The 144179-nt window shown below is 33.6% G+C and overlaps 2 protein-coding genes and 1 non-coding gene across 6 annotated transcripts; 2 read left to right on the forward strand and 1 right to left on the reverse strand.

Moving 5' to 3' along the window:
* Positions 1-5864: 5864 nt before the first annotated feature.
* LOC133337473 (V-type proton ATPase 116 kDa subunit a 1-like) lies at positions 5865-8538 on the reverse strand (the record flags this gene model as incomplete). The annotated part of the gene is made up of 2 exons (XM_061545694.1): positions 6273-8538; positions 5865-6207 (listed from the first exon to the last, which is right to left on the reverse strand). Coding segments are annotated over exons 1-2 (2609 nt in total), but the record flags the coding sequence as incomplete, so codon positions are not given.
* An 11764-nt stretch (positions 8539-20302) lies between these two features.
* LOC133337472 (uncharacterized) lies at positions 20303-91717 on the forward strand. Of its 4 annotated transcripts, none has more exons than XM_061545689.1 (12): positions 20306-20501; positions 40315-40455; positions 43950-44085; positions 45367-45509; positions 45580-46923; positions 58257-58894; positions 84390-84668; positions 86707-87453; positions 89297-89456; positions 91140-91280; positions 91351-91427; positions 91497-91717. In XM_061545689.1, exons 2-12 carry the CDS (start codon positions 40321-40323, stop codon positions 91708-91710), a joined length of 4014 nt encoding a protein of 1337 aa, XP_061401673.1. In that variant the 5' UTR covers positions 20306-20501; positions 40315-40320; the 3' UTR covers positions 91711-91717. The 4 variants fall into 4 exon arrangements, with proteins under 4 accessions (XP_061401677.1, XP_061401673.1, XP_061401676.1 ...); XM_061545690.1 differs by having other exon boundaries at positions 20307-20501; positions 45580-46812; XM_061545692.1 differs by lacking the exon at positions 84390-84668.
* Positions 91718-122174: 30457 nt separating this feature from the next.
* Trnam-cau (transfer RNA methionine (anticodon CAU)) lies at positions 122175-122246 on the forward strand. The gene has a single exon. It is a non-coding gene; the product is annotated as a tRNA-Met (tRNA).
* Positions 122247-144179: the final 21933 nt, after the last annotated feature.

Genomic DNA, 144179 nt, shown 5'->3' on the forward strand with positions numbered 1-144179 from the left:
TTCGATTTGCATGAAATTTGGTACAGCCTTATCATTTAGGCCTAGAATGATGTCTTTCAAGTTTCGTGAAAATCGGTCCAGATTTAGATTTAGCTCCCATATATAGTTTCGTCCGATTTCATATAAATGGTGCTCCAAATGCCCTATATATATTTTGATTTGCATGAACTTTGGCATAACGTACTAAATTAAGCCTGGAGTGATGTCTGCCAAGTTTCGAGAAAATCGGTCCAGATTTTGATATAGCTCCCATATATAGTTTCGTCCGATTTCATGTAAATGGTGCACCGTCGTCCCTATTTATCTTTCGATTTGCACGAAATTTGACATAACGTACTTAATTGAGCCTAGAATGATGTCTGCCATATATAGTTTCGACCGATTTCAGGTAAATGGTGTCCCAGTGTCCCTATATATCTTTCGATTTGCACGAAATTTTGCATAACTTACTGAATTGAATCTAGAATGATGTCTGCCAAGTTTCAGGGAGTCTTAATAGACGAGTGAAGCTCAGTGAGTATTTAGCTGAAGTAGCCGCTTCGGGATTATATAAGGACGAGCCGAACATCATATTTGTATATAATATTTATTTAAAGCCGAAGTGATGGGGAGTCGTTATAGACGATTTGAAGTTCAGGAGGATCTGAAAGAATCATTATTAATTCTTTAGAATACCGTGAAATTGACGGAAGCCGGACTGTCCGGCAATATCACACTGCCGCCTTTTTTGGCCCTATTTTTTCGCCCAATGCCTTGTTTAATGCAATGAATATTACATTAATTTGTAGCCATTTTGGTGGAACAACATATGTCGATGCATTACAGGTTACTGTTATTTGTGGGCTATACGTTAGCATTGATCCTCAAATTATCACGGTATTTCGCGATATAAAGATGAATATTTATCTCAACAAAATTTATTTTGTTTTTCGTTTATTACACAAAGTATAGACCTACAGGGTGTATTTGGAGGTGTTAGAAATGGAATAACAAATTTAACATACCAATCTAACACCAATTACCTTATAAACGCTCTCTCTCATTTCTGAGGTTCGCCTCCAAACTTTAAATTTTTATTTTGCGATTCGAAAAACATATTTAATCGAATGGTACTATGTGAGTTGTTCACACCTTCTAACATTAAAGTTAAATATTACCTTCCAATTCGAAAACTAACTACTGTTCCTGACTAAAAACACCAATAAAACAAATAATTCAACTCTTCTATTTGATTTGATTTCTTTTTTCTATTTTCATCGTTTTAAATTACAAAATATTTTCTCTTAATTTTTTTTGTTTCGGGGTCTTAAAGAGATAGTTTTTGGTTTCTATATTCTCATTTCTAAATCATTTCCAATGTTTTGCTTTGTTTTATTAGAGAAAATTGCAAAAAAAAAAACACAAACACACACAAATAAACTCACAAAAAAGCGCGTAATGACTGTATCCGTGGCAAATTTTATATTTTTATCTGAGTCTATATCCGTTGTACATTTGTTTCTGTTCTGTTGGTGTGTGTTTGTTTATTCGCATTTCAAATGCGAAAAGTTGGTATAGAAAAAATAAAACAAAAGAAGAAGAAAAAAACAGCGAATTATTTTTGAAATTGACCTTGAAAATGTTGTTCTTTTAAAGCGAATGATTTATAAGGCTTAAGTTGAAAAGAAACGAGAGAAAATAAAAAGTGGAAACAAATTTAATTTATGTTAATAAATGAGGAAAATTTAATATACGATGAAAGGGTGTTTTAATTGTATGAAATTATTAATTTCAAATTTACATAATTCAAAATATTGTTGGGTGGTATTATTGTTGTGCTGTAAATTTGGTATACATATGCATGTATGTTTATTATTTGAATTATACATACATATTTATGTATTTTATATGAGAAAATGAACATATGTACATATGTATATGGGGGTATGGTTAATGAATAACTTATTCTCGAAGAACATTCGATGAAATGTTTAGATGGTAATTTTATGAAAGGGATACTTGTGTACATAAAGAAAATAAAAGGAAAAATAAAATTAAGTATCCAAGGAATAATAAAAGAATGAGAATATTGCCGCACCATATAAAATTTGATACACAAAAATAAGTTAAACTTGAAATGTATACGATAACCCATTATAAATTACGAGGGCAGTTCGGAAACTTCTTAGCCTAGCACAAAAAGCGCGGTATAAACAGAAAAAAGTTAAGTGTTTTAATAAAATGAAATTAAAATGGATTAAGCGTCGTTTCAAGCTGTTGATGAGACATGGATCCACCACTATATTCCAGAGACAAAGAACAATCCAACCAATGGACTGAAGCTGGAGGAAGTGCCCCAAAGACGGCAAAAACTCTTCAATCGGCTGGTAAGGTTATGGCAACGGTTTTTCTTGGGACTTCAAAGGTATTTTATTGATTGAATATCTGTAAAAGTACTATTGCAACCGTTTGGATCAACGAAATTTACAAATTTGAGAAAAAACGTCCTGGCTTACAACACAAAAAATAATTTTTCATCACGACAACACACAAGAGTGTTTTAACAATGCCTAAAATCGACGAATTGAAGTACGAGTTGCTTGACAACCAAACTTATTCTCCTGATTTAGCTCCCAGTGACTTTTGCTTGTTCCCAAATCTTGCTGACAAGCGTTTTACCTCAAATTAAGATGCAATTACAGTTGTAAACCACTATTTTGAAGACCTTGAGGAAAACTATTTTAATCAAGGGATATAATTGTAGAAATACTTCATTGTCACCGCTACATATGGAGCAATAAATAGCCGTAGAGCAATATTGATAATTGTTGGTAGTATCATTTGTTACATCAAATTGATTGAAACATGAAATCGGACACAAATATCTATGGACGTCAAAGACTAGTGCAATATCACTTTTTAAGTGGAAATCTTTTTATGCGTGCAACTTTCGCAAATATGTTACTTTGATAAGACATTACTTTGATAAAGACATAATTGGGAAGTTTTACGTTAGCGAAAATATGTTGTATGCGATGTTTGCTGGTCATAATTTTCTTTTGATTCTATTCTGCCTTTCGGATTTTACTTTTTAGGTAATATAGGTATAGCACATATGAATACGGGAACCGAAAGAGGGAAAACAGCTACTATGATTAATAAACGTAATTCTATGTGGTACAAAAAGTCACCACATTTTAAAAAGCTCTGACATTATATACACAGTTGTTTTTGTACTTGAAATTGAAAAACAGTTAAAATTACCGCCTTAGGCTATCCAGTGTTAAACAAATTTTCCATCCGAATTGGCTGTGATTTGACATTTTGAGTTCTCATTGGATAACACATAACCGTAACAAAAATTATTAATATTGACCCAAGTTTCAGGGTAGCCCCCATATAACGTTACCCCAAATTTTCGGTAGTATAGGAATTAGGGACGCGTTTTTCCGCTGAATTGGCTATAATTTGGTATTCTGGGTTTTTATTGAATAACACATATCAGTACCAAAAATATTAATATTGACGCAGGTTTCAGCGTAGCCCCCATATAACAGTACTTTCCAATACTCAATATATTGGAAATAATTTCTAATATTGACCCACGTTAAAGGGCAGCCCCCATAGTATGGTACTGCCAATATTGGGATCTTCGACACTTTTCTCAATCCAATTGGCTGTTATTTGGTATTTTGTATTCTCCTTGGCTGTTAAATCTCACTACCAAACAGTAAGGAAAGTTCAAAAGTCGGACGGGGCCGACTATATGATACCCTTCAGCACTTTGGGTACATACAAGAGATGCTCATATGTACAATATCCTGTAGATAGAATAGACATAGCATCTTTGGGGGACCATTGAAATGGAATCGGACGAAATTAACTGTGTGTGATGTACATAGAACTAAATTAAGACAACTCATACACATACCATTCTGAAATGTATGAAAAATTGAATGTCAATATTTTGTTGAAATCGAGAAAAATATATATTTGAACTATATATAAATGGACGTATTCGAGCAACCGAGGCATCCGCCATTTGGTATGCTGCAGCGCAAAGCGCTATCAAAAATGCATCTCCACACAAAGTCCAATACTGTTATTCTAGGTTTCATTTGGTACGTTGTGCACTAATATGTCCTAATCGGACAAACTTTAGTTATTTGGTACAACGTTAGATGAAATCCGATGAAAATATAAACTTGTAACGACTTCGTAAATTGCATGTAAATAGGTTACATTATTTGTATGTGATAGCTAAATTTATATCTGAACAGATTTCAACAATAAAAGCAGGATCTGTGGTGCACCATTTACATAAATGGGACTAAAGTATATATCGTTAGCTAAAATGCAAACAGGCGTAACTAACAAAAGCATAATTGTGTAGGAGAAGCAAAAAACTGTTTTGAATGAAAACTATAAACATGTCATGTGAAATGAAAAAGTATGCCCGGCAGGGTGATATTGCATATGACGAATAATAGACTATATTTTTTTTAACAAATTTAGTTATTTAGTTTAATGCAGTCTTAACAATTAAGTAAAAACGTGAATTTTTTGTTAGTTACGCCTTTTTGCATTTTAGCTGACGATATGTGAACTATATTAAAATCTGAACCTATTTTTACAAAACGTCACGGATATCAACCTGTAGTAACTTCAAAATGCTATGCAAATTTTTTCCAATCGGACAAACATTGGCAGTATGGTGCTCCATATATATCAAGTCGGACGAAACTATATATGGGAGCTATATCTAAATCAGGACGCTGTGCAAAATTTTGTCTCAATCGGACAAATATTGGCGGTATGGTGCTCCATTTACAAAAAATCGGACGCAACTATATATGAGACCTATATCTAAATCTGAACCGATTTTCTCCAATTTCAATAGGGTTTGTTCTTGGAACAAATAAGTGACCTGTGCCAAATTTTATCCAAGAATACATGGGTTGACAGAAAGACGGACATGCTTAAATGGACTCAAAAAGTGATTCTATGCATATTCTCAAAAGGAACCATGTGTTTATGTCGTTTCCATATGCCTGTTGCAAATATATGCGCAAAGACATAATACCTTGAACTACAGTGTGGTGAAGGTTGTAAAATATTGATTTCCGTTTTATAATAGCCCCATATAACGTTTGTTCCACTATTAGATATTTTGAGGATTTCAATTATCTCAACATGAGTTTTCTCTTAGGAACCATATTTTGACATAGACCCAATATAAATGTCTTGCCCATTTATATATTTTGAAGGCTCTTTAAACCGAGGTGGCAAAAATTGGGTGGCGCAAAAAATTAAAAATGTTTTACATTGCTCCCATATAAAGATTCCGCCCAAGGCTCGTTGTGCTGAAGGTCTTAGTAGAAGTTTCCAACCTGAGTATCTGTAATTTGGTATTTCGTTTTCTCAGAGAACAAAAATATAAACTTGTTGATAATTTTGTCATGACATATCCCCCATGTCATGACATATCCCATTATTTTGAATGCGCGGTGGTCGAACTTTGAAAGTTTGTACTTGTTTGAAATTGTGTCTATTCTGAGTGGGTAACTGCAGAAAAGAGCTGATAGTCCTAAACTTTGAACTTGATTAAAATTCGCAATTAATATTACGATATCCAGATTTGGAATCAATCAGTAGCACAATTTAATTGTTATCATGCGCACCAGAAAAACAGACGGATTTGGCTAAAGGGAGGGTCGATTTGGCGACACTATCCAATTTTTATAAGCGAACAAGATAAAAATATAATAACTTTAATAATTTAGGACAATTATTATTAATTTATTTTACTAATATACAAACGCAATGAACAGTCTCTTTTTATTAAAATTACAACAATTATTGTTATTATAATTTCCCCAATTTACCCAGTCATCGTACTTCTTTGAAATTGAAATGGCGTAAATATTTCCCCTGATCCAGCATAGAATTTCGATTGAAATTCAACCCAATGTAAACGTAATGTATGTAAAAAGGCCGACAAGCCTTCCATTACAACCAGAATGGCCACAGTTAATATGGCCCAAAAAACAAAGACCACAGCTAAAAATAAACTATTGATATAACCACGATTTCCGGTAAGGCCTATTTGTAAGACCATATTCCATAGGACACTTGATAGCTGATCATGGGCCAATGATAAAGCCCAAAGACGTAAATAAGAGGCGGTGTGTGATACAGCACCCAACACGCTTTCTATGCAGTGAATACCTGGAGAGAGGAAGAGAAAAAGAATTAAAAAAAATAATAAAATCAATGAAGATGTATCAATTTACCAGAATGTATCCACAATTCACTGACTTCTTGTTGTTCGTTTTCCATACTTTTGCGTGGCCGTGGCGATGATAATGTGAACCCCGAATCATCCACATTGTATATGAGAGACTTGCGAATGCTTGATATATTATTTCGAACTCGCGTTCTACGTATAGCTTCGTTTTTAATTTTCCGAATTTTACGACGCTGCAACATAAACCAAATCGGTTTACCCGCCAACAGGACTGGTATACAGATCAGTGCTATGCCTAGTAATAACATTTGTATGACATCCTGATTTTCGAACATCCAAATTTCACAACCTTCTGGCGGCGTTTCCGGCCCCTTCATCAGCAGCATATTAATGAATATGATAAGTATTGATGGAGCACATGCGGAATTATATGGTTTATCGAAATGACCACCAAAATTCGACCATTTAAAGAATATCAAAAATACTAAATAGGCGAAAATGCAGAGCAAAAATAAAAATTGTGGTACAAACACCAAGAAAAGATCCACAAACTCGCGTCTGTAGATGTAATTAAATGCCGATAGTATCAGTCCAAAAATCATTTGAAATACACCCAGAATTACGGCTAATTTCATTTTGAATGAGTTTGAAGTTGTTATGGCATTCTCTCCTGATGCTTTCCATATTGGATCAAAACCCATGATGTAAGGAGTTCCTTTATAGTAATTCTTACGTGCAGGATCCAATTGCAATTCATGTGAACCCATTACTGTTGACTCATTGTAGTTTATAATCCACGAAGACCCAAAAAAATTAAACGACTTCGAAAAGCAATCATTATAAATTAGACCTGTGTAAACGGAAAAAGCACCCATCAGCGTTATAATGTAGCGGCCAGCAAATAGAATATTCCAAATTTCATTGGACGACTTTGCGAAACGTTGTTTTTCTTCGAGAGATTTTTCATACAACAGCATCCAGAGACCAAAGATGAGCATTATCAAACCATGACCAATGTCTCCAAACATGACAGCAAAGAGGAAGGGAAATGTTATAATAGTGTAGGGTGCGGGATTTAGTTCCTGATATTGAGCTATACCATATGCATCGATGAGATTTTGAAACCCCTTTGTAAAACGATTTAATGCAAAATAGGTAGGTTTATCTTGTGGAGCCATTGATCTCTTGTGGACCACATTCAGAAGAGGCATAAACATGGAACTTGTGTCATCCTTCGATGAACGTCGCACCCCTCTGTCTAAAGCACTTCTTACCGACTCAATATACTTCGTTGGTATCCAACATTCCGCTTGTAAATATTTTCCCAAATGCAAATGGCGAACACGGCCCATCCGATTCAGAATGTGGTACACCATTAGAATTTTCTTTAACTTAACCTTCCATATGTAAATGTCAGCGGCTGTTATCAGCAATATGCGAAACTCTTCACTTTGTGATTCTTCTAGGATCTTATCCAAATCATCCAAATCCTCCGATATTTGTAATATTTCTTGCTGCCTGTCCTTACTCGCTTCAGGACATGAATAAAGTTGAATTGCAAACCCCTGACAAATCTTTGCCACTTGAGCTTTTAAGCCACGACCCACAAAAAATAGCATGAAAACAAATTTCCTAACACTTTTTGCTGATAAGCGGGCAGCATCATTTTGTGGGAATTCCATATCGGAATATTTAATAAAAAAGTTTCCCAATGTTATTCTCCATAGCATTATTTCAAAGGCAGGAAACCTCTCGATGGGAATGGTACCGGCAAAGAATGACAAGTGTAGATGTTCCTTAGCCATAGGTCTCAGTTCATCATGGATCAACTGCATAATAACACTATCGGTCCAGGCCATAACAGCCTCATTGCTCTGACCGCCATTTAAAAAGCGATTGCCAATCTTCAGTACTTCTAATCGCTCTTGCAACACATTCCTATGTTTCCTTAAATTTTCAATATTCTTTCCAATAGCTGTCAATTCTTCAAAGGGTTGCTCTACTGTTGCCTCGAGGTCTTTTAGATCTGTTGCCTTTGGTATTTCATCTTTATCCACATCCGGATAGAATACCATGTTTATATTTAGATCGTGAATTTCCTTTTCCAAATAATTTAGCATTCGTTGCAGTTCATGACATCTACGGATTTGCGTTATATATTGATTATTCGTCACACCACCGCTGGGTTCATTGCCGATATTACGAAATTGCACTTGACCCAAATAACCCAATTCAATCAGGCAATTAAATGCCGATTCACTGTGCAAAACAATTTGACATAATGTCATTGATTCACTGCGAAAGAAGGACATATTGTTGGAGATTGTTAGTTGATGTTTTGAAAAAAATGGTTTAAATGTGTATTTGATGTTTTGTTTTAAAAACAATTTTCTTTGTATTGTAGACATAGGGCGGAACGTGGATGTGTTGGTTCTTTTTGGGTATTTGTGAAGCCTGCACTTATTTATTCATTTTATACAACTTATATTTTTTCTATTCAACGTTGAATACGACTTAGATAAAAATTAGTATTGACTTTTATAACAAAATTGCCTGTAATTTAGTATTTTAATTATAATTACTTGCGAAATATTCGTATCAAAGACTATCAATATTGACTTAAGTTTCGGGGTAGGCTCCACACCATCAGGCTATACTAAAAATGTATGTCAATCGGCCTAAATTTGACTCTTTGATGCACCATTTGCTGAAAATAGATCGAAAATATATATGGGAGCTATATATAAATCTTAACGGATTTAAAAAAAAAAAAAAAATGGCACATGTTGTTTACTAAAAATCGGACGAAAACACATATAGCAGCTATATCTAAATCTACAAAAACAAAACTTAGCACACATTATTCCCGAATAAATATAGTACGCTGCGGGGGGGACTTTTTTGCACTATTTACATTAAATCGGACGAAAATATATGTGGGAGCTATATCTAAATCTGAACCGATTTTCATGACACTTAACACACATCATTCTACACTTAATTCAGTACACTATGCGAAATTTCGTGCAAATCGAAAAATATATTGGGACTTTTGTGCACCATTTACATTAAATCGGACGAAAATATATGTGGGAGTTATAGTATTTGAGAGCTTTTTGGCCTGTTTTTCAATTGAATTGGTTGTAATTTAATATTTTATGTTTTCACTGGGTACCAAATCTTCATAGTTATCAATGGAAATTAATAAAATCAGCCGGCCGAACTTAATAACTTTTTACCTTTTCTTCAACAAAATTAACATATTGTGGGAGAAATAATAAAATCTTTTGAACAGACAGTTTCAGAGGCAACATTTGAAAAATAAAGAAATTTTTCGCAACATGTAAATATAACCAGTGAGCGGAGCAGTATAGTCGGACGGGGCCGACCATACGATACCCTACACAACTTCCATGAAAATCTAACTTTCGGTGGTTCTATATTTTGAGATTGGGCAATATTTCTCGATATTTGCACACTTTTGACTGGCTAGAGGTCAGCAAATGTTACTAATAATCAGTACAGCCCCTCTAATTATTTGTCCAGATTTCCTTCACCGTGGGTTGTGTTGTGATGTTCGGCTTTCGACACGAAAAGTACAAATAATTAAGTCCACTTCATCCGAAAAATTATTATCTGATCATCACCTAACATTTTAGGCGTTGTCCTTGACCATGACTGGAACCTCATGGAACATTTCAAAGCGGTCAGAGCTATATTTCCGCCCTCCAGTGTAGTAATAGGTTACTAAATAATATATGAATACGTAAGCACCTGTAAATACTTAAGTGTAACTCCCGCATCCGAGTACCTACGACTATATAAATGGTATCAATTTGACGGTCAACCACTTCTCTTGGATATACTATCAACTTCTCGGGTATATGTCCTTCAGTGGTAAATATATACGCTATAGAATACACATTTTGTCATTTTTCACACAAAAGTTAGTGTCTATATTACCCGCTAAATATTGACCGATCATTATCAAAACAGGCATGCTTATTCTTTGGCCCGATCCCCTTCTCCATGCAAAAATTCGCGGTGTTTGGGCCATAATTGCGGCCTCTGGAGAGACCACAAAAACTGACAAAAAATTAGTATTTGGTCCATTTCATCCCCTAAATATTAACCGATCTTTACCAAAAACAATAGGGGTCTTCATTGGCCAGAACCCATCCTACATGCAAAATTTAGTGAAGATTGGCCCATAACTGTGGCCTGTATCGTGTTTACAAATTATAATGGACAGACGGACGGACACACATGTCTAGATCGACTCAGCTAGTCGAGATATGATGATCGGTATACTTAAAGGTGGGTCTAGGACCAATATTTCGCGGCGTTACAAACTCTTGGGGCTGCACAAAGCTATAATACCCTGACAACATATATAATAATATATAATAAAATCTCATATAACATTAATTTGTCCCTTTAAAACGGTATATACATTAGAACTTCTTACCGGGTTAACCTACTTTATGAGGATTTATTTGATATATATGCAAAGGAATTGACAATTGAAACCCACTGGGTTAACGAAATCCGGTTAAATGTAAACGTACTATAAGTGGTAATAAATGATGAATTATATCAACCATTATTATGGACCGTTGACCTATTTTCCAAATGCACCCACACGCAAGATATTTCGACTCAGATTGCGGTGTGTGTATGCACAGCTACAGATACATTTCCAATTAGTTATGATGCCTTCCAATTGAAACAATGGCAGCAATCAAAAAACAAGACAAAATAAATTCATGGAAAAATGTGAAAATAATATTGTATTTTATGTATACACTTATGTACTGTGGATTCTGGATTGCTGCAATGAATTTAATGGAAACATGTAATTATTACAAATTTTCTTTTGTAATTGACAATTTTTATGCTAAGTTGAAATGAAATGTTATATGAAAAATTAGGCAAATATTCTCTATCGGGACAATCAGATTAAATACAATTTTATATTAAGGTCCTAGAAAAAACCCATCTTTCTTATCTGCAGAGACTGTAAACTTTATTGGTATTACATTTATAAGAAGTTTACTGTAGTGGAAACGAAAAAATAAATTAAATAAACTGATTTAAAAAAGAAAACAATGAAATTGTACGGCCAACAATGAGCGGCAATTGAAAAAAATATTTTATTGAAAAATTGTAGCAAAATATATTGCATTTATTTTCGCAGTAGTTTGATCAAACATAATTCTTAGTTGTCTTTTTTAGTGATTTTTAAGTATCTTAAAAAACAATAATTTATTTTATTAATTTTCGCCAAACATGAAAACTCATAAATTAAAAATGTACGTTTGCGAAAAAGTTTATTGAAAAGTTTTTAGAAGCCGTCCGTAGCGTTAAGAACAAAAATAACCTAAATAGAAGTTATTCCATAGACTGAAATAAATAAATAAATAAATAAAAAATAAAATAAATAATGGAATGCTTTTCTTTAGCTCTGAGAACTAGAATGACCAAAACAGAACAGTTCGAGAAAATAGTACCAAATTTGTATCGTGGATTCTTACTAGTGTGAAATAATTGGATTATTACGAACCTGGAAGAACAAAAAACATACTAAATGGGTTTATAACGTTTTTTTCTAATTTAATTAACAACTAATTATTGCTGTTTATAAAAGAGGTTTTCATTTTAAGAAAGCATTTTTTTGCGTCTGAAGTTACCTCCTTAAAATGTTATTATTGTATAAATATATCCTACTATAAAATCTCTACATTTGATAAAAACAAAAGAAAAGTAAAGATAAAAAACAAAAGTAAAGATATTGTCTTTTGTTATTGAGCCATTATTTTGTTGTTTATAGTTTAATGCCAGAAAATTGTTTATTTGTATACATATACATATGTATATAGACACATATGTACACATTAATAATATACACAAGTGCTATGGACATGCTGACCGATATAAACAAGAGAATGGAACCATTAATGACGTCAATTGATCAGTACACGAGGGAAGTGGAACAGTATTATTTGATACATTGTTTTTGTTGTTTTCTTCTTCTAGAAACTTTGAAAAGAATACAAAATAAATTACTTTATTTACTCCTCGTCAAGGTAAAGTGTAAACAGATGACCCTTTTATCGAAAAAAGTTTTTATTTTTCTCAGTGTTGCCCTTAAGAATTCAGGGTCAATAGAAAAGGGGGGGAACAGATTGTCTTGATCAATTGAGACAAACGAGGAGTTGAGAGAAACAACATGTGTAAATATGAGAAAGTTTCAACATGGGTCTTACTTATGGGACACAAAGAACCTAGACCTATTTCTGCATGGACGCATGGTTTATTAATATCTTAAAATAAGATAGGGGTAATCTTTTTTAGGCATGAGCTCAAATTTATTTAATTTTTTTGTTCTATTTTTAAGAGGCCTAAAGTGGGGGATCGAGAAATGTTAATATTTATCTCTGCACCTTTTATATATTTGATAAAAATATTAGAATCAAAGGTTATATGAGGAAAGTCGCACTTTAAGAAATTTATTTCCTAAATTGTGGATATTTTTGTTGACGTTACCAAAAGAAGCCGTCTATACAAATCTACAATGTTTAGACCAAAAAGTAGTTCCATTCGCTTTATATGTGACATTTTTTCTTAAAACTTTGAACCGGTGTGAGAAATTGGACATGCCGATCTACTTGTCCACATTAAAATTTTAGATTAAATTAAATCTTGCATTGTTTTTGGAAAGCTAATGAGAAATAAAAAATATGGATATTTACACTGTGGTACAGGGTATTATGTCTTCGTGCATATGTTTGTAACAGGCAAAAGGAATCGAGATATACCCATGGTTCCTTTTAATAATATGTCTAGAATCACTTTCTGAGTCGATTTATGCATTCCGTTCCTCTGTCCATATTAAATTGTAAACAAGGTACAGGTCGCATTTATGATTCGAATTGGATGAAATTTGGCACAGCTCATTTCTTTGGCCCAAGGACGAATCCTATAGAAATTGAATCCTATTTTTAGCAAATTGTGCACGAAAGAATTCAAGGGTGCATTAAATAATAAACTGAGGATAAACTGGAGGTTATATATTGAACAGCGCTCTGTGTTATATCTTGAACAGCCCTTATGCCCTTATGATGTACTTTGACATAGGTTACCGAAAACTTGTGTGTGGATTGATGTACCAAAGAAGAACCCATTGTACCAAATTTCACCGAATTCAGTTGAAAAGCACGCTCAAGAACCCCATTTGTTAGCCAATAATAACCCATTGTACCAAATTTATCCGATATTTGAGAACCCTACAATTGGGGTATGCTTATATGCCTATGCGTGGGCCAATATAGCTCATCTTCGAACTTGACCTGCCTGCAAAAAAACAATTCTATGCAAAATTTTGGCGATTTAGCCCACTTCGTTTAGAGGCTAGACAACAGACGGACATGCTTAAATCATCATAGAATTTTACGCTGATCAAAAATGTTTATTTTATAGGATTGGAAAATATACAAATGTACCTGATTATTAATCGTTCGGTTCACATATAGACACAGATCATATATTTAATGTAGTCCACTTTCATGTCAATGGTCCTTCGAAAATGCGAGGTCTGTTAGGATACATCTCTTGAATATAGCCAAAGTGGTAAAGGGTATCATATATAGTCCGACTTTACTACTTTCCTTACTGTAATTGTACTTATTTACTGAAGTTACGGAAAAAAGTACAAGAAATGGCAACATTTGTCAGGGCAGAACAATTTTAAAATGTTTAACAATTTTAAAATTTAATATAAACCTTAGGAACATATAATGTATATAGGCAATGTTTTCAAAATTTCTTACTGGTTTAATTTAGTTTAAACTTGTTTGTTATGGTAATGATATTATTTTTATTTCTTTTCAGGTAAGACATTTTGAAATGGGAAAGTTGGCATTGTAAGTCCTACAAAATTGCATTTGCATTGTGAAGAATTTTGGAAAAGTGCAAAATTGTTGATATATTACCAAAAACGATGAGGTTGGGATTTATATTTATAAATTTAATTCGATTTTATTCCTACATATGAACTGCAAAAATAAATAAGGGGGCTCATCGTTCGGAAGATCGTTTATTTAACAAAGTGAAATTAATCTGCTATCACCTTATTGTTTTCAACCTAAATGTAGATCACTGTGTATGTGTAATGTTGTATATATATGCTAAAAATTTGTATATTTTTCTTATTACCTAAAACAAATCTTTTACACCTACGAAATATACATTATTTTATTATTGACTAGCGGGCCCGGCAAACTTTGTCTTGCATAGCATAATTGATGATGTATAATTCACAAGTATAATTCAAGATAGCCCAATATTAAGCTACGCTCCACGATTTAAGATAGTGCTCTGAAATTTGCACTATACATTGCTACTACTCCAACGATATTTGGTATTGAAAATGTTCAATATTAGTTCACTATTTAGGGTATCCCCATATAACGGAACTTCGCAATATGAGAAATTGTAACGATTTTTTCAACAGAATTGGTTGTAATTGAGCAGAAAGTGTCCGTACCAAATATTATCAATATTGGCACATGTTTCAGGGTATAATGGTTGCCCTAAACATTCGGTATTTTGAAGATCTTGGGCACGGTTTTCAACAACATTGCTTTTAATTTAATGTAAGGGATAGTTCCTGAGAAGAAAATCTCTCTACTTTAAATTATTAATATTGGCCCAAGTATATTTCTTATTTGGCTGTAATTTTATATTTTGGATGAACATCGAGTAGAAAATTTTCCTAACAAAATTTGGCCAAGCTTCGGAAAAGGCTCCATATAATGGCACTCCACATTATACGATCCTTTGGGGATTAGGACACGTTTTTCAACCTAATCAGCTGTAATTGGTTGTTTTATTTGGTATCCTACTTAAATTGTCAATATCAGTTCACTCTTCTGTATTTTGAGGGGTTTGTCACGTGTTAGAACAAAATTGGCTGTAATTTTATATTTTAGATGATCAGTGAGTACAAAATCTACTTAAACAAATTGTCAATATGGATCCAAGTTTCCGGGTAGCACCCATATGATGGTATCCCCCATATTTTCTCATGTGGTGTTAAATCTTCACACCAAAAATTAATTAATCCCCATGCCCATTGTATGTCTAAATATAATAAAATATGTCAATTCGGGATATTGGGGGTGAAAAATTATCTATTTAGGACCAAGTTTTGATATAGCATATAAATACAGGTCCCGCCCCATTTTCGGTTCTATAAAGACATTGACCGAATTTTCACATAGAGTTGGCTATAATTAGATAACGGATTCCTGTGAATAAAAAACAGCATCCCAGAAATACGCCATAATTATTGCCCGTTCAATTTTCGGTATGTTGAAGTTCTGACTCCCGTTTTCCAACCTGAGTGTTATCGGTAATTGGCATGTTCAATACGAATAGGTAACATCGGACGGAGGTTTTGGTAAAACCTTCAAATTAGATAATATGTCTTGGATATTTTTTCTAATATTGCAGATTTTTTGTTAGCTGTCCTCTTTCCAGCTGAGCTCAATGATAGATTTTTGCACATTTTTGGTATCGGATATATCCCAGGGGTTCTGTTTATAAGTTCAAAGATATTGAAAAACTATTAGGCTTATAACCACTTGATTTGATATTTTACGTGGCATATCAACATTTCAGGTACTTTAAGGAACAGCATGTTCCTATTAGCATGGATCTTATATCCTGAATGGACACGAACTCGATTCAGAATGTCTTCTGATTTTCCATCCTTGCATTAGTCCTAAAATGTACGTGCATTCTATGGAAAACGTGTACATACAATGATCGCGTGTACTTGTCAATTATTTGTTGTATTCTCCCAAAAAATGTTTCAATACAATACAAAAAAATAAATATTTTGAAAAATTTCAATAATTGACAAATGTAGGCTTAAATGAATGATACGCTACCAATTTTCGCCAAAAATACCTCAAAATAACAACTACGACGTGGTGCTATCAAAATAGCTCGATACTAAATTCGTGGAAATGCAGATGGGCTGCATAATATCTTTTGCAAAATTTTCGCGGTTTTCGATTTTTTCTCAACTTTTAAACCTTCCCTGAACCTCCACGAACATTTCAAGACTAAGATCAGATGAATCCGTTCAGCCGTTCCCGAGTTTTAGCGGGACTAACGAACAGCAATTCATTTATATATATATATGTATATATATAGATTGGGTGTAATACATTTCAAATAAGGAAATATAAAAAATTACGCAAAAACACAAAGCATTCTGAAATATTTCGAAAAAATTCCATATACTATTGATCGTCGTTTTTTCGGCTTGTCATGCATGTTCATTTTACGACAATTGTAGGCGACATTTGTTTTTACACGAAATAAGAAAATTCTTTTAATAACATTTAACAATGCCGTGGGCGTCAAAGCAAAACAAAAAGAAGAAAAATAGGCAACACAAAAACATATTATATTGGAACAAATACATACATATGATTGTAATACAAACTCATAATTTGTATTTGTGTAAAGAAAATTGCAACAAAGAAATTTCTTTAATATTTCCCATTGTGTGTGGTGCGTGTGCTTCTCGAATGACTATTCTTCTTTGACGTTTTCCATTTGCAATTCCCAGCCATGGTTTTGACAAGTTTAAATGTGAAGGAATTTGTGCAATCGGTGTATTTATTGGGAGAGCAAACTCTCATTTGTAATTAGAACATCGGGAGAGTATTTACATGCACAGTGAATTTGTTATAAGATTTCAGTTCCAAAGTTTTGGAGAAATTAACTGCAAGCATAGTAAAGTATTTCATGTTAGACAAGTTAGGCTGGGTCGAGAATGTCATGCCCCCCTACAACTAAAAGTGGACTTTAATTTGCTGCGAACCTAACCAATTTTTTTGGATGACTCCGAAAATGAATTATTATAAGCCTTAAACGAACTATTACTTCGTAAACAAAATTAAAATTTATTTAATTAGGCCGCCAAAAACCTAATTTCGGGCAAGTAAGACTGGTTTTCTAAATTAGTGAACTGGATTATTTGAATAGAACAGATAACAGTCCAGTTCAGTAAAACTAATGTTTATCTGGTTAAAACATTTAGAAACTCCGTTCTTACTTCATCGATTTTTTATTTTAACGTATTTGGCATAGTTGTAAACGTTTTTAGTAAATAATATGGACGAATCCCGCATAATGAAGAAGTAATACTGAATGTAGTTAAATGCATACATACATCGTTTTAGTAACATGACACGGGTAAAAATGAAAAAAATGTAAGTTAAGATATCGCTTTTCGTCATCAGAATATTGCGAGGATGAAAAATAGCATCTTGTGATATTTGGAGTTCGATTTAATAAATTATGGACAAAAAGGGCACCCACGCGATCGAGCTAGAAAGATATGTTCTACAAAAAATTCGTATTTTTTTGTACATTTTACTGAAGAAATGTAATCTCAATAAATACATTCAATGCGGTCTTTGTGAAAATTTTCATATAACTCTCTAAGAACCTATATTTATATTACTTTCCAACCTTGTCCAATTAAATAAATAGGTAGGAAATCTCCTGTCAATATATTTAATTTTTTTATCGAAACTCTATGGTCTCTGATGATTAAAACAAATATTTTCAAAGCTTACCTTCTTTATACACTCCACCAATTTGCCATTTGGAGACAGACCCCACAAAAAATATCATCTTGCATTGCAAAATTTCTTTAATGATAAAAAAAAATTGTATCTAGGGAGGGTTGTGAAAATCGACTACTAGAGTTTTTCTTTTTTGCAAATAGAGAACAGGACTTCAATGAGAGAGGCATTATGAATTTACTTTTAAAATGGCAACAAATCATTAAATAAAGTCCTATAGTTCATAAGAAAATAAAGTAATAAAAAATCTGAACCGATTTCAACAAAACTTCCCAGACATAAAACTGCAGTTAATTCAGTACACAGTGCAAAATTTTGTCCCAATCGAACAAATAATTGGAGTTTGGTTCACAATTTAGACAATATCGGACAAAAATGTATATGGGGGCTATATCTAAATCTAAACCAATGTTCTTGTGTCAAATTTCATCCAAATCGTAACTGCGATCTGTACTTTGTTCACAAGAATACATTGTCAGATGGACGGGTAGACGGACATCCATGTGTCTCCTTTCGTCTCCTTTTGCCTGGTACAAATATATGTACAAAGATATAATACCCTGTACCAGGTATAAAAAAATCGATTATTTTTGTAACCTCCAAATAATTAAATAAACCAGTGAGCAGAGCAGTATAGTCGGACGGGGCCGACCATACGATACCCTACACAAATACCACGGAACTCTAACTTTCTGCCGGTGTTTATTACGAGCCTGGGCAATATTTCGTGATATTTGCACCCTCTTGCCCCATTAGAGGTCAACAGCACCTTTTCCTTATACTGACATATTTTCCGAATATTACTAATATTCAGTCCTTCTAATTACTTGTCCATATTCCCTTCACCGTGTGTTGTGTGGTGATGTTCGGCTTTCAATTGTGGCCTATAGATCGACTCGAAAAACACAAAAATTAAGTTTTCGGACCATTTCATCCCAAAATAATTATGTAATCATCGCCGAAAATTATAGGCGTTGTCCTTGACCATAACTAGAATCTCATGGAAAATTTCAAAGCAATCAGCGCTATAATTCCGCCCTCTAGTGTAGTAATGGGATACTAAATAACATCTCAGTACGTAAGCACCCGTAAATATTTATGTGTAACTCCCACATCCGAATACATACGACCATATAATTGGTATCAATTGAAAGGTCAACCACTCCTCTTGAACATACTGTCAACTCGGGTCTCGGGTCTAGGACCTTCAGGGCCAAATATATACGCCATAGAATACAAATTTTGTAATTTTTCACACAAAAGTCAGGGTCCATTTGACCCGCTAAATATAGACCGATCTTTACCAAAACAGCCATGCTTATTCTTTGGCCCGACCCCCATCTCCATGCGATGTTCGGGAGACAATTACGGCATCTGGAGCGACCAGAAACACCGACAAAAATAAAGTTTTTGTTCCATTTCATCCCCTAAATATTAACCGATCTTTTCCAAAAACAATAGGGGTCTTAATTGGCCAGAACCCATCCTACATGCAAAATTTCGTGAAGATTGGTCCATAACTGTGGCCTGTATCGTGTTTACAAATTATAATGGACAGACGGACGGACGGACACACATGTCTAGATCGACTCAGCTAGTCGAGATATGACGATCGGTATACTTAAAGTTGGGTCTAGGACCAATATTTCACGGCGTTACAAACTCTTGTGGCTGCACAAAGCTATAATACCCTGACAACATAGTTGTGTAGGGTATAATTAATGTAATTTTTTTGCATTTGTTAATGATTCAAATTATCCATCCCTGGTATTCCCACTCACAATTGTTGCGATCGTGTCTCTCTGACGCGCTCTCGTTCTCTCTCACACATTCGCCTGCTATATTTTCTCAGAGTCAAGTGAATATTTATTTTTTCGCTTGCCTTCGGAATCTGCGGCGCAGTGGAAAATCCACAAAAACATCTCTGGCTTGCTCGACGTGCACGACCATTCCCGACATCTGTGTTACGTGCAGAAGACGATGCTGTTTGTTTTTGGTGTAATTTGAAAATTGTTCCGTTTTGCCTTTCGATCTTCTTTCACATCTTGACGGTTTTTGTTCACACGCGCCACCAGTCTTCCGATAAAAGATTTTTTTCAGCAAATATTATTTCTCGATTCTAGTCAGTCGGTTTCTTCATATTGAACAAAAATCATACGAATCCGTGGCATAACAATAATTTACGACTTATTCCCTCTCCCTATTAAAAAAATTGAAAAGTATATTTGATTGTATAAAAAAAATTCAATTATGTGATTTCTAAAATTAAATTTAAGCAACTTTAAGTTAAGTTACAAAACAAACGAAAAAAGGGAAACATAAAAAAATAAAAATTTCCGTTTTCATCAAAAGTGCTCAGATTCAGATTTTTTCTAAAGCGAAATAAGTTGTGTTTTGTTGAAAGTGTGTCCAGAAAAACAGAATCCAGTTAAAAAAACCAGAAAAGATATAATATTCCCCCAAAAAAACGAAGAAGAAGAAACAGAAAAACTATTTAAGTAAACTAAACTTTGCCAACCAGTTGCATTTGATGTCTGCCATTTGTTGTTGCTTTTTCGCTACTATTTTCCAGTTGCGACAAAGTTTTTAATAAAAAAAAATTGTTGTTGGTAAGTTTTATTTTTTTCGGTAACATTTACAATGTAAGCAAACACGAAGTGGAAGAAGAGTAAATATGAAGACGAAGAAGCAGAAGTGAAGGAAAAAGTTTCGTGTTTCCTATGAAATATTTTCGTGACGAGGCGCTTACAAAAATAAAAACAAACACTGACAAAAAAAATGAATAAAAAGAAGAAGACCAAGAAAAAATAGAATTTTTCGTTCAGATTATGACCTAAATATCTATCATGTATTTGATAGTTTTTGTGCTGTTGATGTTGTTGTTGGCGGTGTTCATGTTTGCTCTGCTCTGCTCGCCGGGAGGAAATAGAAGGAAAAACTATTTTAAAATTTTCCAACTCATGAGATGTGTAGTAGTGAGTGTGCCATCAACGTGTGTTGTGAAGATGTTCCTACAAATGACGACAACGATGTTGATGACGACAATCGTGATGTAGTTGTTGTTATTGTTGATGATGATGATGATTATGTTGTTGCTGTTGTCATTGTTCACAATCCCAAGTATTTCATAAATCTATTCACGTTGCTATTCTCAACAACTTTATTAAATCATCTATCCCCCTTACCCAAAAACAAATAATGAAATAAAATAAAATTCGAAACATAAGGTGCCGCAGAGTGATTCTGTAGTATGTGGACTGCCTGCATTCTGTTAGCAAAACACGAATGCAATATCCAAAATGGACGAATATAATAATCATGGATGAAGTGTGAAATGATGTATGTGACTTTGTTGTTGTTTTTATTTCTACCGCATGACAAATATTTATATTCACTACGTTGTTGCTGCTGCGGCTGCGGCTGATGAGCCTATATCTATTTTTGTGAAATGTAAAATTTGTTCGCCTGTATATAAAAAAATATGATTTAATTTATTTTCGTAGAAAACAAGTAATGCCCTATAAGATTTATAGTATGATGATGATAAATTTAAGCGAAACAAAAATGTTTTTTTATTTGAACAATTCAAGCAAGAAATTAAATTCTCTGCTCCAGTTATAATTGAAATAAAATCAAATTGTATAACGAATTTGCAAATGAATTTAGGAAGTAAGCTACTTTAAAAAAATTCTGTGATTTTTTTCCCAGCTCGCAATTTTCGATAATCATGAAATTTAATTCAATTTTCGATTATACATCTTTATGAATTTCTCATTGAGAAAAAACCAATTGTTTAGTAAAATATCCAAACAAAATATGAAATTTTTGTTGCAGTTGTGCAAAAAGAATTTGTAGTTTAAAAATTTTAAATTGAAATTGATACATACGATATTTTTAATATTTGAGCCACTCAGTGCGCACATCGATTATCTCCATAAAACCAAATGTTTTGAAACACAATGTTGTAATGTATACATTTCTACGGTAACATAAATTCAAATAACATTTGGAATATCAAATGTGATTTTTTTTTTTAAATTGGTTCAGATTTAATCCGATTTTATGTTAACGGTGCACCATAGATCCTGTTCCATCTTCTGCCCCATAGATCCGATATTAAGTTTAGCATATTGAGCCCATGTTTGTTCGATTTACAAAAATTATTGCAGAGCGTATTTTATTGAAATCGGTTCAGGTTTCGATATAGCTTCCATATACATATATAGATAAAACCCTTACATGTTTTTGTTTGAGCTCATGAAATTAGTGCACCAAATAATAAAGTTTACTCCTTACTTACTTATCAGGTTTAAGACAGAACATTTGTTCCATAAGCCGAGCTTAACAATGATTTTCTTGTGCGCAGCTCTTCCAATTTTAAAGACCATGTTCTGAGGTATTGTCTTCCATTTGATAATTCCATTGGATTTTGTGGCCTTCCAATTCTGCGTGAACCATTAGTTGGCTCGCTTTTAGGTTCTTTTTGAGCTGGGGCTTCATCATCCATTCACACAACATCACTTAGCATAGTCGCTGCAGCTTGATACATCTGACTATGTCGATGTCCGAGAAGAGATGATACAACTCATGGTTAATTCGACGCTGAAATTCACCCTCGATGCAGATCGGTCAGTAGATCTTTCGGAGAATTTTTTTTCAAACACTCCCATTTTTCAGATTCAAACACCAGGACGGGTAGTATCAGCGTCTTATAGAGTGTTAGTTTGGTCTGGCGAGAAGTGGCCTTTTTTTAGAATTGCTTACTTAGACCATAGTAGCATCAGTTGGACAACACTATTCTCCTCCGAATTTCAAAACTGATGTTATTAGTATATAAAATCTTTGACTACTTCGAAACCGCAGTTCTAAAATTCCACATTTGGTCCGAGTCCACTGGACATTTTACGCGTTGATACCATCAGCTTGGTCTTGTCGCCACTTACTACCACTCCCACTTCGGCAGACGCCTTCTCAATTTTTTTAAAAGTTTTATTATTCTTCAGCTATTTTGATGTCTCTTGGCTAGGCGGTATACAACAATTCTCCTTCCAAATCCTCAGCACGCTGTCTGTATCTGTCAGCAGGTTTCCTTCTTCTTCCCTACAGGAGGATGTCCGCGCCAGACCAAACCCGCACCAAAACCGTCGGTTTGGTGTTTTACTCGTTAGTAAAAATTCCAGACTTCATTCTGACTCCTGTATACCTCGATGTGCTTATGCTCAAGTTTTGCTTGTTTTTTTTATATATAGGGAGTAGGCAATTCTTTGCCATTGCGCTTATATATATTATTATAGGGGCAAGGAGTTTTTTTCGATTAGTATGTGGGCATGTTGATCGGAGTACGCTTCTGCTACCTGTCGTGTTTGCAGCTTTTCGACGACGAATTTCCGTGTTATTTTGGTTCGCATGTTTGATGTTACATTAAGTCGAGTGCGGACCTTGGCTGCTACAAGATAATGGTCCGAATCGATATTTGCCCTTCGGATCGTTCGAACGCCTTAAACACTGCATGAATACCTTCCGTCTATCACAACATGATCAATTTGATTTCTCTTAGCTTGATCGGGAGAAATCCAGGTGGTATTGTGTATATCGAGATGCTTGAATCTGGTACTGCTAACTACCATGTTTTTTGCTGCCGCGAAGTCAATCAGCCTCATGTCGTGGTAAGATTTCTCAGCTTTCTCCTAACGATATAATGTTGAGGACAGCGCACTATGCTGCAGCATACCAAATGGTGTATGACACGGTTGCTCAATTATATCCAGATATACATATAACTCCCATACATAATATTGCTCTATTTCATAGAAACGGTACACCAATGAATCCAAATCTGCCCGATTGACAAGCAATTTTCCATAGAATTTAATTTCGCCCTCCAGTGATGGAGGGTATCATAAATACGGCCCCGTCTGAATTTTGATCTTTCCTCACGGGTTTTTAGACTATTTTTTTAAATAAAGATTTAATCATTTAGGAGTAAATGTCTTGTAATTTTTGGAAAAAAAAATATGACGCACAAGCATCGATATGAGAGACTTATCATGGTGCAAAATCCATTGATGCTAAATGACATACATTTCATACGTTAGAAACCCACCCAAAACCAAAATAGCTATTTTTCTTTTCATGTCGCAAGTTTCATGACTTAAACATGTACGGACTTAAACTACATGGAATTTCTGTTCATTCAATGAAGTTTATATGGATGTAAAAATAAATCGCGGACGTAAATATCATCCACGAACAATTTTCATCGGATGTTGACGTGCTATTGTGACTAGAACTAGCATCGTAATTGGCATATTATCGTCCTTGGGCAATTCATTTGTACACAAGACATAATATAATGCAGCACAGCGTGTTGTCCAAAATTAGATCTCAATCATACAAATGGTGGTTATTTGGTACATGAAATCTCGAATAAAAATATATTAAAAATATACAGACCGCAGCTCATCTGTATAAAAAAAGACAGGCCGACCGATCTTTCTTTTGAGTGTTTGTAGGACACTCTGTACAAAAAATTTTAGAGACAGGGTGCTCCCGACCGTTCTTGGTTGAGTGGTTGTAAGTCACTAATTTTATTTTAAAATATTTATCCTTAGGTTCTACTTAAACAACTCTTGCTTAGCCTAATCTCAATGATAATACATATCAATAAACTATTTGTTCTAATAATAGAATTTGATCTGTGGAGAGTTTTCCCATAGTGTGCGTCATAAAATCTCAACACCAACAACAACAGCCTTATCAACGTTGCGTGTGGGATTTTAGACTCTTATCTTAAAACACTCCAACGATCTGCTCCAAATCTGCTGCAATACAAAATTCTGTTCAAAGTATTTGAACATGCTGACGACTGGCAAGAAGAGTTGACAAATAAAATTTCTGTTCAAAGCATTTTGACAAATTAAATTTTAATATCAAATGATTTCAAAATGCACACACACACTCAGATGTAATTAACACATTAACATTGAAACGATGATAGTTTTCGTCTATATAAATATTTTTGGCAACCTTATACTTGGATTATATCAAACTATTTGGCATTGAATATAATAATTTTATGCAATCTAGCTATATCAAAGTATACATATGCACGTATATTTTATAAATACTACGAAATCTATGTAAATGAAATTTGAATACATAGGCACAAGGCAGGCGGGTATTCATTCATCATTCCTCAGTTTGAAACACTTGCCACATGCTGAGAACATTGGGTCGTATACTTAATGGGTGAATAAAAAAAATTGCAAACATCATACGTTAGTGTTAGTGAAGCAGCATATCAACAACAACAACACTAATCGAAAATCTGTGTGTAGGCACAATTCTATTTTCGTTTCATTAAATAAAATTCAAATATTCATGGTCACAAATAAAAGAACATTGAACTGCGTACAATTGTTGTATTTTTCCCCCATTTCATCGAGAACCAGACATTTGTTTTCTTCAATCTTTCTTTCTTTGTTTGTTGACCACATTTATTTTGTTTGTTTAATTTGCCGAAAATAAAGTCAGACACGAAATTCGCCAAAACACCAGAAAGCAAAAACACCAAAACACAAACAAACTTCCGGCATAAATATCTATTATACGTTCAGTGTGACTATATACTGAAATTCTGTAGAAGTTTCTTGTCATAGTTCGTCTGTTTACCGTCTCTCCTCAACAATTGTCAGTTGTAACCTACAATTTCAATGTTTTCTCATGAATTTGTTATCTGTCAAGGTTGATTAAATTGAACATTTTCCTAGGAAGGAAACGGCCAAACTTAAATTGTTGTGAATTGTAATGTGAAGGAAATGAAGTGTATTAGGGTTGGATTGAAACATGTTTTTTTTTTGATTGAAATTATTATTATTATAAATTACTTAAGAGGGAGAGAGAGAACTTCAAACAATAGTATAATAATTAAAGTGGAATCATTAAACTGTAGCATGACAAAATATTGGCAAAAATCAGTTAGTCTGTAGTGCTAAAAAATAAAGAAAAATAAACTATGTTAGTCTATCTACTTAGTCTGATAGCGGAAAATAATTTATTAGATAAACTGACAAAATCTCTGCCGATTAAAACCACATAACTCCAATCTTACCTTCGGACTTTGCAATAAACACACGAAACAGTGATTTTTTGCTGGATTTTATAACCTTTCTTCAATTACTTGAGAATTCTGACGCGGTATATGACGCGGAATCGACACATTGGGGTCTTCGGCAACACATGCAGCAGTGATATTTTCAGCGGAACTAGTAAAACGATGATGCACAGGCCCTTCAATATTTGTAATTTTCAACATGTTCACAGAAATCGGTACAGATTTAGATATAACTTCCAAAGATGTTACGTTTATTCAAGCGACAGGTTATTGTACATATATGACAAAAATTATTAGAGAAGGACAAATGATGTACTTGGTATATGTCGGTAATATATAACTGTACTTTAAAAAATGATCATAAGAGCATCCCTTCTTGATATTTAAAGTGGCGAAGAGTGTCATATAGTCGGCCCCGTCAGAGTTTTGAGCTTTCCTTACTGGTTATAGTAGGTTTTGATCATTTATATACGTTGTGATCTAGTTGAGTTCGAGTCCCTGTACATGGTGTATAAATTCACCAATATAAAGATAATGGTAAGTGGCGAGAACATTTGCTATTAAAACAAGTCTCCTTTCTAATCCTTTCTATGGGAATTATTGATTCGAATGTGTAATCAAAACAAGTATAAACGTCGTTAAGTTCGGACAAAGTCGGATCAAAGTCTTTATATAATTGTTAGAAATATTGATAAACGCATGTCATTGTAAATTATCTGTTTATGTGTGAAAGAACTGGTTCGAAAATTGAACTAGGAATAAAAAATATTCTGGAAAGAAGCTTTTTTATTCACCAGGTGTACAGTTCCACTGATACCTAAAGTACCGAATATTTGGGGATACCGTTATATGGAGGCCATTTGCAATACCCAACATCCTAGGAGTAATCGCAATGTTTGTGCAAAACTTCAAAGCTCTATTGGGAGCTCTATCGTGATATACGGATAAACAGACAGACCGACGGACATGGCTAAATCATTATAGAATTTCATTCTGGTAAAGAATATTTCGAGGTTTTTGCAAGTGGAATGAGAAATTCAGTAAAAATCCACCTTATAGCGGAGGGAACGAATGAAAAAAACATAACAATATTACGTAAATGGTGTTTCTTTGTTTTAAGTTTCCTGAAAAAAAATAATATAAAAAAACCCTATAATCAGAGTTGAATAGTCGGACAGGGACGACCGCTAAGCTAAATCCCGATGATCGCAAAATTTTACAATATTGACATTTTTTTATGTAGTAATAGCCGATTTACACCAATGCAATTGATATCAGACAAATGATTAATCATCTCGCTTTCGTACGCTGTTAATCTTTTGGGATAATGCTTGTTGGTCGGTCGATTCGTGATTTTCGAGTAATAATTGTAGCTACTTAAACGACCGGCTAAATTAAGAAAAAAATTGTTTGACAATGACAAACACCGACCGACCATAAAAGCAACATTTCTTGACAACGCTTCTAAGTAGCGATTCTGCTAACACCGTTTTGAAAGCTAGGTCTATGACCAATATATCGTGGCCTTAGAAACTCTTGGGGGCTAATCCTCACAACATAGTTTTGTAGTTAGTAAAAAAGTCACGGAGACCAAAGAAATCAGCTAAACCTTTAAAATACCTTTCAACCTCAACCTTTATTTGATTCTATATTTAACATATTTTTCAAAAAGAAATATATAGATTTGTTATAAAACCAAAAAAAAACTTCTTTTTATTATCGAAACATTAAATGATTTCGGCCATTAAATATATTATTTGTATGTCGACAACTTTATTTAAAGTTATGTAATCTATAAAATTGTAAATCCCTGAACATACAAACATATTTCCATTACAACTTATTTTATTTTGATTTCAGAAAAATCTACCTTGATTTTTTAAACCTATCGAGACTTGCATTGTCTACACGTCAAATTATTTTATTTATACAATTCACGTTTTCAATTCTTCATTTTAGTTTGTAACAATTTGCGAATGTTAACTGTTGTCGTGTACTGACTGACATGCGGGGGATAATACAATTTGTTTTATTATAAAATATGTGTTTTGTTTTTATTTTATGCGCTACACCCTTTAGAGTCATAATTTATGATGTATAACATTAAAAATCGAAAACTGGAGCTGGGTAACTCTGCTGAGGCCGACAGTGTTTAAAACTAATTTTTTTCTATACCAAGTTGACATTTTACTAGAGTCTCTGTAAGACTGAAGGATTAGCTGTGATATGGCTTTTGGTTTCAAACTAAGCAGAAAGTCTTCATGCGAATACGTTTGATTTTTGGTATTTTGAAGATTTTATACATATTTTCCAGTTCAATTAGTTCCATATTTTTCGATTACTTAGGTATTTGTGTTCCTATTTTTTCACTGGCCCATAAATACTAATTTGTAGAATCACCGATTTAACTGAATTTTTAATATCGACCATGGTTCTGGGTAGCCCTCATATAACGGTACTCCCCAATACTCTGTAATTTTGGGTTCTCATTAAATAACAATTATTTATAATGTGTACTAAATGGTACTAAATTTATTGTACATGTGTTCGAAAAGTAATGAATGGATCTAAATGTGAAACCTGTAGGTATTTGCTAAAATATATAATTGGAATTTTGAACACATTTGAATTCGTAAAAGGGAAATATGAAAAGGATTTTGCAAATTAGTGCTTACAGGTATGAAGAGTACTAAATGATAATGTAAAAAGGGGTAACAATTACATGTAGGAATAGAGGTGAATGCTAGTTTTAACTATTTTGATTGACATCCTTATGATGGAAGGTATAAAAAATTCGGCCGGGCAGAACTTGAAATCGTTTTTACTTGTTTATCTTTATTTTTTTTGCTCCCAACTTTCTAAGGTCAACACTGGCTACAATATGTCAATTTGTATTTTTAACCATTTGACATTTTACATGAAATATAATCATTGGATGAGATCCCTCGCAGAATAATATTTTAATAAAGAAAACATTTTGAAAAATCTAGTTTATATTAGCATTTCCGTAATCACGCCAATGACAATCAGATTAGATTTTTTTTTTAAATTTTGGTTCTCAATAGGTTGATAGTCTTCTGGAAGAACATTTGTATATATAATGGGTCCACATTTTGGATTTTATTTTTTTTTAGGAAGTATAGAAACTCCTTGCAAATAATGCCAGCAGAAGTTCTAAACATGTAAAGTTTGGTTACAAATTAGATCACCCGGTTATACATAGCATATTTTTCTTGTGATAAGGTACAAAATGTTCGACCGGTTCGACTTTTTTTTTCCTTTTCTTTTATGGTTTTTGTTTTGTTAGCTTAAGCATATTGAAATCCAATATTCCAAAACATCAACAGTTTTTGACAGTTTTAATATTTTTGTAAATATTTTCTGCTTCTCCTCTCCGCATTTTGTGTGTATACAATATTTTTCCAATTTTTCTCATTGGCTTTACTTGGTCTATGTATTCATGATTCGTCGATGGCAAATGTTTTCATACTATGTATTATGACGTTTGCAATGCTCACTGAAATACAAAATTCAAAAAAAGAGAAAAATAAACTTGAAAAGTAATTACATGTGCATATTTTGTTTCTTTTTTTAAACATTTCACTGAAATTTGTTTACAAGATTTATCAATTGAATTATTTATTCAGACAATACAAAAATCGATCAATTGATGGCAAATACACAAAATGTTAGAGCTTTGGATGGAATGATATTGTATAAAGCTGCTAAAATGTGTCGAACTATTGGCAATACAATGCATAAAAATTTGATATATGAGTGATTCCAAACTTTTATGGAATTCTGTTTGCTTGCGGTTGGGTTTTGATTTTTCGATCATATGTTGTAGACCACCTTGTTAAAATCTACTCTGTCCGAATATTTTTTGTAAAATCCAATTCGAATTTTTCACTCTGTAATTATTCATTGAAAATCGTTGGTTTGCACTCTACAGAAACAGACTTTCTATTTGTTAAACCACTACATTTTAGTATTAAAATTCTAGAAATGTGCAAAAGTATTAATGGACTTAATTAAAAAAAAAATATGTATATAAACTTCGCCAGATTGTCATTATTTCAGTGTGTTACAAAATTCATCTTAAATGACCCCTGACCACTGAACTTTGTTTCGTTTTGTTTTTGAGGCAAACCATTTTGTATTCATTAACAAATACGAAAAACATTCATTTCAGCTGAATGCACCCGTTTTAATTTATCCAATGTGAAAATGAGAAAAGCACGAATTAGCAGAGAACAAAAAATACAAAATAAAAAAGTAACCAAGAACATCAAAATATAAAATTCATATTTGTTCATATTTTCCACGAATTTTGTTCATCTCTATGGAATAACAAAATGCGAAAAGAAGATTAAAAAATTGTTGTCCGCTTCATTTACTATGATCTGCATATTGTTTGTTAAATAAAGTTCACTGCTGAGTTGAGTATCAAATTTAATTTAACAATTTTTGACATTTGCATAGTTGTTGTATGAATTTAATATATCACATTTTAAAGAATATTTAATTAGTTTTTTATTTCAAGGTAGTTTCGAAATTTTTGTTTTTGACATGTTGATGTTGTTTGTTTAATTAATTTAGCATTTTAATTTGTGTTTAAATACACGTACTCGTGTGTATTAGTTTCTTTTTGAGAATTCTGAAATCTATTAATCGAATAGTGTGTTTTTGTGTGGAATATTTAATATTTATAAATATGTATAGGATTGTTTTACATACACCAACTCAGACGATTGGATTGTAACTAAGCTTTTAGGTTGGAAACTCAATTGGGATAAATTTTCTACGTATTCTCGACAATAGAATAGACAGGTAGCCCCCTCGGTCGGCAGGGGCGGGTGTGAGAGGCGTGGTATATAATACCCTTTACCACTTTGGCTATATTCAAGAGATGCATCTTAATAGACCTCGCACCATTGACAAGAAATTGGACTAAATTAGATAAGTGATCTGTGTCTATATCTGCGCCGACTTAACCCTACAATCAATAACCTTGTACATTTGTATCTTTTTATACCCTCCACTTCACTTTTTTCGTTCATAACTCAACGAAAAAATAATTTCCGACCTTATAAAGTATAAACATATATTCTTGATCAGCGTAATCTTCTATGACGATTTAAGTATTTCCACATATCTGTTGTGACCAATCTAGCTATATCGGTCCACGTTTAGGCGTAGCCCCCATATACGGGTACCCACAATTTTCTACATTTTTGGGTTCTTGAGTGCGATTTACAACCGAATTCGCTGAAATTTAGTACAATGGATTTTATTGGGTACAGAATATATCCACTAAAAAAATAAATATCGGTTCACTTTTTGATGAATTATTCACATAAAATCGGAAGAAAATATATATGGGAGCTTCTGAACCAATTTCTTCCAAATTTACCAGTCGTTATTGCAGATCCATTTTGATAAGTGGTGCACCATTTCTTGGTGCAGCATTTCTTGGTGCACCATTTACTTAAAATTAAGTGAAAATATATGGAAGCTGTATCTGAATCTGAACCGATTTCAATTAAACTTTACACACGTTAGGCTAATCTAACTTCAGTACGATGTGCAAAATTTCATGACAATCGGCATAAATTTTACTATTTGGTGTACCATTTGCTAAAAATTGGACCAAAAAAATATATGGGAGCTATTAGGTTGTCCCATAAGTTTCTTCCCTTTTCATACCGATTTGCACATCCCATCTTGATCAAATACCTATGTACCGTTGTCTTGGGAATGTAAGTGTCATCCACTATCGCGGCCGCTGCGATCGCTTCATCTTTCAAAAATTGCCGGCTCTAAATTTCTTAAGCCAATTGTGGATGGTACTAATGGTCGTAGTAAACGGTGCAAATGCGGTGTCCTTTGCACTATTGCCTTTTTTTAAAACAATGAAACATAACATGCCGTAAATGCTTCTTTTGGTTCTCCACATTGAACGGGGCAAAAAATATTAAAAGAGGTTTTTTTCACCAACGAAACGTATTTTGAAATAGCTCTGGGACGACTGAAACCGATAAACGGCTAAGAGATAAGCCTGCATGTTTATATAACCATAGCCAGTCAGACTCCCTCATAGCGTGGCGCGGAAGAAATTTAGGGGACAATGTAATATATCTAAATCTGAACCGATTTCAATAAAACTTGGCACACGTTAGGCTATACTAACTTTAGTACGTTGTGCAAAATTTCGTGCCAATCGGTCTAAATTTGACTTTTTAGTGCACAATTTGCTAAAAATCGGAGGAAAATATATATGGGAGCTATATCAGAATCTAAACCGATTTCAATAAAAATTGACACACGTTAGGCTATCCTAACTTCAGCTCGATTGCTAAAGTTGCAATTTGGACTGAACAAAATCACGCTCCTCGATAAATATGTAAAAATCCTATCTATAGTGTGAAAAAGGCAATTTTTAACTCTATCTGTTATCCTTCTCTCCAAAAACATTGCCTCAATTTTTAACATTTAACCCAATTCTTATAAATATAATTAATGTTTTTCATAAATATTGTAAAATCTCTTTTTAATTTTTACTATCCACCAATTTGCACTAATTTCCTCGACATTTGTGTTCATCAAAAATAATTGTTTTTCTTTTTGTTGTTGTTGTTTTTTGAAATCAATTTAAATATTCATTTGTGGTATTTGTGCAATGAACCACTTCGCAACGGATACATCACCGTATGAATATTGATGATGCGGATTTAAGCTGTAATTATTTGCCCATTCATTCATTAGTTTTCGAACTGAAATAATGCGACAATAAAAATGCAAATAAGTCCGAAAGGATATGCAAATATTGTATGTGTCGCAATACATAAATACGATACCAAAGTGACCTTATTATCACGCCTTCGTGTGTTATTGTTTTAAATAGCAATACGGAAACAACAGCAAGAGCAAACAAAAACGAGCTATGGATATATAAATGCATATAAATACGGTGTGATAATGCATAAAAGTAACAATAATTGTTTTAAATTTTTGTAATGCAAAAAAAAAAGACAACACATATTAATGTGGACTAAGTTCGACAATTGCAAAATCGGAGGAGAACCAATACAACAGAAACATGTGGCATGTGATTCTAAAATGTGTCTAGTTTTTGTCGGCATTTTTTCATTTGAATCAAATATGTCGATTGTTGAAAACATTTCATAGACCCCCTTTTATTGTACTTTATTTTTTCCCCAACTCGTACTCTATCGAAAATAAATCAAAGGATAATTTCGTTTTTGCAAACTTTAATATTTTCTCATTTACTATTGGCTTAACTGTTTGCTTTCTTTTCTGTTTTTTTTTGCTGTGGTCGTAATTCTGTTGCGTAAAAGAAAAGTCAAAGCCTATTTCTTTTGAATGTGTGCTAAGCCCGAAATACGATTAAAGGTTATGCATCAAAGCACAAATCGAATTGAATGCAAACGAAAATTTATGGCCCAGGTGGCAGTTTCAGTGATTGACAAGAATTTTTGGCAAATATCTACCTTACCATACATGAATTGTTGGATAATCAGGGAACGAAGGAGCACACTGGTTAATAGGATATGCGAAATGGATATATCTATATATGAATCGAACATAATTATTCCATACATATGTTATTCGGCAAAAGTTCAGGCTTGGGGACTTTGGTGTTCCACTTATATGAAATCGGACACAATAATATGAAAATGTGGTTTGATTTAAACTTGACACCCTTGGCAGCATGACCGACGGACATACATTAATTCAGGAAGTGATTCTATGAATATTATCTTTTTTTGAACATTACCTAACTAAGAATGATGTACGATTTGAATATGGGAGACGGGATTCCCTTTACTGAGGGAGGACGATTCCTAACAGAACACGCTGGTAATTAATAAGAGCCAGTTCCAAACAAATAAGTCGCTGCAAATGTTACAGAGGAGACTGGGAAAACGTAGTCGGGCGTAAAAGTCGACTTTCAAACTTTTCGATTATTGCCTTTGACTAAAAAGTCGACTTTTCGATTTATTAAACCTGTTCAAAAGTGACTTTCGAATTTTAAGATCTTTTTCATTAGCCGATTTTTATACCATTTCATTTTTATACCCTTCACCGCCTGTGGTACATGGTATTACGTGTTTGTGCATATGTTTCTAATAAGCAAAAGGAATCGAGGTAAAACATGGTTTCTTTTGAGAATATGCATAGAATCACTTTCTGAGTCGATTTATGCATGTCCGTTCGTCCATGTATTTTTGTGAGCAAAGTACAGGTCGGATTTATAATCCGATTTGGATGAAATTTGACACAGGTCACTAATTTGGCCCAAGGACGAAACCTATGGAAATTGGAGAAACTCGGTTCAGATTTAGATATACCTCCCATATATAGTTTGGTCCGATTTTATGTAAATGGTGCACCAATATTTGTCCGATTGAGAAAACATTTTGCACAGAGTACTGAATTAGATCCAGATTGATGTATGCGAAGTTTTGTTGAAATTGGTTCAGATTTAGATATAGCACCCATATATAGTTTCGTCCGATTTTATGGAAATGGAGTACCATACTATCAATATTTGTCCGATTGAGACAAAATTTTGCTCAGCGTACTGAATTTGGTCCAAATTGATGTATGCGAAATGTTGTTGGAATCGGTTCAGATTTAGATATAGCTTCCACATATATGTTTGTCCGCTTTTATGCAACTGGTGGAAATGGAGGAACCTATGTCTGTTCGCTTCACATGAAATATTGCATAGGGTATATGAATTGTTGTCAACAGATAAAATAAAGTTCTGGAATGTGTATGTTTTGTGCAATTTGGACTTACTGATAATAAGCCAGGTATGTGTGAAGAAAATAGAAAGTCGATCTTGAAAAGTGACATTTTCAAAATATAAAAGTCGACTTCGTTTTTAGACTTTTCATTGCACAAAATCGATTAATCGATTAGTCAAAAGTAGATTTACCTATCCCTAGAGGATAATAATTGTAACCTTTAAAAGTCAATGATATCCGCTATAGAGCCAGTCTTCAGTGGTTGGTATAGTTTGCAATAGAAATCAGGACAACGTTCTCTAGTATACACTGGAGGAGAATAATTACACTCTTTAGAAAATCACGAACTTTCTATGATTTGTTTATGCTGATATCCGATATAGAGCCTGCCGTCAGGGGTCAACGTTCCGCCTCCTTATCAGTATACACATTTTCAGTGCATAAAATATTGTGTATGACCACTAGTAGACCAACATGTATGATGGTTAATCTTCTACTTCCGATGTCTACGTACTTGCTAAAGGTAGCTCATCTAGTTGGGTTTCTCATATAATTTCCCATTCAAAGTTGTAGGACACTAGTGTCCTGAACTGTCATTTCGTGGTTTGTAGTTTAGAATTTACGACGATTTGTGACTTTGGTCTGGTTGGCAAAGTCAATATTGATAGTCTTATTTATCCCACTTATATATAGCCTGGTTGGAAAATTTCTTTATGACCTTAAATACACGGAAAAGGGTTTGAGGCCTTTATATAGGGTATATATTGTATGAATTACTTGGAATTTTGTTTTTCCATATTCCAAATTCACTGTTCCGTTCATATAAATCTATTGCGATTACAAATGAATATATGTGTGTAACCTGTAATATACGAATGAGTTGTATTGTAAAGAAAGGTATAAGCATACGTTTATACGTATGCATGAATGTGTGACAAAAATCACCCAAATGAGTCCGTAAGCACGTTTTTGTATACATTATGAGAGAGTGTTTAAGAAGATTGAGTAAGACCGAGATTTGCTGTTTTGACATTTAAACGAGTCGCTCGTTGTTGTATGTCTGTATGAGTGTGTGTTTCATAAATGTAAAGGTGCGTGATTTCGTCAACATTGGATATTTAAGGATTTACTGTATGAGAAAGATTAAGACGATTTTCATTAATTTTCAGGCAATACTTAATATTCTTTTCATCATCATCATGCTTCATCAGATATTTTAGGTTTGTTCACAAACATCCATACAAAATTTTCATAATTTCTATGCTACGAAATATATGTACGTGCGTATATTAAAGTTTACAATATGACGTTCGAAAATGAAAATTTCTTTCTGAGTTAAGCTTCTATATTTTTCTTCTAAAGAAAAGGAAAGAAGATTGGTGAATGGAATTGCTTCGTTTCCTCTAGGAAGCCTATTAATGTTTGAAAATGCGTAACAAATCTTCTAAATAATAAAAACACTTTTAGTTTTTTTTGTTATATATTACATTGAAAAATTCCTTAAATTTTAAATACAGGTCTTGTGGCCTTATTGGGTTTTACTTAAGGTTTTGTCATAACTACATATCTACGAAAATATTTCCTGTTTTGCTACATTACTATTTATTTCCATCCTAATGTCTGCTACGGGATAGCCTATATCTGACTACACTGCTACAATTATGTATGCAGAAGGAGAATATTTGAAAATATTAGAAAATCATAATTGAAAATGTTCGTTGATTGACAACATTTGAAAGTTTTGAGATGTGATTGCTGAATAGCTAATGTAAAATCATGATAAAACGAAAGCAGATTTTGATTATAATTTCCAATTCAGCAAAAAAGCACATCCTGCAAGTGAACAATTTTTAGATAATTGCAAAAATATAAAGTATTTTACTACACATATTGCAGAACTTTTCTTTTTATTAAATTGCTACTATTACTTAAAGTGTCCAATTTCAGATTTCAAGATTTTTATAAACAAATCTCTACCAAATATGTCCACTCTCTTTTCATTGCGATATTCATAAAATAAAATTAATGATATCCATCACATTAAATCTGTCATATAATACAATGACAATTAATTAAAAGATTTACATAATTATGAATAGAACGCACACACAAAAAATAATACTAATAAACGCACAAATTAATTCGAAGACAAAATTCATAGGAATAATCCAATGGGAGTTAGAGAAAATAATGATAATGAAATTAATTTGGTTTTAAATAACAGTCTCCCCAATTAATTATCATTTATTGTTTGCATTATTCAAAAGTTAGTGCCATTGTTTATGGATGTAAGATTAGATGTCATTTCGAAATTATTAATAAATTTTATTCTCTTTACACTTCATTTTAAGCAATAAAAGTAAATAGATTTTAATGATAATGAGCGAAATATAAGTTGGACATCAAATCAATAGGAATATGGTATGAAAAAATACTACTTGTTTGTTACATCCTCAGTTATAAGGCTAATCAGGGTAGATATATATATATATATATATATGTGTCGCATCAAAAAAATAGCGTTGAGAACCTCGGTTGATTTTTGACAAAATAAATTTCTAAAAATTTATAATCGATTAAGAAATTTAACCAGGTCTGTCAGTTGAAATCACGACGTATGGGATGACCATGGTATATATTTGTTCACATTTTGTAATACATTCAGATCGTTGGCTCTAATTTGATGTTTTGAGAAAACCAAAATAAATATGGTTTTCCAACTGTAGCACTGTTGGCTAGAGATCGAACTTTTGAATGTATGAAATAAATAAATATTATTTTATTCCGGACCCTGATTAAAATTATACAAACAAATTTTTAAATTAAAATTGTGTTACGTTTTCTAGACCAATGACCATAACAAATGTGAAATCAGATTGTGGAAATAAAACCAGTAAGGAAAGTAGTAAAGTCGGACGGGGCCGACTATATGATACATTTCACCATTTTGGGTATATTCAACATATGCATTCTACAGACGTCGCATTTTTTACGGACCATTAAAACGAAATTGGTTTAACTAAAATATTTGATCTTTACCATCCCATTCTGCAACCTATGCTAAATTTTTCATTTGAACAGATATAGAGTCGTTTGTTTACAATGGGACAAAATTATGTAAATCGATTTAAGGGGACCCCCCATTCTAGGGGTCAAAATTTTTGTTGATATAATTCCAATCTACACTGATTAAAGAATGTCTCTACAAAATTTCAAGTGAAAATCTCAAGAACTGTTGAAGATATATCCGATTTATTGTGTCAGCATCAAGAGACGGCTGAAGGGCTTCCCAAACTTTAAACGCGTTTTTCTCTAAACATTTTTTTTGCGAATGGCGGGCCGATAACTCAAAAACTAATAATCCAATCGGTTCCAAATTTTGCAACGTTTCTCTGGGAGTGTATATTCGTATGAACTAGGATAAAGCCAATCGGTGAAGATCTTCCTTATTTTTTAACTTGGTTTTTGGTAAAAAATCCGCGATTTTTCAAAGGGCCACCATTTTCTTAATTTTAGAGCGAAGTCAATAATCCTAGTTCATACGAGAGTCAGACATGTACTCTTTCTAACACCGTTGGAATTTTCGGATTCCGATGTTCCAGTGAGGAGTTATCATGCCCGCCATCAAAAATAAGGACTTTTCTTTAATTACAAAAAACAACAACAAAACAATAACAAAATTTTTTTGTAAATTATTTTTCTTCTCTTTTAAATCTTCAATTATATATGTGCAAAGTTACAAACCTTAACAAGCATTGGTATTGATTTACCAGCCCATTGAAAATCTTAAAAAATTCAAATCGAGAATGGGGGGGGGGGGGTTCCCTTAAAGCAAATCTTAATCGGACATCCGTTGATTATTTGGAACCTAATTAACATGACGTCGGTCGAAAATATATATGGGATATGCCTGCATTTCTACAAAACGCAATTACGTCATTCTATGCTCAATTTTGTACGTTGTGAAAAATGTCGTGTCAAACTGACAAACATGAGCAGTTTGGTTCACCAAATTAAAATCCCCAAAATACCAAATATTGGGTGGTACCGTTATATGGCGGCTACACCAAAACGAGGATCAATATATCCCATTTGCAATACCAAGCATTCTAGGAATATTAGCAATGTCAGTGCTCTGTTTTAAATATTGCGATCTCTATCGTGATTTCAACAGACTGGCAGATAGACACGCATAAAAAAGATATATATATATATATATATCGGTCCACTTCTTGCAGAAACATTTCCATTAAGGTGTTAAAATATCGAGGTATCGTAAGGTAAATAGAATTAGGAAACTGAAACATTTGCTTATTGTGATGTTACCGCTGATATTTCAAAACAACATGAAATGTATTTTTTTTATTTCAGAGAATGTTAAGGGACGGACATGCATGACTTACATTAATTCCGTTTTTTAAGCTTAAACCGATTTGATACTGCATAAAAAAACTTAATAATCCTTCCGGTACGATAAAAGAAAATCAACCGGGATTTGTTGTTTTTCACCATGCGTATCATCTTTTCATATTTCCTGTTACCTCCATCCAGACGAACATTTCCTTTCTAATTTGTAGTAAAAAGTGTTATTTAAATTTGATATTTAAATATCGTAAACCTTCTCCACCATACACCAAACCATAAAGACAATAAGTTTATTAAGTGAATACCAATTGAAGTGCTCTCATTATGTGAAAAATTCAAGCGAATAGAATTAGGAAAAAGTAAAGACACAAGTCATTCACTATTGAAAACTCATTGCTCGACATTGGAGCATTTCATTTTATACCATCAGTTGGATTGTGGCTTTGTGGAGTACTTAATAATAAGAATATTAAGGCGGAGGGTGTGGTATTCTCCCACTTAAGTGAAAACCCAATCCGCAGACCGCTTGGGTTCGCCACACACATTTTTCTTCTCACAAAATGTGTTGGAAAACGATTGCCACCCAAATCGCCTCCCCCTTTGGGGCTACAACAGCCGTTAGAAGGCAGTGGGGAATTGTGGTGATGGTGATGAACAATATAAAATTGACTTTGAATTTACATTTCCATAAAAGATGATTAGTTCGAATGGTAATGATGACATTAAGACGATTTGTGGCTGGGACAAAGTTAAAAAGTAGACAATGCCAGATTGAAAAGGAAGAACTTATAAACCTAAATAATACACAATAATATGAAGTAAATATTGCAGAGGGGGCACATTCTTCCTGCTTCTCGTTTCGGACTAAACACCACAAAGCTGGGGAGCAAACAAATAAAAATTGCGAACAGCAGCATTGTTGGAATTACTTTAAGGCTTATCGATTTAGATTAAAATCTCAATATCCCGCCAAGCGAAAACAAAAAAATATACTCGTACACAAAATAATTTCATTGTCCCCCAGTTTATTTCTCCGAAGCGGAAGATGGAAGAAAAAGGAAGAATATTTGTGCAAGATTTTCTTGTACCATTATGCCCTCTAAATCAATAATGACCATTGTGCTGAGTTGATGGATGTTCATTCTAATTTTTTTCTCTTTTTAATTGCAGTAAAAAATGGAACAATTTGAACAATTGTTGACGTGTTGCGTTTGCCTGGACCGGTATCGCATACCGAAGTTGCTGCCATGCCAACACTCCTTTTGCATGGAACCCTGTATGGAGGGTTTAGTGGATTATGTACGGCGACAGGTGAGTCCATAAATATATATATTTTTGTATGTATTTAAGTTAATAGTAGTAATTTGATATGTGAATGTGTTAATGTGTTGCTTTCCTGGAAATTTTTTATTACCTCAGGAAAGAGAAGGTGAAAATTACAGCCTTTGGTTCTGGAAATTTTCAAATTCCGAAAGTTGGGTGGTGCTGTAATATAATACCAACCATTTAAAGCTCTATTGTTAATATCTGTTAATTTGAATAGACAGATTGACATGACAAAATCGACATAGATGTGCTAGTTAGAAATTATCGCTGTAGTCGCATCTCCATTCGAAATGTTGAATCTTCTACCGACATGGTATGGTAGGATAATGGAACGTCCGTGGCATTTCCGCCTTACATTGTAGTCCGCATTCTGCCGAGTTTCAAGCATTATTTGATCAACATCTTAATGGTGAAGCCTAAATGCCAAACACCCCTCCGGGGTAGGCTCAGAAATTAATGCTAGAAGTAGAGATCTAGCTAATTACCCTGCAGACTGTCCAAATTTTCGTTGGCTCTTCACGATCTTTCATTGATAAGGTCTACGTGCGGATAAGAACGTCTCGATCGAGGAGATAACTTCATCAGTTGTTAGCCTGGAAACAGTCTTTAGGAATGCAACTGATAATTCTGTTCCTAAGCATAAAACCAAATGCGTGACCATAGGACATCTGCCGCTGCGAATATTAGGATTTATCAGAGAACGAAGAAGGATTTACAGGACTCTTAGAACATCGAGTGATCCCTCCAGATTCCCCACTTTGAGGTCTGATTTGAATAATATAATGGGATCGAATTATTAAGAACTCTATCAATGTTTTTGAGCAGGAACGCTTCCAAGGTCTCTAAGAGGGAATTAAAGTTGACAAGTAAAAGTGGCATCTGGCATGGCTACTGGAGAATCTGTTGGCAACTTTTTGGACTCGAATGGATGACCGATTTATGATGATAGTTTAAAAGCCGAATCTTTAGCAAATCAAATGGAAGGAACATTGAGCACAGTGTATGGGCCATCGGATCCTGTTTTCCGGAATTCAGTCCATCAATATGTTGATGATAGAACCCCTTTGGTATCTTTCCATGATTATTTCACGACTAATGGCTTAGTGGTTAATGATGAGCCATCTTGGCCTGATGCTGGTGTCATCCAGCCAGATAACATTAGTACTGCCCTAGCATCTAGACTGCTAAAAATCTAGCGCCATTAATCATATTCCTGGTATTGCTCTTAAGAAAGCGGGCTTCATTGTTTTTGCTCTTAGATGTTCGAGTGATACCTCCCGTTTCCTCATTTTGAGGGCTGATTTGAATAATATTAATCGAATTATTGAGGATTTATCAAAATTTTTGAGCAGAAACGCTTCCAAGGGTTCCTAGAGGGAATTAAAGTTGACATGCTTACTGGATTATGTTGGTAACTTGTTGGACTCGAAAGGAGATGGTACTTAAAGTGCAATGACAAATCAAATGAAAGCAATGTTGAGCCCAATTTATGGGCCATCTGGTCCTGTTTTCCGGAATACAGTCTATTAAGATGTTGATGACCTGAACCCCTTTGGTATATTTCCGTGATTATTTCACGGCTGATCATCTTGGGACTGACATTGGTACTGCATCCCGACCTGCAAAAAATCTAGCGGCATTGACTATAATCCTGGAATTCCTATTAAGAAGGCGGTCATCATTGTTTTTTGATTCCTTTCCATTTCCATGAAGTTTTTGAAATGGTTGGAACGAAGACGAGGAACCATCGACTTTAGTATTGATTTCACTACAGCGTTCGAAACATGGTATTCCCTACATTATAAAACGTTATGGCTTGAATAAATATACTTATGGTCTAATAGACAGCATTCTAAATGAGAAAAAATTCCAAATAAAGGTAGGAGATTCACTTTCTCGCGAAAGGCATGTAGGAATTGGGTCTCCTCAGGGTTCGCTGCTGGGCACCATCCTGTGCAATTTATTTATCAGCAACATGTCTGAAACTCCTGAAGGTGATCAGCAGATTATGTATGCCGACGATATTTAAAAATTTCACAAGAGGTCAAAATGACCGATTCTAGGCAATATAGGTATATCACATGTGAATACGGGGAATGAAACAGGGGGGAAAGCAGCTACTATGCTACTAGGCAAGCAGCTACTAGGAACATTAATAAACGTAGTTCTATGCGGTACAAAAAGTCACCAAATTTTAAAAAGCTGTATCATAATATACACAATTGTTTTTGTTCTTGAAATTTAAAAACTGTCAAAATTACCGCCTTCGGCAATCTAGTGTTAAAGCCACTCGTATCCCCAATAAATAGATGGAGGTTGAGAAATAACCCATTAGATCGGAACAGTGTTTGAAAACATTAACCTTATTGATTTCACTATATCACACTTTCATATTCAACTATATATATTTAAACTACATATACATTTTTCAAAAAGTTCTCTTCATAATTCCCACGCAGACATATAAATTTGAAAATAATATACATACGTATATACTCCCATTTTATTTTAAACGTTGACGAAATTTTAAAAAATAAAATACACACAATTTTGCGTCATTGCAGTTGTTGCTGTTTATCAGAGGGTATATCAACATCAAATAATAATAATAATGAATGAATATAGGATGTAAAATGATTTTTGAACAGACGCCCACAGATAGATTTAAACGAAAACACATTTCCTTATTATTGCTGGAAATGAGCAAACGATGCGAAATGTGCCAAGAAGTTATATAGAAAAAAAAAACAATAATTATATTTTGGCAACAAATAAAAAATTGAACGCTGTATTTAAGAAATGCCTATATACAAATTTATATTAAACAAATTCTTTGAATACAAAAGAATTTATTTTGAAAACATAGAAATTATTTAGAGATTCCGTACAAGTTCGTACTGTGGTTATGTAGAAAATTTAGTTGAATTTGTGATTACAATCGTAAGATTTTGCAATTTTCCGTTAAAATATGTATTAGGAACCTATTTATACCTTTCACCACACTGTAGTACAGTGTATTATTTTATCTGAATTTTTTGCCACATTTAAATAGAAAGGGAATTTGCATACCGTTTTGGAATTTCTAGATATAGACCACATATAAATGGCTTTTACAGATGCAGACAATAACTATTTTTCTTTTCTATTATTATAATTCAATTAGTATTTGAATCAAACAAAATAAATTTCCTACTTTCATCAATGAATAAAATTTTAAATTAATAACTCTAACGTGGATTTTAATCCGAATGGAAAATGGGTATAATGAGTTAAATCCACAAATGTATATGAATATTTCTTTATACTATTTCTCGATATCATTGAGTCATTAAAATGAATCAAAAATTCTATACAACCTTCATAGAATGCCACAGAAAATAATAATCTAATATTATTAAATCATTTTTGTTTTTAAATTGAATAAAATTTACGCTTTCAAAACACATTCATTTCAATTCTCTTTATTTTTCTTATTCAAGGTAAAATGTCCTGAATGTCGTGCAGAACATCGCATACCATACAATGGAGTCCAGGCATTTCCAACCAATGTTACTCTGCAGCGCTTCCTTGAGTTGCACATCGAGATAACTGGTGAATTACCAGATCCCACATCTGGTAAGTATATAACGAACGACAAGTATATGAAAAGTGATAAGCTAAAACAAACATTATCAATATCCTTTGGATGTTCATTTTTTCCCCTTGTTCTTGCAATGCCATGGTCCTTTGTTGCTTTGCTTCGGTGTTTGGTTGAAGCAATGGAATAGTAACCAAGCGAAGTGTTTGAAAATTTAATACAATGAAAACAATGTTGGGTGTTTGTGAGAGTATGGGTTGGTGTGTGTGCGTTCCTTCTCGAGAAGGATATGAGCGTGTTGTTTCTATATTTTGTTACTCTGCAAATAATGTCAAATAAGAAGAATTTAATCAAGAATGTGTTTGGAGAAAAGAAAATCTCATGTTTCTTTAAGCTTTGCTAATTAAATTTTGATCCTTGGGTAAATTTGCATTAGTAGTTGAAATATTTTTGGATTATTGCATTAGTTCTTGTTCAACAAATATGGGCATTAGAATTTTCTTGCCAATTATTATTGTCACATCTGTACCTGACGGAGAATAAATGTACGAAATTAAATTTATTTATTTTCCTACCAAAAGTGACATAGATTAAAATGTGAAAGAACATTTAAGATACCATTTGTAACAGTTCGCCTTGTTCTAATGGCTTTTACAGGTGTTTACAAATTACCATATATCATTTTCTCAATTTAAGCATTTGGCAAATGTATGTTGGTTAGATATGATAGATTAAATGAGAGGTTACCTGCGATTGCTTTATTTTGGGTAGTTATGTGAAATTCTGCTGATCGAAATTCCAGTAAGGATTATGTTTGTAGCTAAATGCCTCTGAAGGTAAATTTTTCATATTAACATACTGTTTGCAACCCTAGGTAATATACGTGGAGGGTTTTTTAATTAGCATAGAAATCGATTTAGCGTGGTCCATCTAACGGCTGAAATCACGGCAGAGTCTGCAATATTTATTTAGTGTTTATGTTCTATGGCCTATGACGTTTGGGTTTTAAAATTGTCAACGGATCCACCCACCTTTGGGTACTGTTCTCAATAAGTTATTCTCTCAAATTGGCTATTTTAAAGGGTCTTAACCAATTTCTGTAGTAATTACCGTTTTCCCCTCCAATAAATTCCTATACAGGGGCTGGGAGTCTGAAGCAGAAATCTTACTACAAATCTTAGATCATATCTTATCAAAGCGAATAAAAGGTCCCAAAGTATAAGTAGCAGTTCTTTAATATAAATCCAATAACAATTTTAAGCACTTTACCTATTAAACATAAGAGAATCCAATTAAGACGAATATTTTTTTGCTTACAGGTCAAATTATGGAAAGATGTGGTGTGTGTTCAGAGAAGTCGTATTTAAATCCCTGCGCTCATTGTGAAAAGAAAATCTGCGATGATTGTAAAAGTGCCCATATGGACATTTTGAGACGTGAAATAACACGTTTCAATTCACAGGTATGTCCTACCGAACTGAAATTATATAGCTTTCTATTTATCTCTAAAAATCTCTTCTATCTCTTCACAGATTCGTCGCAGTTTACATCGTCTGCAGGATTCGTTGTCGCTGATCGAAAAGAACATGATCAGCTTGCAGACTAACTGTGTCAGTACAACCGAAGAAATTGAAGACATTTACCGACGTGTCACCAAGGCCATAAAAGACCGTACTGATCAGTTGAAGGGTGAAATCGATCGCTATCTTACCATCGAGTTGAAAAATCTGAATACCCTCAAGGAGAATCTCGACAATGAAATTAACAATATTACCAGCAATTGTGACATTGTCGACAAGTACATGAACGACAGTGTTGAATGGGATGACTGTGAGCTAATGGACACCAAGGAGATATTCTTGAAAACTGTGGAATTCTTGCGTCACTTCGAATATGAAAATTCGGATTATAGTCGCCGTGTAAGATTCCTTGTATCGATGGATCCCAATCAATTGGTCATGAATTTGGCCACATTTGGTGATTTGAACATTGCCCCGCATTCGAATATGGGTAGTTCGACGAGCAGTTCGCATTTGGCCCCACCAACGGCACTACAACCTGGTTTAATGCGCTCAAAGAGTGATCACCGTTTGGCAACACAATTCCGCCAACAAGAGGAACGCATCGGTTACAACGATGAACCTGTCCTGGGTGGTCGTAGATTTGGTGAACGTCCCGTTCGCATCAATAACGATCGCTATGGTGACAGTGGTTCCAGTCGCTACGGACGTGGTGGTGCTGGCGGTGATTACGATTATGGTGGTGAAAACGACTACGAAAATGATCAGTCATCGAGCCGTACCGGAAAATCACGTTTCCGTTCACGGTTTGTGCGTTCGCATCAAAACGAGGATTCCGACAACGAACAACAGCAACAACAACGCCTAGAAGAGAAGAAACTGAAGGACAAGGTTCGTGACGGTGAAGATGTCTCTCGCGGTCAGTTGAGTGGCATTATACGCTTGAGTGATTGTGCCCGCGTTATTCAAAGATTGGCCGATATCGGCAAGGAGAAAAAGGAAAAGAAGGTGGACAATACCGCCCAGGCGAACATTCAAGCTGCAATTCAGGCCCAAAAGGCAGCTATGCAGAGGCCCAAACAAGCCGCAGTCGCTCCGCCGGCGAGGCAAGTGAGCGAAGACGATGAAATCAGTCGCATTAAGCAGCAAAACAAAAATGCGCCCAGTTCATCGACAGCAGCGGCAGCTGCTGCAGCAGCAGCTACAACACCGGCCCCGGCGCCAGAGAGACCAGCAGCCGATCGAGTGAGTGCATTAAAACGTAACAGTGTTGTCACAGCTACGGGTAACAGTGATGAAAGTGATAATTCACACAATTCATCGTCGCCGGTGAATAGGACTCCACCAAGGTCAGAGGTGAGTGTGAATGAAACAATTGAAGAAGATAGTAGTCGTAGTAGTACCAATAATAACAACAATAACGACGATGATGAAGAGGAGGAGGAAGAAGAAGAAGAAGAGGAGGAGGAGGAAGACGAAGATGATGATGATGAGGACGATGAAGAAGCGACAGTTGCATCTGTTAGAAATCAGGAACAAGTACAAACTAATGTAGCTAGTGAAATGGTTAATACTAATGAAAATAATGATACTGAGGACGAGGAGGAGGAAGAAGAAACAGAAGAAGAAGAGTCATCTGAAGAAGAAGAGGAGGAAGATAAAGAAGAAGAAACGAGTAAATCCGTAGAAGAAGATATTGTTGAAAACTTGGAAGAAAATGATGTAGGAAATTCTAGGGAAATTGTAACTTCCAAGGAAACAGAACCACAAGGCGGTAATAGTGTAGTGATCATCGAAACTCCAGCTTCCGATGATGAGTATACTTATACAGAAGAGGAAGAAGAAGTAACCGAAGAAGAAGAAACTGAGGAAGAAATTACCGAAGAAGAGGAAACAGATGACTGAGTTAGTTATAATAAATTATAGGAAATTTTCATATTTTGATTTGAATTTAAAATAGGAGAAATGACATACATAGATACAATTAAGTGGTAAATGCCTATTATTAATATAATATTATTAATAAAAATTGGGTTATGTTCAAATTGAAATTTGGAGGGCATTTTTTTAACCCTTTCAGTGTCAATAAAAATTTTTGTCGGAATAAAAATCTAAAATTTTGTATTTAAAATCATATAAAGGGATATAGTTTAGAAAAAATAGCAACTGTCATTTTAAACCTCGGCCTGTTTCGTCTGTCTTTCAGCAAAAATAAAAACATCAATAGTAACGGTACATAGGATAACCGAAAAATCGCAAAGAAAGAGAGTACTTTTAAATGCCGAATATATTCAACAAAAACACTGAAAGGGTTAAATAAAAAAATAAATAAAATAAAGAGGATTCACCATTGGTAAAGACTTCACCATTGGTAAAGACTTCACCATTGGTAAAGACTTCAATTTTCTGACGAAAGTATCTGTGAGAAACTTCTTAGTGCTTGCTTTCGGTTTTTTTTTTCATTACAACATAAAGTTCCTAATCAATAGCCATATCATAGTTGCAACATTTTGTGATATTACAACGATTACGTATTATCTTCGTTTGTCTTCCCCGAACAATAATAACAACACCAACAACAAAAACCAATCTACTACTTCTCCTTTCCTCTCCGAACTTCTTCATCGTTAAATGATCCCATTGAGCATTTGAGAAATAAACAAACGCAAATAAATAAATAAATAAATTGATATGATGAAAAGTCCAAATAATAATATTAAAAAAATGGTACCACTTAATTTCCTCTGGGATACATATGCGCACAAAATGTTGTACTTTTTTATCTTCTACTCTTATATATTTTTTGCTAACCTTTTTTTATTTTATTTGTATTGTGTCCTCTTCTTTGTTTCAATTCACCTCTAAAATCCTTTTACCTTGTTGATGTATGGAGTTAAGCCTATCTCTCTTTTTTTTCTTTTCGTTTAGTAGTGAACATCACTTTTTTGACTCTACCTTAATTTTCTATTTAATTCAATTTTGATTCAAACATAACATTTAATAAAAAACCAACAAAATTAAATCCAGAACAACCAAAACAAATATTAATATATTAAACATAACCCTTTTTTCTACTAGATTTAAAATATTTTATTGTTTTGATTAATGACTTAACTGAAAACCAAAAAAAAAAAAACAAAATCCTTAAAAAAGGAAATACCTAAACAAGAAAAAAAATAATAAATACATACATATTTATGTTTTAGCTTAAGTCCACCTTACATTTTTGCAGCCAACAAAATTGGGATTATTTGCATATGTCCTCCCGGCAGATTTGTGTTGTTGCTCTTTTACGTTTTTTCTGCTTTCGCCCAGCAAATGATTTGTAAACATTGCGAAAAGTTTCACAACCCAACGCAAGGAAGTCTTTGATTGATTTTCGGAGGAAAGAATGGGTGGATGAGTGAATAAATCCACCCATCCCTTCCTTGGAATTGGTGATTGCTATCCGTGATGACTGCTATGCAAATAATGCCAAGTTCTTTGTTGGTTGCAAAATATTTATTTATTTTTCTGCCAATAATACCCGTTTGTGTTTCTTTTTACGATAATAAATAATTGTTTGTTAGCACTGGTCTTTCCTCTCCCCACTCAAACAATAATGTGCCCCGCCCCCCAAAATTAATCTGTGTGTTTTGTTATTTTATTTATCCTGTCAAAAGGACATCAGAAATTTTTATATTTTATTTTAAAACGAATTACAAATTGTTAAACAAATACCAACATTTCATAAGAATGAAATGGTTATTAATAAGTTAAGTTTATTGCTAATACATAACAACAACAAAAACAGCTAAAATTATACAGGTCGACAAAACTTAAGCGATCTAGGGTGAATTAGATAATATTATATAACGTTAAGAATGCCATATTCGGGACAATTTTTAGCACTAAATCGTAAATAAATTGCAAATAAGTTCTACCAGAGACTGAAGTAGAGAAAAAAGACATGCATTTTTGTGTAAAGGGTTTAAAACAGTTATGGTCGATTTTTAGCTCCTGAGCGATGTTACGACTGCTAATATGCCGGTCAACTTCGATTATTTCTCCAATTTTATCGACATCAATTTTCAATGTTGGGTTTTAAGTTCTTAATAGTTGAATGTTTCCCTGCGTATATACGATCTTTCTTGTAGTCCCATAAAAAGGCTAATGGTGCAAATCACATGATCTTGGTGTTCAATGTCCCATATAGTTTCCATGTTATTAATAGCAGGCAAACAAAATCGGTTAACATATGACCATAACACTCCGAATAAGCAGTCTTTCCATGGACGCTTAGGTTGGTTTTAGACCACATGTTTCTTTGGAACAAATCCGTTTCATACAATTTGGAGACGATTTATACAAGTCCGTCCGTTTCTCGATGGGAGTAGTCGATTTCATCCAAACTTTGCACATAGTTATGTTTCATACGAAATCAGTTTAAGTTCGAAGATGGGTATTATCGGAACAATCCTTCTGGTACCTCCTACACAAAATGGTAAACATTTTGATGAAAATTAATTTTGTAATATCATACGGACGGACTATTTGATTTGAACCAAACTTTGTACAACCTATTATCTTTACGAAGCCTAGATCAAGTCTGAATATGAGACCCATTAGTCCAATCCTTCTGGTAACCCTCCCAAAACATGGACACAAATTTAGGCGAAGGCAATGTCCGATTTGAACCAAAATTTACACAAGTTATTGTCTATACCCCGCCTAGATCAAGTCCGAGGACGTGACCCATTCGTCCAACCCTTCTGGTACCTGCCCCACAATTGGCAAACATCTTATAAATTTGTAAATTTAATTTGAAGCGAATTTGATCAACATTAAATCCCCAAAAAATGGTTTTACAACATAGTTTGACAGCTATCGAATTCCAGTCACATTCTTTTGAAACCACGAAATGGATAAACCTTTACTTTTTTTTCGCCCAGACATAAAGCTTTGCTCTCTTTGGAGCACTTCCGTTCGAATATATTTGGAGCCGTTTAAGCAATCCATCCCGATATCATCCATTGATTGAGGGCTATTATATACATATCTGGTCTAACTCCGCTCCGTTACATCTTCTGGCGACGAAAATCGGTGATCGTTTTCTTTATGTGCGAATGTAAGTGATTCGGTGTCACATTAGGTCAGTAGTTTGCCCATGTAGAACAGATCCTTTTAGCGAACCAGTTTTTCGAAGTGGTTTTATAAAAGTATATTGAAAGCCAGTGATGGTGTTTAAAAATCTTTACCCCCAAATTCACATTAGATTTTTTCGGCGATTGTGCAATTCTGATGGTTCCTACGATAATTTTTCACGGCCAGAAGTTCGATAGAAATGCCTATATGCCCTCGTATACTAGGCAATTTCAAGGCATGGAGAGGTATAATTGTGGGTTTGTGCCTCATCTCGTCAAATTCTGATCGGGTAACAGATTAGCCAGTCGAAATTTGTACCTTCGTATAATTTTATTTTTGTCGACCTGAATACTTAAAGACAACCAAAATGAATACTAAATAAAATAAGAAATATTTAAATCTATAAAACCCAAAATAATATATACAATAATAAATACATATATACCAAAAACTGTTAACATCTCATACCTTATCGTTATGTATGTATTTACAACTGTATGTTTACATCCCTTACCAATAGAACACTTTTTGTCAAAGTTTTGTTATGCAAAATCTAAGACAAATAAACCATAACAGAAGATAAATGAAAAAAAACAATATAAAAATAAATGAGAGCAAACAACAGAATAAAAACTTGATGTTTGATTTATTTCCTATGTCAAATATGGTGTAAAATTTATACCAACAAAAAATTTACAAAAAAAGCACGCTTAAAAAACTAAAACAAATTTTGCTAATGATGATTACCAGAATTGGATAAGCAAACACAACGATTTGGTAGTGATGTTAATTTGATTATGTTTTATTTCTATTTTATTTTTTGTATTACATTTTATAAGCGACATATCTCTCTCATTTACATTTATAACAAACTCTAAATATTTTATTTTGAATTTCTGATGTCCCCTTCAGGATAACTGAGAATAGATAACAAATCGCAATCATAAGCTTTGTTCCTGTTGTATTATTTTTTATTTTATTTTGCATTTATAATTTAAATTGGATATTTATTTTCCCACCCAACACAAATCCTCATAGTTCATAAATATCAATAAATTTGACACCACCTTTGTTCCATTATATATAAAATCAGATATTACGGTTCGCTTCTTTGTAGCAACAACCCAGCTTATGTTGTTATCATTCATAGAGCGCACAGCCATTAAGCATAATCATTATTTTAACATTGCTACCACATCCATTGTGTGAATGTCTTGAATGAATTTATAATCAGCCAGATTGTAGTATCGTATTATACAATGTACAATATAATTTAGATGTGTAAGTAGCGTATTGATATTTATATACATATGTACTTCTGTTATTAATTTACTGCCTTAGGGTGGAGATATGAAGAATAATGTTAAAAAATGTTATACATACTTATAGCTTTAAGATCATAAGACACCCCAAGGTTAAATTGATATCCCCACTGTACACATAAGTGTTTGAAAAAATGACACACCAGCAGTGTAACACAAACACTAAAATATTTTAGTGTTAGTGTTCCGGAACAGAAACATTAGAAAAATATGTTAGTCTTACTGTACCGGAGCACAACGATAATCGAAATGTTTCACAATTTGATACACTAAATAACATTGCGTATCGCAGTCGGAACACTAAAATGGTAGTGTACCTCTGTTGGAGTTCTTTATGACAGAACATTTATTCCATAAGCCAAGTTTAAAAATGATTTTAAGGCGCGTCGATCTTGTGCGCAGTTCTTCCAATTTGAAAGACCAAGTTCCGAAATGTTGTCTTCCACTTGACCTTTCCATCGAATTCGAGGCCTTCCTCTTCTGCGTGAACCATCAATTGCCTTTTATGCTGGGGCATCCTCATCCATTCTCACAACATGATCTAGCCAACCTATTCGCTGCAGCTCGACATGTCAGATTATACCGATGTCCAAGAATAGTCGGTACAACTCATGGTTCATTCGACGGTGATATTCACTCCAAGAGCTGCCTCATCTGCACTATTCTTCTTTTTCAAAGCTGATATTATTAGTTTTGTTTATGGCGGTACCGAGGTATATAAAATCGTCCACTACCTGTAGTTGCTGTAGTTTTAGAGTTACACATCTTTTCATGTTTTACGCGTTGGTACCATCAGCTTGGTCTTCTAGACATTTACAGGAACACTCCTTCTCAATTCGTTCCAATGTGGCTGTTAACGCTCGACCCATTATGTCGATGTCGTCGGCGTAGGCGAGTAAAATATTCTGTTTGGTGTACAGAGTGTAATTTCTGTTTACATTTGCATCTGGTGTGACCTTTTCCAGCTGGATGTAAAAAAAGGTCACACGATAAACTGTCACCTTTTCTAAGTTCTCGTTCGTCATTGAAGGACTCCGAGAGGTTCTTTCCAACTTTAACTGACCTTGTGTCAATTAAAGTTATCCTGCATAGTCGCATTAATTTTACAGGAATGCCGAACGCAGATGACTTGGATTGGGCTGTCGAATGCATTTTCTGTTGGTCTTTTTCAGGATTTGGCGCAGTGTGTGAATAGTTCGCTGGTAATCCATCGGCACCTGCTGGGGTATCTTCCTCACTGTTACTATTTACTGTTAAAAATGCTCCCTCTAGATAGTCCCTTCCACATTGCGTGAGATAGAATTATCGGATGGATGCCTTCGCCTATCACAACATAATCAATTTGATTTCTCGTAGTTTGATCGGCAGAAATCCAGGTAGCCTTGTGTATATCGAGATGCTTGAATCTCCTAGCCGGATTTTAAAATCATGCCCAGACCATCGGTCATATCCTGTTTCTATGCACTCGTAAAATATGTCATTGTCAATTGATATCCCCACTGTACACATAAGTGTTTGAAAAAATGACACACCAGCAGTGTAACACAAACACTAAAATATTTTAGTGTTAGTGTTCCGGAACAGAAACATTAGAAAAATATGTTAGTCTTACTGTACCGGAGCACAACGATAATCGAAATGTTTCACAATTTGATACACTAAATAACATTGCGTATCGCAGTCGGAACACTAAAATGGTAGTGTACCTCTGTTGGAGTTCTTTATGACAGAACATTTATTCCATAAGCCAAGTTTAAAAATGATTTTAAGGCGCGTCGATCTTGTGCGCAGTTCTTCCAATTTGAAAGACCAAGTTCCGAAATGTTGTCTTCCACTTGACCTTTCCATCGAATTCGAGGCCTTCCTCTTCTGCGTGAACCATCAATTGCCTTTTATGCTGGGGCATCCTCATCCATTCTCACAACATGATCTAGCCAACCTATTCGCTGCAGCTCGACATGTCAGATTATACCGATGTCCAAGAATAGTCGGTACAACTCATGGTTCATTCGACGGTGATATTCACTCCAAGAGCTGCCTCATCTGCACTATTCTTCTTTTTCAAAGCTGATATTATTAGTTTTGTTTATGGCGGTACCGAGGTATATAAAATCGTCCACTACCTGTAGTTGCTGTAGTTTTAGAGTTACACATCTTTTCATGTTTTACGCGTTGGTACCATCAGCTTGGTCTTCTAGACATTTACAGGAACACTCCTTCTCAATTCGTTCCAATGTGGCTGTTAACCCTCGACCCATTATGTCGATGTCGTCGGCGTAGGCGAGTAAAATATTCTGTTTGGTGTACAGAGTGTAATTTCTGTTTACATTTGCATCTGGTGTGACCTTTTCCAGCTGGATGTAAAAAAAGGTCACACGATAAACTGTCACCTTTTCTAAGTTCTCGTTCGTCATTGAAGGACTCCGAGAGGTTCTTTCCAACTTTAACTGACCTTGTGTCAATTAAAGTTATCCTGCATAGTCGCATTAATTTTACAGGAATGCCGAACGCAGATGACTTGGATTGGGCTGTCGAATGCATTTTCTGTTGGTCTTTTTCAGGATTTGGCGCAGTGTGTGAATAGTTCGCTGGTAATCCATCGGCACCTGCTGGGGTATCTTCCTCACTGTTACTATTTACTGTTAAAAATGCTCCCTCTAGATAGTCCCTTCCACATTGCGTGAGATAGAATTATCGGATGGATGCCTTCGCCTATCACAACATAATCAATTTGATTTCTCGTAGTTTGATCGGCAGAAATCCAGGTAGCCTTGTGTATATCGAGATGCTTGAATCTCCTAGCCGGATTTTAAAATCATGCCCAGACCATCGGTCATATCCTGTTTCTATGCACTCGTAAAATATGTCATTGGTCTGCTCATCTTTGTCTTCCGTCGGAAGAACTTCGCGTTTATACGAGTACAGCAATTCACTCATATACTATAGTGAATCTGAAGACGAGGTATTTTATTCTCCAATTAACTATAAATCCGCAGTCAAATACATGTCTTGTTTCATGACAGCTATTATACAGTGCGTAGCTATGTCATTTACTTACGCTTGTACCTTTCCATCGCATTTCCTGTAATATCGGCTTTGTACTGTTCTCCCTGTTCTGTACAACGTGCTCACATTCCAAATACATATTCGCAGATCGTGGTTCTTCATACGTTTATGGCAAATCCGCCAGTTTATCATAAAAAAAATTATACTGAATTTATAGGGTTTTACTAACAGGACACGGGTGACATTGAGAAAAGACCAAAAGTGTACTTTTTCGTCTTTGGGGACCTCACTTAAAATCATATGAGCAATATTTTTGTTGATAATACTGTGCGACACGAAAATTATTCAGGGATTCTAATGTACCAATTCTGTTTAGTTGGAGTCCCTGGAGTCACATCGGTTGAGGATTGGCTGAGTTACAGTCAGTGTTGCTAAAACTTTGTTTATAAAAAATGCTAGATTTTGTTTAAAAAAGTGCTAAAAAATTTTAAAAAGTGCCAAATAAAAGTGCTAACATTTGTATAAACGAAATTAGTAGAATTTACTGTAATTTTCATACTTTTGATTCCGTAGAAGACGAAATTTAAGGGCGTTGGGCACGTATCTCCATCAAATTGACTATGATTTTAAAAATCTTTATTTTAATGGTGTATCAAATTTTCCCACTAATAACTATTAATGCCGGTTTTCCCCCAAAACCCCACAAAATTGTCAAGATGAAGGTTTGCACATAGAGGTTCTCGCCGAAGTGGCTGTTATTTAAAGATATGTTTGCCGAAAATTTTCGATGTAGGTCCTATTTTGATATAACGCCATTATATAGTGGGACGCGACCCATTTTCGGGACTCCGAAGTGGCTAAATCTGACATTCCGGATTTCCAGTGATTAGGTTCGTGATTTTTGTATGGCTCCCATACAAAGGCCCTCTTAATTGGACTTTTCATTTACCAAATAAATAACCTACCAGTATGCGATTACGAATCCTGTGGGCTTTACATGATTCCCGCCTAACGGTTTAACCATGAAGCACCATTGGGTGTCGTAATTGAGCATCGACCAGCGCCCCATTGGGAAAGCTCAGAGTACCCAATGAAGCCAATCCGCCGATACCAATTCGAAGATCCGCTGCAAAGCTTCATTTCCTGCTTGGTGAGGAGTCGACGCCTTTTTATGGGTCAAGCACCCGGTTGATGATGCAACTCCACTTCGAGCCGAAGCTCTTCCAACGAAAAATGATATAGCAACCAAATGTAAGAAGTTCTGATTGGCCGAACTTTAAGGTTTTTTACTTGTTAACAGATGTCCTGACATTTTTTAACATTTGAAAATCAAACTCATACAGTGAAACATAGGTACATTTTAATGCGTCAATACCCCAAATTTTGACTAATTCCAAAAAAAAAAATAAAAATGCTAAATAACGTGCTAGGTGCTAGATAACTTTTTCTGGTGCTAAACGAGTTTTAAAAGTGCTAAATCTAGCACTAAAAGTGCTAAATTGGCAACACTGGTTACAGTGATTGAAATGTGAAAAAATAAAATTTATTTTTCTTCGGACTGTACTATGAAATTATGATATCAGTTTTATTATATTACGGGGAAGAAAATTAAATAAGCTTTCGAAAATGAGAAAAATCGATTAAAAAATGTACATACACATTTTTGTAGTTATTCCATGCATATTCTCTAAAGGAACTATGGGTCTATCTCGTTTCCTGCTACAAACTGTTATGTTTGCGTATTTTTTCACATTTCAACCACTGTAACTCAGCCAATCCTCAACCGATTTACCAAATATGTATCTTGTTTGAAAGTAAATAAGATATTCGCGTTTCAAATTAAAAATCTATGAAACCACGTTTTACTCTACATTTACCGTTATAAAACTAATTTTCGAAGTGACCTAGAAAAACCAAAAGTATTTTCGTGGTCCAGTGACTCCAACTAAACAGAATTGGTACATTAGAACCCCTAAATAAATTTTTTGTTGTTTTGTAGCACCGTGTATTTGGCACCTGGTGCAATAAATTAAGGACAAAAATAACACAGATAGATATCAACGAAATGATCTACAAAAAACATCCTCATTCGATTTTACTGATGAAATGTAATATCAAAAAATACATACAATAGCTAAAAATCAAGATATGTAGCTATCTCTCTATGTATAATAGGGTCGTCAGTAAAAAAATATCCTGTGGTTATTTTTTTTTTCTTCTGGGATTATCATATACTCATCAAGGTCCTTCTTCCCCAATATGAATTTCTCCATCCTCAAACCTACTACAACATCAATCGATATCTTAAAATTAATATTAAATGTTAAGTGGTTAATTATATTTTATACCAATTATCAGCGTTCCACCCTTATCAAGAAATACACATTGTTCTCTATATACGCAATTATATGTTATTATGTACATATGTATATATTAATTTGTAATTGATTGTTATTATGGAAAATGACAAATGGATATCCTCATCTAAATGAATTCATATGTCAATGCCAAAGGTTATGATTCCGACACTTATCAGTATATAATATTTATATTAATTATAACGAGTCAGTATTAATATGAAATGTTTGGTTGATAACTTAGCTATTATTAGGTATAGAAAATTGTACTTGAGAATTAAACATTAATATGCTTTATATCTATTGCGAATAAAACATTTTTGAGTTTTTACAATATTAGAAAACTTTTAAATTTCTTATTTTTTTAGTGTATTTAATCTTTGCATAAGTACAGTAATTTAATTGAAATCACAAATAGTTTAAATGTTAATTTTTATGAATGTAACTATTTTTATATTTAACTTATAATTTCTTTGCAACAATCCGGCTGTTATATATTTTCATTAAGATCACCCGCAATGTCCCCTTAGCTTATTGCCAACGGTAAATATCCCTCTGTTCCATTCCCAATCGATATGTAATCCAATTTTGTTTCCTGTATTCCGTTTTTTTCTTCAATACATTAACACTTTCGTTGATTACTTCTTTTCGATTTTTTTTTCATTTTTCATAACAATGATTTCGTTCAACGATTGCTCGTTCGTTACGTTTATTCTCTCTATTGCCTATTCGCCCGTTTCTCTCATCATAATTCACCATAAACGCCATAAACTTCCATCCAAAATAAATAAAACTATAACAAAAACAAACAAAAAACTGTTAGGCTGTCAGCGATTCCGAAGAAGAATCTGATGGATCTCCTACTCCTCCTATTCAACAGTCAAAACCAGCAGCACCAGTACCAGCCCAGGTGGCAGCCGTAAAGAAGACTACACGCTCTGGCAGTAGTGATTCGACTGCCTCTACCGAAAGTTCGGCAAGTTCTGCTGCAGCCGGTAGAGCTCCATCGGCTGCACGTTTCTCGGTATCCCGTGAAAGTCCAGCACGTTCTACTCGGCCAGCAGCGGCATCGTCTGCTAGCACCACATCAGCTGCCACCACCGAGAAGAAACCCTTCGTAAGCCGTTTCTTACCACAACACAGCACTGCAGCTGCGGACAAGAGTAAAGCAGAATCCGAATCGAGCAGCGAAGAAGAAACCTCCACCGAAGAATCCGAAGATGAAGAAGACGTCAAGACCAAAACCACTGCTAATAGCAACAAACCCATCTCCAGTGCCACAACATCGGGCATTTCAGCTGGCAGTTCTGCAACCTCCTCGTATCGCGATCGTCTCGACTCGAGACGTAGTTCTCGTGACGATACAACCTCCAAGAATTCATCAGCCTATGCAACCCCATCTAGCAGTAGCACTGCTGCTAGCAGTGGTTACGGTGGCTCTACCTCAGCATCGGCACGTCAACGTGCATCCCATGACATGGACACTGATCGTTATGGCAGCGGAGCATCCGGAAGCAGGTAAATATTCAATGTTCTAATTTTGAAAACAAGAATCTGAAATTTCTTCTTAATCCTTGAAATATGAAATTAATGCCTTGTTTATGCATTTGAATTTTTGATTTCTTTTACGTGTGTAATTCCTTAGAAACGTATATCTATCATTCATACATATCTATAAATGTTTCCGCTTAAAAACTAAAAGCCCACTATATACACACCTACATACACTGTTTAATAATTCATATATCTATGATTTGGAATGACAAATATGTGTATTTTTCATTTTTGAAAATGAAGCTAAAATTAATGCCTTCCCCCTCAGTCCAAAATAAATAATTCGTGTGGATGTGTGTGAGTGTTAATAGATTAATTAATATTTTTCATTTGTAAATATATATGTACATAAGTGTGTAAATATGTGTAAATATTCAAATCGAACTGTATTTCGTTTGTCTTGCAATTGTCATGTTCACATCAGACCACTTTTCTAATTCGGTACCAATAAAACATGTGTGAAATTTTAATTTAGCGAAATTTATGTGCAATCTCGTTAATCAATATTAATTAATTTGCATATTTGTACCGCATTATCGGTATGTTGGAAATTTTGCAATCATAATATTTAACATTTAGTAATTTTAATTTTCTGTAGCTTTTTATTTTCGACCACTTTTCTTCGTCTCCCCGAGTTAATAATTCAGAAATTTCAAAAGACAAGTATTTTTTTCACAAATGGTTTCAAGGTTTTTCCGATTGAGACATTTTTTTACACAGCGTACTGAAATAAGTACAGGTTGACGTACGTAAGGTTTTTGGTGGAATCGGTTCAGATTTAAATATAGCTCGCATATGTTTTCGTCCGGTTTTATGAAAATTGTGTACTGTTCCATATACACGAAAATTGACAGCGGATATTGAATTTTGTGTAGAATGTTAGGTGTTATGATTGAAATCTGTTCAGATTTAGAGATAGATCCCATATAGACTTTAGTCCTATTTTATGTTAATTATGTATCATAGATTCTGTCCCATCTACTCTATATTTTGTTTAGAATATTGAATTGATTCCAGATGTAGATATAACCCCTATATATTTCCATGCAATTTGTGCACCAAATTTCTCCGAACGATATAAAATTTTGGACAGCACACTGTTTGCGCACTTTTGTCCGATTTCATGCAAATGGTACACGAAAGATCCCCATTGACATGCAATTTTTCATAGATTTCACATTGGTATGTGTATGGGTCGTTTTTAATTAGTTAAAATTTCTATGTAGAGCACACATTAAATGTCACCCGATTCCATTTTAATGGTCCCAAAGATGCTACGTATGTTCTATCTACAGTATTATTATAATCTCTTGTATGTGCCCCGTCAGTCCGACTTTTGACGTTTCCTTACTGGTTTAATTATTGCGGTCTTGCTGGAAATGAACTATATATTCTATATCTGAATTAAATTCTATGTCAATCTATGCATGTCTAGCTGGCGTCGGTTGAAATCTTAAGTATTGGGAGCTCTATATATGTAAGATATTTCGTGATATTTCTCATACAATGGTATTTCCCAATGTTCGGTATTTTAAAGCTTATGGACAATATTGGTCCACTTTTAACAGTAGACCATATAAGAAGTACCTCCAATATTCAGTATTTTACTATTTTTAACAATGTAGATCTATGTTTTGACATTACGCCGATGTAAGAGTTCTCCTCTCGTGCCAGTATTTTTAAGGTTTAAGCCACATTTTCCCTTTGCAGTGGATGTAATTCGGTATTCCGGGATAATAGAGGTAAAACAAGTGATTTCGGAAATTTGTCTATATAGGTCAGAGTTTTGATGTAGCTCCACAAAGAAGGTACCGCCCATTTACCCATGACAACAATTTTACATATCGGATTCCTGTTGAAGGAAAAAACTACATTCCACAAATTAATCAATATAGGTTAATTGTTTAAAATAGTCTTCATTCGTTTACTTTTCAGCATGTTGAAGTTCTTATCCCAGTTCTCTTTGATTTGGAACATTTTTTTTTTTTTGAGGATGAACAACCTACTACCACTTTATACAATAACATATATTCTATACAAAGGAACAGGACGATTTAAGAAATTATAAATGCACATCACATGGTGAAGAGTATAACAAGTCTGAGATCTGAGATCAAAGTTAAGATCGTTTTTATTTTTCACTCAAAAATCTTGATTCATTTGACCCGCTATGTGCTGAACGAAATTCAACGTGTAATATTCCGTCATGTTCGTATCAATCAAATATAATGTTTTGGTTCATTAGCAATAAATATAGGTATCGTCCAAATATGGTTCAAGGATGGTTCGAAATAAAAACTTGTAAATGTTTCCAAATTTAAAATGTTTTGAAGATAACAAACAAATTTGCCACAAAATTAAAATTTCAAGTTGTAACTATAGTTCCGTTCCAGATCCTAAAAGAATCTACTTATTTTACAAGTTTTGCAACTTTTTACTCGAAAACCGTTGCAAAAAATGGTGTTCTTTCTGTAAACTTTTTACTCGAGAAATTTGGCCGAGTAAACAGGAATGCCTACTTCTGATTGGCTGTTGATTTTGAAGTATTGCCATCTAATTTTTACATATATACTAGATTTGCGTTCCTGAACTTTTCAAATTATTATCTGAGAGCGATTTTTGAAATATTTTCCTTTTACTAGCTTTACTATTAAAAAAGTAATGGAACAGACCAGCAACGTACACAGGATTTCATTTCGTGGGGGGGCCCGGAAGTACAAAATGAAAAAATTCGCTGTTGCAAACATAAATTTACTGTGAAAAAAATTCAGACCATATATATTCGTTGGAAAATTAAGAAAAAGTTTTTTTTTGTACAAATAGGTTTTACGATACATTTTTATAGACAATATCTGAATATACATACATTCATATTCCACTGTTGTAATAAATGCCAAATATTTTTTATACGAATATTACGTGTTCTTTTTTACAATTTTCTTTCTTTTCGTGTTATTTATTTTTTTATCAAAATATTTGATCCTTTTTTTAATAATATAATACTAATATAAATATTCATATGCGTATCATATACAAATGTTTGTATATTTTGTTCTCACCACCCAATGTACATTCCCCCATTCAAGTAGCGTTTGACATCTTCCCCAACTCCCCAAGTCTGTTTAATCACTTTATTCATTAGTCTGTAAATTTAACACTGGCGTTAACATGACTTTTTTATGTCCTCTTTTTATAGCCTTTCATTCCTGCGCAATGTAGGATTTAGCATTTTGGCACTTGTGTTGTTTGTTCGTGTTATTGTGCGCATTATCTTCAAATTTGTAACATTTTCATAAAAGAACAAAGAAATATATATTAAACAGAAATTGGAAATCAAGTGTTCGTAAAACGATTATCCTGAATCAACAAAGCAATTGCAGCAAAAATATTAAATTATAAAAAAATAAATATTAAATTGAAACAAAATTTCAATAAGAAAAAACAGGAAAGTAATCTGTCAATTACCCTTATAATTATACGATTTCAAATATAAATTGGATAGATAATGAAAAATTGGAACAATTGAAATGATAAGAAATCGAAAGAAACTAGTCATTAATAATGCCGACATATGGACACCAAACCAGTCTTACATCATACGTGTAAATGTGTTTTTGTAAAATGTTTTTCCCTTTCATAAAATAATTTGCTTCAATTGGTCGATACTTACACAAATCTCAATGTCGATATCTATAAAATATCGCAACGTCACAATCATCAACCACCACCACCGCCAACTAAAGCCAATACAACTGCCAACATCCAGTCCAACGAAATGCATTTGTAAACAAAACATCAAACGTGTTTCAAAATGTTAATGAATTTCTTTCTTTCTTTTTGTGTTTTTGTTTTTTTTTTTATATTCCCAACATTTTTTTATTCATAGTCTGCCCTATAGCTATAGTATTCCATACATAAATCGACCATACCGGCCTCGATATCGAAGGCGACTTGTGGATGTATTGCGTGATGCCTAGTCTCATTTACACGTAGTAGATAGTCGGATTGTTATGATTGTTGTGTTTCACAGTTATTTTTGTTGTTGTGTTATTTCAAAAACAACCATAAATTGTAATACAACAACATTTTGTTAATATAAGTTTCGAGCATCTCACAAACCATAATTGTTGCATTAAATTAAAAACGTCAATATGTGCTTCGATGTATAATATAATATACAAAAACAATCTTCTTTAAATAGGCTTCGTAATATTTAAAAAGGTGATTTTTCGAATATAGAATTTCTTGAAATAAAATCGGGTCCAAATACTGAAACAACTGTCTTCACAAATATGTTGTATGTTGGCTAATCCGTTTTCTACTCCGTTTGCAAAACCTCGAAATACCCATCAAAGACCCCATATAGTATAGACATTCTTGGCCAGAATAATTTTCTATGTCGATTTATCCATGTCCGTCCGTCTGTTGGAATTACGATAGAGATCGCAATAATTAAGATAGAGGTCTGAAATTTTCTACACACATTGATAATACTTCTAGGATGTTTAGTATTACAAACGGGGTATGTCTACATCCTTCTTAATGTCTACATCCACACTTCATTATTAACCGATATGCAGTATTTTGATTATGTTGGGCAGGAATTTCATCCAAATTCGATTAAATTAGGTAACCCAAACTACCTAATTTAAGCCAATTGGAATGAAAGTAATTTGGAGCAATGATTTTTGATCAATGTAAAGATAACTTTTCTACTAAAAGATATAAATATTGATCCATATAACAGTACACCTCAATATTCCTAAAGAAACAGGCGGCCATTTACTTTGAAGTTTTCTTGGATTTGGCTCGTATTCAAAGACCCACATGGTCTACATCTGCCTAGTTGCGGGGTCATACGCATATTTCCATGAAATTCTATGTCGATCTATGCATGTCCGTCTGTTGAAATCATGATAGAGATCGCAATATTTAAGATAAAGCTCTGAGATTTTGCACAGATATTGCTAGTACTTCTAGGATGTTTAGTATTTTAAATTGCGTAGGCCCCACATATTTGCACGTTTTGGGATAACCCCCATATAACGTTACCACAAAATATTCGGTATTTTGCTATCTTAGGTTCTCATTGTATAGCACATGTCCTTACCAATAATTATTAATATTAAGCCAAATTTCAGGCCAACCCAAATAAAACGGTACCTTCCAATATTCGGTACTTTCGGGATTTTGGACACATTTTTCAAACGAATTGGCTTTAATTTTGTATTTTGGGTTCCTGTTAGGGGATTTTGGGCATATTTTGTCAATCAAATCGGCTGTATTTTTTTAAATTTTGGTTCCCATTGTAAAGCACATCCTTTTACTAAAATGCTTAATATTGAACCAAGTTTGAGTGGCCCCCATATAACAGTACCCCCACATCTCTGTACTAAAAAATATTTGACTATCCAAAATGATCAATATTGATCCCCGCGTTGGTAAAGTCCCATAAAACGCTCGCCCCCTTACCCTATTAGACAATCATCTTTTTCTCACGATTTTCTGGTATATTCAAGGTCCTATCATAATTTCAGTATTCTCCTAGGAGCCCCCATTAACTTTACATATTTTGAATGTTATCATCATGGTATAAAAACTCATTAGGAAATAATTTAACCTTCTTAATGTCTACATCTGTCTAGTGTGTAGGAATATAGATTTTATGACATTTCCCTCCTTGTTGAGCTTAGAACCAATTCGAGTAAGGTCTATAATGCAGAGGGTTAATATTTACCCTACAAGGTTTTTACTGCAATGTTCCCCAGACACAAGCTCAGGAAGTCTCAGTTCTCCTATTAGATTTGTAGATGGGGATGGGAACACCTTTCTCTACAATTTATTTGGAAAATTTGTATATATTTGAAAGATTATTAATTATTATGGTTTGTGAAAATTTGCTCCTTACATATAAATATGACTGCTAACTGTTTGTTAATGTTATGTTATAAATTATAATTACTTTATTTATATATTTTTTGTATTTACTCATAAATCAATAAAATTAAATAGTTTCTTGAATTGCATAGAAAACGGAGTATGTTTTATTTATAAAACTTCGTTGAAATATGTATGTATGATATTAAATGTGAGCAATCGATTTGTCATATAGCCCTTGTACGATGTAAAATTTGTGTGTTTATACGAAATTTCCTACTAGGTCCAATTACATTCTAATTAGATAAATTCCAAAATATTTATGTTAATATTTAATTGATACCAAAATCCTTTTTTGACAATGAAATTAATTTTGTGAAATACAAATACAAAAACTCGTTCAAGGGTTAAATATTCAAGATATGTTATACGTTATTCAAATTATGTTATGTCATTGAAAAGTATTTACTTGACTTTAATTTAATGTTTAATTTTTTGTCAATTTGTTTTTGTTTTGTTTTATAAATGGTAATGCTACATTTGCTTTGTTGTTATAATTGCTAGTCCACCGTAATTTTCTCCCATTCCCCCAAATGTCGAATTTAAATAATTCTTTTATTCTCCTTTGCAATTAAGAAGATTTGTTATCCAAAGATATTTGCACATTCAATTGAATTGCTTGATTTTTAATTCTCTATATTTTTTGTTTGTACGTCTCACGAATGAATGAATTACTTCACCTTTGCGTGCGCACTCACACACACACAAAGACATACCAAAACACGACGACAGGTGTATATCCTTTTGAAGTGCTTCTTTTTTCTTTGTGTCATTGACGTCAGTAACGATGAAGATGATTTTGCTACCCCCAAACTTCTTCTTTTTCTCTTTTTTCTCTGCTCTTATTTTAGCCTTTTCCGATTGACTGATTTTGTAATTAGACTAATTTTAATGCTTTATTTGAATCATTAATTTTATTAATGGTAAACAGAACCCTACGTTGGCATCCTCCCTACTCACCATCTCCGCCGTCATTATCAATACTTTTAACAAATTCAAAGAATAAGAAGAGAATAAAAATTCGTCAGCTGTGAGACAAATAAAAAACGCATATTTTAAAGAAATTAAAGTTTATATCGGATTTTATATTTTGTGTTACACCAATTATTTATTTATGCATTTTGAATGATAATTTTTGCATGAGTTTTTGTCGGATTCATTGTCAAGTATTCATTTCATTCATTACATCCTACACCGTATTTTCTGTTGGATTTGACCCAAAGATAGAACAAATCGAAATGTTTCTAAGTCTTTAGATTGCCTCCGAAAGATCAAAGGTAGCCATAATCGAAGGCGTCACTTCCACGTGGATTTTTATTAGATGTTTTAAGTTATGTTAATGGTCCCACACGCATTTGTTCAATCGAAGGCGTTTGTAATTTGAGATTCCGGCTTCTTGATTAGTTAAAGTGACTGCCATAGAGGGTGGCCGATCCCCATTATTTGGTACTTTGAAATTTTTGGGATCTTTTTAAAAAGATTTAGTATTTTCAATCTTTTGGGACGGCTTTCTACCTAAGCAGGAAGTTGGTATTTAGGGTTTTCTTTGGTACTACCCTGCTAAAAATTATCAATATTGGTCCACTTTTCTGGATAATAGCTACAATTCGCATATGCAAGTTTCTCATCAGGGCAGAATAAATACAAGTTATCAACCTTTGTAAAGCCACATAGCCCAATATGCCTGATGAGCCGCTTAACCAACGGCGAAACGCGTCGCATAATGGTGGGTACGCAGGTTCTTCTCCTGGCTTTCCTTTTCATTGCAAAACTTCGATCATTAAGCTCGACTCGAAAGAGTATAAATAACTCACTTAAAATTACTTTCAAGGCAAAATTCAAATAACATAACCTATATAGATTTACGCAAACCCGTCTGTCCGTCTGTTGAAACACGATAGAGATTGCAATATTTAAGATAGAAAATTTGTCCAGACATTTGGGGATTTTGGACAGGGTTTCGAAACGAATTGGCTGTAATTTGTTTTTTTTTTGAGTTATCATTGAATTACACATATCCATACAAAAAAAATTGTAAATATTGACCCAAGTTTTCCGGTACCCCCATATAACGGTACTCCCAGTGTTCGGTATTTTGCGGATTTGGACACGTTTTTCAATCAACATAGCTTTAATAGTATCATCATTGTATAAAAAATCTCCGTACTTAAATATTTTATATTGACGTATATTTAAGGGAGCCCCCATAATATTGTACCACCCAATATGGGGATTTTGACACGTTTTTAATTCAAAGTGGATGTTATCCCACTCCCAAAAATATCAATATTGACCTCCGTTTTATTATAGCCCCCATAATGCGGTGGCCTCACTATTAGATATTTTGATAAATTTTTCTGACGTATGTTCAAAGTCCTATTATAACTGAGAGCCCTCATTAATTGTAGATATTTTGATTGTCATCCTCATGGTGGAGTAAAAATTCAGCCGGCCGAACTTAACATGGTTTTTACTCTTTTTAACCGAATTGTATAATCGAATTCCTGGCGAATAAAAAACTTCTTTCCAGAAATTATTTAGTATGAAGTAATGTTTTTTCAAATAGCTCCATAGTTTTCCAACCTGAGTGTCTGTAATTTGGAGCATGAGTTAAGAGTTATAGAAGCCCCCGCATAACAAAATCCGAAGGTTTGTAAATTTTAAACTGCAGAATATAACAGTAGTTCATAAAACGGTCATACTTAATGTGAGAATTTCAAATAATTACGAAGTCATCTGCCGGCAGCCATTAGATCCCTGTGTACAACAATGTTTTAAGGTGCTCCTATCATTCCTTTAGTCACGTTGCCGACAACAATAAACTTTTAACTTTCTCGCTTTTCCACTTTCCCAACTAATCACCACAGAATACAATTTATTTCTTTGTTTTATTGTGGGGAAGTTTTTACTGAAATAAAATTCTCACATTTCTTTATTTTGTATAATTAGCTTTTTCATTTCGTATATTTTCTTATAATGTACCTCATTTCCTGGAAGCAACGAAGACGAAGTTTTATGAACCGTTGTCGCATTACCTTTGAGGAGACATTTCTGTCATCATTGTCAGGTGTCATGTAACAGCATTTCCTTTTGAGACAACAACAACGGCAACAAGAATGTTTTTTTAAGACGATCCCATAAGGAAAAGATGTAGGGAATCTGTAGCGGAAACTCAGGGACCATTTAATACTTTTTTCTTTATTTTGTTCCAAAGACACAAAGATTTATTTCACCAATAAATAAAATAATGACATCAAAAGGAAGGACAAAAATTGATTTATACCATCTTAAAATAACCCATACAGTCAAAACAAATTATTGCGACATCTGTCATCAATTACTCATTGCATTTGACAGTATTGAGTAGTCCGGTGAAAATAAGATTCTCAAAGATGAAATTATTTTCCGTATTATATTTTGTTGCAGTATAAATCTGTAACTATTAGAATTATATTTCCAAGGTGTTCGTTATACCCTTGGTCGACTGTTTGCATATTTTTTAAGGGTTTTTCAAAAATTCAATATCAACATTTAACAATAACAAACAAAACAAATATAAATGTTAAGTAATTATAGCTCACAAAGCTTTCAGACATTCATGTCTCCCATGGCTTTATAACAGCTCGTAAGGGTTGAATGTAATTTCCTATGATTTTCTGTTGAATATAAACAAAAGTCGGGAAAAACAATTACTAATTACATGACTTCTTGTAAATGACGGTTACTAAACAACGGAAACATCAACAGCAAATATGAAATTTTTTTTGACAACTGTTACTGGTAACATTTTGCAAAGTGAAATGAGGAAAATATATTTAAGGTAAAACACGAACCAGGAGCATAGCATTCAGGTACCGTGCAGAGCAAATATAAAGTCAACTGTCTGTCAACTACATTAAATTCCATTAAAGTTTGTTTAAACAACTTTTTTCACCCATTGTTGCAAAAAAATGAATCTTTTTCTCTCGAGAATATTTTCTCCAAGTACAAAATGTGTTGTAATATAATTCCATTCAACGGGTTTCTTTTCTTCAAATAGATTGAATTGTGTTCACCTCTGAAGAAGAACTGACTTTAAAAGTAGAAGAAAACGAAGAAAAAAATTGAATTACCAAAATGGAAAATTAAATCAGAATGAACAACAAACAGATAAAGATCTGTTGTTACATAAAAAGCGAAATTCCTTGAAAGTAGGTCTAAGGTAAATTTTACGACGTGGCAATAATGTTCGTGGGTAGGTCTAGTTAGAAGTTTACAGTTAGTAGTCTATTGTTATACACCAGTTAATTATTAGAAATGATTGAGAATTAGTTCTGTTGTTATCAAGGGCATAAAAATATATAAAATGGAATTGCAGTTTGGCATACTTTGGGGATATATTATGAACTAGAGTTAGATCGGTGGTAACATTAACAAGGAAAAACGTCGTTATGTTCGGCCCGGTCAATATTTTTCTAATCTCCAACACTATGTGCATTCAAAATTCCTTTAATCTGTCGGGATGTTTATATGGGGACTATGTTATTGCATTATGTAGGAATATGACATTTTTATGTTTTACCCCCCAATATCCTGGAATGCTAAATTACAGCCACTAAATTAGAAAATGCGACTAAAAATTTTAAAATGCTGAATACCCGGAAACATGAACCCATACTTATAATATTTGATTTGGAGATTTCTTGTTCAATTAGAATCCAAAATAATAAATTACAGCCGAGGTGTGTGCCTTGGGATGTAGCGTTATATGGCGGCTACTGGAACAAGTAGACTAGTATTGAATATTTTTAAGAGAAATGAAACCCCAAAATACTAAATTAAAGTTTACTGACTTACTTAGCTGACCCGAGTCAGAGCATTTGTTCCATAAGCCGAGCTTTGAAACGATTTCCAATGAGTCGTTCTTGTGAGCAGTTTTTCCAATTTGAAAGACCATGTTTCGATATGTTATCTTCCACTTAATATTTCCATATTATTGGCCTTCTTGGTCTTCCCCTTCCTCGTGAACCATCAGTGGGCTCAAGAGTTGCATACCCATACTTCAGACCCATACCACAGCACGGGTAGTATCCGTGTGTGAGTTTTTGTAATAGTTTTTAAGTTTCACAGTTGGTCCGAGCCAATGGTCGTCTTCCGCATTGATGTCATCAGCTTGATCCTCCCGCCATTAACTGTCAAACCCGCTTTGGAAATCTCCTTCTCAATTTATTCAAATGTATGTGTTTCCGCCCGTGAACAATGTTCGACCCATTATATCAATGTCATCGGCGTAGGCTGATAGCATGTGTTGTATGGGGTACAGAGTGTCATTTCGGTTCACATTAGCGTCTGAACCCTCGTTCAGTATTGAAGTGCTCCTTTCCTGAGCGGATAGGGTTGCCGAATGCGGCTTTATAGTAGACTAATAAATGGAATGAATAAATGTGTTTTTGGTTGGTCCTTTCCAGGATATGGAATGAACATCTGGTCTATGGTGGATTCGCCCGCTCTTAAGCCGCATAGGTATGGTCCTCAGAATGCTGAGGTTCCAATCATTGGCACGCATTCGTCTAGCCAAATTTTACTAATAAGTAGGTACGCACTCTTGACCACCGGTCTAGAATACTTCGGCACTTACTGCTTTATTATTCTTCCATTGAATGCAATTCTGACCTCATTTTAGCTAGGTAGTGTACACTCTATACCGTTATTTCTTATTGGTTCTGGGGTATCTTCTCCACCGCCACTATTTAATACCAGCAGATTAAATGCTCCTTCCAGATCCTCAGAAAACTCTCTGTATCGTTCGCAAGGTTTCCTTATTCATCTCCACAGGAGGATATGTCTGGACCAAAGCCTTCAGTTTGGTGTTTTACTCGTTGGTAAAATTTCCGGACTTCATTCTGACTCCTGTACATCTCGATTTGCTGACTTTTTTTGAAAATATGTTTCTCCTCTCTCTTTCTCTTCCGATAATTCTCTTTCACCTCAGGAGCATTACAACACCCCTGATCGTACTATGGGTTTCCTGTCGGTGGTCTTTGGTAGCCAAATATTGCTTTTGCTGCAGTTTGCAATTCATTGCCATTGCGCTTCTATATTATCAGGACAAGGGGTGCTTTCGTCAAGCAGATGGATAAGTTGAGCGGAGTAGATTTCTGCCGTGTTGTGTTAGATCGCACCTTTGTTGCTACATTAGGACAAGTGGAAACCTTGGCTCGGATCGATCGATAGTAGAATGCAGTCCGTATATCACAACATGATCAATTTGATTTCTCGTTGCTTGATCAGGAGTATCTCCTAGCAGAATTTTAATGACGTAGCCAGGGCAGTGGTCATATGGTGTTTATAGACGCTCGTAAAATATGTCTTTGGTCTGCCCATATTTGTCTTCCGTCGGAGTATGGGCTCAAATGAAACTGATGTAGATGAACTTCGTTTTATACGGATTATTGCAATTTGTTCATCTACTGGAGTGAATCTTGAGACGATGTTTATACCCTTCACCACACTGTGGTACAGGGTATTATGTCTTTGTGCATATGTTTGTATTAGGCAAAAGGAATCGAGATAGACCCATGGTTCCTTTTGAGAATATGCATATAATCGCTTTCTGAGTCGATTTATGCATGTCCGTCCGTCCGTCTGTTGATTTTAAATTGTAAACAAAGTACAGGTCGCATTTATAATCCGATTTGGCTGAAATTTTGTACAGCTCATTTATTTGGCCCAAGGACGAACCCTATTGAAATTGGTTCAGATTTAGATATAGCTCCCATATATATTTTTGTCCGATTTACGGACTTTAGACCCTGAAAATCTTTCCATTTGCAGGAAATTTGGCATTGCGTACAGAATTAAGCCTCGAAAGATGTGTGCCAAGTTTCGTGAAAATCGGTTCAGATATAGATATAGCTCCCATATATAGTTTCGCCCGATTTTAGGTAAATGGGGCACCATTTCAGATTTAGATATAGCTCTCATATACAGTTTCGCCCGATTTTAGGTAAATAGTGTACTAAAGATCCATAGCTAGGCCGATTGACACAACGTACTGAAGTTTATATAAATTATTCTCTGATAAGTTTCCTTGAAATCGATTCAAATATAGATATAGCATAGCTTCCATATATAATTTCGACTTATTCATGCTAATTGTACACCAAATAATCAATGAGTGTCTGATTGAGATTAAACTATAAACAGTGCAGCATACCGAATAGCGTGCGTCAAGTTTGCTTTAAATCGATTTACAAAGTTTAGCATATGTTGCAGATTGACATGATAGTCGGTTCGGATATAGACAAAGGTCGCATATTTAAGTTCGTTCAATTTCATGTCAATTTTCCTTCGAAAAATCGACGTCTTTTAGGATACATATGTTGAATATACCCAAAGTGGTGAAGGGTATCATATAGTCGGTCCAGTCCGACTTTACTACTTTCCTTACTGGTTTTATTCTCCTGTTAGCCATAAATTCTCAGCCAAATTCGTCATTAATTTGATTTACCGGTTGAAACGAAATTTACACCATTGCACAATTTAGATGAATTTCGGCGAAAATATATATGGGAGCTACATACAAATCTGAACCAATTTCAAATGTCATTCTAGACCCAATTAGGTACTCTATGCAAAAATATCATATCAATTGGTCAAACCTTAGGTGATGGTTTTCTATTTACATCACATCGAAACTATATGAAAAAACTATATCTAAATTTGAACCGATTTTCACAAGTAAATAAGCTGTACCAAATGTCATTCAATTCGGATCATAAATGCGATCTGTACTTTGTTTTCGAAGTACATTGTCAAACATATGCACAAAGACACAGTTCATTAATATAATCTCAGCATGTTGATTTCTTCTTAAAAATTCGCTTTAAACTTTCCATGGAACCTACGTAACTATTCTCCCTCAAAAAGGCGTCCATTCACCACGAAAAAATAAGAACTAAACTAACAAAACATTAAACGCATCAGGTTCTCATTTGTGTGCAGATAACAATAGCCAGACACCATTCTTAGTTTCCATGACCATTAGGTAACTGACAATGGTATCAGAATCAGCGTTTTGTTTAGATAGTCACCCAGGCGTTTGTTCATCGCCACACATCGTTTGAGTCACATTGAAACTGAGCAAACACAACAACAACAACAAAACTTGGGAAAATCCCCCCCAAAACAAACTAAACAACGAACCGTTGAACAAACAACAATGAATAAAAGAAGGACTGGTAGATTGACAGGACGAACTGGTAGGTAGGATAAAGGTAGATAGATAGCGAGCAATACATGAATTAAGCATAGGGACACAACGTGTGTGTGTGAAAAACAAGCGCTAATGCTAGCACTAAAGCTGCTTTTCGAATTAAAAATCGAAGAACACTATTTTTGGGGAGGGTCGAGACAGACCGGCCACTTTATATCGTGGGCCCTGCAGGTATTTATACCCTTCACCACACTGTGGTACAGGGTATTATGTCTTTGTGCATATGTTTGTAACAGGCAAAAGGAAACGAGATAGACACATGGTTCCTTTTGAGAATATGCATAGAATCACTTTTTAAGTCGATTTATGCATGTCCGTCCGTCCGTCTGTCTGTCTGTGCATGTTAAATTGTAAACAAAGTACAGGTCGCATTTATGATCCGAATTGGATGAAATTTGGCATAGGTCACTTATTCGGCCCAAGGACGAACCCTATTGAAATTGGGAAAAATCGGTTCAGATTTAGATATATATATATATTGACCGATTCAATGTAAATGGTCCCTATATATCTTTCGATTTGCACGAAATTTGGTACAGCCTAATCATTTAGGTCTAGAATTATGTCTGCAAAATTTCATGAAAATCGGTCCAGATTTAGATATAGCTCCCATATATAGTTTCGTCCGATTTCATGTAAATGGTGCATCAAAGTCCCTATATATCCTTCGATTTGCACGAAATTTGGCATAACGTACTGAATTAAGCCTGGAGTGATGTCTGCCAAGTTTCGAGAAAATCGGTCCAGATTTAGATATAGCTCCCATATATAGTTTCGTCCGATTTCATGTAAATGGTGCACCAAAGTCGCTATATATCTTTCGATTTGCACGAAATTTGGCATAACGTACTGATTTGACCGTAGAGTGATGTCTGCCAAGTTTTGAGAAAATTGGTTCAGATTTAGATATACCTCCCATAAATAGTTTCGTCCGATTTCATGTAAATGGTGCCCCAAAGTCCCTATATATCTTTCGATTTGCACGAAATTTGGCATAACTTACTGAATTAAGTCTAGAGTGATGTGTGCAAAGTTTCGAGAAAATCGGTCTAGATTTAGATATAGCTCCCATATATAGTTTCGTCCGATTTCATGTAAATGGTGCACCATAGTCCCTATATATCTTTCGATTTTCACGAAATTTGGCATATAGCTTCCATATATATTTTCGTCGGATTTTAAGTAAACAGTGCATCAAACTCCTCAGGTTTGTCAGATTGACATCAAATTTTGCACAACGAACATAATTGAGCATAGAATTATGTAGTCCCGTTTTCTAGAAGTACAGACATAGCCCAACGGATGACCTTTTGATATTTTTTTGAAGTCGATTTACATACTTTTGTCCCATTGTAATAAACGAATGACATGTTTTTGGATAGATCTAGGTAGATTCACATTTAGATAAATATCACATATTTTATTTCATCCAATTTTATGTTAATAGTCCTGTTTAATATACCCATAGTGGTGAAGGGTATCATATAGTCGGCCCCGTCCGACTTTACTACTTTCCTTACTGGTTTTTATTTTCGCTTTCATATTTGGCTTATAAAATTGGTAATCATAAAAGGTTTATAACAAATTTTGGAGTTCTGTCGCAGCCGATGGAATTGCGGATGCTTCGTTAGTAAATATACTTCTGATATTAGATTATCTCAATAGAAATAGGTTTTCAATATATATCCAATATCATATCTGGTTTTATGGTCCGGTTCTCTACTTTTATCGCAGTTTCAGACTTCGAAATGAGTGAATACTTTTCTTATAAAAATAATCGCTTGCGGTAATTTTAAATTGAAGTCATCACTATTTTTTTCATTCAATTTTTTTGTAGGACACCCAGGCCTTTACCTTGGAATCAATTTCGTGAAAGTTGACTGAAATATTTTTGTAAACATTTTTTCTTTTCAATATTGTCTCAAATTGTCATTACTGGCTAAGAGTATTACTTGTCCGCCATAGCAACACCAAAAATCAACAACATCGAAGGTCTCCAAACTCAAAACAATGGCGAACAGCGAAAACGATGTGGCAAAGATATACATAGTGTCATAACATTTGTTGACTAAGTCGAAATTGTGGCTGGGTGTGTTTATCAACATTTTCTTGATATGACTTGGTGGGTGGGTGCGTGGTTGGTTTTTAGTTAGCGTTTCGTCTGTAGGTTTGTGTACTTTCCTTCAAATAATACTCTTAACTCAAGTTTGTTTTTTGGCAAACAAACAGATATGGATACTTTTTTCACATCGGCTGTGGTGCCAATGTTAGCGCTCTGTTGTCACGGCGAATTTTAAGTTAGTGCGTGTGAGAATACTGCTTTTGATATTTTTTCTTTTCAGTTAAAACTCTTATAGATTTTTTTCGCAATGGTAAGATTTATAAAAGCAATTTCACGCATTCTGTGCCGTTTTGAGTGGAAGCCGAAATTTTCGATTTAAATGTAAATTTTCACCAAGCTGCAGCAATTAGTCTTTTTTGTTTTGTATACTGAAATATAGTTTTGAACGCGTAGTTTATGGTTATGGAAGTTGTGGGAGGGCCACTATTTTTCAAAAGTTTAGAAAATCTTTCATTTGTAATGGTTTTTTGGGTTTTAATAATATTGTACAAAGATATTTTCAAATTTTTACAACAATTTTCTTGAAACAGACGCTTCAAAATCAAAAGGAAAGAAAAGTAAGAGAAATAATTAGCAATGAGGGAATTTCCACAAACGGGTACTAAGAACAAGAAGAGTGGACCTATACAAAAATATTGGGAATGGGGCTTTTAACAACTGGAAATTAAAAATCGAAATCGAATTTCCGTGAATTTGGTTATATACCGAAGTTTTATGCTGTGCCAAACAAAGAAGATAGTCCGTTTGAAAATGGATATATATATATATATATATATACTAGCGGGCCCGGCAAACGTTGTCTTGCCCAGCAATATTGTTGACTTATAATTCTCGGAATTTTAGATTTGTTTTTAAACCCTCCACTATAAGGTAAAGTGTACAGATCTTTGTAATATTTTTTTCTATTTTTGCATTCTAATGTTTCTGTTGATATAAATGTATTAATATTCGAATTCGTGGAAAAATTAATTTTAATAAATTTAAATGCGCATATAAGTTTGACTTTCGGATTTAATTACATTTTCCCAATATATTTAAAAGACTTCCTCATTACGGCAGCCCAATATTAAGTTAACTTTTTATACCCTTCACTATAAGAGAGAGCTTTGAAATTTGCACATACATTACTACTCCTAGGATATTTGGTATTGAAATGCTCCATATTGGTTCTCTTGTGGCCCCCATAAAACGGTATTTTGTAATATGAGGAATTTTCACAATTTTTTCCGTACCAAAAATTATTAATGTTTCGGGGTAACGCCCATATAATGATAGCTCTCAATATTCGGTATTTTGAAGATATTGGGCACGGCCTTCAAAATCTCTACTTAAAACTATCAATATATAATATTCGAAATTTGGCTTAATTTTATATTTTGGATCATCATTGAGTACAAAATGTTCCTAACAAAATTTGCCCAAGCTTCCCAAAACCCTCCACATTATTCGATCCTTTGGGGATTTGGGCATGTTTTCAACCTAATCATCTGTAGTTCGTTGTTTGCTTCAATATTATCAATATTGGTCCACCTTTGTGGGGTAGCCCCTATATAACGGCACATATAATATTCGGTATTTTGAGGAGTTTGGTTACGCTTTCAAGCTATTTGGCTGTAATTGTTTTAGATCATCATTGACTACAAAATATCATTACAAAAAAGTATCAATATTGGCTCAAGTTTCCGGGTAGCACACATATAATGGTGTCCCCCATACCATTACTCAAGTGGTGTCAAATCTTCCTAGAAAAACCTAATATATCACCATTCCCATTGTAATAGCTGTAATATGTCATTCCGGTATATTGGGGGGTAAGACACATTTTTGCAAAAAAAAATCTCTATTTAGGTCCAAGTTTCGATATAGCTCCTACATACTGGTCCCGCCCCATTAAATAAAGACAGAATTTTCTCAAAGAGTTGGCTATAATTAGGCATAATGTATTCCAGTGAATAAATAATATCATTCCAGATATTATGCACTATTGCTTAACATTTTAAAAATACGCCATAAATATTTCCCGTTTAATTTTTCGATATGTTTAAGTTCTTATCCCCGTTTTTGCAATTTGCAATTTTATAGTCACATGTCCATCCTGAATAGGTAACATCATGAGACTCTTTGTTATAATAAATATTTTCGATGTAAATTTTGGTATAACATTCACATTAGGTATTTTGCCTTGGCTGGTTTACTGTTTTTTCGTTAATTGTTCTCTTTCCAGTTGAGCTTGATGATAGATTTTGCAGAGAAAATATCTTGTATATTAGTTTTGTCTGTGATACACATTTTTTGTGTCGGTTATATGCGAGATGTTCTGTATATAAGTTCAAAGATATTGACAAATGATTAAGCATAGAACCACCATAAAATGGTACCACCTGATTTGGTACTTTAAGGAACAACATGTTCCTATGGAACTATTACTATTATTATTTTCAAGCAAATTTCCTGAATGGACACGAACCTTATTAAGAATGTCTTCTGATTTTCCATCCTAGCATTTGCCGCAACATTTACGTGCATTCTATGGAAAATGTGTACATACAATGATCGCGTGTAAATACAATGATATACTTTTAAATTTTTAGGTATACTCATATAAAATAGTTTCAATACAATGTCAATCCAATTGAAAAAATAATAAAAATAAAATATTTGGAAAAATTTTCAATAATTGACAGATGTAGACTTACAGAATTGATACGCGGCCAAATTTCACCCAAAATATCTCAAAATAACATCTATGACGTGGTGGAACCAAAATAGCTCGATACCAAATTCGTGGAAATGCAAATATGCCTCATAAATTTTTTTGCAAATTTTTCGCGATTTTGAAATTTTTTGAACCTTTTAAACCTTCCCTGAAGCTCCACGAACATTTCAAGACTAAGATAAGAAAAATCCGTTCAGCCGTTTTAGAGTTTTAACGAGACTAACGAACAGCAATTCATTTTTATATATAAGGATATATATGTACAGTGAGTGTAATAAGTATTTTGCCTCAATAAAAATTTGAAAAAAATCCAATATATACGTCTATAGCCAGCAAACTAAAGATGTAAAATGAATTATGTATGAAGGAGTACGTTTGTGGACATATTTAGATCGTATTTCTGCAAGATTCACTGCGTAAGACCTATTCATTTTTAGATATCGGTATATATATACAATCCGAAAATATTTATCACAAAAAAGTATTTTGCTTTTTATTATTATTTTAGAAAAAATTGTTATATAAACACGTTTGGTCTTTTTGTAGTTACCATTGCGGGTAACGACATACTATAAGTGATTTGGCAACGATTCCAATAAACCACGGCATTTTTTCACGAGTATTTTCTCACATTTACGTTCAATACATTCTCCAGCAATATTTCATTTAATATTTGGTAATTTCTCATTATAATCTCATAATCAGAGTATTAAATATAGTCGTCGCGGCTTAAAAACATCCCAAATATGTTAAGAATAATAAAAAGGAGGTTTTACAAAATATATCGCGAGGACAGGACCTTAAAAACTATTAAAACCAAAATCCGACAAACAAATTATTTAAAAAAATATCGCGAAACCCCATTTTTCTAAATTCGAAAACTTTATGGTTAATTATTACTGATCTAGGAACCAAAATATTCTATGAAAATAGCAATAAGGAGGTCAGATTCAAAGATATAGACGGTTTTCTGGCAATAGAAATACATCTTATTTCGAAAATAAATAGATCGACCCGTTTATTCCCTACTGCATTTTATTCGCAACTGATGGTGTTAATCGGAGATAAAATATAGAATGCGTATTCGCCACCAGCAACCGCAGTTTTTCAAAAGACAATAGGATTTGACGAATAATGATGTTTTCTCCCAACCTCATGTATTGTTTTTTATTACTATTGCTTTGGAACTGTTCATATCTTTGAATCTGACCCCCTTATTGGTATTTCAATTGCATATATTGGTTCCTAGATCAATATTAATGGACCATACAATTTTCGAACTCAGAAAAATTGGGTTTCGCGATTTTTTTTAATAATTTGTTTGTCGGATTTTAGTTTCAATAGTTTTTAAGGTTCTGTCCTCGCGTTATATTTTGCAAAACCTCTTTTTTTATTATTCTAAACATATTTGGGATGTTTTGAAGCCGCAATGACTATGTTTAATACTCTTATCTTAAGATTAGGACGAGAAAATACCAAATATTAAATGAAATACTGATGGAGAATGTATTGAATGTAAATGTGCGAAAATACCCACGAAAAAATGCCGTGATGTATTGGAATCGTCGACAAATCGCTTATAGTATGTGGTTAACCGCAATTGTAACTATAAAAAGACCAAACGTGTTTTATGTAATATTTTTTCTAAAATAATAATAAAAAGCAAAATACTTTTTTGTGATAAACATTTTTGGGTTGTTATAGATTTCGGCCGATATCTTCGAGACAAATAGGTCTATCGCAATGATTCTTGCAGAAATACGATCTAAATATGTCCACAAACATATTCCATCACACATAATTCATTGTACGTCTTTAGTATGCTGGCTTTAGACGTATATATTGGAATTTTGTCAAATTTGTATTGAGGCAAAATACTTATTACACTCACTGTATGTACATATATCTTATCCTGGCATATTTCCGAAATGTTTTTTCCCGGGGTGAATATTTACGACATAAGATGAAAATGTTGTCATGTTACATAGATAGGTCTTTGTTTATTTGGCACCCGAATATTGAATAAAAACAGCCCTTCTAATTATATGGACAGATTCCCTTACCCATGTGATGTGTTGTAATGTTCAGATTATTTTTGTGGCGTATAGAGCGGCTTGAAAAACACACACAAATTGTTTTTTGGTCTAATCCATCCCCTAAATTTCAAGTGATCATATCCGGAAATTATAGACGTTGGAACTTCGTGTAAAATTTCAAATCGATCAGGGTGAAATATATGCCCTCTACTGTGTTAATGGTAATCAAAATATGTAGATCTCTGCAGAAAAACAGACAAAAATAAAGGTTTTGGTCTACATGCGGACATGCATGACTAGATCGATTCAGATAGTCGAGATATGACGATCGCTGTAGTAAAAGTTGGGCTAAGATCAATATTGCGCTGCGTTACAATTTTTTCGGCCAAGCTCTTCTTAGATATTAGAGGCATATCGTGATTTCAGTAGACAGTCGGTCGGGGCTCTGAAGTCGATATACCAAATTATAGCTACTTGGAATGTACAAAAACTGAGGTATGACTCTTATATGGGATCTATATTAAAAATATTCCGTTTGAATATGCAGTTGAAACTTCAAATTCCCTTATAAGTGTATTGCACGGAATTTTGCTGCATATTTTCATCTTGTTTGATTACAAAATTACTGGAATGACTCAAAAGAAGAACCAATAAAATACTTCTTACCACCATCTATCACATTGAATTGTAAAGACAACTAAGGCAACTATGTTTAACTCAAAGCGTAGCGAAGAAGCAAAAAACAAAAACGACAACAAAAGTTCAACATTTATTCTTCTCACTTTTAATTGTGAGGGAAATGTTCTCTTAATTCAATTCAATTTCATAAACAAATAACAATCTCTTGAATGTTTATTCACCACAAGGCATAGTAAGAAGTATAAAAAGACGAAGAAAATTGAAACTATTTAATAAAATTAGTAGAAGACAAAATCAACACAAGTTCACGTTGTGTGTTAGTGTGAATATGTGTGAGTGCCCATTGTACACACAAATTGTTAGAATGTGCTTAACTGGTGGACCAAACTATTATTCACACATTTTGAGAATACTCTTCACCAAGATTCCATATTTATTATGCCAGTAATTTAACACCAATTTCAAGTTACCAACCAATCCACTTAAAGTTTGTGCCAGCCAGGAATGAAAAGTTAAGTTTCGCTACTTGGTAAGCAGCTTAATTTTTAATCTCTTTAAATAAAAGAACTTGGCTGCTAAGGCCCAAACTTGTTGACTTTATTCCGAAAAAAAAAATAAAATAAAAAGATAATAACAAGTTCTTTGTTCATAGGTTAATAGTATGTATGTCGGGTATGTTGTATGTATATTTGTGTGACTATTCCTGGATGATGCGACGGAGCACAAGCTTAAATTCTGTTCCCTTAACAGAGGATAAAGATAATTGTAGATTATTTCTTCCTTTATTTTGCTTTACTTTGATATTTAATAGCGAATTTAAAATGCATAAAGATAATAGAGGAAGATAATAAAAAAAGGAAATATTTACATTCGTTATGGCCAATAAGCAAACAATAACAGCAGCAACAACAACAAAATCCGATACTGGGGATGGACACTTTCTCGCCATGGATACCAAAAAATAAAAAGAAACCAAATATTGACAGCATAAATAAATGTCGAAGAAATCAGGACAGGTCATAAAGCCACAGTTTATTGAATGATAGTAATCGAAAAATATCTCTGCTAATATTTATTGTTGAGTGTTTTGTCTGTTTGTCTTTCATTTGCTGCGATATTTTATTCACTGTATTTCTTTCAATATTTTTGTAATGCATGAATTGTTGTTTATTATTTTTAACAAATATCAACATATATACATAACTACAAACAATGTGAAAACAAATTCATAAACTCATCTCCATCTGTAAATAATTTACAATTTACTTAATCTTAAAATACACCAACAGATGTTAGAAAAAACACAAAGAAGATATTGCTGAAATTTAACGCTTTGTATGGGAATAATGTATGATATGATCAAATAATCAAAATTTTACTAAATAATATTTACTTTTTTTAAATATTTGACATCGGACTAGAAAATAAGAATATAAACCGGTTTCTTGAGTTGTTATAATTGTACACTTGCTCTAACTTTTCGAAATAGTTTTATTTATTTTTTAAAGCAATGCAAGGATTTAATTTTTTGATAAAAAATCAAGTTCAGTTAGAAAGAAAAGCAATTTAAATATTTCCAATCTAGGGACTTTGAGCTTTACACTATTTTTTTTAACGCGTATAGGCGTCGTCCTATACCCCAACCGGAACTTCATGTACAATTTTTTAAGTTTAAATTTTTTATGTTTGTTTGGCCATTTATTTTATATCTGACCTCACTTTTGTAATCAGTGACCACATGTCTACAGAACATGATCAACGCAACTCATCGAAATATTCATATACGACCCTATAAATAAATAAATATTTATTTATTCATGTACGTCCGTCTGTTGTAATTTCTCTATCGTCTTAACGAATTGACCGCCAAAATTTTGCTTAGAATCGTCTCTTGTCTGCAAGCAGGTCAAGTTCGAAGATGGGCTATATCGGTCCTCCTTTAGACATAGCCCCCATATAAGAGTACCCCGCTATTTTCGGTATTTTACGGTTCTTGAGGGCGTTTTTCAACTGGATTCTATTTAATTTGTGTTTTCCGTCCGTCCGTCGGTCTGTCCATGTTAAATTGTAAACAAAGTACAGGTCGCATTTATGATCCGAATTGGATGAAATTTGGCATAGATCACTTATTCGGCCCAATAACGAACCCTATTGAAATTGGGAAAAATCGGTTTAGATTTAGATATAGCTCCCATATTTATTTTGGTCCTATACATCCTTCGAATTGCACGAAATTTGGCATAGCGTTGAGACCAGAATTACGTTATTGCGTTTTGTTAAAATTGTTCCTTCGAGGGAACATTGACATGAAATTCTTAGGATACATATGTAGAAGATACCTAAAGTGGTGAAGGGTATCATATAGTCGGCCCAGTCCGACTTTGCTGCTTTCCTTACTGGTTGAGAGTAATTTCATATTTCTGGTTGTCAGTAGTTTACAATATATCTTATATGAAATATGCCCTATATAAATATCCCACCCATTTACTTTACACTTAATGTTGCCTAGAACAGAAGTATATATAATAACCCTCGTAAAATAGTATAGAACATTTTCACCTTATGTGGAGTGTGTTATTTGAAGAATCTGGTTTAATTAGTTTTATAGAACTGGGAGTAAATTGTTCTCAAACTGTTCATAGATGTCGCTGATGATGATTTCATACATACGGGTGGTATACCCGATTAAAGATGGGTTGTACGTCGTAAGGAAGTTTTGCACCAAAATAGGCTGCTATTCTGCAATTTGAGTTTTTCAACAGTTTTAATATAAATCCACTTGTTTGGGATTTTTTTTCATACATAGAAAATTTGATCAACTTTTCCCTGGATTTGGTTGCAATTTTTTGACTTTTGGAAAATACCCGGAATTTATTGGAACTCCCACATTAGATTAACATTATCTCATAGTTTTTATTCATATTTGCAGTTTTTGGTATAGACGAGTCTCTGCTTTGTTCTTTTACAAAACAATATATCAGTAACAATGAGAGCAATTCAGTTGCATTTGTTCAAATATACAAAACGGATAATAAAACAGTTTATTATACTTCCAGTATTTCGATACTCGAGGGAGTATTAACAAGAAATGTGTTGACATTTAATTGAATGCATTAGGAAGCATTAAAAGTCCAATGTCCAGTATTTGTTTCTTTGTTCTGCAAGAGATTATATTTACTTCGATACAAAAATATATATTCTCAAGAGAAAATAATTCCTTTAATATTATTATAAGATGACACGCACACATTCATATCTATATACACAGATACATCACCAACACAGAAGTCGTCTACACTAATCGCATTCGAATGCTTATTGTATCTAATACTAAAGAATAAGAACGAAAGCGAACGTTCGAACGCCACCATTCGTTGTCCCTTAAAAAATTACCATAAAAAATTTGAATCGCAAAAATACAAATAAATCTTTGAACGTCAAAATTAATCAAATAAAATACCAACAACAATGACAATCTGACAAACAATTGCTGATAATGCTTTGATTTATGGATTGATTGATTTAAGAGCAAACGAAAAAAAAAACTAAAGCAAAAGCCAAAAAAAAAAATAACTGCACAAAAAAAGAAGCCAAAAAAGCAAATGCATAGAATACAAGAAACAATAAATTTGAAAACCTAATACAGCAAATTGTACAAAAATAAAAAGCAAAGCACAATAAAGATGATGAAATTAATGAATTTGAAATTCAACTGTAAATCAACCTACAATTCCGAACTGATATAACTTTTCCAGCTACACAAGCCGCTTTCTAAATAAAAGCAAGAGCAGCGCCATTGTATCACAGCCATCCCTATCCACGCCCAATGCCTCATTCGATGAGGATGCCAATGGCACCGGCGATGATTCGGATTCACGTTATGGCACCGGACGTTCACGTTATTTAGCGATGAAGGAGCGTCGCAATCGTTTGGCACGCAGTCGCTCTTCCCATCAGTTTGGCAACGACGATGATGATTTGGATGAGCCTGTGTCGCCAACCACGGCATCACCATCTGCTTATTTAGCTTCAAGGTGCGAGTCTAACACATTTCAATTAATAATTATTAAAATAAACTTTAATATTATAATTTTATCTTATTTCAAACCTTCTTTTATATAGTTCATATTTATATAGCGCTCAATTTTTTTTAATTCAAAATAAAAGCGTTTTCAATTTAAAACGAAAAAATTCAACCACGAAAAGCGTCAAAATTCCAAATTCTAAATTTTATAAAAATAAAAAAATTACGAAATGACATCGAAAAACAAAATTATTTCACATTGCAATCATTTGCTGTAAATATTTCATTAAAAAAATTTATATGAATTCGATTCCAAGTTTTCAAAATATCATTGATGTTGTAATGTGGCTATTTGGATTATTTTTGTTACACCACCTTGGCTCACACACAGAAACGCTTTCCTTATCAAATCTAACAAAACGAAATCTATATATTTTTTCTTTAAATATTTTTATTTGTGATTTTTTTATTCTTTCATATCATCACTTCATTCGTTTTAAGTTTTCTTTTCACATCTCTCATGCGTTTTCTGTTTTATTTTTTTTCCATTTCTAAACCAACAACAAATCAAATACAAATTTTCACATTTTTTTACTAAGTTCATCGTTTACGTCCTGTATATTCGCGTATTTGTTGGATATTTCCCCCTCTTATTCTTTTTTAACAATAATAATTTATTTTTGGTATACGTCTTGTAAGTCCATTTAAAATATAATTATTTTTTAAGTTTCCAGTTCCAGTCATTTATGGCCCAAATTATTAACTCCAAAATTACATTTAAAAGTATTTTATAAAAAATATATTTTTAAATATTATATTAAAAAAATCACAAAATTGATTGGATTTATTATGATAGATATCTCAAGATAATATATTTAGAATTATAATTCCAATATGTATAAATGTTTTAATCGGAGGATATTGAACCTCTTGAAGAACTAGAGATCTGAATTAATAACCTTCAAGATATTCCAAAAAATAATTCATTCATGAGGTCAACATTTTATAAAGAAATTTTGTTATTTTGTAATTGGGACCGAATTATTGATAAACTTTATTATACATCATCGTCATACAAAAAATTAATTTTATCAATGCAAACAACACAACACATGGTCGTACGCTGGGGCATCCTCGTCCATTCTCACAACATGTCTAGCTACCGTAGCCGCTTCAGCTTGATATGTCGATGTCGGAGAATAAATGGTACCGGTCATGATTAGGTGAATCTTTGTCTCAAACTTGGAGAGTGTGAGTTTGGTCTGGCGAGAGATGGCCTTGTTTTTTGAATTGCTTACACAGACCATAGTAGCATTTGTTGGTCAACACTATTCTTCTCCGGATTTCAAAGCTGATGTTATTAGTTTTATTTATGGCGGTTCCGCGGTATATAAAACCGTTCATTACCTCGAATCTGTAGTTTTAAAGTTTCCGAGTCTACTGGATGTGCTGCGCGTTGATACCATCAGCTTGTTCTTCTCGCCATTTACTGTAATTCTCACTTTGGTAGACTCCTTCTCTATTCGTTCAAAAGTGGATGTACCCGCTCGCAATGTTCGACCCATTATGTCGATGTCGTCGGCGAGTAACATATGTTGTTTGGCCATTTCTGTTCATATCACACGACAAACCTTGTCTGAATTCTCGTTCGGCATTGAAGGGCAGATATGGCTTTAAACACCTTTGATCGGTTTGAGCTGTCGAATGCGGCTTTATAGTCGACGAATGTGTGGAGTGTGTCGATGTGTTTTTCTTGGGTCTTTTCCAGGATTTGGCGGAATGTGAAAATATGGTCTATGGTGGATTTGCCAGTTCTGAAGTCGCATACTAATTCCTCTATAGCTGACAGAATCCTAATGGGTTTGAAAATGATTGTGAAGTTTTACGTCTAAAATGGATCTCATTTACATCACTGTTTCTGATATATAAATAATAAATCCAATCAATTTTTCCCATAAGAAAATATACTTTAGCACATTATGATTATAACAACAACATTTATAAATAATTTTCTAATATATGTATCTCCATTTATTTTCATTTAACAGATATAGCGGCTATGGTGGTTCCGATCTATCACGTAGCCGTTCATCGCACGCCTTAAAATCGCGTGACAGCTCACCAATTATGGATCGTACATCATCACGCAGCGGAGCCGGAGCATCTTCATCATCGGCTGCCGATAGCAAGGATGGCGAAGCCTTAAGTTCTTGGGCACGCTATTTGAAGAACAAATACGGCAGTAAAAGCTCAAAGGACACACCATCGACCAGTAGCCGTGATACTCTTGGCAGCAGTAGCACATCTTCGGCCCTACCATCGTCATCGCACGGTGCTAGCGGCAGTAGTCGTAGCCACGTTGCCAGCGATGTATCACGTCGCCTTAGCCTGGGTCTGCCTCTGAGGCAGGTCAATGAACTTGGATCATCCGATGATGATGCTTCAAAAAACGGGCTAGGCTCCCCTACCTCCCCTATGGTAGCAGCAGCAGCTCACGGTATGGCCGGAGTGGCAGGTACTTCCCCTAAGCAATTGTACCTGCGCAAGCGTCAACAGCTGTTCCAATTGGGGGGCCGGGGGAGCGAACCCGGTTCTTTCACCTGGCCGCGCGGCCTAGCCGTCGGCCCGGACAATAGCATTGTCGTAGCCGATTCATCGAATCATCGCGTTCAAGTGTTCGATTCGAATGGCATTTTCGTTAAACAATTTGGCGAATACGGCAATGGTGAAGGCGAGTTCGATTGTTTGGCCGGTGTTGCGGTCAATCGTATCGGACAATATATAATAGCAGATAGGTAAGTTGTCAAACATCCCATCCACTGCTAGTGTTAAGCCACTTCATTTGCACATTAATGATGTTCATTTAAGTTTGTTAATCGAATTGATTGAAGTCTTTGTAATTTATACAGTAATAATGTCCAAAACTCCTGGCCATTGACAACATTGAGCTTGTGGGTGGTATTAAGTTGAGGGATTAGAAGAGTTTTTTTCTCTCTCATCTTAATTATATTTGAACAAAAGGTGGTAACGCTCCCCCCCAGAGATGTTTTCCCCTACATTGTAATTTTCTCTCCGATTAAGGCAATGTAGGGACTTAGAGCACTATGTATCTTTATAATGATACAGTGTAGGTATATGTGTATGTACGTATCGTATTTCTTAGTTCTTGTAATTGGAAATACTAAGCGGATAATGGCCGATGTTAATGCGAAATTTAATTACAACTTTATTCAGTAGCACAAAAAGGATTTTTCTTATTTAATTCACGGCCATCGATGTGTGAAGGGCAATGTGTCGGAATTGATTTCGTTTTTGCACCCCTCTATTTCATTCCGCTTCCCTTACATTCACTTTCAATATCAAGAAAATTAATCACCAGAATGTAATCTGAGGATTAGGGTTCAATCGTTTGATATATGTATGTATGAGATGGGTAAAAATAACAGGTCATATAAAATATGTGAATCAAAAATCAATACATTTTACATACAGATTTCAAAACATGTGTATATATTTAGATTAAAAAAAAAAACTTTTAAAATTTGTATGTAAAATTGAGTAGAATATGGCAACTTGCTCGAACATCGCTGTCCCCAAAATGTTAACCAAAATTAGCTCGTTAGTGGATGTTGGCTGGTTAAAGGGTTAACAAGTAAAAATGGTATACCCTCATCCACCATGAGGATGACCATCAAAATATCTAAAATTAATGGATGCTCTTAGGAGTTATGATATGAGGCTATAATAAAACGGTGATCAATATTTAAAATTTTTGGTTGTGCGATTTGACAGCCATTGAGACTGATCGACGTGTTCAAAGTTCTCAAAATACCGACATGGGTCAATATTAATAATGTTTAGTGCGGAGATGTGGCCCCAACAAAATTGGGTCTAAACGTGGGTCAATACAAAAAATTTTTAGTATGGAAATGTGATAAACAATGAGAACTACTAATTTTTGGTAGGGATATGTGTTATTCAATGAGAACCCATAATACCAATTAGCAGCCACAACGTGTCCAAATTCCCTAGCCACCCATTGAACTTGATCAATACTAATAATTTGTCGTACCGATACAAATACAAATATCCTAGGAGTACTAGCAAATTTCACAGCTCTATCATAAATATTCCGATCTCTATCGTGAACAGACAGACAGGCGGACGGATTAAATTAACAATACCTTGTAGGGTCTCCGGTGAATATTTGGAGGTGTTGCAAACGGAATGACAAAGTAAATATACAGTCCCACTTATTTTGGAGGGTATTGAAAAAAAATGTGCCTTTATACAAATGCTTGTTTCTTAAATCCCATATTTGCTAAGTTTGTATATTCCTTTCTGGGATGGGTCTTACTCGTACTATTTTATTATTATTGGCCTATATGAACATTATTGTAGCGCTGTCATAAATCAAAGAACAATCCTTATTTGGAATATCCTTAATGGTTCACCTATACAGTTAATGACATTATTGCAGTTGAATACAAATTTGCACAGAATAGATATCAATGTCCCTGCGTTATATTAAGACTTTAAATGATTATTGAATTAATTGTTTGGTGCTTGTTATTGTCCTACTAACTCGGCATTTCATTTACTTACATACCTTGTTCCCTCTCGCTTTCACTCTTTCAGATATAATCATCGTATACAAGTGTTAGATCCACAAGGACGTTTCTTGAGGGCATTTGGCTCACAGGGTACCGCAGATGGCAAATTCAATTATCCATGGGGTGTGACCACCGATGCTCTGGGCTTTATCTACGTCTGTGACAAAGAAAACCACCGTGTACAGGTAAGAAAAGACTTAACAATTTTAAATTATATGCAAATAGCAAGACAATGCCGACCAAGCCGACCTCTTACACGACCCCCTAACTCTTCCGCTCGTTGCAGTGCATTAAATGTTGATACGAAACTGCAATTTGCTTCGTAATCCGCAAATTGTAATTTGTCCATTCAAATATGGGTGGGGGAGAACATAGACATGGAGACAATTCTTAGAATGGCAGCAGATTGCCGACAGGGACATTATTGAGAAAATGGTTAGCCTGTCAGCATCAGTGCTTATGCAAATATTTGCAATTAATCAAGACATGGGATATTGGATCGTATTTGTCGGTAGTGTAAATGTTGGGCATATCTTTTGTCAGGCAATTATGAAGACATGAAAATGATGATTGGATCTACATGAAAATACTCTGCCAGGCATATTGATGTGTTCCTTTAGAAGTTTTCATCGTAAATGTTAATTATTATAGTCATAATGCATTAATTTAATAGATAGGGTCTAACCAGACAAACATTTTAATACACTTCAAAAAAAGAAACATGATGAAACCAGTGAGCGGAGCAGAATAGTCGGACGTGGCCTACCATATTAAACAACTACCACGAAAATGGAACTTTCGGCGGTTCTATATTCTGAGCCTGGGCAATAATTTGCTATATTTGCACCCTGTTAACCGATTATAGGTCAACAGCTCCACTTTCTCTGAATGTTGACCAATCATTGTCCAAACAGCCGTTCTAAGTATTTGGCCAGATTCCCTTCACCGTGTAAAATATGTGATGTTCAGCATATAATAATGGCCTCCAGAACGACTAGAAAATCTGACAAAAATAAAGTTTATGGTTCATTGCAACCCATAAGTATCATCTCAACATTACCGAAAATTATAAGCGTTGTCCTTGACGATAAACGGAACTTCATGTAAAATTTCGAAGCGCGGCATTTCCGCTCTCTAGTGGGGTAATAGTAATACTTAACAATATAATAACACATCCGAGTACATAAAACAATAAAATTGGTATATATTTAAAGGTCAACCACTTCTTTTGGTTATACTACCAAGTTATTGGGTCTATGTCCTTCAATAAATATATACGCCACAGAATACAAGTTTTATAATTTTTCAGACAAAAGTCTGGGTCCATTTGCTAAATATGTTTTTCTTTGGCCAGATTTCCTTTCTGCTGTAAAATTTCGCGGTGTTCGGGTCTTAATTGTGGTCTTTACAGCAACCAGAAAAGCAAAAAAAAAAAAGTTTGTCCATTTCATTTCCTAAATATTAACTGATCATGACCAAAAATAATAGCTGTCATCTTTGGTTTGAACCCGTCATCCATGCAAAATTTCATGACGATTGGTCCATAACTATGGCCTGCATCGTGTTTACAAATTATAATGGACAGACAGACTAGTCGAGATATGATCGGCATACTTAAAAGTGGGTATAGGACCAATATTTCGTGGCGTTACAAACACTCTTGCGTCACAAGGCTATAATAACCTGACAACATAGTAGTGTAGGGAATAAAAATATCTACAATTGGTATCAAAGCAATGACCTACAATGAAAACTTTTTGCTGGTTTTGTTTGTGAAGGCTCAATAGAATATTTGTAAAGAAATCGGATATACATTTTTAATTTTACAAAATAACCCGCCAATTAACGATATTAATTTTTTACAACAGGTTTTCCAATCCGATGGTTCTTTCGTTGGTAAATTTGGCACATGCGGCCGTGGCGAAGGACAACTTGAACATCCGCATTACATCGCTGTATCTAACACGAATCGTGTCATAGTATCAGATTCAAATAACCACAGAATTCAGGTAAATCTATTTTCCAAACGCAGGCATCCTCATAACTTTTTTCTTCAATAATATTTCTTCTTTCTTTCAGATTTTCGATGTCAATGGCAAAGTTTTATCGACATTTGGTGGTGAGGGATCCGAAGATGGACAATTCAAATTTCCCAGGTAATTACTTGCATAAATTAAGATTTACTCTTCAATATGTAATAATCTGAAATTCTCAATATTTTACAGAGGTGTTGCTGTGGATGATCAGGGATACATCTTTGTCGCCGATTCTGGCAATAATCGCATACAGATTTTCAATCCTGATGGCAGTTTCTTGAAAACTTTCGGTTCCTGGGGTTCTGGTGATTCAGAGTTTAAAGGTCTTGAAGGTGTCGCCATCATGTCGAATGGTAATATTTTGGTATGCGATCGTGAAAATCATCGTGTCCAAGTGTTTTAATCTCTCAACGCAATACAACGATTCTTCCATCGAATCGTGATATGCCTGTCTACAAAAAATATATTTTTTGTTAAACAATGAACTACGTTTTTAATTAATGAATTATATCGTCGTACATCGTCTTTACTTGTTATTTCTTAAGAAGAAAAAAATGTCCCTTTTTTACATTTTCTTTAAGAAACCTTAAGTTTAGAAGACATAACCTACACTCATATTCGTACGTCAATAATAATTTTTGTTATTTTTCTTTGCTAAATGAAATTAAATTAAAAAAAAATGATTTGAATTGTTTTGTTCCCCTCCTCAAAGTCACCAACCTTAAGTCGAATTGATTTTTATTATTATTTGTAAAGAAATTAATTTTGAATAAATAAATTTAAAAAAAAACTGCAAGCCAAACTTGCAACAAAAATTGTGTAACATTTTTTTATTATTCTAAACAGTTTGCCATTTCTGTATATATAATTAAACTAATTGATGTATAAGGAATTGTATTTATACATTTTCAAGAAACAGAGGGATTTTCACCTATCTAAAATATAAGACCTGTAAGGACAGCAGTAAAGTCGGACGGGGCCGACTATATGATACCCTTCACCACTTTGGGTATATTCAACTAATGAATCTTAACCGACGTCACATTTTTAATGGACCACTAAAATAAAATTGGATCCATAAACATGTCATTCTGCAACCTATACTAAATAGAAGCTATATCTAAATCTGAACCAATTTCAACGATTTCAGGAAACACAAACCACCTAATTCATAACGCTGTGCCAAATTTCGTGCAAACCGAAAGATATATAAGGACTTTAGTGGACCATTTTCATAAAATCGGATGAAGCTATATATAGAGCTATATTTAAATCTGAACCGGTTCACTCGAAACTTAACACACGTCATTCAAGACTCAATTCAGTACACTGTGAAAAATTTAGTGTAAATCAAAAGATATATAGAGACTTTTGTGCACCATTTACATAAAATTGCACGAAACTATATATAAGATCTGTATCTTAATCTGAACCGATTTTCACGAAACTTAGCACACATCATTCTAGGCTTAATTCAGTACGCTGTGCCAAATTTCGTGCAAATCAAAAGATATTTAGAGACTTTGGTGCACCATTTACCTTAAATCGGACGAAACTATATATGGGAGCTATATCTAAATCTGGACCGATTTTCTCGAAACTTTGCAGACATGAATCTAGCCTCAATTCAGTACGTTATGCTCTGCCAAATTTCGTGCAAATCGAAGGATATATAGGGACTTTGGTGCACCATTTACATGAAATCGGACGAAACAATATATGGGAGCTATATCTAAATCTGGACCGATTTTCACGAAACTTTGCAGACATCATTCTAGACCTAAATGATTAGGCTGTACCAATTTTCGTGCAAATCGAAAGAGATATAGGGACCGTTTACATTAAACCGGTTAAATATATATATGGGAGCTATATCTAAATCTGAACCGATTTTTCCCAATTTCAATAGGGTTCGTCCTTGGGCCAAACAAGTGACCTATGCCAAACTTCATCCAATTCGGATCATAAATGCGACCTGTACTTTGTTTACAATTTAACATGGACAGACAGACGGACATGCATCAATCGACTTAAAAAGTGATTCTATGCATACTCTCAAAAGGAACCATGTGTCTATCTCGTTTCCTTTTGCCTGTTACAAACATATGCACAAAGACATAATACCCTGTACCACAGTGTGGTGAAGGGTATAATTATTTTATGTGTAGACTGCAACAAATCATTTTTTACAAGAGTTATAGTGGAACCCCTTTATCTTTAAACGGAATATTTTCGAACGATTTCGCTGTAATTTCAAATATTGAGTCACAAATATGTTTATATTTTTTATGTGTATTCACTGAAAGTGTTCAAAATCGGTAATAATAGACTACAAAAATACCAAATTACAGCGAAATTGGTCCAATAACGCACTCAAGAACCCCAAAATACAGGAAATTGGGTTTATCCTTATATGTGAGCTATCGGAAAAAGTAATGAAAATACTAAATTACAGCCAATTCGGTCGACAAATGCGACAAAACTCCCAAAGTATATTAGAGAGTATATTAAATTTGTCATTACGTTTTCAACACCTCGAAATATTCACCGGAGACCCCATGAAGTATATATATATATATATATATATGTTTCAACAGAATTGGCTATAATTTGGTATTGTATAGCACATCTCCGTACTAAAATCTATTAATATTAACCCACATTTCACGGTAGCCCCCATATTCGGGTATTTTGCCTTTGGCCGAGCCGAACTTAACATCGCTTTAACTTGAATTGTAATTCGATAACTGTTGGGGTTCTCATTGTACAGCACGTTATTGTACTAAAATTTCAGATGTCGATACTTTTGAAATCACGAATTGGATATCCCGGTATGTTAGATAACTGCAGAGCATGTGATTGATTTAAAGTAGGTGAAATATCCAAGTCGTTTCCTGGTCATAGACACCTCCGACTTCTCTATGAAATATAAACTAACCCACAATAGAATGTAAATGAAATAAATAGCTTTGGCCCAACCTTTTGATTAATACCCGTAATCTGGGACCATTATATAGGGTCTACAAGAAAACGTGGACCTACGCAGATCCTTTTTTGCATGAATATTTTGTACAAAATTTCAACTCACTATCCTAAATTATGGTTCATTTGATTGTAAAAATTACCTTAAATCGGGAGCTAATACAAAACATGGCCCAGAGACTAAATTGTCCATACCAATATTTATATTGATATATAAAATATGTGAAACAAATTTTGGCAGCCTGTGCCAAGTGGTTCGCCAATTAATGTGTTTATACCCAATATTTGGGTAACTACTCAAAATAGGGGTACCTTTATATGGAGGCTAGCAGAAAACGTAGACCTACGTCGATAATTACGTCCAGGTTGATTGTAAAATGTAGTTTTTAGTTAACAATTACCTTAAATCGGGAAGTACTGTTATATGGGGGTGTATCAAAGCATGGACTCAGAGACCCCATTTTCCTACCAGTATTCGTTTTGATATAAAAAAACCAGTAAGTAAAGTAGTAAAGTCGGACTGGGCCGACTGTAGGTATATTCTAAATATGTATCCTAACAGACGACGCTTTTTTGTTATATATCTATATCTGAACCGATTTCAGGGAAACTTGCCAGAGACTAATTTATATTACATCAGATCTTTTCACGAAGCTTAGCAACATCATTCAAGACTTAATTCAGTACTCTATTCCAAAATTGAATCGAAATGCAAATCGAAAGATATATAAGGACTTTGGCTACATGAAATCGAACGAAAACATATATGGAAGCTATATCTAACTCTGAACGGATTTTCACGAAACTTAGCACACGTCATTCTAGCGTTAATTCAGTACGCTATGCCAAAATTGGTGCAAATGAAAAGATTCCCAAGGCTTCGAGGCACCAATTACTTAAAATCGGGTGAAACTATATATAGAAGCTATATCTAAATCTGAACCGATTTTCATGAAACTTAGCACACATTATTATAGACATAATTCAGTATTCTATGCCAAATTTCGTGCAAATCGAAAGATATATAGGGTCTTTGGTGCACCAATTACCTTAAATCAAGCGAAAATATATATGGGAGTTATATCTAAATCTGAACCGCTTTTCACGAAACTTGACAGACATCATTCTCGATCTTATTCATTACTCTGTGCCAAATTTCGTGCAAATCAAAAGATTTCCAGGGACTTTAGTGGACTATTTACCTAAAATCGGGCGAAGCTATATATATCAAATCGAATGATATATAGGGACTTTGGTGCACCATTTACCTTAAATCGGACGAAAATATATATTTGAGCTATATCTAAATCTGAACCGATTTTCCCAATTTCAATTGGGTTCGTCCTTGGGCCAAATGAATGAGCTGTGCCAATTTTCATCCAATTCGAATAGTATATGCGACCTGTACTTTGTTCACAATTTAACATGGACAGACAGACGGACGGACGGACATGCATAAATCGACTTAGAAAGTGCTTTTATGCATATTCTCAAAAGGAACCATGTGTCTATCTCATTTCCTTTTGCCTGGTACAAACATATGCACAAAGACATAATACCCTGTACCACAGTGTGGTGAAGGGTATAAACATGTAAGCCGTGGCAGTCAAGTGGTTTGGCAGTTAAATAAGTTACACAATATTTGGGTAAATACTCGATTATTTATCCAAATATTTACCCACGTTTTTAAAGTGGTATAAAACTATTCATTTTAAACTATCCATCCAAATAAGTATCCCATCCTCTTGGTAAATACCATCGATATATATGCTGTGACAAAATACTATGGATTAAAAATCATTAAGAAATATCAACATTTTCTTTTTCGGATGCAAGTAAGTTATTTTTTCGACTTCGGCTTCAGCTAAATTGACCGACTGTGACTTATAGATTCCGACATCGCTGTCCTGTGTTTTTAATTTGAAATGTGAAAAGGAAACCAAATATAAGATCACATCATGTATTTATTTCGAAACTGTCAATAAAACGTAACACTGTGCTCATAAAGCATCTGCTTCAATAACAAGAGGAAATATATTTAGAAATACCATGAGTATGATTTGTGTTGAGTTCAGATTTAGATATATTGTGCACCAAATGTTGCGCCATTGAATATCGGTCACATTGACAGAAAATTTTCCTAAAATACCAGAATGGTGTGTTCAAATCGGTTATTTATACGATTTCATGCGAAGTATTCCGAGCATTACAAAATAAAGATCCACAACACACCCTCTTCTGCATATCTTCCCTAACTAATACCATACAAGATTGTTTTTATTCCAAGTACATTTTTATTTTCCCCAATTTCATTACACTTATTATCCACAAATTCTCATCATCGTTTCTTAAAGAGGACACAAGTGCTCCATTGAATGTCATCATCTAATTAGATGTTAAAAAAAAGTTCGCCATAAAGTTGGTACTTTGGTGAAACAAAACACTGCTGATTACACTGCTCTTGTAATGCAATTTCGTCATTATTTTTTCGTATTCATTTCTAAGCTGCAACTTTCTAGTCTTGTTGTAGGAAAATTTTTAATCAGTCGCATACACACGCACTCACATATGCTGCAGCTTATCAAAAAGTTTTTCATTTGAGTTATTTGCCACAATTTGGATGCATAGGAAATTACCCTCTTCTTGCCTCCTTTTTTCTGTTCGTACAGCGAGTAGTGAGTGGCACACATGAAACGGATAAAGTTTCCAACTTTACGAGTTTAGGATACGCAATATAAGACTAAACAATAAGGCTACCCCGGTAGCAGGAGCACATTTCGCAAAGTATTATTTTTATTGCCAATGGAAGGCGAAGAATAAGAAGAAGACGATGTCGAGTACAAAAAATGCCATTTAATTGAAAACTAAAAATAAAGTTTTATTACATTCTCAAATTTGATATTTTGTTCGGTTTTAGATGAATTCGTTTAACGATTGAAACGTTTTATTGTTTGTTTGTTTATTTTGCTTTTATAAGCGAATAACATATGTACACACATTACTCTGTAGTGTGCGTATAAAAGTGTTTATTTTGCAATGACTCGAAATGTTCTTTTTTATCCCAATCCCAATTTTTATTATGGTCATGTTGGAAGGTTTTGGTTGGTCCAGTTATAAATATTAAAAATCCCTAGCTAAGAACCTGATGTTATTATATGGAGAGAAAATGTCATTTAATGTTGTGTACTTTAAATAAAGCTTTAATGAAAAAATACATTTTATATTATCATACTCTAATATTTTTATCAGAAATGTGAAGAGATGTAACTTATGTATATAACATTGACTATTTTGGATATATACAATTTTGAATATCAATTGGGTGTATGCATTCCTTATGTTTGTTCGTCTGGTGAAATCACGATAGAGATTGCAACATTTAAGACAGAGCTCTGAAATTTTGCATAGACATTACTAGTACTCCTTGGATATTTGGTATTGGAAATCGGATATATAGCTCCCGTATAACGGCATCCCCAATATTCGGTATTTTAGATACGATTTCCAATTGTCTTGACTGTAATTTATTATTTTGGGTTCTCGTTGTTCCAAAAATTATTAATATTGACTCATACCGGTACACCCAATAGTCGGTATTTTGGGGATTTGGCCCCATATAACAGTACCCTCCAATATTCGGTATTTTGGCGAAATCTTGCTCTATACTAAATTTGGGCCGTCCGTTGTCCGTCTCTCTGTCTGCGAATAATCAATTTCATCCAAATTTTTCACATCCTAATATTTCTTCCAAACTTAGTTTAAGTTCAAAGATGGGGAATATCGGTCCACTCCTTCTGGTACCTTCCCCACAAAATTATTAAAATTGTAATAACATGCAAACGGATATCCGATTTTAACGAAACTTTGTACAACCTATTAACCTTAACAGGCATAGATCATGTGGGAAGATGGGAACCATTGGTCCACTCCTTCCGGTACCTCCCCCACAGAGGGTCAACATTTTCAATGTTTATAAATGCAATATCAGGCGAATGTATTGTCCGAAACTTTGCACATCATATTATCTTTACCAATCCTGGATCAATCAAATGCACTATGTTTTTTTAACGTTATTTTGGCAAAAACTCTAATTTTAAAGCTATTGAATTGAAATTTCAATTTTCATATGATTTGGGACACTATCTCATATAGCTGCCATATAGCCGATCTGGCCGATTTGTCCCGACTTTTTTGTTTATAAAGCTATTAAAGTGAAATTTGGTTTTTATAATTTTTTATGCTCCCAATATGACCTACCAATTTTCATATGATTTGGGACACTATCTCATATAGCTGCCATATAGCCGATCTGGCCGATTTGTCCCGACTTTTTTGTTTGTAAAGCTATTGAAGTGAAATTTGGTTTTTATAATTTTTTATGCTCCCAATATGACCTACCAATTTTCATATGATTTGGGACACTATCTCATATAGCTGCCATATAGCCGATCTGGCCGATTTGTCCCGACTTTTTTGTTTGTAAAGCTATTGAAGTGAAATTTGGTTTTTATAATATTTTTTATGCTCCCAAGATGACCTACCAATTTTCATATGATTTGGGACACTATTTCATATAACTGCATATAGCAAAAATCTTGTTCTTTACTTCGGCTATATTTCCATTACTGACTGCTTTATTCAAAACAAAGGCCATGCCTCTGTCGTATTTTAGCCGAACCGGTAGCCGCATGAACTACCAACGGCGTTGCATGTTTATTTTGTGAAGCAACTTCGGAGGCTAATTTCCTTTTTAGCCTAGGTGCAGCATCTTCATAACTTAATTTTGGGTGGCTCATCCATTACTATAATTATACTTTTGCTAAGCCATTTTGAATGTTTAGTTTTAAATCGCTCTAATTTACGGTGGAACTTTGGCAAATGCTTTTTTATATAATTAACAAAATCTTCAACTTGTTTTGATGTCAAACGCACACACATATTTCACAAGTGCATCTTCTGAGCGATTGTTGCTGCTTCAAATTTCAATAAGCATTGCAAGGGCAAACACATGTTTATCAGTAAAAACTCGTGCTGGCACAAAAAATAACAAAAAATTATTAACACACTTTTGTTAATAACTTGGTATTTACACCTTTTTGCAATGTTTTGCCATTCACAAGTCTCTCCACGGAACAAAACTACAATTTATATATTTTATTAGAGTTATACATAAACAAAACATTTCACAGTATTACAACAACAGACAAATATGACAAAAAGGACATCTCGTCTTAATTTTACATACCTGTACTAACGTTTTCCATAATTACACATTTTATTTTTTTTCAATTTTGTCACTTAGCTTACCTCGAACTTTTGGCTGATTTTTACCGCCAGTTGTACCAAAACAATGTGACTTTCAAACTGCTGACTTTTAAAGCTCGCCAGCAAAAAAAAAAGGGTTGCCACCCGCATTGATATTTAAAACTCCTTGTACATTAGAACTTTTTACCGGGTTAACCTACTTTATGAGGATTTATTTGACATATATGCAAAGGAAATGACAATTGAAACCCACTGGGTTAACGAAATCCGGTTAAATGTAAACGTACTATAATATGGGTATCTACATTTAGGAAATCAGTTACACTTCAAAATATGAAAAAAAAAAATACTTTATGCCAAAATATCATACTTTTTACCTATCAAATTTGCCATATATCACTTTACGTACACATAAGTACAATTTTCCAAATTGCAATCACTTTTCTCTTTTATTAATATAATTAGTACCAGTAAGGAAAGTAGTAAAGTCGAACGAGGCCGACTCTATGATATCCTTCACCACTTTGGGTACATTCAACAGATAAATCCTTGCAGACTTCGCATATTTAAAGGACCATTAACATGAAATTGGATCCATAAACATGTCATTCTGCAAGCTATACTAAATTGGTCATTTGGTCAGATATAGAGTTGTTTCTCACAGCGGGAGCAAATTATGTAAATCAATTTAAAGCAAATATCAGTCGGTCACCCGTTTTTTATTTGGAGTCCAATTAACATGAAGTCGGTCGAAAATATATATGGGCTACAAAATGTAATTACGTCATCCTTTGCACAACGTCCAAAATGTCGCATCAGTCTGATAAATAAAAGGAGTTTCGTGCGCCATTTATTTAAAATCGGACGAAAATATATATGAAAGCTATATAGAATCTAAACCGATTTCATCGAAACTTGTCACAGGTTAGATTATACTAATTTCGGAATGTTTTGTGCATATCGGCCACATTTTGAGTTTTTGGTACATCATTTACTTAAAATCTGTAAAAAATATATATGCAAATCTGAACCGATTTCAACAAAACTTTACACAAGTTAGACTTCAGTACGTTGTGCAAAAATTTTTTTACCATTCGGCCTAACATTGAGTCGTTGGTGCACCATTTACTTAAAATCAGGCGAAACTATATATGCGAGCTACATGTAAATCTGGACCGATTCCTACAAAACTTAGCACACGTTAGGCTATACTAATTTCAATACGTCAATTTCAATACATTGGTATATCTTTTACATTAAATCGGACGAATATATATGGAAGCTATATCTATATCAAAGACGAATCCTATTGAAAAATCGGGAAAAATCGGTTCAGACATGCATAAAAATCGGACGGCGGACATGCATAAATTGACTTAGAAAGTGATTCTATGCACTCAAAAAATCAAAAACCGCGAAAATTTTGCAAAAAATTATTATGAACCATATTTGCATTTCCACGAATTTAGTAACGAGCTATTTTGATAGCACCACGTCTTAGTTGTTATTTTAAGATATTTTGGGCGAAAATTGATAGCGTATCATTCCCTTAAGCCTACATTTGTCAATTATTGAAAATTTTCAATATATTTTTTTATTGTTTTTCAATTGAATTGACATTGTATTGAAACATTTTTTGGGAGAATACAAAAAATAATTGAGAAGTATATCATTGGAAGTACACGCGTACATACATTTTCCATAGAATGCACGTACATTTTGGGACTAATGCAAGGATGGAAAATCAGAAGAGATTCTAAATCGAGTTCATGTCCATTCAGGGTATTCGGATTGTAAGATCCATGCCCTAGATTAATTAGTTTCAAAATAATAATAATAATAGGAAGTTTTTCCTTAAAGTACATGAAATGTTGATATGCCACGGGAAATATCAAACTAGGTGGTTATATGCCTAATCGTTTTTCAATATCTTTGAACATATAAACAGAACACCTCGCATATAAAAATGTGTTTCAAAAATGTGTTTCACGGAGAAAACTAATATAAGAGATATTTTCTTTGCAAATATCTATCATTAACCTCAGCTGAAAAGATGCTACCGCCCGATGCTACCTATTCTTAATGATCATGCCAACTACCGATAACACTCAGGTTGGAAAACGGGGGTCAGAACTTCAACATACCGAAAATTTAACGGGAAATAATTATGGCGTCTTTTTAAAATGATAAGATAAAAAGTACATAATTTCTGGGATGATGTTTTTATTCACAGGAATCCGCTATGCTTAATTATAACCAACTCTATGAGAAAATTCGGTCAATGTCTTTATAATACCGAAATGCGGCGAGACGAGTATTTACTGCTGAATCAAAACTGGGATCTAAATAGATAATTTTTCGCAAAAATGTGTCCCACCCCCTATATTCCGGAATGGCATATTTAAATACTACAATGGAAATGGAGATGGAGAGAATTTTATGTAGGAAGATTTTACACCACATGAGATACCATTACATGGGTGGTACCCGGGAACTTAGACCAATATTGATAATTCTTTGTAAGGAAATTTTGTACTCACTGATCATCTAAAATATAAAATTACGTCCAATTTGGTTGAAACACGTGACCAAACACCCCAAAATACAGAAGAGTGGATTTAGTAGGATTCATGCTACCAAATAAAACAATTACAGCTGATTAGGTTGAAAAACGTGCCCAAATCCCCAAAGGATTGTATAATGTTAAGTGCCATTATATGGAGGCTTTTCAGGGCAAACTTTGTTAGGAACATTCTCTACTCAATGATCATCCCAAATATAAAATTACAGTTAAATAAGTTAATTAAGGGGTTACCCGTATACTTGGGCCAATATTGATCATTTAAAGTAAAGAGAATAAATAGTGAATTAATATTGAAAATTTTCAATACCCAATATCATAGGAGTAGTAGCAATTTATGTGCTAAATTTAAAGAGCACTATCTCAAATCGTGGAGGTTAGAAAAAACTAAGTTAATATTGGGTTATCGTTATGTGAATTATACATCAACAATATTGCTATGCAAGACAACGTTTGCCGGGCCCTCTAGTATATATATATATATATATATTAGGAGAGAAGGGAAAGCCTTCATTTTTGTGACATACAGTGGTGTTCAACTAATAAAAATATGTCTTATGCTAAAAATTTTTTGAAAACCCTTAAAAACACTTAGATTTAGTGTTAAGATAGAAAATTATTGCATGCAATTTTTCAATAAATAACGGTTTTGTGAAAAATATCGACTTTGATGCCACGATAAAATCATTTACCATTATTTTTTTTTAAATATGCAAAATCTATCTAAATTGGGAAACAATTTGTACCGTACACACAACATTAGGAAAATCAGCCTTAGCAGATCTCAATAAATAATTCTTAAAATAAAATAAATATTTAAAACAAATACTCAGGGCGTGGGAATTATACTAAAGGAACGATTCTATTTCCAAAGGTTTTATTGAAGAAGGCCAGAATATTTTTGCAGTATGTGAGGGAATTTCGATTAATAATGATGATTATTATATTAAATCGATTGTTCGAGTAGTACAAAATATATTTGAACAATATTTTCCCAAAAAGAATTTTTTTAATGCAATAACGTTCATTTAATTTATTTTAGCCTGGAGGCTAAAATAATCTTGTATTGAGCATCAAAAATGTTGCTGTGTGCTAAAAACTTTTTTCCTTAAATGCAGGGGAAATGCCATTACTATTTATTATTTTCCAAATACTATTATTTGCCCACAACATCCACCCTATTTAATGGCAATTGACGTTGAACTGCACACAAACGTGCTGTAGTAGCTTGTAGCCGATCACACCTGACAATATTTTGTTAAAAACTCAACATAATTCCGATAGTTTCGAACATGAAATAGACAAGTGTTATTGCCACCGGTTATGTGTTGCTTGCCTTACAAATGTTAATAAAATCATGTAAAGCTGTCGACCATCAAACGGTAATTGACAATTTTACAAAGCCTTTCCCATTTCTCCAATGTGATTGACCTAATTAATATGCCATAGAAATGCCATTGAACAAACCCGTGTAACTTTTAAGCATTTTTGTGTGGTAAACTGCCATCCATTACAGCGTGTGTCGATTAAATGTGGAAGAAAACATAAATTGGATTTTGACACGACTGACAAGGGTTTGCAAAAAATTAATAAAAACGAAATTGTGAAAATGTTTTTTAAAGTTGCCGGACACGTACGATTTTGTTCGAATATATGTATATTTAACAAGTAGCCTGAGTCGTTAAATGCTTTAGAATGTTAGTCTTAGTAAAACCTTCAAATGCCAAAAAATGAGCGATACCCTCATTTGGGGCTATACTAAAACCAGGGCATGCCACCACCATAATGTACACATTCAAAATTACACGTTTTTTCCACTATGACATAAACCCTTTCATTTCAATGATAATGCTAAAACAACAACTTAAAGTTGTAAAATAAAGTTAAATCCGATAATGTTTTCAATTTGAAAATAATTTCACTTTCTCACCGATTATCTGACTTTATAGGCATTTCATGCTGCTGTTTTTTTTTCTCGTTTATGTATTTGTGTTTGTGCATTTATATGTGTTGATGACGACTGAATAAGCTCACCATTCACGTGTGTAATGCGACATTGAGTGTTTTTACAGTTACAGTTTAAAACACACATCCACAAACATTTTATTATCAAGATTATCATAAAGGTGTTTTGTTTTTAATTTCAACAACACTTAATGCGATTTTAATAAAAAAGTTCAATTCATTCCGCGCATATATACATTTACATTAAATTTTATTATTATTTTGCACTTTATGGATCGTCAATTATTTTTTTATTCACTGCAGAAGTCTGAATAAAATATAGTATATTTACTTTAATACATATAATTTTAAATGTTACTGTGGTTATATTTACGAACCGAAATACTTAGGAGAGTAGGTTGGATCTGAATAATTAGCTCTTGTCGGTGAATATAAAATATAAGGAATATATCTTATGTCGTATCTATTGATCAGGTCAATTTGACAGAAGTCTATTTTTATGTGCATTCAAAATATAGGACTGTGCGGACCCATGGAATTTTTCAATATCCAAACAGTATAAAAGTAATAAAGTCGGACTGTGCCGACTTATTTCCCAAATCTTGAGTATTTATAAAATAACCAGTAAGGAAAGTAGTAAAGTCGGGCGGGGCCGACTATATGATACCCTTCACCACTTTGGGTATGTACAGACGTCGCATTTTTAAAGGACCATTAACCTATACTAAATTTTTCACGTGCTCAGATATAGAGTTGCTTCTAACAATGGGACAAAATTATGAAAATCAATTTAAAGCAAATATAAATCGGACACCCGCTGATTATTTGGATAAATATCTGACAAACATGAGGAGTTTGGTGCACCATTTACTTAAAATCGGATGAAAATGTATATAAAAATATATAAATCGAAATCTAACCAATTTCATCGAAACTTGTGCACATTTGAGTTCTTCGTGCATCATTTACTTTAAATCGGGAGAAAATATATATGGTAGCTCTATCCAAATTTGAACCGATTTCAACAAATCTTTCCACATGCTAGGTTATATTAACTTCTGTATGTTGTGGAAAATTTTTTGGTGTACCGTTTAACTAAAATCGGACGAAACTATATATGGGAGCTATATCTAAATCGTAACCGATTACTACAAAATTTGTAAAGTTTAGGCAATATACAATTTCGTGCAAATCGAAAAATATATAGGGACTTTGGTACAACATTTATATTAAATCTGACGAAAATATATATCCAAATATGAACCGATTTTCAGGAAACTTGACACACATCATTCTACATCTAATTTATTACGCTATGCCAAATTTCATGTAAATCGAAAGATATATAGGAACTTTGGTACATTTACCTTAAATCGGACGAAAATATATATGGGAGCTATATCTAAATCTGAACCGATTTTTCCCAATTTCAATAGGGTTCGTTCTTGGGCCAAATAAGTGACCTATGCCAAATTTCATCCAATTCGTATTATAAATGCGTCCTGTACTTTGTTTACAATTTAACATGGACAGACAAACGGACGGACATGCATAAATCCACTTAGAAAGTGATTCTATGCATATTCTCAAAAGGAACCATGGGTCTATCACGTTTCCCCTATACCCTACAATATAATTTGTAATAATTTAAAGGCCAGCCCCTACTTTTGAATATAATATCAACTTTTCAGGTTTAAGTCCTTCAGAAGTAAATGTATACGACATTTAATATAAATATTGTAATTTTTCACACAAAAGTCGAGATCATGCCTATTCTATAGCCAGACCCCTTTATCTGGGCAAAATTTATGATGGTCGGGCCAGCGAGCAGAAAAACCGACAAAAATAAAGTTTTTGATCCATTTCATCCCCTAAATTTTAACGGATCATTACCAAAAACATGAGATCGAAATAATTACAAAAATTTGTCGCAGTGTTTTATTCCTGTTTTAAATTCAATATTAAATTAAATGTTGTTCTATTTGATACACAATAATTTATCAGAGAATCCTAACATCAAAATGGTTTCCTAACATTTAAATCATACAATGACTTTAATTTTGTTGCTAAAAATATTACTGATGCCAATGGCAAACATACGATATAGTAATTGTTGTTCATTGCTGACAATGAAATGCCAATAAAATGTTCACAATGAAATTGTGTGTTCTACGACAAAGGCACTTCAAATATATTTCAGTATGGAAATTCAATTTCATTTGGTATACCAAACAAATTATGTGATCCAGGTATCGTCGTCACACTTGATATTTTTCCCAATTGAGCTTTGACATTGAGCCACTTGTTTGTGAATGTGTATAGTGTACGGAAACTCAAACACACACACATACACAGTCATCATAAGGCCATACACACAAATGGGCATATTTAAGTAAATTGCTTGTGAAATTGTAGCATTCTTGTTCCTATAGGTTTTTAGGGCACACATAAGAATATTGGAGTAATGATTCGAATAAGACCACACCACACACACATTCATACACACCCAAGAGGAAGAGTCGTGACGATTGCTTTGCATTGGTCGTCGACTACACAACTTGTTTACAACAAGTTGAGGCGTATCCGGTTTCCTTTTGCCATAAATTACTTTTTAAATGAAATGCGTGACCTTTGGCAAATCCACGTTAAAATTGTTGGTACTTTTACTTTCAGTTTCCATCCAGGAAGAGGACCTTCGAAAGCTCGCAACCTCAACACAATTCCACAAAAAAAAAACACATTTCACACTGACACCGATACGGATACCTCGGATTCATTCATATTCCCGGCATAAATTTCTATGTTCTGCTCGGTCTCTCTCGGCTGGTGATGATTGTAGTAATCCCGTAACGTTATAGTGGTGATTCGGGGTTTTCTGTTTACAAAGACGAGAATGGTAACGGCGACTCACAGTGGGAAAAAATACCGATCTAGCGCGCAGAAAATAAAAAAATGAAGTTGAAGGAAACTTTAAAACATTAATGCAGTTTTAAAGTAGAGTGTTGGGAGTACTTAAGTCCGTGGAAAGTGGAAAATTAATAGCTCCGATCGGCCACTTTTCGAAGAAAGGAAGGCACGTATCATTAATGATTTGAAGGAAGAAATGCACATTATTGTTGACACACTTATTTTCACCTAAAATTTCACCTAAAAATTTAAGTTTTTTTCTAAAAAAAAATCGGCGCTTAATGGGTTAATAAACAAAAAAAATGTCAATTTTTTTCATAAAATACAGCAAAATTGTCCATCTAAATCTATTCTTATCCAAAATATCGATAAACATACAGTAAAACATCTACTTTTATTTTCTGCGCGCGAGATCTGCATTTGTTCCCACTGTGCGACTGTGATATTGCTGGTGTCGACGACAGACGACAAGAGTGATGCTGGGAAATATGTACGTTTTTGCTGTTGCTCCCGAATAAAACAGCCGTTACTTTGAATTGTAAATGAAATTGTATTGAATTACAAATTTAATACAAAAAAGAAATACAATGGAATTTGCAAAACTTCATGCTCATTTTGAAATGGACTTTAGATATAGAAGTGTAGGACACTATACAGGGTTGGAGTTGATAAGGGTCAATGCAGGTAGTTGTGCTAAAGATGAAACATATTGCCAAGAAATACTTAACCACTACTTTTACATCTTATATAGTTCTGGATATAATTTCAAAACACGATGATGAATATCAGCTTTTCCACATATTATGCTCTCGGAAGAATTAAAGTTAAATACAAAAGACTCAGACATAAAAAACAAGTTAAATACAACAATCAAAAATAGTCGGACGGGCCGACTTTATGATACCATATTATCATTATGATAGACATATTATCTTTAGAGGACCATTGAAATGACATCGGGCAAAACTAAATGTGTGATCTACATAGATATATGAACCAAGTAAAAATCCCATACACATACCATTCTGAAATATATGAAAAATGGCATATAATTCGGATTCTTTGGTTTCTTTGATTCAAAATAATGTTTGTGGAGCTATATGTAAATCTAGACCTAATTGTGCAACCGTGGCATATACCATCTGGTATGCTCTAGCATAGTGCGCTGTTAACAAATTTATCTCGTGTAGACGTAGGCTTCTCGGTTCCAAGTTTACATAAAATCAGAAGAAAACATATATGTGACATAGATCTAAATATAAAGCGATGTTTGCAACTTTAATACACGTCTCACATTAAGTCCGAAGTTGGAACTTTAACACGTTGACGGACAGTTGCGTCTATAGCCGTCAAGTTCAAGTTCACTATGTGACATGACGGCAATAGCCGTCCAACCGTTTTAGACACTGCGGCTGTAGCAGCACAAATGTGCATTATTTATTTGTCATTTATTTATTTTTGTTTGATCATGAACTAACATTTCGTGTTAAACTCCCAAAAATACTTTGTTGCTCACAAAAAATTGCTTATTTCAGTCATTAACCTGTCATGTTATAGCCGCCATCGTCCCATTACATAGTGTCTAGAGTCCGCTGGCGCCATGACGGTTGTAGCCGCAACCTAATTAAAGGGTCTGAATTAATCAAAATTAAGTGTATTTAAGCAGAAAGAGTAAAACTATACTTCTAATATTCTACAAATTTCAAAAACATATAGTGTCAATTTTCGAATTGTGTGTTAATACAACTCACCATTGCCAAATTTCGTGTTAATCGAATCAGCATAGGCTCTTCGGTGTACCCTTTACATATACATATATTACATATATATATTTATATATAAATATATATATATATATATATATACATAAATCTGATCCGATTTCAACAAAACTTCGCATACGTCTATCTGAACCTAACTCTGTACAATGCGCAAGATTTTATTTCAATCGGACAATCCTTGGGAGATTGGTGCACCATTTTAGATAATAGTGTTTGGTGCATCATTTAGATAAAATGGTGCAAAAATATATATATAGGAGCTATATCTAAATCAAAACCGATTTAAAAAAAAAACTTCATAGGCATCAAACTGGACCTAATTCAGTACGCTGTGCATAATTTTGTATCGGTCGGACAATTATTGGGAGTTTGGTGGACCAATTACCAAAAATAGGACGAAACTATATATAGGGGCTATCTCTAAATCTGAACCGATTTCAACAAAACTTCGTTTACATCAATATGGACCTAATTCAGTACGCTGTACAAAATTTTGTTTCAATCGGGCAAATATCAATAGGACAAATATTTTTTAAATACACTTTAACACGATGAAAATGTGCCTCATCGAAATATTGGTTCTAGACCCAATGTATCTTTGGACCAAAGCCGTTTCAGAAAATTTGGATTTCATCCAAACTTTGCCCATCTTAATATTTCTTCCAAACTAAGTTCAAATTCGAAGATGGGGAATATCGGTCCACTCCTTCTGGAACCTCCACACAGGGGCTAGGAGGTACCAGAAAAAGTGGACCTATATTTATAATGTTTGGTGGAGACATTTAGTACCCAATAAGACACCAATGTAGCAAATTTCAGCGAATTCGGTTGAAAAACGCGCTCAAAATTCCTATGCCTAAACGTGGACCGATAAAGCCCATCTTCGAACTTGACCAGCCTCCAGACAAAAGATTCTATGCAAAATTTTGGCGATCTATCTCAATTCGTTTAGACGTTAGAGTTATTACAACAGACAGACGGACATGGCTATCGTTATAGAATTTTAAGCTGATCAAGAACATATACACTCTATAGAGCCAAACGGAAAAACAAAATTAATATACCCTTCATACTACGGTGTTTATTTATAAGAAAAAATCTAAAAGTTGCATAAGTTTAGTTTTCCATAAAATATTTTTTATTTCAATATAAATTTTGCGTTTATATTTTTTTAAAAACTTTATTTTCAAAAAAGTTAAAGGTCATTTATTCAGTTTGTACTTTATGTTGTTTTAGTTTTGGCCACCAGTTTATATAAATTGTGAAGTTTCCGGTGAATATTTGGAGGTATTGCTAACCGAATGAACAATTTCATATAAACTCATCATCACACTATGATGAAGGGCACAAAAAGGCCTCTAGCCCGCCTTCAACATACAGCCTCGAATAAAAACCCGGAATATTTACTTCAACCTTAAACTTACGAAAGTATTGGTAATTTTGGGATTCGAACCATTTGTAAAACAAATATACATACCTCCATTCAAATTCAGGTCAATCAAACTTTTTCCAATTGTTTACAATTTTTGTGATTATGTATAGAACGAATAATATTTGTGACCGGCTATAGACAGCACATATACATGTTTACATTTATAACATAGCTAGCTAACATACAAAAGACCATTAACAATGACCCTTAAATTAGACATTTCACTCAAACTGTATAGAATGAATGACTTTAACGGAAAATTTTCCAGAAACGTATCCATTAAAGAGAGTTTTCATTTTCTATTCATATTTAAATTTTCAGTTTGTCTTACTCCAAACTAAATTGGATGAAAAGGCTTACAAAGCCTATCAAATACAGATAGAAATGTGTACAAACTACAATTCAAGTGTTGTAAATAGAACATGCTAATATTTACATAACAAGTGAGCATATCTATGTTATGGCACTACTCTTTTAAATTGCACATCTACGAATCGTTATTTAGGGAGAATGGAAAATAATTTAATATTATTATATTTTTTTTTTGCAAAACTTTTCTTCCCAAAGGATGAAAGGACGAAAGGAATGCAATTTTTTTAAAAAAATTTGGTATTGTTGTCACATTTATTTAAGGAAATATTTTGTATATTTGAATGATGCACCGAGGTATGAATGCTAACGAAAATTTCATGTCTCAATCGTAAATATTAATTTTTGTTTGGAAATATCGAGTTTTCCATAAGGTATACTGAAATAAAAATTTGCAATTTAATTTGAAATATAATGAATATATATTGCGGAGTTATAGCATCAATAGTAAACATTCGAAATTTCTGAACATGTAATATGCGTTTGAATATAATTCTATGTAATTTTAACCATGTCTGAGGTCTGTTGAAATGATCATTAAAGAATTGTCATACCATAAGTCCATTACCTTTAATCATTACCACTAACTTTCGATATCCCGTACGTTTAATGAATATCTTCCTTATGGAGGGTATACATCAATTTTTTGTATTCTCAAAAATTCAATAACTTTTATTTGATGTTCACAAATGTTTTATTTAAATACATAATGACGTTATCCACACGGACCCTTATCGGCAAATGTTACGGGTTATGCTTGTCATTCATTTGTATGATGAATTTGTCATCTTATATCTATTAATCTAACATTAGGTCATTTGAAATCAACTGGATTTGATTTAATCAATATAAAATGACACATTGGAGGCAACAACTGTCCAGTCATAATGTTTGGTCCCAAGTAAGGGTCGGACAAACCCTAAGGATATCTGAACAACACATGTTCACCGTTTTATGAAATAATTTTATGGACGTCAAGAGGAATTTGTCATCTTATATCTATTAATCTAACATTAGGTCATTTGAAATCAACTGGATTTGATTTAATCAATATAAAATGACACATTGGAGGCAACAACTGTCCAGTCATAATGTTTGGTCCCAAGTAAGGATATCTGAACAACACATGTTCACCGTTTTATGAAATAATTTTATGGACGTCAAGAGGAAGCAAAGACGAAGGGATATGAAAGTGGATATAAAACACTTCATAAATATAGCCAGTGGACCGAAAATTAACTCACAACTGTTAACTGAACAACACACTTTCAACAAGTAAATCACGTCCAGCAATCCTTTTTTCCGTCTTTTCTTAACGAGTCAAATATAACGTTTTACAAGGGGTGGCATGCAAAAAAGGGTCATTTGGATGATTCATGTATGTGTGTATTTATATATGGTGTGTGTGTCTATGTAGGTAGGTGTAAAAACAGTAACTTGTCGAACTTGATTTATATTTAAAATGTCGATTGGGGTCAGGTCTGGTTCATATTTTCCCCCTGCATCCATTTTGCCATTCGTGAGTTCTTACACTTGGAGTATACTCAAACACACCCCCCACACACACACTTATCTATACAAATTCTGCCACAGTCAAAGATATTAAGAAAATGGGGTGTATCCTGTATCGACATTGAATATTTTTAGAATTTCAATGAACTCGAAGGTCTTCTAATAATAACATTCGCAAAGGAATTTGAAAGGCGTTAGACATTTTTTTTTCACATCCTATGAATAAATGTCTAATTGTTCAGTAAAATATTGATAACATAGTACACCAGATTCCGCATAAATAAAGAAAAACGAACATGTGCGAAACACCATAGCCTACTCGACTGTATGCAAATTATCCTATCCTATTCAGTACGCTACGCCATATTTCGAGTCAATTGGAAAACCATTGACTTCAAGTCGAACGAAACTACATATATACAATCGAAAGAAAATCGAACAATAATTTTATCAAAAAATATAACTTTATTTCATCAACAATTTTAAGACTGCTTTTATGTTACAGCTTTGTTTTTCCTGGACTTATTTGTTGATATTCCCCTTCATTTCGTTAACATCTCTTCATCTGCATACTGCTCTTGTAAGTCGATCGGTCTTTATGTACTTTTTTTGTGCTCTCTACAAAAATATGGGCATATGAAATATATTAAATCGGTCGGGTCCTTTAATGTGAACCACCGGTTGGCTGGCTTTTTATATGGCATCCCCATCGATTCACACAGCAGCGTCTCACTATGTCGATGACCGGTATATAGCTGTCTCTGTTCACCTCTGCATCTCGTATGACCTTTTCCAGGAAGATGTTATAGAGACGATATAATATTACCTTATCTGAACCCTCGTTCGGTATTGAAGGGCTCGAGAGTTCCTTTCTGACTTTAACTGCTGACCTTGTGGCTGTATAGCCATACTAATTTTGCAGGAATGTCGAACGCAAACATGAATTTAAACTCCTTTAAGCTCTCGAATGTGGCTTTATAGTCGACGAATAGGTGGAATGTGTCGATGAGTTTTTCGTGAGTCTTTTCCAGGATTTGACGCATAATGAAAATCTGATCTATGGTGGATCTATGCTGAAGCCGCATTGGTAAGGTCCAATAATATTACTGATCATTAACTTTAGTCGTTTACACAACGCGCTGGATAGCATATAGGATTCCTATATAGTTGGTACATATCACCATATCTCCTTTTTGTGCACGGGACACACGATGCTGAGGTTCCAATCATTGGGCATGTATTCCTCTAGCCAAATTGTACTAATCAGTTGGTGCATGCTCCTGAAAGGTCAGACACTTTTTCCGGTCTTAAATACATCGGCTGGTAATCCATCGGTACCTGCTACTATACTATTCTTCAGCCGATTATTTGCTATTCTGAACTCATCTTGGCTAGGTAGTATACAATCTTTCTGGTTCTGGGGTATCTTCTTGACACCAGAAGCTTTGCAAAATGTTACTTCCAGATCCTCTATCTTCATCCTGTACATCTCGAGTTTACAGCTTTTCGACGTCGAGTGTCCGTGTTGTGTTACATTTAGACGAGTGCGAACATTGACAGCTAAAAAGTAATAGTCATCATCGATATTCACTCTTCGGTTCGATCGAATGGCTAATACATGTTCAATTTGATTTCTGGCTGTTTGATCGGGAGAAAGCCAGGTGGCTTGGTGTATATATGCTTGAAGCTGATGCTGCCACCAAAAAGTAGCAAATTATTTACTTATTTCAATCATAAAAATCTATTCATATATATTTGAAATATTATTTATATTTCTTGTTGATAACGACGCTTATTTAATGATCATCTATCCAAAATTGCAATCAAATACTTTAACTAATGGTATAACCAAACATGGTAACCCTAATGCAAAGACAAAAAAAAAACAGAAAAGAGAAAAGAAATGATCAAAACGCTTTTGACTATCGAAATACAGATTATGAACTCAAGCACAATTACAACAATCATAAAAAAGTTATGTATAAAAAAAGCACCCACATTAGGTAATAATTCTTACTCACCAAGTAGCTTATGATGATGATCATTATTATGGTTTGATGTATTATGATTATTGATTGTTGTTCGTGTAAATTGTGCTTGATCAAACATTCAATAAAATTATATCAACTTCAATTCAAATTATATTCTGATGATATTTTCCTGCATTACTTTTGAGATTTGCGTATATCAAGATATTTATACGACTTTTGATGCAATTAAGGATTGTTTCTAAAATTAAATAAATGTAATTCTATTCTAGTTGTTTTTTTCGACGAAATTAGTAATTTATCATAAGTATACTTAAGTTTATGTTTGTGTACAAGCTGTATTTCTAATTCTGTACGTTGTTCTTCTTATCATAGTACAGCAGCGTATAGAAGGTAGGGGACACTATGAGTCGCTCTGGATTATTTCAGTACCAATGGGAAATACCAAAATTCGCAATAAAGGTTAGATTACACAATGATGTTGAAGTTGGCTATGGTACTAGAATGTTCCAGCAAACTTGTACTATTGAAGTTATAGTTTCTTACTGAAGAATATTTATCAAGCTTTGTGCGGTTATATGCTCATCTACTGAAGATTAGGCTGAAAATTGTTGGTATTGCTGAAGAACTCTTCTATTTGGCTTTAATTATGCGGATTCGTTGCCACCAATATATTTTTAATGATCTTTCCTTAAGCCTTAGCCACGAGTTTTGGCTGTTTCCCACTGAAATTAGCTTGTAGGATCACCGTAATGCAGATCTGTGGATACCGGGGTATTAGATGGCGAATAAATTACAGATTTAGCCACATTATGTGGAAATATTTGGTGGATAAGTATTTTTTCCGCTTATTCCTATATAATAAGCAATATTAGATTCACACTAATTTCATTTGCACAGATTTTATTTAGTTACCTTGAAGTGTGGTACCAGTAAAAAAAAAACTATTATATATTCTCGATTAATTAAGTTCTTTTTAAATTACTTTACTGTGAGCTTATTTTTTTTTCTTTCAATACAAAGTAAAGTTATATTTTAATTAGAAAATGAAGATCACTTAGAGGTCACTATGCTTTTGATGACTTCTGTACTGGTGGAATGTTAGAGAGAAAATAATTTTAGCGTGTGCGTAGGGTGAGGTATTTTGATTGGTATGCAAATGAGTACAACAACAACATTGGTTACAACATTCCAAAAAATGCATTGTTGTATTTCCAAAAAAAAAAAATAAATTGCAGTGAAGTTGCCACCACCTATTGGAAGTGTTTGCAAAAAGTACTGTATTTTTAATGATCGTTATTTTTTTAATCATTACAACTGATTATAGCAATTCGCTAAACCACTGGAGTGAATCTGTATAGGAGGTCTATTATTCTCCTACTAACAATAAATCCGCAGTCAAATTCGTGTCTAGTTTAATGTCAGCTATAATACAGTGCGCCATCATTTGGATTACTTACGTCTGCTCCTTTCCATCACACTTCCTCTAAAGCAATAATATCGGTGTTGTAGGTTTTTAGTACAACCACCAAAACGAAAACTTCGTATTTTCTCTTCGCAGATTGTGGACCTTTATTCGTTTGCGGGGGTCGCCAACATTAAGGGGGTTTAGTTTTCTTTTTCTTTGCTCTTTCATATTATGTCAGGTTTTCCGAGTGTGGGCAATTAACCCGACGCCTCAACTTGGTCCCTACTACTTCGCTATAACCCTACTTGAGTGCAGTAACAACAATTTCGGCTCACTCTCCTTTTATTTCAGCATCAAGTATTTCTGAGTATGTATAGTGTGAGTCAATGGTTTTTCAGGTGCTTCGAGTAGATGTGTGGGAGAGTTTGAATATATTTACGCACACTGGTGTCACGCGTTCTGTTAAATCCCCGTACCTTATTGATTTATTTTTGTACTTTAAGAACTTTAAGAATCAATTCACATTTATCGTATTTTAATTTTCTTCCAGGAAATTTTCGTAGTACAAGAACAACATTAAATCAAAAGAATTCCTTGATTTCTGATCATTCTGTAAATGCTCGTTATTCGAATAGCTTTTCACCAAGATGGTTATACTTTTTGGGAAGTTCGTAGCACTTAATCAATCCATAGTGTTATTATAGCCCGAAACACCCCTTAAGCAAATGCTTATTTGGCCATTTGCTCCAAAAGCATATCTCAACGAATGGCAGGCATAACGTGTGAATAATTCAAAATGTTTACGTATAAATGCAGATAAGTGTGAGGAATGTGTAAGTTCGAACTTAAATATTCGATTATACCCAATTGTGCATGGAACTAGCATAAAAGAGAAATGTATTTATAAGTGAATGATAGCCAAAACACAATAATGTTTTCAAGATTAAATGTAATGTAAACAATCTATAATTGTCCCGTAGACCTCATATCTGTTCAACATATATGAATGTCACACCTTCCCATAAATAAGAGTTTAGTAACATGTAGCGAGCAGCCACTTGTTCTAGCAAACGGAAAATTTATGGCTAAATGTCTGGTCGTTTATTTAACGCTTTCGACAACTGTTACTTGGTTCGCTTGCCGTTTTTCTTTTTTCCGTTTCGCTATGCTTTTCTAATATTTATTGAGCATAATTTTCTAGCACATCTGCTAAGTATGCGATCCGGTTAATATATGCAAACGCCATTCTAGATAGCCATTCGAAAAAGAAACAGAAAATGATTATCGCAAATGGGTAAATAGTAGAGATATTCAATATCCATAAATGTTATGCCAGTTGATGTTCTTGAGACGATTATATCTCTACGAAAAAGTGTTAAACAAAACGACAATACGTTATTGAAATTGTTCACTATGCTGTGAAAATGAGGAAATGATGGCTATTTACCAAACAGACAAATTGACATCGTTTGTCATTCGTATAAACACACGCATTTGTTAGAAATAACTAACAATATTGCCGACACATTATGGTTTCTTCATTCCACGACTTGGTGGTCCAGACTGATTTATGACTTTGGTGGAGGTTTTCTTAAAATATGTTTAGGCAATTTTGTTAAAATTTATTAGGGTCTGGTTGTACATACATAAGGTCACAAGGCACGGTTTGAAATATATAAATATATAAATATATATTGAACTGATTTATAAAAGCTACATCGGTATTTGAGGGTACAAAATCGTGTTGCATATAAATTGCAAATTTTAGCCACGCTTTCCAACTCGCCCTCATAATTCGACATTTTGGGAATCAATCAAATATTTTCCATTCTTAGTGGGTAGGAAAATCTCCATATCAAAAATTGCATTTTTTGATATAGATATTTTCCTGGTTCATGTTTTGGGGTAGTTCCGATAGAGAGCTACCCCCACTATTAGATATGTTGGGTTTTAACCCCCAATCTCGGATTCAAAATATGAATTTTAGTCACGATTATCCTATTCTCCAACATGATTTGTGGTCGATTTGTGAAATGAATGCCAATTACACAGACGGAACTGCTGATTATAACGAAAGTACAAATTACTAGACATTTAACCCTTTATGGTCCAACATGTTTTACAGTTTATATTTATTATACAGCTAGTACATATGCATTCTTTGGATTTCCTATGTCATGACCTAAATATGGACGACACATATCACAAGAAAAATCTAAAAATTCAGATTTTTGGTCAAGTTATGAGATTTTCAATATAGAGAAGAGGGCAAAAATGTGTACAGTACTAACTTGTGTATACTGTCCAAATCATTTAAATCGCTTCGTATTCGAAATGTACGAATTCTGCCATCAGAATTATTTTTGATTCTTATATAACACAATATAGAGAATAATTTAAAATGTCGATTTTGCACTTGGTTTTATTCATATTGAGCTTTTAATTTTTCAGAAAGATTATACTGTATCTCCCGAATTCAAGGATGTAACGATGTCAAAGTTTGTCCATATCCTATCTAGGATAGTTGCTTAAAATCTGTGAACAGAAAATTGTTCTAAGAATACGGAAAAAATTCGGGGCTCAAAGGGTTAACGATAACAATTAAAAATTCCGCATCTAAAAGTTATAAATATGATTATTTTCAAAAATTTGGAGTTACACAACCTAGTGCCAGAGGATATTTTCATTGTTATAGCACCAATCGACGCGTTGATATGATATCTGTGCAGAATTTTACGAACATCTGCGACCGTTCGTAAACTTAAGAGTTATTGTCGATAATATAAAATAATTGTCGTTAAAAAGGTCCTTTAAAATTATAATAAAAAACTTAAAAATGACTTTCACCAACATAGCATACTGATGATGAATTTGGAAGATATTAGTCTCAAATTCAACCAAATGGATTCTAATTTGGTATTATGGGTTCGTATTGCGGAGGGCATATTCTTCAACGAAATTGTCTGTAATTTAGTATTTTGGGTTTTCAATCTTCGTACCAAAAACTATCAATATCCACATAAAATAAAAAAAACAACGAAATTATAACAATATACAAATCTGCGAGTCTTCAATATCTATTTTGTTTTTGCAAAATAGTCAGGCTGAATCCCAGTTTGTTGTTTTTATAAAAAACAACTATTTGTTAGTATGGAATGTATGGCATTGTTTGCCGAGGGGTAAGGCAGGGAAGACTATAGTTTCGGATCGCGCCACTGATCCTCATCAGTTCCCTTAATTTTAAATCCAACATTAGGTAGCAAATTATCCGTCCTAATAAGATCAATATTAGTATTTTTGATCAATATTGGTACTTTAGACACGTTGTTTTTTGTTTGGCTAGAAAATCTCCATACCATAATATATCAATATTAATTCATGTTTCGTGGTAGCCTTCGTAGAGCAGTCTTTTGAAGGATTTGGACATGTTTTTCAACCGAACTTTCTGTAATGTCAAAATTCCCCCTTAAAGTATTTATACCGCTTACGTTATTTTATAGCTCCGATATAACGGTACCATTCCATTTTCGTGTGTTAAGGGTTTGTTACCACCGTTTCTTACCTAAGTAGGCGTAATTTCGCAAGTATAGCCCTATATTCGATACTAAATTAAACTGACAGCAATATAGCATTCCGGGTTCGTTTAGGATAAAACACATTCCTACATAGGTTTATATTTCTACATAGCCACCATACAAAGGATCCTTTTAAGGTTTTAGAAGAAATTTCTATTTCTCCATCTTTTGGCATATCACCAACATAAAGAAAGTTTGGCCTGGCAGAACTTTACAATTTTTTTACTTGTTAGCATACAAATGTTATATCCGGATCTGTGAATAAATTGTATTATATAATACATGAGATTCGCCAGTTCTTCATAATGTACAATTTAATTGAAATTTGTATTTTGGGATCCCATAAGACAGAAAAGACCCTAAAAATGTCATTTGCATATCAATAAATAGCCATATTGGTCTTTTGTTTGATATTATAGTTAAATTTGCCATCAAATGTGGCTGCAATGCAGTATTTCTGATGGCCGGGATATGCTTAGATATAGTCGAATAGGTATCGCCCCATGTAAAAAGTTTGGTAAGAGCGAATTCAATGTTTATTCGTCCCTGATATGCATCTAATGTTTCAATAAGGCTTGTCCTATACAATACTATAGTTTTAAAAGGCATAACGAGATACAATTGTATATTATTATTATTTAGAAATGTTAATGTTAGCCAACTAGAGTAGTCCTATTTTCCGAATGACAATTGACAAAATCTTGTAAAGCATAACCAAATAGTATGGAATAAATAAAATAAATTGCTAATAGGTTAGTTAATTATTATATGATGTAGTATTGTACTAAGTGCTTCTATTTCTAAGCCTTATATTAATGATCGAGTGTTACAATTGTCTCATGACATATTACCATCTTAACATTAATCACTAAATAAAAAATCAAATCCGGCACAAAAAAATTCAGAACACCTTAGAAATTTATACTTCCGCACACTCCATGGGCGACCTATCAATATTATTGCAAGCCAAAAACTAAAACTTACCGTCACTTGTCATTGATAATAAAATGTGGAGCAACATGTTTGAATAACATTGTCGTAATTCTTAGTAGCCGGATAAGATTTGCCAGCCATTCTAAATGAGAACAACTAAACGTGATTTCACATATGAACGAAAAACAAAATAAAGTTACAAAAAGGCAAAATAACAAACAAAATGAATGTTGAACACGAATTAAATGCTTACATGTTATTCCTTGTTCGTTCTACTTATGTCATTTGTAACACCACACAAAATAACAGCGACAAAAAACAAAAACAGGAACAAGTAACTGGTATTGTGTGAAGCATGCATGCAACAAGGCAACACAACACAATACAACACATCACATCACACCGCCACAACATTAATCTTAAGATGCATGAATGCCCCATGCGCCATAACCGCCGCACACACATACATACAATGGCCAGCACTACAAGCCACAAAAACATTGACTTCTACAAATGTGCCATTATCATTTACAGAAAAAGGAACTTAACTCACAATTTCACGTACACACATACGGGCGCACAAATGCTATGTTAACACAAACAATGATATAACACCGCGAACTATTGTGGATACAAAATTGTGTGTTCAACCGCAAATTGTTCGGTGGAGATATGTCCGATTTATGTGTGTATATATTCATGTCTAAGCATAAACGAAGTATGGGTTTGTTCTTCGAGTCCAACAAAATGGAATAACAACAAAAGTAACTAAATCGAAAAAATATAGTTCATGGGCTTTTCAAAAAATATATAAAGGATTAGGCAAATGTTGTATCCAATTAAACCCCAAATATCGAAATACAGTACATTTAATTAAAGGGAAAAAACCCCACATTGATCTCCGGTTTATTATAGCCGGATGGTAGCCCCACTATTAACCATTTTGAGAATTTCAATCATCTTTTTCCCACTGCTAAACCAAAAGGGCATTAGAAAAATTTGCAAGAGCCCATGAAACATAGTAACATCACCTAAAAACAACAATGGTATTCCATAAACCGGGCAACCAAAACATTGATTGAGAATATTGGTTACCGAAATTCCGTTTTCCATTCCATTTAAATCGGTATATATAAAGTACCCATATATAATGTACTATGTGATACAATATAATTCTGAATAAGTACACAAGGACCTGCATTATCTTGCCGACTCATTTTATCTTTTACTTACTAGCGGATTTTGTTCCCTTGCGGATATTTTTTCGAATAATGATACATTATTTAGCCTATTTTGCAATTCATAAAGAACCGACCGTACATTCGTATATACATACATATGTATGTATATATGAATTGATATATTTGAGTTGGCGGTTAGTGGTCGCCAAGGATTCTTGTGTTTCTCAACAAATACATAGACATTTATCATGATTGCTGTTGACCGCTTTTAAATCAACGGTGTGGTAGTTTATCTATCTAAGCAAGTGAACGTTTCAAATAACTCGGAGCACATTCATTTACAAGGATATGGTTTCAATTCCTGGACATTAGCTATGTTCGAGGCAAGACTGCACAAGCGAAATTCCAATTAAAAGCAAAACAATTTAATGCAATATTAACTTACGTTAAATGGAAATAGAAATGTTATCATGGCAAAAATCCCCACACACGCATATACAAAGATGTAAATATGCACACATATTTCTTTTAATTAGGTGAGTGTGTGTGTATCGTGGTTGAGATAGCAATTAATGATAAACTACATTGGGGGGGTTTGCTAAAACATATCGTTCATAGTAATTCTACAGAGATTGGATGTGTGTGTGAAATTATTTGGATTTTACAAAAAATTGTGAACAGTCAGTAAACAGTAAGCCACATTTTAGGCACATTTAGGCATTTCATTCAAGAATCAATTATGTTGTAAAATATTGCATTGGATCGAAGTGTTTTGAAGATTTGTGTCATTCAATTTAGACAACGTTTCTCATTATCATACTGTTTTCTAAAAGAGGCATTTTAGACTGTTGGGTTGGCTATTAAGCACAATTTATAGTCATTGTCAACTTGGATTGACAAAAGAATTGTTTTCATTTCTCAGTCAAATAAATTGTTGTGCTTATTTCATACCTTAGTATTTTATTCAATTCAATTATTCTTAACACCAAGCAGAGTGGCGCAGTGGAAGCGTGCTGGGCCCATAACCCAGAGGTCCGAGGATCGAAACCTTGCTCTGCTAGATTTTTTCGTTTGTAACTTAAAATTTATATGGCTGAAATTTAAATTTTATCATGTGTTCTCTATCAAAGATGGACAACATCGTACATGCTTGCTGTATGTTAGTAGTTATCTTCTCCAGTTCCACCATGGGCCTGAGATCCCTAATTATTTATGAAATAAATAAATATATGATATAACTGTTTCGATGAAGCTATTACGATTCTGCAAGAAAAAAATTAGGAAAACATTAGGAAGATACCGTTATGTGGGGGCTACCCCAAATAGATAACCAAAATTAATAATTTTTGGTAAGAATATGTCATACGCAATGAACGTGAGACAAATATTTTCCTTTTTTAGGTAAGCCAGCTTAATCCCTTTCTTGTTGTTTAAAAACAAATACAACAAGATTTTTATTTTAAAAGTGGGTTATGGTCACGTTGATTACTTTCGGGAAAGGCAGAGAAGACTATAGTTTCAGATTTCGCCACAAATTCCCATCAGTTCTCTTAGTCTTTTGTTACGTCCACAATGTCAAGCCTAAGTACTTCTAGAGAACGCTCTGTTTGAGAATTCTCTAAAAGTCTCAGAAAATGTTGTGGCCGAACATGTAACCATGTGCCATAACTCCACTGTTATGCGTCTCTATTTTACAGAGAATCAACTTATTTTCCAATTTTATCATCAGCAAGCTAGGTTAGTAAAATTCAAATTTATTTTATTTTTTCAAGGCGGCGATTGGTGATATAACCATTAAAATATCCTCTGGCACTGGTTGGTACTAGTTTCTGAAACCCATTTTTAAACATATTTATGACTTTTCATTGTCACTTCTATTATAATCACCAGTACCTTCTATTTAATTGGCCGTAATTTCACGTTAATATTTTATATATTAATGCTATATTTATATATTAATGCTATGAAGTATTTTTAAAAATATAAATTGTATTCACAAAAATATGAAATCTTGATTTAGACTTCATGTCATATGTTAAATGTTATAAAATTTTACTGGTGTAAAACTCAAAGTCCCCAGATTTCCCCAGGTCCATAGTGAGTTGAAAAGAAACAACCATGCACACATTTATGGCATTTAATGATAAACCACTATGAATCCCAGACTATGAATGGCGGGATGACCGGCTACATTTCCATCAGCCGGAAAAAATTAATAACATTAACATTCCTATACCACACTTTGCTACAAAGTATTATGTCTTTGAATATATGTTTTTAACAGGTGAATTGCAATGAAAGGCGCATTAACGATCAGAATGACAAAACCCATTTATATGGTCCAAATTAAATATAGGTTTCTATTGAAATTCGAGCAAATCGGTTCAGATTTAGATATTGCTCCCACATATATTCGTTCGATTTTATGTAAATGGTGCACCAAACTCACAATATAAGCTCGATTGAGACAACATTTTGCATAACGTACTGAATTTAGTCTAGAACGACAAGTGTTAAGTTTCGTGAACATCGATTCAAATTTGGATATAACTGCCTATATATTATCGTCCGATTCCCAATATTTCTTTCGATTTACACGAAATCGAGTCTAGGATCTTGTTTGCAAAGTTTCGTTGAAATCGACTCAGATTTAGGTATATATGACGAACTAAACTTCCAATGTTCGTTCGATTAAAACAAAAATGAAATACCAAACCGTATTGAGTCAATAATGACATGTGTTAAGTTTCGTGAAAATCTGTAAAGATTTAGATAAAGCTTCCACATATATGTTTGTCCGATTTTCTGTAAATGATGCATGATGTAACCAAATATTTTCCGATAGCAATGACATTTTTAAGGGAGTTGTTTGGTGAGATATTAAATTTCGGTTAATTTAGATAAAGCTACTACATACATGTTTTTCAAATTATACATCTAATACCCAACGTTTGTTCGATATATAACCAGTAAGGAAAGTAGTAAAGTCGGACGGGGCCGACTATAAGATACCCTTCACCACTATGGGTATATTAAACAGTACTATTTACATGAAATTGGATGAAATAAAATATGTAATATTTATCTAAATGTGAATCAATCTAGATCTATTCATAAAGTATGTAAATCGACTTCAAACAAATATAAATAGGTCATCCGTTGGGCTATGTCTGTACTTCTAGAAAACGCAACTACGTAATTCTATGCTCAATTTTGCAAATTGTGCAAAATTTGATGTCAATCTGACTACATGAGGAGTTTGATGCCCAATTTACTTGAAATCGGGCGAAAATATATATGAAAGCTATACATAAATATGAAACGATTTCAACGAAACTTGTCACAGGTTAAGTTATACTAATTTCGGTACGTTTAGTTCCTATCAGCCATATATTGGCTTCTTGGTGCGTCAATTACTTAAAATCAATCTATAATAAAAGGGAGCTATATCTATATCTGGACCGATTTTCACGAAACAAGGCAGACATCACTCTAGGCTCAATTCAGTACGTTATGCCAAATTTCGTGCAAATCGAAAGATATATTGGGACTTTGGGACACCATTTACATGAAATCGGACGAAACTATATATGGGAGCTATATAGAAATCTGGACCGATTTTCTCGAAACTTGGCAGACATAATTCTAGACCTAAATGATTAGGCTGTACCAAATTTCGTGCAAATCGAAAGATATATAGGGACCGTTTACATTAAATCGGTTAAATATATATATGGGAGCTATATCTATTCCAATAGGGTTCGTCCTTGGGCCGAATAAGTGACCTATGCCAAATTTCATCCAATTCGGATCATAAATGCGACCTGTACTTTGTTTACAATTTAACATGCACAGACAGACAGACGGATGGACGGACATGCATAAATCGACTTAGAAAGTGATTCTATGCATATTCTCAAAAGGAACCATGGGTCTATCTCGATTATTTTTGCCTGTTACAAACATATGCTCAAAGATATAATACCCTGTACCACAATGTGGTGAAGGGTATAAAAACGTGTGTAAAATCGGTTCATACTAAGATATAGCTTACAAAAAATTTGTTTGTTTGTATGTTACCGATAGACGCCAAAACCGCTGAACAGATCTTAATGAGATTTACACTGTATGTCGGGGCATGCCCTGAAAGTAACATAGGCTATTTAAACTTTTAAAATTCCGCGTGGATGCGGAGTTATAGCATCAATAGTAAACATACCTCAAAATTTCTGAACATGTAATATGCGTTTATCTTAAGAAAGGTTACAGATACCGTTTTCAAAATTTGCCTGATTAACGAAGGTGTGAATACACACCATCCATACAAAAATGAGCCTGGTACGATCGACGGAAAATGCACTTTTTACTGCATTTTAAAAATCAGCATATTGAAAATTAAAATTATTTTGTTTCTAGACTCTAAAAATGCAGAAAAGATTTTACTGAGATTTTCACAGAACGTCATAACATGCTCTAGGAATAACATATGCTATATAAACTTCTTAGATTTCCCAATGATGCGTTGTTATAGCATCGAACGTAATCATAACTCAAAAATTATGAACATGTAATTTGTGTATATCTTAAGTACGGTTACATATACCGACTTCAAACTATTGCTAAGTAACGTGAGTGTAAATACGCATCATCCACACAACATGACCACGGACAAGGGAAAATGCACAACTCATTGCATTTAAATCTATATGTAGAAAATAGAAAACATATTGTTTGTGGACTTAAAAACTACTTAAAACCCACTAAACAGATTTTACTAAAATGTTCATAGTAAGTCAAGCGATCCCACGGTAGCAACATAGGTTAGATAAGGAGTAATAGCATCAAAAATATTCATACATCTGAAAGAATATATGTACAGTGAGTGTAACAAATTTGAAAAATATCTAATATATACGATTAAAGCCAGCATACTATAGATGTAAACGGAATTATGTATGATGGGATATGTTTGTGGACATATTTAGATCTTATTTCTGCAAGAATCACTGCGAAAGACCTATTGGTCTAGAAGATATCGGCCAAAACCTATACCAACCCAAAAATGATTATCACAAAAAAGTATTTTGCTTTTTATTATTATTTTTGAAAAAATCATTATATAACATACGCTTTGCCTTTTTATAGTTACCATTGCCGGTAACCACATACTAAAAGCGATTTGGCGACTATTCCAATAAACTACGGCATTTGTTCGCGAATATTTTCTCGCATTTACGTTCATTACATTCTCCAGCAATATATTTTTTTAATATTTGATAATTTCTCGTCCTATTTTCAAAATGAAAGTATTAAATATAGTCGTCGCGGCTTCAAACCATCCCAAATAAGTTTAGAATAATAAAAATAAGGTTTTGCAAAATATATCGCGAGGACAGGACCTTAAAAACTATTTAAACCAAAATCCGACAAACAAATTATAAAAAAAAAATATCGCGAAACGCCTTTTTTCTCACTTTGAAAACTTTTGGTCCATTAATATTGATCTAGGAACCAATATATGCGATGAAAATAGCAATAAGGAGGTCAGATTCAAGATACGAACGGTTTTGTGGCAATAGAAATACATCTTATTTCGAAAATAAATAGATCGACCAGTTTATTCACTGCTGCATTTCATTCGCAACTGATGATGTTAAACGGATGTAAAATATTGACTGCGTCTTCGTCACCAGCTACCACAGTTTTTCAAAACGCAATAGTATTTGACGAAGAATGATGTTTTCTCCCAAATTTATGTACTGTTTTGTAGTTTCTGTTGTTTTAGAACTGTTCATATCTTTGAATCTGGCCTCCTTATTGCTATTTCCATCGCATATATTGGTTACTAGATCAATATTAATAGACCATAAAGTTTTCAAAGTCAGAAAAATGGGGTTTGTTTGTCGGATTTTGGTTTAAATAGTTTTTAAGGTCCTGTCTTGGCGATATATTTTGCAAAACCTCCTTTTTATTATTCTAAACTTATTTGGGATGTTTTGAAGCCGCGACGACAATTTTTAATACTCTCATTTTGAGATTAGGGCGAGAAATTACCAAATATTAAATAAAATATTGCTGGAGAAAGTATTGAACGTAAATGTGAGAAAATATTCGCGAAAAAATGCCGTGGTTTATTGGAATCGTCGCAAAATCGCTTTTAGTATGTGGTTACCCGCAATGGTAACTATAAAAAGACAAATCGTATGTTATATAATGATTTTTATCAAAAATAATAATAAAAAGCAAAATACTTTTTTGTGATAATCATTTTTGGGTTGATATAGAATTTGGCCGATATCTTCTAAACCAATAGGTATTTCGCAGTGATTCTTGCAGAAATAAGATCTAAATATGTCCACAAACATATCCTATCATACATAACTCTTTTTACATCTATAGTATGCTGGCTTTAATCGTATATATTAGATATTTTTCAAATTTGTGTTGAGGCGAAATACTTATTACACTCACTGTACATATATAGAACATCTTTTATGGGTATAACTTAAGGTAGCGCCTTGAAAATATGGTCAAGTAACATTGATACAAATACTCATCATCAAATGAGGATATGTTTTCGAACGATGAGGATATATATTGAAATGCATACATATGTATGTATATTGAAACAAAAATTGTGTAAAATTGAAAAAAAATTGATTGACATAATTTACCATTTTGTCACTTTGTGAAAACATGTTTATTTTGAACAAAATTTTACTTGGATTTCAAAAAAAAAAAAACTTGTGCATTTTATTTATAAGTCGTTTTATCATGGAGGTTGTCGATTATGTAAAAGTGATAAAAAGTCTTGGCATTATAATTTTTTAAATTGTTGTTACTTTGCGAAAAAAATTGAGTTTCAAAAAAAACAAAAGTAGCACTATTACAGAGAACAGCGAATTATTTAATAACTGATAAACAACTAGTACAACATAGACATTTCAAACATTTTTGTAGTGTTAATGCTAACATATAAAAATACCAGGGTTTACCTAATTTTGAAAATAAATTAAGTAAATATTGCCGTATCTAGGATGCTAACTAATTGATTATATCTAATTATACCCTTTACCACACTGAGTTACAGGGTATTATGTCTTTGTGCATATGTTTTTAACAGGCAAAAATAATCGAGATAGACCCATGGTTCTCTTTGAGAAGAATCAAAGAATCACTTTCTGAGTCGATTTATGCATGTCCGTCCGTCCGTCTGTTCATGTTAAATTTTAAACAAAGTACAGGTCGCATTTATGATCCGACTTGGATGAAATTTGGCACAGCTCATTTGTTTGGCCCAAGGACGAACCCTATTGAAAATCGGTCCAGATTTAGATATAGCTCCCATATATAGTTTCGACCGATTTAAAGCAAATGGGGTACCAAAATCCCTAAATATCTTTCGATTTGCACGAATTTTGGCATAGCGTATTGAATTAAGTCGAGAATGACGTGTGCTAAGTTTCGTGAAAATCGGTTCAGATTTAGATATACCTCCCATATATAGTTTCGTCCTATATATCATTCGATTTGCACGAAATTTGGCATAGAGTACTGAATTAGGTGCAGAATGATGTGTGCCATGTTTCGAGAAAATCGGTTCAGATTTAGATATAGCTCCCATATATAGTTTCGTCCGATTTAAGGTAAATGGCGCACCAATGTCCCTATTTAGCATTCGATTTGCACGAAATTTGCCATAGAGTACTAAATTAGGTGCAGAATGATGTGTGCCAAGTCCCTATATATCTTTCGATTTGCACGAGATTTGGCATAGGGTACTGAATTGGGTCCAGAATGATGTGGGCTAAGTTTCGTGAAAATCGGTTCAGATTTTGATATAGCTCCAATATATATTTACGTCCTATTTAATGCAAATTGTGAACTAAAGAACCAAAGATTGACCGACTTGCACACAATTTTGTACAATGTACTGAAGTTGCTATAAACTTTCGTGTGTCAAGTTTTCTTGAAATTGGTTCAGATTTACATATTGCCCCTATATACTTTCGTCCGATTTTAAGTAAATGGTGTACTAAAGACCCATAGCTAGGCCGATTGGCAAAACGTACTGAAATTAATATAAATTAATATCGGGCAACTTTCATTGAAATCGGCTCAGATTTAGATACAGCATATCTTCCATATATAATTTCGACCTACTCATGCTGATTGTAAACCAAATAATCAATGGGTGGTTGATTGATATTACATTGATATTACATGAACCGATTTCAGCGAATCATTCCACACGTTAAGCAGTACTAACTTTAGCAAAGTTTTTTGGGTCTTTAGTGCACTATGAACTTAAACTCGGACGAAAATATTTATGGGAGCTATATGTAAATCTGAACCAATTCGGGTATAAAAGTAACAAAATAAAATGAGTCATTATCATTTTTGTAATTTACGCCGAACAAATAAAAGATTTAAATAAAGATTATTTTGTTTCAATTATTTTTATTTTAAACAGGTGTCTAAAATTATGCTTAAATTTAGGTAACAACTAGTTTAAAATTAGAGCTGAATCTACAATACATTCATTCAAATTTTAAACATGGGGAGTTTTTCATAATCCAGCTACTATCAAATAAAATTTTAACACAGTTTTCATTACAATAAAACATATTCATGTATGTAACAGATTTAATTTGGATCTTCAAGGTTTTAAGAAACAATAATAAAATTCAATACATTTCCATGAAACTTAAATAACTCGTTGATGCTTGAATAATCTGATATGTTTTTGTGCTTTATTGTATTCCATGCAACATTGCTATATATTGTCGTTCTTCATATGTACATATGTATGTTTTAGTATTGTGTTTCATTTTTTGTTTAGTTATTTCAAACTGTGCATATGAAATCCTTTTGTTTGAACAGATATTTGCATGTATGTAAGTGTGTTTTTAGAACGGATAAACTTTAACATGTACCCTTAACTCTCGAACATTTCCGTTGTTTTGTTTTATTTTGTTTGGTTGTTTTTCTATTTTTTTTTCATTCACATGCCAGAGGCAACCCAACGTTTAGTAAATTGTAAAACCACAACAATTCATAGAATACCAGACCAACAGTGCCAACATTGTCATGGAATGTTAGGGAAAACCCCTAGATTGTATTCATCTGCTTTATTTTTGTATTTGTTTTATGCAAAAGAACGCGAAATATCCTGTTGATTTAGCCAGCGGCAATCCCAACTTCAAATCGTGTCAGAATAACACAAATTTCACTTGTTTTGTTGGTCAGACAAATAAGCTATAGAAAGTGTTTTGCATGCATACTCGTACATATCAATTTTTAGAGAAACAAAATTTGGAAACGAATCCATATGTTCCGTAACATACATATATAGATTTTTTTAATATCCAAAAAATTGGGGGTTTCACAGAATTTAAGCAATTAATAAAAACTTATGATAATTTTTGTGCATCATTTACATTGTGAAAAATATACTTGTACATATCCGTTTTGAATTGAACCAAGTCCTACCTAGGCTTATCTGATTTGAATTTTGGTCCACAGTACATCGTTTATATAAAGTCAGTAGAAATTATAATTTAAGCTATATCCATAAACCATTTTAAACATATACAAGTAAAGTTACTGTTATTCAAATAAAATGAATCCTTAATTACTGTCATTGCGGCTAGCTTCACATTATAATTATGTCTAGAAAACGTGAGAAAAATAAAGTTGTCGGCCCATTTCACCCTTATATATCATCTGATCAATAACAGTGGTCAAGCCGATTGGTGGCCTATATCGTGTTTACAAATTGTAATGGACAGACGGACGTAGGGTATAATTATAATATAATTATTGACGCCCTATTTTAGGTATTCTGAAGTATTGAGCCGCATTCTCTCTTTAAATTGGCTATACTCTGGCATTCCGGGTTATTGTCTACATCTATCTATCTATATATATATATGTATAAATTTGCGTTATAAGTGACTGACTGATCATCAACGCCCAGACGAAACGGCTGCAACTAGAAACATGAAATTTGGCATGTAGGTCGGATTTGATGAGTAGGCGTGTGATAAGGCGGGGTTTCTGGAAATTCGTACTAAAAGGTACTAAAAACCGTATTACGCGACAGAGGTTAGATGTAGAACTCTGAAATTTGGTATGTAGTTTTGCCTACGATAAGCGAAGTGGTATGTGTGAACAAATTTTGGAATTTAGTACTAAGAGGTACTAAAAAGTACTAAATATAGTATTTGAATGGATTCGGTGAACATACATATCTGAAACAAGAACGACGTGCAAAAATATTTGTCGGAAATTAGTACTAAAATGGTACTAAAAAGTACTAAAACTGTATTACGCCGGAACGGTTGGAAGTAGAACTCTGAAATTTGGTATACAGCTTTGTCAATAATAATGCAAAGGGCATCTGTGAAAAAAATTGGAATTTAGTGCAAAGAGGTACTAAAAAGTACTAAATATTATATTTAAATAGAACCAGTGGAGATACTTATCTGAAAATTGATATGTAGCTTAAGCTATTACAAATAGAATGTTGTGCAAAAGTATCTTTTGGAAATTAGTACTAAAATGATTCTAAAAATTACTAAAACTATATTACACCGGAACGTTTCGATGTAGAACTTTGAAATTTGGTATGCAGCTTTGTCACTGATAGGCAAAGGGGAATGTATGAACAAATTTTGGAAATTAGTACTTATACGCTAACAAAATAGTGTAGTGATGATGTTTCTTATTAAATGGGTTCTAAAAGGCCTTGAAACTACTAAAAATTTTACAGGGGTATTGAGCGATTATAAGCGGTAGATATTGGAATTCGTGTATGTGGCTTATAAAATAAAAGTATAATTACTCCGAGCGCCATGAACAAATTAATAGGATAGAAATTGGCCTTGCCTAAAAAAGAGCCTATATATAATTGCGTTATAAGTGACTGACTGATCATTAACGCCCAAACGAATGTTAATATTTAGCATGTAGGTTAGTGTTAGTGCATAGGGGCGTGGTAAGGCTGGGTTTATTGTGAATTCGTACTAAATGGTACAAAAAATACCAATGTAATACTGAATATTGGCTACGGTGGAACGGATAATGATAGGAACCTTTTATTATATACTTATCTGGAACTATGAAGATAAACATTTATAGATAAATATTTTCCAGATATAATTTCTAAAAGTACAACACATTATACGCGGCGGTACGGTTGGAGATAGAACTTGCTACAAAGCTTTTGTTCTAAATATTGGGCACGACAGAATGAGTATAGGTAAAGTGCTGAATTTTTGTATGTATAACAGCTATAACAAATTAAATATAATACGAATAGTTTATATCTGCAAAGGTAGGGACAGATATCCGAATTTTAGTATTTATCTGTAACTATGACAAATAAAATGTATCTAATATTTCTACCGTAACAGTACTGTTATTTGTTTCAAATGATGTTTCCAACCCCACTGCAGCGAATTCTGATGTAAGGAATAAGGATTTTGTAACACACAGCACTAAAAATACTAAATGTCTGCAATATTCCCTATAAAGGCAGAAATCTGTATAATAAATGATGTGCTGTATAAAATGTTCTATTACACATACGTACTATAAGGGTACACAAGTACTAAAACGTACTACATTAGTTTTAATTTACCGAAAGGAAATATAAAACCAGTAAGGAAAGTAGTAAAGTCGGCCGGGGCCGACTATATGATACCCTTCACCACTTTGAGTATATTCAACAGATGAATCCTAACAGACGTCGCATTTTTAAAGGACCAGTAAAATGAAATTGGAACCATAAACAGGTCATTCTGCAACCGATACTAAATTGTTCATTTGGTCAGATCTTCAGGATTCAGGAAACTTAACACACATCATTCAAGACCTAATTTGTTACGCTGTGCCAAATTTCGTGCTTAAGGGGACCCCCCCCCCCATTCTCGGGGTCAAAATTTTTTTTGATTTAATTTGATTCTACACTAATTCAAGAATGTCTCTACAAAATTTCAAGTGAAAATCTCAAGAACTCTTGAAGATATAGCCGATATATTGTGTCAGCATCAAGTGACGGCTAAAGGGCTTCTCAAACTTTAAACGCGTTTTTCTCTTTTGCGAATGGCGGGCACGATAACTCGAAAACTAATAACCCAATCAATTTCAAATTTTTACACGTTTCTCTGTGAGTGTATAGCTATCGTATGAAATAGGATAAAGCCAATCGGTGAAGATCTTCCTTATTTTTTAACTTGGTTTTTGGTCAAAATTCGGCGAGTTTTCAAAAATATTTTTTCAAAGGTCCGCCATTTTATTAATTTTAGGGCAACGTCAATAATCCTAGTTCATACGAGAGCCAGACATGTACTCTTTCTAACACCGTTGGAATTTTCGGATTACGATGATCCAGTGAGGAGTTATCATGCCCGCCATCAAAAATAAGGACTTTTCTTTAATTACAAAAAACAACAACAAAGCAATAACAAAAATTGTTTGTAAATTATTTTTCTTCTTTTTTAAATCTTCAAATATATATGTGCAAAGTTACAAACCTTAACAAGCATTGGTATTGATTTACCAGCCCATTGAAAATCTTGAAAAATTAAAATCGAGAATGGGTGGGGTTCCCTTAAATCGACTCAAAAAGTGATTCTATGCATATTCTCAAACGGAACCATGTGTCTGTCTCGTTTCCTTTTGCCTCTTACAAACATATGCACAAAGACATAACACCCTGTACCAGAAAAAAGAATTTGGTTCAAGAACCTCAAAACCTGGGGGCTACGAGAAAAAATTGACCAATATTTATAATTTATAGTGAAGAGATGTACTACCTAATAAGAACTCGACGTACTAAATTACAGTCAATTTGGCCGAAAAATACGATCAGAACCCCCAAAATACCAAAAATTTGGGGGTACCGTTATATGGGGACTACCAGAAAAACTGGACCTATATTTATAATTTTTAGTGGAGTAATTTGGTACCCAATAAGAACCCAATGTACAACATTTCAAAGAATTCAGTTATAAAACGAGCCCAAGAACCCGAAAATACCGAAAATTGGGGGTACCCTTATATGGGGGCTTTCCGAAAAAATGAACCTTTATTTATAATGTTTGGTAGGGAGATTTGCTACCCAATAAGAACACAAAGTACCAAATTTCAGCGAATTCTATCCGAAAAAATTGACCTTTATTTATAATTTTTGGTAGAGAGATTTGCTACCCAATTTCAGCGAATTCAGTTAAAAAACGCGGTCAAGAACCTCAAAATACCGAAAAATTGGGGGTACCCTTATATGGGAGCTATGCCTAAACGTAGACCGATTTTCTCCAATTTCAATAGGGTTTGTCCTTGCGCCAATTAAGTGACCTGTGCCAAATTTCATCCAAATCGGATCATAAATGCGACCTGTACTTTGTTAACAAAAATACATGGACTCAGAAAGTGATTCTATGCATATTTTCAAAAGGAACCATGGGTCTATCTCGATTATTTTTGCCTGTTACAAACATATGCACAAAGACATAATACCCTGTACCACAGTGTGGTGAAGGGTATAAAGAGAATAAGAAAAAAATTTGTTTTGAAACGGGAGATTATGGTGTGTGGTAAATGAAAATAAGTAAATTTTCTCGATATATAGTAGGATTTGAGTACCAGTGCTTCTAAGCCTATGTTCGAAAGAAATGCGGACTAAATCTAAGATTTTCTTAAAAAAAAAAATAATCTATAGGACCTGAGCTATCATTATTCAACGTTTCCTGATTTAAACTGCATCCAAAAGTATCGAGATTATTAAAAAAAATTTAAGTGTGATATGGATCATTGTTAGTACATACTATGAAATGTATAAATCTATATAAAATTATAGTGTGTTGCTAAATCAATGTTTATTTATTTTAACTGTAAAATATAAAGACCCGCTAAAGACGTAGCGGGCATATGCTAGTTCTGTATATATAAAAGAGTTGCGTTATATGTGACTGATTGATCATCAACGCCCAGACGAAACGGCTAAAGCTAGAAACTTGCAATTTGGCATGTAGGTGGGGTTTGGTTCGTAGGCGTGAGATTGGGTTTTTGGTAATTCGTACTAAAAAGTACTAAAAACTGTATTACGCGGAAATGATTAGATGTAGAACTCTGAAATTCGGTATTCAGCTTTGCCTACGATAAGCAAAGTGGTATGTTTGAAAAAAATTTGGAATTCAGTACTAAGAGGTACTAAATATTATATTTGAATGGAATAGTAGATATACATATATGAAACTTGTTATGTAGCTTAAGCTATTTCAAAAAGAATGATGTGCAAAAATATTTTTGAAAATCAGTACTAAAAAGTACGGAAACTGTATTACTGCGGAACGGTTAGAAGTAGAACTTTGAAATTTGGCACATAGATTTGTCTAAGACGAACGAAGTGGTATATGTGAAAAAAAATTTGGAATTTAGTACTAAAATGGTGCTAAGTAGTACTAAAAACTGTATTACGCCAGGACGGTTGGAACTACAACTCGGAAATTTGGTATACAGTTTTGTCAATGCTAACCAAATCAGGATGCGCGAAAAATTTTGGAAATTAGTACTAAAGGTACTAAAAAGTTCTAAATATTATACTACGATGGAATAGGTAGGGATAGAATAATGGGCAAACATATATTTTTTTAAATTACTACTAGAATACTATTACAAATAGAATACTCTACATACCATTTTTTGGAATTTAGTACTAAAGTGGTGATAAAAAGTATTAAATAATAAAATACAATGGAACTGGAAGAAAAAGAAATCTGAAATTTAGTATGTAGCTTACTCTATTGCAAATAGAATGATATGCATAATTCTTTCGATATTAGTACTAAATACTGCAGTATAATGGAACCAGATGGAATTGAAATCTATAACGCAGTATATAGATGTAACTATTACAAATACTATGCTATACAGTAATATATTTTTGAAATTAGTACTAAAATGGTAAAAAAAAATATTGACTTACAATGGGAAAGTTAAAGATTGAAATCTAAAATTTAGTATGTAGCTTAACTATTAAATAAATATTTTTAAAAAATTGTACTAAATATTGTACCACAGTTATTGGTAAAAAAACATAAATGTAAATTTAGAGTACAAAAATGTCCAATTCTTAGTGCAAATGAGAGGCTTGGTTTATTAACATTTGTGTGTACGGTAGAACGGATATTAAATACTTATCGGGAAATATGACAATAAAAATTTATACATAAATATTTTACAGGAGTAGGTTCTAAATTGTACTAAAAAGTACAACACATTGTATACGGCGGTATGAGTGGATATATAATGTGGGTACAAGTTTTTTTCTATGAAAAACAATGTATATGACAGAACGAGCAGAGGTAGAGAAAGCAAACTAAAAAAGTTTTTTTTTAATTTTTAGTATGAAGTACTAAATAGGAAAGTTTACATACAGATTTTCGAATTTTAATATTCTTCTTTGACTATGAGAAATAATATGTTTTATGGAAAATTTTTTCGAACGTATTTAGAAAAAATTACTAATGGTTATTTGAAATATAGTTTCCAATCCCACATGGATCTATACCGCAGCGAATGATTATGTGCATTTTGGTTAAAACGTACAATGTGGTAAAAACAGACTGGACATCATATACAAATAAATGGAACCATGGAAACAAGCCGCTGAACACCACAAGTGCTAAAGTGTATGCACTTTTAAACACAAATGTTTCAAAACTTCCTGAAATAATAGTACTGATATTTATTTCCAATGATGTTTCCAAACACACTGGAAATATATTATACTACAGTGACTTCCGATGTAATGAATAATGGACTGGATCTTTAGGATATACTAAAAATTCCGATTTGATTGAGGATTTTGTTAAATGTAACACACCAGAAATATTAATTTTCTGAAATTTTTATGGAAATCTTCAATGAAAACGCAGGTATCTGCATAATAAATGAAAAGAACAAAAAAGGTTAAAAAACCTATTATGACACTATTTGCATTGGTCTACCGGGAGGATCGAAAAAGTAGTACACTTTGAGAAAACATAAAAATAAGTATGTTGTACTCGATTTAGTAGGATAAAAGCATCAACGTTACTGTTCAAAAGAAAGATCTGAGATTTAAAAAAATGTAAGATAAAAAACCTGTAATTGAAATGTTTTAAATTTATACTTAATCAAAAAGTGTATTGTGTAGCTAAATTAATGTTTATTTCTTTAACTATAAAATGGTTCGCTAACAAAGCCTATGCCTCTCCTCTCCATCTCCTTTTACGTATTTTGAAGGTTGTAGAGTTTTTCAAACTGACTGTTTGTAATTTGGGGTTCACTTTCCCTAAATAAGCAACCTACTAGGATATAATTTCCAATGACATAGTGACCATATGAAGTTCCCGAAATTTTTATGAAAGATTGAATGCTGGAGGGTATAAAAAGTTGGGCGGAATTAATTGCGTTTTATTTAATTTAATGGAAATTTGACAAACTTTATTTAACACAGTAAAATATGTAACATTTTATGACGAAAAAAATATATGTGACCTATATCTAAATCTGAACCGATTTTAACACACCTTACCTACATTCTCCACTCAATTGGGAATGTTATGAAAAAATTAAGAATTGAACCATAACTGAATACCTGTAATACTAGTCGTTTGTCGTCTAATGGTCATGACGATCTCTTTTCCTTCGGTCCTTTCTTTACTGTTTTTGGTGCAATACATATTTTCGAAGTACGGAAGGGTGTCAGACTCCATCGGTTGTTGTCTTTAAAATTAAAGGCAAACTAGTTATCTTTATGGTATAGCAACTCTTGCTTAAGCAATTAGCTATTCATTACAAAACGTATTGCCATATTTGAATTTATATTCCATTCATCGCAAAAGTGTTATTGCATATATTTTTGTTTTAATTGGAATTTGTTTTATTAAATTCCAAAATAAAGAGAAACACAATTTTATATTTATGTGTGTGTGTGTTTGTATAACAATGAAATGCAAAAATCAATGAAAAAATGCTGCTAAACTAAACAATAACATTTTTCAATAAAATTGGATTTTTCTTCTGGTAATTCTCAGCTATTTAAATTGGATGCTCAAGTGAACGAGAAAAAATCTCTGAAAATATTTCATAATAAATATGAAAGTTTTTAATTTCCTGAATTTCTTCACTGCCAAAACATCTGTACACACAACAAATATGGGGTTACGATTGCTGCACATTCATTGCTAAACTACTCACACGTACGCACACATGAACGAACACATACACACACCAGCACATATTCACATATAACAAATTATCAGCAGCAATATGCCCTTCGGCAAAAAACAAAAAAACAGAATCAGAATCAGAAAGAAAACAAACTTCTTAGCCTCAGAGGAAATTTTAGAGAGTGGGTGAAACTGTAGTGGCGATACATAAACACATACGCCCACATAAATATTAATAAACATAAATTCCTTAAAATGAAAACCACATGAAATATGTGACAGTATAAAAGCAAATTTCAACAAATAAACATTATTCTTGTTTTTCCCCTATATAACTCCCGCCATTGCTTCGCACAGATTTTTATTACCAAATCTGAGCAGCCTTTTAGATATTAAAGAAAACATCCTTGCTGTGGTTTCCAAATTTTATTTCAAATTTAATTTCCTTTCTTGACCACCATCGCCATCTGCCTATGTCGCCAAAACAAAATGGATATAATGGGAACAAATCAAATGAGTCTTTTGGGGAAAGAAGTGAAGCTGGGCACAAACTGAAATCTGTTCAATAGACATTGAAAGGGAGAGAGAGCGGCGAAATTTAGTTTTATCTTCTGGCACAAAAATAGAAATTTAGCCACAGGACATTTATGGCAATTTCCGGTAAAATGAAGCAGAATGGACCACAAAAAACCAACTACTACTAATCAATAAAATTCATTGTGATTCAAGTAATCCATTGTAATATTTAGTTTAATATTTTATTATTTGTGTGTGTGTGTAAATACAATTCGTGGTTGCTAACAATAAAAAAAATAGTTAAATATTTATACAAATTGATTTTGATTTTTAAATTAAAAATTAGATTATGTGGTTGTTTTCCGGTTTCTAAGGATATACACATTTAGGATACTTTTATTGAATTTATTAATTTGCCAAACATCACACATAATGGAAGAACAATTAAATAAGGGAGAATATTTAGTAAAATAATAGTTTGTTAATTTTCCTATATTTATTTGCAGATTGTAATAATTTTTTACATTACTCAAATAATTGGAATAATGATTTAAGGGGACCCCCCCATTCTCGGTGTCAAACATTTTTTTGATTTAATTCGAATTTACTCTAAATCTAGAATGTCCCTACAAAATTTCAAGTGAAAATTTCAAGAACTCTTAAAGATATAGCCGATTTATTGTGTCAGCATCAAGTGACGGCAAGAGTGATTCTCAAACTTTAAACGCATTTTTCTCGAAGCAATGTTTTCGAATGGCGGGCACGATAACTCAAAAACTAATAATCCAGTCGGTTCCAATTGGTTCCTTATGACTTGCTACACCATTTCGATTCGAAATAATCATAGGGGATTCCATACAGTATAAATAGCTGTTATTGATTGAATAAAATGTTGATATTTCCATATCCCTTTCCGTCCATTGAAATTGCGATACAGCTATCAATATTTATACACTTCACCATATTGTTGTACAGGGTATTATTTTATGTTGCCTATATTTATAACATACTAAAGGATGCGAGATGGATCCATAGGTACTTTTGACTTGATTTATGCTTGCCCGTCCGTCTGTCTATCCATGGATTATTGATTAACAAAGTGCAGGTCGTAGTGATAATCCGTATTGGATGAAATTTGATACAGCTCACTTATTTTACACAACGAACCCTTTTGAAAATGGTGAAAATCGATTCATTGAGAACCAAAAAAATTTGTTTTCTCGCGTTATCCTACACCATTGTTAGCTATTGAATAGTTCTACGACGTTAAGGTATTTATAACGGAAATTCGTTCACAAATTGAGAGCTTTTCCATTTCTATAAAATTCATGCTAAGAACCATTGCAAATAAATGTGATGAATAAATAAAAATTGAGTGATTTAATTCTTAAACGTTATAGAATTTTAACGACCAGTATTAATTAACGACCACTTATTTTCCAATTTCACTTTATTAACGTGTTAAAAAATGTCCAAATATATAGGGGCCGCGCTGAAACGAGGACCAATGTTAATAGTTTTTGGTAAATAAATTTTGGTAAACCCAAAACATCAAAGTACAGCCGATTCGGTTAAAAATGTCTTATCAATACTCAAAATACGAGGTACCGTTACATGAGAGCTGCCGTAAAAAGTGGACGAATATTGACCATTTTGGGTAAGGAGATTCTCCGCCCATTAAAATCCCCAGTTTCTGCAGATGCTAGAGTGATTACAACAGACTGATAGACATGGTTAGATCGTCTTAGAATTTTACACTGATCAAGAATGTATATACTTCATGGGGTCAGAAACGATTATTTTGAAAAAAAAACAAACATACATACAACGATGGAGGGTGTAAAAATGGGTAAAAATATGCTGAAGCCAACAATTTTTTTGACTTTTGCTAATTTACAACATTTACAGACTTGTGCTCAACGACTGAATTGAAGAACACCATATTGGAAATATAGTTCTAATGTATGATTTTTCGTTATTTCCACCGCATTCAACTAAGCCGGATGCAGATATTTTGAACCCAAAATTTCCCTGTTTTCGGACGAGCTAGTTGAAGCCCTAAACTTATTATAGCATCGTAGGACTCGTGATTTTACTTCGATGTATATCTCAAAATCATTTTTATAAAAAACCTATTTATTGGGTTGAACCCCGCGTGGTTTTAGTTTTTACGTGCTGAATTTAATGAGACCAGCCGTGTTCAAATCCGCCCAATAAAACTGCGGTCAAAAGTACTTTGAAAGTAGAAACATCAGCAAATACATAATTTGAGAATTCTACGTGTATAATCGCTTTATTTTGCATATAAATATTAACATTTATAAGCCACTAGCAAAGTGCCCGCTACTTCGTATGCGGAAAGGTAATACAAAAAATATTTCATATGGAATCGTGAATACTGCAAATTTGTTGTAATATAGTTTGCGATTTAGTACTATTCATACACATAAGCACTATTTTCTGAAATATTTCTTACTTCCATTAAAGAGATTAAAACCAGTAAGGAAATTAGTAAAGTACCCCATGCAAAATTTCGTGCAAGTCGAAAGATATATAGGGACTTTGGTACACCATTTACATTAAATCGGACGAAGTTATATATGGGAGCTATATCTAAATCGGAACCGATTTTCATGATTTTTAACACACATCGTTCTAGACTTAATTCAGCTCGCTGTGCCTAATTTCGTGTAAATCGAAGGATATATAGGGTGTTTGGTGCACTATTTACCTAAAATCGGACTAAAATATATATGGGAACTATATCTAAATCTGAACCGATTTTTCCCAATTTCAATAGGGTTCATCCTTGGTACTTTTCGAACACATAATTACACATTTTCAAGACTACTTCCATACCACCACCACTAAATTTATTACCAGTTAGTATAAAAACCCTTTTGTAGTCATACGTAAGAATTTCTAAAACTACATCAATCTTACTCTCCAACTGTAATCTTAATCCCACCAAAGTCCAAATTTAGTACTTTTCGTACGAATTTCCAAACATACATGAATACTGATTTCAAATAGTAATTGTAAGACAAAATTTGAGAATTCCTATCTGTCTGTTCACCAAAAACAAAATTGTACCATATTTGGTACCATTCTGTACTTTTTGTACCCATATTCCAAACTATATCAAATCTACACTCCCACAGTAACCTAAGTTGCAACATTCGGGATTCCAATTCTACCAGTTCACCTAAGTCCGAATTGTACCAAATTTTGTGGTTTTCGTACCCATAAGTACGAATTTCCAAAACTACCCCAGTCATGTTCTCCAATAATAAGCTTTAGTCCACATTTAAGTATTCCAGCTCTATCCGTTCACCAAGAACCAAATTTAGTACCATTTATTACTTTTCGTAGAGGTAAGTACGATTTTATAAACTTTCCTCAATTCCACACTCCAACAGTAATTTTAATCTTAAATTTCAGGATCCCAGCCCTATCCGTTCACATAAATCCAAATTGTAGCATATTTAGTACCATTTAGTACTTTTCGTACTTTAAGTTTGATACTGTCTACGTGCAATACTGTCTCAATCATGTACTCTAACAGTAATTTTATTTTCAAATATAAGTTTTCTATTTCTATGTCTATCTCTATCCTTTCATTTAAATCCAAATTGTACTAAACTTAGTACCATATAGTACACATAATCATGAATTTTCAAAACTACCTCCATATCTCCATCCTACACTCCACCCTTAATTTTGATTCCAAATTTTAGGATTCCAGCTCACACAAAACGAATTGTACTTTATTTAATACCATTTAGTGCTTCTCGTATCCAAAAGTGCGAAATTTCAATACTACCTTAATCCTGTGATTTGCATTCCAAATTTAAAATTTTCATCTCTATCCATTCACACTGATCTAAACTGTACCAAATTTAGTACCATTTAGTACACCTAATGAAAAATTTTCAAAACTACCGAAATCCTACAGTAATATTAATTCAACATTTCAGGATCTCAACCCTATCCATTGGTACTTTTTAGTACTTTTTTCTACAAATAAGAACTTCCTAAACTCCGTCAATCCTACACACCAAAAGTAATTTTAATTCCAAAATTATGGAGTCCAACTCTATCCATTCACACTTAATCAAGTTGTACCAAATATAGTACCATTTAATACACATAAGTACTATGCTTCCATGTCTTAAATCTATATTCTAAAAGCAACAATTATTCCAAATTTTAGGTTTCCAGCTTTTTCCGTTCACCCAAATCCAAATTGTACCATATCTAGTGCCGTTTAGAACTTTTCGTACACACAAATACGAATTTCCAAAGATGTCTCTATAGCTCAATCTTCAACAGTAATCAGAATTCCAAATTTCAAGGTTTAAGCTCATTCGTTTAAGCAAAATCCAAATTGTACTAAATTTGGTACCATATAGTACTTTTCGTACCAATAAGTAACTACCTCAATCCTACATTCAACATTCATTTTTTCACAATTTGAAGACTCCAGCTCTATCTGTTCACCTAAATCCAACTTGCACCAAATTTAGTACTATTTAGTACTTTTCGTACACATAAGTACGATTTTTTAAAGCTGCTTCAATCTTGTGCTCCAATAGTAGTCCTGATTCCGATTTTCTGGATTCCATCTCTATACACTCAACTAAAAGCAAATAGTACCAAATTTAGTACCATTTTGTACTTTTTATACACATAAGTACGAATTTCTTTAAGCATTTCCATACATCAACACCACTTCCCAACCTGTATTCCATATAAAATTTCAATATTCTAGCTATATAGGTTCAATATGTTCAAAATATATACAATTAGAACTAAATTTAGTAATTTTTAGTACTTTTAGTACACTTATAAGTCCAATTTCCAAAAACCCCTTTTACATCTTCCTAACTTTACATCAGTGACCCACATTCCAAATTTCAGAATTCTAGCTCTTCCCGTTCGCCTAATACAAAGGGTACCATATTTGGTACATTTTTGTACTTTTCGTACCCTTCTAGTTCGAATTTCCAAAAACCCAGCCTTATCTCACACCTACACACCAACAGCAACCTACATTCAAAATTTCAAGCTTTAGCCGTTTCATCTGGGCGATGATCTGTCAGTCACTCACTCACTCACTTAACACTAAGCTCTTTTATATATTAAGATATTCCTGATGCATTTAGCATCATAAAATATAGCGATACGCGAATAATTTTATCCAACATAGATTGGGGAGGCATATACAAGGTTATTGATGGATATGAGCATATGAG

Source organism: Musca vetustissima, unplaced genomic scaffold, assembly GCF_032173495.1.
Source record: "Musca vetustissima isolate MV318-11 ecotype Yass unplaced genomic scaffold, APGP_CSIRO_Mvet_v1 utg805, whole genome shotgun sequence".
Classification (NCBI taxonomy): domain Eukaryota; kingdom Metazoa; phylum Arthropoda; class Insecta; order Diptera; family Muscidae; genus Musca; species Musca vetustissima.

What these genes read in the sequence shown, in the direction of transcription:
- LOC133337472 (XM_061545689.1), top strand. Translation starts at nt 40,321, where the DNA reads ATGGAACAATTTGAACAATTGTTGACGTGTTGCGTTTGCCTGGACCGG. An exon ending in CAAATAACCACAGAATTCAG is followed by an intron (nt 91,281 to 91,350) that starts GTAAATCTATTT and finishes TCTTTCTTTCAG; the next exon opens with ATTTTCGATGTCAATGGCAA. An exon ending in GGACAATTCAAATTTCCCAG is followed by an intron (nt 91,428 to 91,496) that starts GTAATTACTTGC and finishes AATATTTTACAG; the next exon opens with AGGTGTTGCTGTGGATGATC.